Source organism: Colius striatus, unplaced genomic scaffold, assembly GCF_028858725.1.
Source record: "Colius striatus isolate bColStr4 unplaced genomic scaffold, bColStr4.1.hap1 scaffold_68, whole genome shotgun sequence".
Taxonomy (NCBI): domain Eukaryota; kingdom Metazoa; phylum Chordata; class Aves; order Coliiformes; family Coliidae; genus Colius; species Colius striatus.
Window position 1 is genome coordinate 76 of NW_026908537.1, and position 138970 is coordinate 139045.

Genomic DNA, 138970 nt, shown 5'->3' on the forward strand with positions numbered 1-138970 from the left:
TCTCCTCCTCCTCTCCTCTCCCTCTCCTCTCCTCTCCTCTCCTCTCCTCTCCTCTCTCTCCTCTCCTCTCCTCTCCTCTCCTCTCCTCCTCTCCTCTCCCTCTCCTCTCTTCTCTTCTCTTCTCTTCTCTTCTCTTCTCTTCTCTCTCTTCTCCTTCTCTTCTCTTCTCTTTCTTCTCTTCTCTTCTCTTCTCTTCTCTTCTCTTCTCTTCTCTTCTTCTTCTCTTTCCACATCCCTTTTAGTCTCTGTCCCCATTTTCTCCTCTTTTCTCTTTAGTTCCCTTACACCCATTGATTTTTAACTGGTTCTTTCTGTGCCCATTTGGTTCCCTTTGCTACTTCTCAGTGTTTCCCTTCCATCAACAATGGGGCTTCTTTTCTTCCCTTTTCTTTCTCCTTTCTTCCTCTTTCTTTCTTTTCTTCCTCTTCCTCCTTCTCCTCCCCCAGCAGCGATGCTGTGAAGCAGCCAGTCAGGACTCAACAGCCAATGGGACTGTGAAGCAGGGATTGTTATTGCAGCACTGGGGAACACAGGGGATTTCTCCACCAAATGTGCCCACCCCAGCCTTTGGATTTGCAGCTGATAGTGACAACAAACATTCAACCATCTATGAGAGGTGGAAACAGAGGCTGGCTTCTTGGGAAGAGTAGAGGAGCATTGCCAGGGCAAGCAGAGGTGAAACCAGGAAGGCCAGAGACCTTCTAGAATGAAACATAGCCAGGGAAGTTAAGGACAGCAATGAGGCATTTTTCTAGTACATCAGCAGCAGAAGGAGGACGAGGGGGAATGTGGCCCCGCTGCTGAACGCAGAGGGTGCCCTGGTGACCGAGGATGCAGAGAAGGCCCAAGTACTGAATGCCTTCTTTGCTTCAGTCTTTACAGCCAAGGGCAGCCCGCAGGAAGCCCAGTCCAGCAAGGAGAGTAGGATTGCCTGGACAGCAGAGGACTGGCCCTGGGTGGAGGAGGAAGAGGTTCAAGACTTGTTGGCCAAGCTGCTTCTTCAAACAAGCAACTGTGTACAAGGTGAAGCTGCCAGAGACACCTCAGGGAGCGAGAGCGATCGCTAATGGGAAGTGCCGAGTCTCTCTTGCCAGGCTCCTGGCAATGGCCCCTTCAGCTGCATCGGCTCCCACTCCCCTCAGCTCTCTGCCTCAAGACCTCTTTCATCCTTCACGGATGAGCCGTCCTGTGAGCCGATCTTGCAGCTGCTCACAGTCACGCAGTGCCTCGGCGTGGGCAGCTGTATCGTCTGTCAGGTGCTGGAAGAGGTTGACGGGTTCGGCCTCTCGGAAGGCAGGAGGCAAGACGATCTCCTCGGGCACGTTGTGGTTGCCAAAGAAGAAGTGGTTGAGGCGCTTCTCCTCCACGCTGCGGCGCAGGTACCGCATGATTTCCTTCAGGCACGGCAGCAGATACCTCCTGCGCCAGCCTGACAGGGGAGCGGTGGCCAGGAGGTGCATCACAACCGTCTTGATGATATAGGTGGAAAAGCCCGTTCCTGGCACCATGCGAGCGCAGAGCTGCAGGCAGTTGAGGTGGTAGCTGCCAGCCGGGGCGTTCCTGGCCACGTGCCTGAAGAACTTGGCCTCTGCCACAGCACAGGTCTCAGGCCACGTCGTGCTTGGGGTGAAGAAACCTGCTGCAGTCTGGCTGCTCACAAAGATGTCTGAGTCACCTTGCTGCACGCCAAAAAGCAGCTCGACAAAGAGAGGTCCTCGGGAGGCGTTTGACAGCTTCAGCTTGCAGGAGTGTCTGGAGAGCTGCAGCTGCATCTGGTAGCGGCGAGACTGAGGCAGCTCCCCCCAGGCTGACGTCACCAAGTTCTGGACCCAGAGGGCAGTTTTATCAACATCTAGGTAAGGGCCAGTGCAGAGTGTGTCGAGGAGACTGGGACCCTGATTCCTCCTCCGTGGCTCCTCAGGGTGGTGGAGGAAGCACGGCGCGTCTCCTGATGGCTTCCCTGCTTTGCAGGTGCACTCCGGGGATACACGGACGCAGAAGTTCTTTCCCCGGCAGATCCCCTGCAAAGTCTGGCTCCAGGTGGAAGGAGTAGCCATGGGGGGCCTTCAGGGGCACGAGCATGCGGTATGTGACGTCGCTGTCGCAAGGATCCCAGCCTTCGAAGGCGCTGCCCACGCCGATGGCTGGCTGCAGCTCCGGGGAGGAACTGTTGGCCAAGCGCCCTTGCAATAAATGGAGGAGGTCATCCAGCAGCTCCTGCACCGTGCTGCTGGTGTAGCACAGACTGAGCACTGTCCACTGCATGCGCCTCTCATAAATCAAAGCGTGGTGCCTGTCTTCAGCAGTTTCTCCTTCGCTTTCTGCCTCCTGGCAGTGTGTGTCACTGCCTGAGCTCTCCTCACTGCTGCTGTCGTCTGTGTCAGGGCTCCTTCTCCTGGTCCACCAGTACAGTGCCAAGAGCAGGACCAGGACTGCAGCACCGATCAGGTCTTCCCAGGAAATGACGGGCTGCCTCGGCTGCCTCGGCGGCACCAGGAAACTGGAGCTGATGAGCAGCCTCTCAAGTATTTCTCTCGCCTGCTGGATCAGCTGCTCTTCTCTCTGCTTCAACACGGCCTCGTTCATCCTGGCGTAACACTGCTGTGCCTCTGGGATGAAGAGCGACAGCAGATTGGCGAAGAAGCGCACGAGCGCCATGATCTGCAGGGAGAGAGAGAGAATGGGTTCAGTGGGGTGGGAGGGAGGGAGCTGGCAGCGGGGAAAACAGGGGCCAGGAGCGGGAGCCGGTTGGAGAGGGGCCGAGGCAGGCGGGAGGCACAAGGGCTGCGCCGTCCCCGCTGTCCCAGCATGTGCTCACCGCTGTCCCAGCGCATACTGGGCCCGTGCTGCCCGCGGGGCCCCTTTATAGCCGCCCCCCCGCTGGCACGGCCTCTGATGTCACAGACACCCCACAGCTTCTTGCAAGAGCATTGGAATGGTCTGTGCCATAAACGCAGACCTTCAGTACCCGTGAGTATAAGGTTGGCACTGTGACGTTAAGGAACCAATGCAACTGCTGGGAACGGCGTGTCAAATGGGCCTGTTCACAGCAGCTTGTGGATTCCCCGTCACTTCACATGCATTGAATCTTCTTCAGTTACAAAACAGGGTTTGTGTGTGGTCTGGGCGTATCTCAGACACATTATTGCATGTACATGACTGGTATTGCCCAAGAGAGTGTGAGTGGTGAATAAAAGGGATGCAAAAGAACTGCGGGGAAGGATTTCTTCCATGTGAGGCTGCCCAGATGGGTTGTTGAGTCTCCTTCTCTGGAGACATTCAGGGCCCACCTGGGTGACTTCTTGTGTGGCCTACTCTGGGTGGTGCTGCTCTGGCGGTGGGAGGGGGGAAGGGGGGGTGGACTGGATGGTCTTTCGAGGCCCCTTCCAGCCCCTGGGGTTCTGTGATTCTGTGGTCTTGTGCATCGAGACAAGGACAGGGAGGAGCCGCACTCTTGTCACAGTCACAGGCAAAAGAGACTTGGCTGCTTGGAGAAGAAATCCACATCTAGTTAGTCCACCTCCTTTTGAACAAAACACCATCAGAACAGCAACCAGAGTGGGATGGTGAGAAGGCACAACATTTGATAAGAACTTGCTGTGCCACTGACAAAATGCCTTGGAAATACTAAAGGCGACAGAAGAGAGAAAACAGCCCTTGCAGCTGACACCCAGCAACAACCTGTCAGGTTGTTTCACACAGTAATACTGACAGCTGCCGACTTTGCTCAGAGAACTTTTCCCTAGGGGTGATCCCTTTGGCTCTGTGCTTGCATTCAGTAGCTCTGGAGACTCTCTTTGTGTCCTCTGCTTGTGGCTGGTGCCGGTTTTGACACGGCGAGGCGCAGCTGAGGAAGTCCCGTGGGGTGGTTTTGTCCCACAGGTGTCAGTAAGAGTAAAAACAGCGCTCTGGGAAAGCCACTTTGGCATGTCTTTGATGGAGAAAGGGAAGAGGAAGATTTATGGGGTGGGTAGGTCACTGTGTGACAGACACAGCTGAGCCATGTGAAAGAGAATGCTCAGCATGGAGAATATGGTAAGGAAGGGATGAAGTGCCAGAGGCACGGGGTTGCTGACATTGGTGGTTGTTGTGGCTTGGCCCAGCCAGCACAGCGGCACCACGACAGTCTCTTGCTCGGTGCCTCCATCCACCCCCACCCTTGTGAGGATGGCAGAGGCCCCAGCGAAATCAGAGTAAAAAGATCACCAAGGTTGTTGTGGATGGAGACAAGGGCAGGGAGGGCTCGCTGCCAGGTACAGCTCTGGGCAAAACCGACTCCAGTGCTCGACTGAGAGAGGAAAGGAGGAAAGGTTATTCTACAAGAAACAGAACGGAATAAAAGCAAAAAGGGAGCAGGATGGTGAGAAAATGACAAGCAGAGCTTTAAGATCTCCCTCCCCCAGCCCTCCTTTCTTCCCAGGCCCAGCTCACTGCTCCCCAGATCTCTCCCTCCTCCCCCCTCAGCGGCTCAGGGGGGCAGGGAATGGGGGATGTGCTCAGTCTCTCATAGATGGGCTCTGCCCGTTCTCTCTGCTCAGATGATAACAACTCCTGGCATTCTTCCCCTGCTCCAACACGGGGTCCCTGCCCCGGGACACCGTCCTGAACCAGCTTCTCTGGGGTGGGTTGCTCCCAACAGCTGTGGCTTCTGCCCATACAGGTTTCCTCACACGGGACACAGTCCTTGGTGAAGGTCTCTGGTGTGGATTCTTCACCGTGGTTGCAGTTTCTGCAGTTACAGGGTCCCTCTCTCGGGACAAGGCCTCTTCTGGGCATAAGTTGAATGAGCTGCTTTTGTCGTGGGCTCCTCCCCAGAGTTACAGCTGTGGATACTGGGTCCCTCCCACGGGACACGGCCTCTTCCAGCCATAGTCACTGTCCCTGGCTCGGGGCCTTTAATGAAGTGAATCGCTGCCCCTGGTCCAGGGTCAGCTTTAGCAAAATGAGTCTCTACCGCTGCTGTAGGGTCTTTAAAGAAATGCAAACAAACCTCAGCGTCACCAGGTCTCTCCATAGAATGCCGGGGAGTCTCTGCTGCAGCACACCTCCTCCTCTCTTTCATCACTGACCTTGGAGCCCACATGGTTTTTCCTCTCACCGTTCCTACTCCTTGCAGTAGTTCCACCAGCCAGAAGAAGAACAAAGGGCAGAAGAAGGAAGAAGATGGAGGAAGAAACTTCCTCTGCCTTCTTAAAAAGTGATGGTGGAGGCGTCTCATTGGCTCAGCCCCGGCAGTGGGTCTGGCTCAGAGCAGGGGAGAGTTGTGAGCAACTTCTTACAGGAGCCACCTTTACAGCCCCTTCCCCCTCACCAGAAAAGGCTGTCGTGGCAAACCATGACACCTGCTCAGCCTTTCTTCTGTGTTCCACTAAAGACAGTGTTTCCATCAAGCCAGCACGATGAGAAAGCTGTAAGGCAGTACCTCAGAGTTTCTTCCTAGATGATGTGCATCTTACCTAGGAAGTATTTGGTTGAGAAATAACGTTGAGCAAGTTCTTACCATCAAAGTCATTGGAGGATGTGTTTATTTACACAGCCACAGCAGGTGGGCTGGTCTTTAAAGAAAGGCAACACTGCAGGAGCTGTACCTGCCATGGCTCAGCCTGGTATGCTGCACGTTTGGTGGGAGGTAAGAGAAACCAAACCATGAGCCAGTTGATGTTTAACATACTGCAGACTCATCTGGGAGAGAAGATTTAGCGGCTTGTTATCACCAGATTGAACAGGAATTGTTTTACAAATGACCTAACCAAAAAGAGAACATGCCTAGTTCTTGGCCAGGTGTGAAATCCACTTGACCAGGCCCAGGCCACTGTTTGTGGAGCTCTGTGACATCAGTGACAGCCTCATGTTTGCAGCTGGAATGCTGTGTGTTTACTTCACAGCAACACACAGAGTCACAGAAAGAATGGGAGTGAAATAAGGGAATCTGTCAGTAGCTGAGCTGATGCTCTTCACATCTGAAGGAATTCTCACATTCACTTGAAAGGCAACAGTCACCTGGCAATGATGATGTCACAGTGTCATCACCCAGGAGCAATGATATCACCTGAGAATGATGACACCACAGTGCCAGCACCTGGCAACGAATGTGTCCCCTAACAGCAGTGGTGTCAGCTGAGAATGATGACATCACAGTGCCCAGGAGAGTATAAAAGGGGGGTCCTCCCAGGTCCTGCTGCCAGATCTGGCCTGGGCAGCCATCTGAGAGGAAGCTCTTGATGGGGTTGAGGGAGGAAGGCAAGCCAGCAGCTGGAGGTTCTCCTCTGCAGCAGCGGCTCCTGGCTAGGCCACTTTCCAAGCTCATCTGAGGGACAAGAAATCTTCTTCAGCTGCAGAGCAGGAGCCAGAACACAGGACTGCCTTCTGGAGGGGCATTGCAGAGCTCCCCATCCTCATCCCCTGTGGAGCGAGGGGCAGCAGCCTTAAGCAATAGAGGTCCTGATGGTTTGGAGCACCCACTGTGGGTCTTGTCCCCAAGGTTGATCAGGCCTGGGGCATTTGGCCACTCTGGGAAGCCCCAGAGATGGCTGCAGCTTGAGGGAGAAGAGGGCTTGTGCATCTCGTGGGAGGCATGAGCAGCCCGTGGGACCAGGAGGCAGGTCTGCTCACATGCTCAGGGAGGAGCCGATCGCCAGCACTGGGGTCAGGAAGGAATTTTCCCCTGGGGCACATTGGCACAGGTCCCCAGGGGTTTTTTGCCTTCCTCTGCAGCATTGAGCATGACTGCTTAAGTGTCAGGGCTCCTTTGGTCCATTTGGGCTGGGCTACTGCCCGCTGTCGTGCACCACCAAGGTGGCCTCTCGTGCCCTCCAGCTGACAGGAGGAAGGCTTTTTTCCCCAAGGTGGACTAGCAAGTGTCCCTGGGGTTTTTTTTGCCTTCCTCTGCAGCACTGAGCAGAGTCTTTAGCTCCTTGAAGCCATTGTTTGGCAAGTACCTGCAGTTGCTTCTCCACAACAGTGGCCCTGGTGCCCACATCCAGGGGGAGGAAGCTTTCTACACACTTCTTGTGGGCCATCCTCAGGGCTTGCTTCTCATCTGCTGTGGCATTGAGCACAGCCCCTTGCCAGGGCTCCTCTGGCCCATTTTGGTCTCTTGCACCTCCAGCCTCTTCTCCATTTCTGCACTTTTTGGCCTCCATCCTAAAATCATCTGCAGCAAAACTGTGTGCTGGGCAATGTTTTCTCTCTTCTCTGTCAAACCTCCTCATTGCTTTTGGATGGGGATGGTCTCTTGGCCATGCTGGAAGCCTTCATGTTCCAGGGGCATATGCTGGTGTTGCTCTCAGCTTCAGATGCTTTGGGCCCAAGACTTGCTGGGCTGAGTCTTGCTGGAGAGCTCCCATGCTTGCTGCTGGCAGGGGAGCAGGCTGCAAAGGGAAGCAAGCCCAGCTGGATCTTCCATTCAGAGCTTGCCCACCTGTTTGGTGGCATGCAGCACCTTGCAGCCTGGCATAACTCTGTCTGCTCTGAGTTCCACCACTCCCTTTCCCATCCTGGGCTCTTACCAAGCTTCTTTGGCTGTGTTTGAGGTCCTGCCCGATGGCAGAGACCACACGGCATGAGTCAGCAGCTGGGAGGAATGTGCCTCTTAAGCAGGAGATGAGATCTGAGTGTATCCCTGCTTTCTCTTTTGCTTTGGAATGTTCCTTGATCACTGTCATCTGACTTTCACCATCTGGAATGCACCAAGCCAAAGCAGCTCTGCTAGCAATGTGCATACCCATCTGCATGGCAGCTCTCCTCATCTGCTTGTGCTGCTTAGGGACAGAGAAGATGTGAAGGAAGATTTTTGGTGTCTCTTTCATTGCACCTGACCTGTGAGAAGTGAGATGAAGAAACATGGTGTTGATTGGAGAGAGCTGGGCTTCCTCCCCAGAAAAACTGGCCATCACTGCAGTTCGTTGGAGTCTATTAACTGACAACCTCCATCCCTTTGGTTTGGGAGTCATTGTTGAAGCCTGGCTTGATGGTGGGTCTGGAACAATGACAGGATCTTCAGCCAAGCACCTAGGGAAGGAAAATGTACTGTGTGAGGAGGATTTGTTCTGTGAGTGAAGTGCCTCATCACCCACACACTCTTCTCATCAGTTTTTGCCTGTTTTAAAAGCTCAGGCTGGGATAAAAGTTGAACATTTAAGGTACCAGATTTCTCTGGCACTGCTGATCCTTTCCAGTGGCACCATTTCCTTTCCATACCATGGACTTACACTGGGTAAGTATCTCATTGGTTTAGTCCCAGCTATATTCCAGCTGTAAGTTTGTAGTGGATGGGGATTTTTGCCCTTCCTTTGGTGCTCAGTTGAGCGTTTCAGAAGGTACAAGATTTCTCTGGCACAGCTGATCCTTTCTTTCCATGTACCATGGATTTATGCTGGGTAAGTATTGTATGAGTTGAGTTGCAGGTATTTTCTAGCCACTGGTTTGTAGTGGATGTGAGGACTTTTGTCCAGGTGCTCCCTGGAGTTCAGGAGTTGGCCAAGGACTGAGGTAAGTGCCTCTGCATCACAGCATTTCCCTTCTCAGGTGTCAGCTTCCTCTCTGAGAACGCTCTGCTCTACAAAAGCTGCCTGTGTTTACCAATTCTTGGCTCCTCTTTTAGCAAGTACTTATCCTGGGCTTCATATTAAGAAGACAGAGCCTGGCTCTTCTCAGTGCTGCCACGTGACAGAAAAGGCGTCAGGCAGAAACTGAAACACGGGATATTTGGTCTCAACAGAACGTTTCGCTGCTGTGGTTGAACAAAAGAAAGTGCAGGGACAAAAAGGAGGCGAGTTGCTGAGCGAGGCTTTGGAGTCATCTCTTTGGAGAGATTTGAGACCTGACTGGACATGGCCCTGGGCAACCTGCTGCAGTTGGCCTTGCTTTGAGCAGGAGGGTTGGGCTCCAGTCTGTGGAGGTCCCTTCCCACCTCGACTGCTCTGTGAGTTTGTGGTTGCCATTGTGGTTTGTCATCAGGCCAACAGGAGACCTGTGCTCCATTGTGCTGGGTTTCTTTTGTCAAAAGCCACCGTGTGCTCATAGGAGATTCTTTTTGCTCTGACTGCTGTCAAAAAGCTGCAGAGTCCAGCAGTAGCAGCTCCTCCTTCCATGCCATTAGTTTGAAGCCTCCCCAGAGAAGCAGGTGAGTATGCTCAATTACAAGCTAGCAATGTCTAAGGAAGGCTCAGTGAGCCATAGTTGTGGACTGCTGCAGAATCCTGAACCAAAGTCTCCCACTGAAGAAGTAAACCATAGCAAGGGAGAAGGCTCCTTCTCCCAAGACACAGAGGTCTCAGTCTAGCACTGAAGGAAGCAGCCAGCACCCTTGAAACCTTCATGGCACAGAGAGGAAATGCTGACTTCTGGCTTCAGTGCAAGAGCCAAGGACAGAGACCTGTGCAGTGCTTCACTTGGAAAGCCACCAACACAAATCTTGCAGCTGCAGATGGTTCAGTGAGAGGCTAGAAATATTGCTAGGACCTGCAGAATAACCCAGGTGTCACTTGAAATGATGCCAGCTTGTCCTAGGTGACACTGAAAAGCGTGACAGCCCATGGATGCCAGCACAGAACTTCTTTCCAGGACACCACAGATCCCAGCACAGCTGCTGCAGCGCTGCCATCTCCCTGTGCCCATTCCCACAGCTTTGTTCCCCCTCTCTTGCTTTCCTTCCTACTTATTCCTTGGAGCCAGAGAGTAATTAACTGACCTTGACTAAGTGTTCTCCATTAGAATTCCTTTCCCAGGAAGTCTGAGCAAAGCCCAGTGAGATGGACTTTGGGTAACAATGGACATGACCACACTGGACAAACTTTCCTGCCCTGTTTTCATGCAGTTAGATGTGTGATGCTTTGCTGGTGAGGTGTTGGTGAGAAGAATGGGTCTTTCACCACAGTAACTGATTTTCCAGTGCAAATGAGCCCAGGGCAGCAGTGTGCTCCTAGCAGGTAGGAATGCAAGGAAAACATGTGTGTGATTCACTGTTCCTACTTAAAGAAGGTTTTCTTCTGGTTTGATGGGGCACATTCTACAGACTTTGGAGTCTTTAAACCTTTTGGTCTTATCCTCTTGCATAGTTCAGATACAGGACAAGAATGGCAAAGCACTGGACAATATACTCACTTCTTTCTCTTTGCCAAGCTTCTGTTCTGTGTTTCTTGGCTTTTCATATGCAAGCAAGGCTCAAGGGTAGGGCTGGCTCTTATGACAACAATTCCTTGGACAGAAAATAAGGTTTCAACAAGAAGAGCACCTTGGTTTTCTCATTTCCCTGGCAGGATGCCCTTTGTGTCAGTGGGATTTCTGACACTCATGAGTAAGGAGATGGCTGCCCTGGAGGAGTTGCATGCTTTGGAGAGAGTCAACTTCTCCCTGGGAGCCTGTCTGCAGCACAGCAGTGTTCCTCAACAGTCCTGATGGAGACAGACTTCTGTTTTGGAAAGACACAGAAATGCATCAACACCTGTGCAGCAAGGTCTTGGAGGGGGCAGCAAAATCATACTGAGTGGCTAAAACAAAGCAGAGGAGCTCTGTGCCCTCATTTTGCCTTCAAAATTCACCAAATCAGGACTTCAGGAAAAGAAACAGACTGCAGGGATATTTCTTTAGTTTCAGACTGAAACAGAGATCTGAACACCACACTTGGAGGGTCCCAGAGTGTGTGAGAAGGTTTGGACTGAGAGTCACAGGGAGCAACAAAAACTCTTGTTTTTTAAACCAGTCTGGCTGCTGTGACATCAGCTGTAGCCTGGCTTCTGTGACATCAACTGTGGCAAGCAGAAGTGGCCACCTGCCCTCCCTTGCCTAACAGGTGAGTAAAGGTGTGAAGGGCTGACAGTGAGAATGGTTGTGCTTAGTCTTAGATGCAGTCTATGAACTGTAAAGCTACTGTCCAAACTCAACAAGGAGCAAAGGTAAGTTCACTTTGTTCTTTTGAAACTCTAACATGTGGATTCTTTGGGTGTTGGTGTCTATTTTCCCTTTTCACCTTTAGTGGTCACGCCAACCCCACATTTTATGCAGGTAGGAGTTAAAGACATTGGCATTCTGGGCATTCCCTTGGCAAGTACCAATCACCAGGTTCTTAACAAGAAGAAGACTCAACAGATCCATGGCCAGCTTGGATTGACAGTGCTACAGCTGCCAACAGCTGCATACAGCACAGCAACAGCTTCTGGTCAGATCAATACCTTCAGTCACTGGAAACAAACTCCAGCATCTGTTTCAGAGTGTGCCCGTCTGGTGGGGTTCCAGGAGAACTCCCAGAAAGCCTGCACAAGGCACGCTGAAATCTGGGGCATGATTCACCACCTTCCAGTTGATTTCGATGGACATCCCTTCAGATGGCCATGGCCCTTGTCCTCTCTGTGCTCTTACAGGGGATCAGTCTCCAGAACACACTTGGAGGGAACAAGGAAATTGCCTTCAGCCAAAAGCCTTTGCACGTTTCTGTTCTGGAGCTTGTACTCGCTGCCCTTCAGCTCTGTGTGGAAGCAGAGCAGCACCCCACAGTGCAACCTCCCCTGCACTGTCTGTCTCTTCTTCCCCAGTAAGGAAAGGAATTCAAATGCCATTGAAACAAATGGAATGACGATTCCTTCCTTCTGGAAGAATTCCTTTCTACTACCCTTCTGATTTCATAGACTCAGGCTGTTATTTTTGACCTGTTTTCAGCCAGAAAGCTTTCTCCTCACATTTGATGTGACCCTCCATCCATTTCCAACTCTGAAGCAGTTCCTGGGGCACTCTGCCCTGCTGCTTTTTCTCTGCCTTTGAGGCTTGAAGACATTTCTTCAGCCACAGTCAAGGCTTTGCCCAGCTTCACCCGATGGATGAGCAGCTCTCCATCCCTTTCTGGCTGCAGATCCCCTTGCACAACTGCACCTTTCTGAAGATTGAAATAAAAATGCATCTTGTATTGATTGGCTGTTGTGTCAGTGTCTTTTACCTTCTTGTGGAAAGAGTTCCCTTGATAGACTGGGTCCTCTGGAGAATACCCTGTCCTGACCTTTGTGTGCTGAAGGCTGCTCTTGGAATGCCATTCACTGTCTTGATTTTGCTTCCCTCTTCCTTCCTGACCTTGGAATAACAGACACAGGCACTATGTGAGTCTTTCTATCCAGATCACTCAAAAAAATAAACCCCATGTAGTTCCAACACAGAAACTGTCATTTGACTAGAAATCAGCAGCAGAACTGTTTGAGTTCAGTGCTGCACTAGGTACATTCTGTTCTGACAAAACTGCCCTCTGGTAGGCAGAGCACTCAGGTCAGGTACAGTGTGAGATGTGTACATGACCATAGGGTTTGTGCAGATGGGAAGAGGTAAAGCAATGGGTTCTCCAGACCCTTCATTGCTGCCATCCAGTGCAGCACGTTCATTAAACTTGAAGACACAGGAGACACTGCACTCCTCAGCAGCTTACACATAACCATCCCTCATGTCCTTGTTCATTGAGATCTCTGTATTTTACTGAAGTCTTTGGAAGTGTGGTTATACAGTGGTTGAGTTACTTCAGCTTTTCCCAAGAGCTGAAGGTTTTGAGATTGTTACAGTGGTCCTTAGGAGCAAAACACAAACCCCAACAGCAAAGCAAAAGGAGTGCATCACAGTCTTGACAGAACTGCATTCATAGAGCTTTTCTGTCTTGGTTCTGGTTTCAAAGCTTGGAGCTAATATTCTATGCAGAGCATATTGGACTTTATACCTGTGAAACACATCAATACCATCTTCCCTTAGAGACACCAGAAAAGTTCATTGTCAATGAAATTAATTAGTTTGTATCCCTCATAAAAATGCATATCCTAAGTAGAGCTCATTCAACATGGACATAAATGACTTTCAATCTATCAAGGACTGCGGTTTTACTCAGATTATGACATTCTTTCATAGAATCATCATCATTCCCTTTAAAAACAACCCACTACAAATTCTCTACGAGAATTATGCTTTTCCAAGCTTCAAATCTCAGCTGTAACCTTGGGAGTGTTGACATCACACTTTAAGAAGTGGAGGAGAAGTCTGTATTGAGAGCAGAGTATTTTTACATTCCCATTTTTTGTGAAGGATGCAAACTCTAATGTTGAAGACATTGTTGATGTTAAGGTTTAGAGAAACGTTAAAGATGAGAGGAGTTTTTTATGTGTCTGTGGGCGAAAGGGCCAGGTTACAAATGAAGGTGATGGAAGATCAGAAGCTCTTTAGTATTGTCTGATTTACCTTTTTGCTGCACTATGATAAAGACGTGGCACGTGGGCTTGCATCATGATGTGAGAGAAACAGTGTGGTATCAGATTGCAGCACATGTTGCCATTCTGGCTCTGGAGTTCATCTGTAGACAGATCCTGTGGTGGGACCTGCTCTTTGCAGGTGGCTGTGAGATGAGATGCCAAATGACTAAAGCAGGACGACAAGACAGCAGAAGTTGTCTTCCTTTTGGTTTACCCGAGACTTGTTCTGGAGGGAAATCATCTTGAGGTAAATTGACCAATGGAGGCTCCAGTGTTCTGGAATCTCCTGTGGTAGTCAGCTCATCTTCCACAAAATCTTCTTTCCTGCATGGGTGGGTGCACGCCAGAAATCTCTGCCTGTTAAAAACCAAACAAGCAGCTTTCATTGTAAACAGTGTCAGCAGAAATAAGTGCAGTTCCTTATTAGAAATGGTGCTGATCAAAAGCATGGAAAGGTGAAGTGGCCAGTCATTTTTGCTGTGCTCCAACTTTGCTCTCTCCCATGTATGGACAAGGCTTTCTAGCTACATTGGCAGTAACAGAAACTGCAGGGATTGGATTTAGTAAAGACCTCAGTAATCCCATCAAACCTCAGCGTGAGGTGGAGCTGCTGTGAACTGCTCTTGCACAGCTTGGTGTGAAGAACCTTCAAAGCCTGTAAACATGGCAGCAGTAACTGACTATTCTACCCCATTCCCTCCAGGCATGTTTCACATCACAGAGCTGTTGAAGTTGGGTCCTTCTTGTCTTTTAAAGGTTTAAAAAATAATAAATATTTTAAAAATCTCCAATTTTGTCTGTGTGGGGTTTTTTTTTCTATTCAGAACATGAATCTGTGAGGGAGAAGAAAAGACAACAAAGCTCCTTGACAGCTGGAGAGAATTTCAAGTGACCTTTTGCCTCGGGAAACAGAACCTGAAGGTTTGGTATTTTGCAGAAAGAAGAGTCAAAGGATGGATCAGCAAGAGCTACGACAGACTTGCCTGACAGGCTGATGGCAGTGTTCAGTGCTCCCTGCTGATGATTTTGCAGGGGCATATGATTAGTCTGAAGGGCAGGGAGGGCTCGCTGCCCATTACGGTTCTGGGCAAAACAGACTCCAGCGCTCGACTGAGAGAGGAAAGGAGGAAAGTTTATTCCACAAGAAAGAGAACAAAAGCAAAAAGGGAGCAGGATGATGAGAAAATTACAATCAGTTCTTTAAGATCTCCCTCCCCTGTCCCTCTTTCTTCCCGGGCCCAGCTCACTGCTCCCCAGATCTCTGCCTCCTTCCCCTTCACAGTCACTGCCCCTGGCACAGCGTCTTTAATGAAGAGAATCACTGCCCCTGATGTGGGGTCCTTAGCAAAATGAGTCTCTGCCCCTGGTCCAGGGTCTTTAACGAAATGCAAACAACTCTCAGCTTCACCAGTCCTCTCCGGAGGATGCGGGGAGTCTCTGCTCCAGCACACCTCCTCCTCTCCCCTTGGACCTTGGAGTCCACAGACTTGTTTCTCTCTCTCTTCCCACTCCTTGCACCACCACCAGCTGGAGAAGAAGGGACAGATGAAGGAAGGAACAGGAGAAGCCTTCTCTTCAGGCTTTTTCTTAAGAAGTGGTGGTGGAGGCGTCTCGTTGGCTCAGCTCCAGCAGTGGGTCTGGCTCAGAGCTGGGGAGAGTTTCCAGCAACTTCTTACAGGAGCCTTTACAGCCCCTTCCCCATGAGCAGAAATGGCTCCATGTCAAACCATGACACCTATCTACAGGTGTAGGCAAGGTCTGCCTGTGGGCGTTCCTGTAACTCTCAGGGTGAGGTTTGTCTCTGAGCAGCAGCCTGTGTTTTCAACAGGAGCTGAGCAGGCAAAATGCACGCCTCTGCAGATAGCTGCCACGGGAAAGCTGCGAGGAAGGCAGCACAGTGCTGGCTGAGAGGTTACCCTACCAAACCAAATAAATAAATAAATAAATATATGGAAAACAGCTGTTTAGTCTGTGAAGTCACAGAAGAAAAACCACTCACCAGTGGGATACAGCACAGGATTCATCTCAGGGTCTGGAGCTGCATCTGCAACCCAGAAGTTGTTTCCATCATCCAGTGGGAGATACACTGAATAGCAGAGTACCAAATACTCTGTGCACATTCCCAAGAGTCCATGAAGAGCCCACAGGCCCCGAGAAGAAGACAAAAATCAGCCACAGTTTCAAAAACACAAGTAGAAACAGACAGCCCCACCAGCCAGGGCTGAGCTCAGAGCCCTTCATCGCAGCTGCCTTCTGGTTACAAGCCTGGCCTCAAGCTGGGGCTGCAGCTCTCAGCTGTCCCTCACCCTGAGGGTTCACCAAGAGCCCTCAGACACCCAGGAGAACAAGGGGCTGGACCAGGCTGTGGAGGATATAAACCCTTCCCAAGGCTTTTGTTTGAGTGACAGATTTACCCACCATTTCCTGCCTTTGCCACGTTTCCCATCAATCTCTTTACAACTTCATTAAATAGCTCTCAACGGTTTTCTGTTTCAGGTTTGTTCCCAGCTCTTCCAAGATCTGAACACAATGAGTAAACTTATATTTCTGATTAATAAAATCTGGGTATCAGAGTGTTTGGTCTGTGCAGTCACCCAAGACAGAGCTCTCACTGCTGGGATACACGGTGGGTTCCAGCACAGGAACTGGAGCCACAGCCAGGACAAGTTTCCATCATCCACTGGGACATTCACCCAACAGCAGAACAGCCCAGGGTCCGAGGGGCTCACGCCATGGTGTAGCCCACACCATGCAGGGCTGTGTCCTCACACCCACAGCAGAGCCCTGGCTCCCATTTCTGCCCTGCTGTGGCAAGACATCAATGGGCAGCTGCAAAAGCTGCCTGTGGAAATAAAACCCTGAGAGTGTGGCCACTGAAGAACATCACAAAGCCCAAGAGGTGCGTCAGGCTGCTGAGGCAGAAGGGGCTGAGGTGGATCTGGGTTGGCAAGGTAACGGTGGGTTATTTCTGGCCTGATGTGAAGAGCTGCAACGTGGAGGGATGGAGCTTACCGCGGTCACTCTCACACGGGTGTCCATCAATGTGACACGGGCTGCAGCCAAGCAAGCCAGGCAAAAGCTCAGAACCTCATTTTTCAGCACTAAAGACACATTTTCAGTGTTCAAAGCTGCATTTTGTGTTCCAAAGACCTAGAAGCCACGATATTTAGGCCCAGAGCCTCAAATTAGGGCTCAAAGTGTCAGTCCAAAGCCTCATTTTTAGGTTCCAAAGCCTGAAATTAGGGTCCCAAGCCTTCTCCTAGGACCCAAAGCTACATTTTTAGAGTCAAAATTCTAAGTTTCAAGGGCCAAAGCCTTATTTTAAGGTCCAAAGCCTTGTATTTGGGACACAGAGCCTCGTTTCTTAGGGCTCCAAGTCTCATCTTTAGCAATCAAAGTCCAATTTTTTAGGGTCCAAAGCCTGGAATTTTCTTTTTTTTGGGACCAAATCCTCATTTTTGCTTTTCCAGAATCTTCTTTCCAGCCTCCAGAGCCTCGTTTTAGGTTCCAAAGTTGCATCCTTAGCATCCTACCTGCCATTTTTACACTCGAAGCTGCATCTTGAGTGTCCAAACACTCCTTTTTAGTGTCTAAATCTGCATTTTCTGGCCTAGAAACAACTTTTCATGGCCTGAAGCCTTATTTTTTGTCTCAAACCCCTATTTTAGGACCTAAAGCCTGATTTAGAGGATTCAAATCCTCATTGTTAAGGCCCAGAACCTCATTCTTAGAGCTCAAACCCTCATTTCTAGGGTCCAGACCCTCACTTTTAAGGCCTCAACATCTCACTTTTAAGGCCCAAAGTGAGGGTCCAAATCCTAGTTTTCCAGCCCAAAACCTCCTTCCTGGAACCCTAAGTCTCATTTTAAACCTTAAAATCTTCCTCTTGGGGTCCTAAAAGCTCTTCTGTAAGCTCTAAAGCTTCCTTTTTTCTCTTCCCAAATCTTCTTTTGTGCTTCCAGAGCCTGGTTTTAGACGCCAAAGGGGCATTTTTAGCAGCCCAGCACTTATTTTTAGCCTCCAAGACGCATCTTTGTTCTTTATGGAATGGAATTTTCCTTTAAAGCAAGGACAAGGAGCTTGAGAAACAGGCTGTGGTGGTTCGAAGGAGTTAATGTTGAGGCTGAAGGAACACTAAGTTGGGATGACCATGAATCAACAACTTCCTTGTGTGAACCTGAGAACAGGCCGATAAGAAGGGAAGCTCCTGCCTCAGAAAGCCCAAAGGCTGCTGGTGCCTAAGGAGCGTGAAGTCAGCAAACATCTGCAAACCCAGATTTGCTGAGCTCTGCCAAGTTATTTGTAAACTTAATTTAAACTGCCTATTTGATAAAATCACTTTAATTTTTCTACTTTTCTTTGTACGTTTCTATGATTGATGCTGTGACTCTGTGACTCTGTGGTTGATGCTGTGACTCTGTGACTCTGTGGTTGATGCTGTGACTCTGTGATCGATTCTGTGACTCTGTGATGGATTCTGTGGCCCTGTGACTCAGTGGCTGATGCTGTGACTCTGTGACTCTGTGGTTGATGCTGTGACTCTGTGACTCTGTGGTTGGTGCTGTGACTCAGTGGCTGATGCTGTGACTCTGTGACTCTGTGTCTGATGCTGTGACTCTGTGATGGATTCTGTGACTCTGTGATGGATTCTGTGGCTCTGTGACTCTGTGGTTGATGCTGTGACTCTGTGACCCAGCTGCAATGGTGGCAGTCTGGGAGCCAGGCCCTGCCTGAGTGTCCAACCCTCCTCCCCTCCTGGCTTCAGTGTAAGAGCTTTCTCTGCCTTGGGCTATGGTGCAGGTCAAAACCTTGAGTGAGGGAGAGGGACCCTGGCAGTGCTGCCAGCAGCTCCTGCTTTAGGGAAGAGACATCAACTTCTCCTGTGCCATGGAAACATGCTCCCCTGAGCCTCCTCCTCAGCCAGGCCCGGGGCTGGGCCACTGCTTTGGGCTGCAGCACGTGTCTCTTGTGCATCCTGTCTCCATTGCCCAGGCCCTCCAACAGTGCTGAGGGAAAGAAAGGCGTTCCCAGCCCATCCACCCCCAGCCCCCTGCTCCCATCCCTCCTGCTCCCACACACAAGATCTGAGCCAGCACAAGCCCAAAGTGACATCCCAGGTGAGGCAGCAGGAGGGCAGAGGTGGGGGCTGGAGGGCAGCAGCAGAAAGGGGTCCCGGGGTTGCCGTGGGACATCCTGGCCCCTGCCGAGGGAGGAGGCGGCTCTGCGGCGGTGCCCAGAGCGCTGGGGCTGTGCCAGGGCCCGAGGCAGCAGGAATGGTCCCCGGCCAGCGGGGTGGTGGCAGAGGGTGAGGAGAGGGAATCCCAGCCTGTGTGGCCCAGGAAGGGGCTCCGCAGTCGGTGTCAGGGCGGCTCCCGGTGGGAGCTGAGGAGATGGGCACTGCCAGGGGGGGCACGTGGCGGCACCTCCCACAGGGCTCCTGTAGCCCCAAAGCCCGACCCCAAACCCACCAGCCCCGGGACGGGCCCCTTCCCAGCGCCACGTCTTTGTGCCACGCTGCCCCGCTCAGCACCACGAGACACCGCGACGCCTGCACAGGGAAGCACCGGCTGCGGGGCAACCCCCTGAGGCTTTTAATCACAACCACCGTGACACTGAGGCTCGGCACGAGGCCAAAGCCAGAGGAAACTCCTTCTGCCGCCCCTGGGTGCAGTGTCCTGGCGCTCAGGGCTCTCCCGGCTGCTGCAGCCTCGCGGCAGTGCTGGACTCTCCCGGCCGGGCCGTCGGGGGCTGTTGTGGCCGGACCTGCGGTGTCACGGCCTCGGTGTCCTCACAGGGACGTGCCACAGACACCTCTTGGGCATCGTCGTAGCCACAGCTCCCCCGGGACAGGGACGAGGGCTCTCCTCCAGCTCCAGGAGCCTCAGCTTCCCCAGGCTCAGAAACCTCCCTGGCATCATCGTAGCCATCCGCTGGGCTGCCTGCGGGCAGGACAGGGCTGTCTGGAAGGAGAGGGGAGCCGCTTACAGGGAGCAGATGCGGCGTGTGGAGCAGAGGGCGGGAGGATGCGCATGGACATGGGACTGAGACAGCATCGGCAGCAGCACAGGAGATCCCCCCACGGCCTCCCCATCTCCCATGGTGACACTTGGGGCCACCTTGCTCCATCCCAGACTTACCTGGAGCTGCTCCCACAGCATCCTCCTCCTCGCTGGCCGCAGGGGAGGGCTGCAGCCGGGGCAGGGACCCCTCTGAGGAGGAGCCTGGGGAGATACACAGCGGGTGTCACACAGCAAAGCCCCCGCAGCTGCTGGGGAAGGGGAAGGGGGACCCCCAGAGCTGGGGCTGCACAGGGATGAAACCAGCTGGGAATTCACCCAGCTCCCCTTGGACAAACACCATCTATGAGAGATTGTCTCACAGCACAGTCCCTCCTTCTCTCCCTCTCTCCCTCCATCCTTGGGGGTCTGGTGGTGGGCAGGAGGAGAGGGGCTGTCTGGATGGGACAGGCAAAGCTGGAGGGGAGGGAGCTGCTTTGGCAGGGCCAGGACCCAGATGCTCCCTGCACAGCCCACGTGCTGCAGGGCCTGGGGCCTGTGAGGGACCAGCCCTGGCTCGTGGCTGGGGGAAAGAGGCCTGCAGATGTGCCCCCAGGAAAGCCCCAAACCCACCTGAGTGCCCAAACCTCTCCTGCTCCTTCCACGCCAGGCTGTAACCGATCTCCTCGTACACGGCCTCGGGGAAGGGCTGCTGAGCTCTCCTGGAGCCTGGGCACAGGGACGGGCAGAGGGGCTGCAGAACCCCACCGTGCTCCCCCAGACCTGTTCCTGGGGCCAGCCCAGGGCTGCTCCAGCCCCACTGCGCTGCCCAGCCGTGGCTGCCACATCCCCAGGGAGGGCAACGGCGCTGCGCAGACGCTCTGCAGCTGCTCCAGGCAGCGCCCAGCCTCATCCCCTCGGCTCTGCCCCTGCCCCTCAGTGCCACCCCACAGCCCCCACAGCCCTGCCAGGAGCCATCTGCCCCCGGCACCGCTCTGCAAGGACCCACCTCTACGCCCCAGCGCTTGCCCGGCCAGGAGGGCCAGGAGCAGGCAGAGAAGGGCCCCCAGGACGATGCAGACGATGACGGGCACCGAGGCTCTCCCACCGCTGCTCACACGGCCTCGTGTGGGACCTGCATGGGCAAGAGCACGGAAGGGGCAGCGCCACCTGGGGCTGGGGAGCTGGAGGCAGCACCAGTCCTGGCTGCCAGCATGCATGGAGTAGCCCAGGAGACAGTGCTGGGGCAGCTCCCACACTGCTGAGCCACTTACAGCCCTCTCCAGCCCCTCAGCCCCAGCCCAGGGCCTCCTCCCACCACATTTGCGCCCCCCAGCAAGCAGCCCCTTCCCTCAGGCTTTGGGGCAGAGCCCAGCCCCAGGGGTCCCCAGGGACAAGTTACCTGCTCCGGGTGGGGGTGCTGCCGTCGTAACTGGAGCTGCAGGGGAGGAAAAGCAGAGCTGTGCTTCTGGGGGTTGTGTGGGGATCAGGGAGCCCCCTCCCCACCATAGCCCCCTGTGGCTGGGGCGACCCTGACATATCCCACAGCCCAAACTGCCCCATCCTGCAGTGCTGCAAAGCCAGAGCAGGATGAGTCCCAGTGCCTGTGATCCAGGCAGCAGGTGGGATGACCCAGGTAGCCAGGGGCCAGCCCCAGGGCTGCTGGGCCCCACGGGCAGTGGCCGCGGGATGGTCGGTTCCACTGAGGCTGCTGCCACTCGGCACCAGGAGCCTGCACTGCACAGGGAGGTTCTGGCTCTGGAGAGGGGGAAAACGTGGGGATGGCCCTGCCCAGGGACTGGGGGCTTGGAGCTTGATCCAGTTAGAAGGACACTGAGGGGTGATTGACAGGAGATTGGAGTGAGGTGGGGATAAATCACTTCTCCCGAGTAAGGAGAGATAGGACAAGAGGAAACAGCCTCAAGTTGTCCGAGGGGAGGTTGAGGTTGGAGCTGAGGCAGAACTGTTTCCCTGAGAGGGTTGTCAGCCCCTGTGCCAGGCTGCCCAGGGAGCTGGGGGAGTCCTCAGCCCTGGAGGGATCCCAAAGCCGTGGAGTTGAGGTGCTGGGGGCCACAGGTCAGTGGTGAGCTTGGCAGTGTGAGGGCAACACTTTGACTCCATGATCTCAAAGGACTTTTCCAGCCTGACGAACTCCATGAGAGGCCAGGGCCATGATGCCAGGTCCAAGCGAGCCCAAACCCCTTCCCCAGCCCCCTGCCCCTGCCCCGGGCAGAGCTGCAGCCCCTGCACTCACCCGCGCAGCGCACGGCCGCGTCCTCCTTGTGCCGGCAGAGCCCGCGGTCCCCAGGCCAGGCCCAGCAGTGCTGCAGAGCCGCCTCTGTGCCCCGACACTCCACCTGCTCCAGCCAGATGGGGCCCGTGCCCTCCCCAAAGGCAGCCTCGGGCAGGGCGGCCACGGCGGGCCCACAGCCCAGCTGCCTGCAGGCCACCTCGGCATCCCGCATGTCCCACGTGTCGTCGCACACCGTCCCCCAGGAGCCGCGGTGCCACAGCTCCACCCGACCTGAGCAGCCGTCCTCTCCTCCCACGGCGCGGATCCTCTCCCTGTCTGCAGGAGGCACAGAGCTGCCGTGGCACCCCGCCCGTGGGCATGGCCCTGCCAGCCCAGAGGCCTATGCGGCACAGCAGCTCCTGACCTGTGCAGCTCGTGGCATTGGGGCAGGGGGCCAGCGGGGTCGGGGGCACTGCTGTGCGAAGCCCTGGAGGAAGAAACGCTGTGGTGAAGGGGCTGAAGGGGAATGGGGCAGAGGAGAGCGGGGAGCACAGAATCACACAGTCAAAGGATCCTAGGGCTGGGATGGGACCTCGAAAGCTGATCCAGTGCAACCTGCCTGCCAGAGCAAGGCCACCTAGAGCAGGTCACACAGGAACTTGTCCAGGTGGTTTTGGAATATCTCCAGAGAAGGAGACTCCACAGCCCCTCTGGGCAGCCAGTTCCAGTGCTCCCTCACCCTCACAGGGAATAAGTTTTGCCTTGTGTTACTTTGGAACCTCTGATGTTCTGTTGTCCTTTGTCCTAGCAATGGAAATCACTGAGAAGAGCTTGGCTCTGCTGGTGCCTCCCAGTGCCATCTTGGCCAAAGTGGACTCTGAACCCCAGTCATTCAGGGGCACTGCACAAGCCCAGGGGAAGAACCCCGATTGCTCAGCACAAACAGGTCCCTGGTTCACAGAGCAGCAAGAGGGGTCGCTGGGGATGAGATCCCTCTGAATGCAGCCTGTTCTCCTCTGAGACCTTACATGGAGATGCCTCTGCTATCCCAGGCACTGCTGGCAACCTGACTGGAAACTGCTGCTGGGACCTGTTGCTGTGCTCACTTTGCTGTTGCCAGCAGCAGGAGGGTCTGACATGGAGAGGAAAAGCCCCTCCAAGATGTTTGAGGAGGGAATAAGTAACTTCTCCCAAGTAAGGAGTGGCAGGACAAGAAGGATTGGCCTCATGTTGCTCCAGGGGTGCGCGGGGGGCTCCGAGTTACCGTTGCAGGTGATGTGGATCTCCTCCCGCAGATCGACACAGGACTGCGCGTTCCAGGGAGCAGAGGGACACTGCCAGAAAGAGCTGGTTCTCTCCCCACACTGGATGTTGTCCAGCCAGGCGGGGCCAGACACCCTGCCATGGGGCAGGAGCGATTCCAGGGTCCCTGTGTCCCCGCAGCCCAGCTCCTTGCACACAAGCGACACCGTCTCGAGAGTCAGCGAGTTGGAGCAAACGCTGCCCCACGTCCCGTTGTAGAAAACCTGCAGGCGGCCGGAGCAGCCGTCGCTGTTCTCCAGCCTCAGGGCCGTGAACTCTGGCAGGGGAGAGAGACGAGTCCCTGAGGGCCGCACACCGCTGCCCTTGCTGCCCACCCCCAGGCACAGCTGAGCTCCCCAGGGACCCCGGTGGCCCCGGGGCTGCCCGTCCCTGGCTGTGCGCAGGAGGTGCCGGCGCAGGAGCTCAGCGGCTGCCTGGGCCAGCTGGCCGTGCCCGGCTCTCCTGCTGACCCAGTCTCCCTGAGCACCAGCCTCCCACCACAGCTCCCGCCACGCACCCGAGCAGACGGCTCCGGCGTCCTCTTTGTGCCCGCAGTCGTGCCGCCCCCAGGGCCCGGCCGGGCAGTCCCAGAGAGCGGCTTCGGCCCCGGAGCAGTTAACGCCGTCCAGCCAGATGTGCCCGGAGCCCTCCCCAAAGGCGGCAGAGCCCGGCGCCCGCACGGCCCCTCCGCAGCCCAGCTGCCGGCACACGACGGCGGCATCGGGCAGGTCCCAGCCGTCGTCGCAGACGCTGCCCCAGCTGCCCTGGGAGTAGATCTCCACTCTCCCGGCGCAGCGCCCGGGCCCATTCGCCAGCCACACGCGCCGGCTCCCTGCGGTGGGGACGGAGCCCAGATGGCAGTGGGTGCCGGCTGCCCACCCACCCTGTGCCCCGGGGGGCCCGTGGGGACACTCACCCTGGCAAACCACCCCCACGTCCTCCACGACCCCCACTGCCACCGGCCTCCCGGGCCAGGAGACGTTGCAGAGGCTCAGCTGGGCCTCGTGCCCCTGGCACCGCACCCCTCGCAGCCCCACGGGGCCCGTCCCTCGCTCGGCCTTGGGCGGGTTGTAGGCCGTCTCTGCCTCTCCGCACCGCAGCTGCCGACACACCACACGGGCCTCCGCCACGGCCCACTGCTCAGACAGGACTCTGCCCCACGTCCCGTGCTGGAAGATCTCCACTCGCCCGGCGCACCGGCTCCCTCCTCCCACCAGCCGCAGGGACCCGGAGCCGACGGGGCCTGCAGAGAGCAGACAATTGCCAATCCTTTCTGTTGGAGAAGTCCTTGAAGCTGCTGAAGTCCAAGCGCTCCCCTCACCCTGTCACAGCCACCACCACCCCATGGCCCTTACCACCATCAGTGGCAACAGGGCCCGTGGCACTCTTCAAGGAGAAGGGCAAGGCAGGGGTTTTGTACTAAACATGACAAGATGGAGCCTAGTGCTGATGAAAAATATAGGCTAAGCTCAGGCCCTTTCTGCACTTCAGAATCACAGAAGCACAGTGTGATGGGGGCAGGAAGGGCCCTGCACAGATCCTCCAGCCCAACTCCCTTCTAAAGCAGGCTCCCCTCAATCAGAGAGCACAATAACTTGACAGGCAGGCTGGGAAACCTCCCAAGAAGGAGCCTCCACACCCTCCCTGGGCAGCCTGTGCTCCTCCTGTCCCAGTGGAACTCCCTGTGTTCCAGCCTGTGCCTGGAACCCCTTGTCCTGTCATGGACACCACACAGGCTCCTGGGGAAGCCAGGCTTTCTCCAGGGAGACATTCAGCCTGCTGCTGCCACGGGACCCCTTCTTTGGGCAGCCACACGGCACCCCGAGGCCAAACAGGGTGGAGGCGGCATCTTCCCGACGCTCACCTGAGCAGATGAGCGCGGCGTTGTTCCCGCGGGAGCACGGGGAGGCCCCCAGCGCGGTCACTGGGCACTGGCTCAGCCGGGCTTCAGTCCCGTCGCAGTGGAAGGAGTCTCTCCAGACAGGGCCGGGCGCCGGGCCGAAACGCTCTCCTCCAGGAATGGACTCGGCAAAGCCGCAGCCCAGTTGCCGACAGAGAACGTGGGCATCGGCCAGATCCCAGCGAGAGGCACGGAGGGTGCCCCAGGTCTCCAGCAGCTGAACCTCCACCCTCCCCTCACACGCTGTGCTGCCGTTGGCCAGCCTGAACCCTGTGTACTCTGGGGACACAGGAGGAGGAGGACAGGGGCTACCCTGGGGCTCCTGGGCCTGCAGCAGCTGGCACAGAGGCCCCAGGGCCAGCACACCTTTGTCCTTGGGCGCTGGCACCCTGCTGCACACAAGCCCGGCAGCCCTCCTGGCCCCACAGCCAACCCAGCACGTCCTGCCTCTGCTCCCCGAGCCCCGGCACAGCCCCGGCCTCCAGCCCCCGTCCCGCAGCCCTTACGTGTGCAGGTGAGGACAGCGCTGTCCTGCTGGCTGCAGGGCCGCTCCCCCGAGGGCCCCGTGGGGCAGGAGATGAGCTGGGATTCATTCCCCACGCAGCGCAGCTCTCTGTCCCAGCTGGCACCCAGCCCCGCTCCAGAGGCAGCTGTGCCAGACACAGACAGGGCCCCGCCGCAGCGCAGCTCCCTGCAGGCCACAGCGGCAGCTTGGGCACCAAAGTGGGAGCCGCAGACGCCTTTCCACTGTCCCTCGGCATGGACCTGCACACGTCCTGAGCAGCGGCTCTGCCCTCCCACCAGACGCACAAATCCTGCCAAGAAACAACGTAGTGAGGAGCTGCCCCTGAGCCCAAACCTCCCCTCTCCAGCCTCCACAGCCCCAGGGCCGGCAGCCTTTCCTCCTCACAGAGATGTTCCCTCCCCTCAGCATCTTGGTAACCCTGCACTGGCCTCTCTCCAGCAGTTCCCTGTCTCTCTGCAACTGGGGAGCCCAAAACTGGACACAGGAGTCCAGATGCTATGTGAACAGAGCAGAGCAGAACCTCCCTCGACGTGCTGCCCACACATGTCTTGATGTACCCCAGGATGCCTTTGGCCTTCTTGCTCATGAAGGCACAGTGCTGCTCATGTTTAGTTGTTTCCCAATGGAAGTCCCACACCCCTCTGCAGAGCTGCTCTCCAGCATGCCATCCCCATCCTGTCCAGGTGCATGGGGCTGTTCCTGCCCAGCCGCAGGACTATGCCCTTGCCCTTGGTGAACCTCAGAGGGTTCTCTTGTCCAACTATGAAACGAATCTGGCAAAACTCTCAAATTACACTGGACCCTGCTTCAGCTAATACCTGTGGCTCCCTGATAGAACAGACAGATATTTTCTCACAGTCCAGCACCAGATATCAGCCCCAGGCTTACCCCTTACCTGAACAAATCACTCCGGCCTCGTCATCCTGATCGCAATCATGTTTTCCCCAGCCTTCGTATTTGCAGTCAGACAGGGCAGACTCGGTGCCGTTACAGTGCACGTCATCCATCCAGATGAAGCCAGATCCTGGCCCAAAATAGCCATCCTGGGGAGCTCCAAGGGCAGGTCTGCAGTCCAGCTGCTTACAAACCACCTCTGCATCGGCCATGTCCCAGGAGTCATCACACACGGTGCCCCACTCGTGCTCTCCTCTCACTTCCACTCTCCCAGCACAGCGATGTTCACCATCCACCAGCCTCAGCTCCACAGCACCTTCAGGCACTGACACAGGACCTCGTGTCTTGTCATTCGTCACTGGAGAGAAGACATTGATGCTCACCTTACTGCAAGCCAATGTCAAGTAATTTCAGAGAGTGCTGATGTCTCTCCTCAGCCTCCTCTTCTCCAGGCTCAACACCCCTATTCCCAGCCCCTCCCCAGCACCCTTGTGCTCCAGCCCCTTCCCCAGCTCCGCTGCCCGGCTCTGGCCACGCTGCAGCCCCTCAGTGTCCCTGTGGCAGTGAGTGAGGGGCCCAACACTGAACAAAGCCCTGGAGCTGCAGCCTCCCCAGGGCCCAGCACAGGGGGATAATCCCTGCCCTGAGCCTGCTGCCACCCCACCGCTGATACAAGCCGGGATGCCACTGGCCTTCTTGCCCACTTGGGCACAACACTGGCTCATTGTCAGCCGCTGGCAGCAACCCCCAAAGGCCCTTTCCCTGCAGCAGCTTTCCAGCCCCTCTGCACCAGTCTGCAGTGGTGCTGGGATTGGGGTGGCCCAAGGGCAGGATGTGACCCTTGCCCTTGGGCCACATCAGTCCATTGCTTGGCTCAATACTCCAGCCTGGCCAGGGCTTTCTGCAGAGCCTTCCTGCCCTCACACAAATCCACAATCCCATCCAGCTTGGTGTCACCTGTAAAATGAAAAGGCTGCCCTCAATCCCCTAATCCAGATCATCGATAAATAGAACACGTTAAAGAGAACAGGCCCTAGAACGAGGCCCCAGGGAACAAACCAGTGACCAGGCACCTGATGGCATAGCGAGAACCAGTCCCCATATACAGCACCAAAGATAAATCCCAGGCTCACCTCTTACCCAAACAAATAACGCCAGCATCCTCATTGTGATTGCAGTCATGTTTGCCCCATCCTCCATGTTTACAGTCAGACAGGGCAGACTCAGTGCCCTTGCAGAGCACATCATCCATCCAGACAGGGCCAGATCCTGGCCCAAAATAGCCACGCTGGGGAGCTCCAAGGGCAGGTCCACAGTCCAGCTGCTTACAAACCACCTCTGCATCGGCCATGTCCCATAAGTCATCACACACGGTGCCCCACTCGTGCTCTCGTCTCACTTCCACTCTCCCAGCACAGCGATGTTCACCATCCACCAGCCTCAGCTCCACAGCCCCTTCAGACACTGACACAGCACCAGTCAGAGCAGCCCCGAGCCCCAGCACTGTGGGGCTGAGGGAATGCCCTTTCTGGGAAGTCAACTCAAAGCTTGGAGTTTATTGTTGGTTTGGGTGCTTTTGTGGGGATTGGAAGAAAGGGGTTTGTTCACAGCACAGGGATCCCCGACCAAACACGGACCCAGCATCAGACAGTGATTGCAAAGCACCCAATCACCAGAGGAAGCAGCCGCCAGGCACTGTAAGGCCCATCCATTTGGACAGACCTCGGTCCCTAGGGGCAATCAGCTCCCAGGCCAATGGAGAAAGAGGCAGCATGAAAAAGCATCCAGTTGGTTATATCCCCTCCCAAATAGAACCACCCAAAAAAAGTGCCTGAGTGTCAGATTCAGGACAGGCAGCTGACAGAGACCTTGGAGTCATGGAAGCATGGAAACTTTGAATGATGGGGCTGGGAAGGGACTTCTGGAGCTCATCTAGTCCAACCCCCTGCTTAAAAGGGTTCCCCTTGACCAGGAGCACAGGAACGTGTCCTGGTGGGTTTGGAAACCTCCAGGAGAGGTTTAAGGCCCATCAAAACCCTGCAGGGTGCTGGGTAACAACACCACACAGGGTTATAGTACCACAGGCCTCAACGAGACAAGCAGCTGAAGATCAACACAGGGATACAGGCTGGGGAGAAGAGCCTCTTGCTTAACAGATCAAGTGATTAAGGTAAGGAGAGGCCCCATGGCCAGCACACCTTTGTCCTTGGGCGCTGGCAGCCTGCTGCACACAAGCCCGGCAGCCCTCCTGGCCCCACAGCCATGTCCGGCCTCTGCTCCCTGAGCCCCAGCACAGCCCCGGCCTCCAGCCCCCGTCCCGCAGCCCTTACGTGTGCAGGTGAGGACAGCGCTGTCCTGCTGGCTGCAGGGCCGCTCCCCCAAGGGCCCCGTGGGGCAGGAGCTGAGCTGGGATTCATTCCCCACGCAGCGCAGCTCTCTGTCCCAGCTGGCACCCAGCCCCGCTCCAGAGGCAGCTGTGCCAGACACAGACAGGGCCCCGCCGCAGCGCAGCTCCCTGCAGGCCACAGCGGCAGCTTGGGCACCAAAGTGGGAGCCGCAGACACCTTTCCACTGTCCCTCGGCATGGACCTGCACACGTCCTGAGCAGCGGCTCTGCCCTCCCACCAGACGCACAAATCCTGCCAAGAAACAACGTGGTGAGGAGCTGCCCCTGAGCCCAAACTTCCCCTCTCCAGCCTCCACAGCCCCAGGGCCGGCAGCCTTTCCTCCTCACAGAGATGTTCCCTCCCCTCAGCATCTTGGTAACCCTGCACTGGCCTCTCTCCAGCAGTTCCCTGTCTCTCTGCAACTGGGGAGCCCAAAACTGGACACAGGAGTCCAGATGCTATGTGAACAGAGCAGAGGAGAACCTCCCTCGACCTGCTGTCCACACATGTCTTGATGTACCCCAGGATGCCTTTGGCCTTCTTGCTCATGAAGGCACAGTGCTGCTCATGTTTAGTTGTTTCCCAATGGAAGTCCCACACCCCTCTGCAGAGCTGCTCTCCAGCATGCCATCCCCATCCTGTCCAGGTGCATGGGGCTGTTCCTGCCCAGCCGCAGGACTATGCCCTTGCCCTTGGTGAACCTCAGAGGGTTCTCTTGTCCAACTATGAAACGAATCTGGCAGAACTCTCAAATTACACTGGACCCTGCTTCAGCTAATACCTGTGGCTCCCTGATAGAACAGACAGATATTTTCTCACAGTCCAGCACCAGATATCAGCCCCAGGCTTACCCCTTACCTGAACAAATCACTCCGGCCTCGTCATCCTGATCGCAATCATGTTTTCCCCAGCCTTCGTATTTGCAGTCAGACAGGGCAGACTCGGTGCCGTTACAGTGCACGCCATCCATCCAGATGAAGCCAGATCCTGGCCCAAAGGAGCCATCCTGGGGAGCTCCAAGGGCAGGTCCACAGTCCAGCTGCTTACAAACCACCTCTGCATCGGCCATGTCCCAGGAGTCATCACACACGGTGCCCCACTCGTGCTCTCCTCTCACTTCCACTCTCCCAGCACAGCGATGTTCACCATCCACCAGCCTCAGCTCCACAGCACCTTCAGGCACTGACACAGGACCTCGTGTCTTGTCATTCGTCACTGGAGAGAAGACATTGATGCTCACCTTACTGCAAGCCAGTGTCAAGTAGTTTCAGAGAGTGCTGATTTCTCTTCTCAGCCTCCTCTTCTCCAGGCTCAACACCCCTATTCCCAGCCCCTCCCCAGCACCCTTGTGCTCCAGCCCCTTCCCCACTCTGTGCCCGGCTCTGGCCACGCTGCAGCCCCTCAGTGTCCCTGTGGCAGTGAGTGAGGGGCCTAACACTGAACAAAGCCCTGGAGCTGTAGCCTCCCCAGGGCCCAGCACAGGGGGATAATCCTTGCCCTGGGCCTGCTGCCACCCCACCGCTGATACAAGCCGGGATGCCACTGGCCTTCTTGCCCACTTGGGCACAACACTGGCTCATTGTCAGCCGCTGGCAGCAACCCCCACAGGCCCTTTCCCTACAGCAGCTTTCCAGCCCCTCTGCACCAGTCTGCAGTGGTGCTGGGATTGGGGTGGCCCAAGGGCAGGACGTGGCCAGAGGCAGCTGTGCCAGACACAGACAGGGCCCCGCCACCGCGCAGCTCCCTGCAGGCCACAGCGGCAGCTTGGGCACCAAAGTGGGAGCCGCGTCGCTTTTCCACTGCCCCCCGGCATGGACCTGCACACGTCCTGAGCAGCGGCTCTGCCCTCCCACCAGACGCACAAATCCTGCCAAGAAATACAACAGCAGGCACTAACCACAGTCTTCAGACAGTTAAATAGCCACGTTTCACAGCACCTCAGAAAAAGTAAGATCATCAAGTCTCAGCCCTGCCCTCACCCTACCAAGTCCCCACTACCCCATGGCTCTCAGCAGCTCAGCCTCACGGCTCTGGGATCCCTCCAGGGTTGTGCAATTCCCCAGCTCCCTGGGCAGCCTGATGACACCCCTCTCAGGGAAACAGTTCTGCCTCAGCTCCAACCTCAACCTCCCCTGGGGCAACTTGCCTCCCTTTCCTCATATTCTAGCTTTCACTAATAGAAGATGACAATGTCCCCCATCTCACTACAGTCTTCTGTCAGGGATTTGCAGAGAGTGCTCCTATCTCCCCTCAGCCACCTCTTCTCAAACTCACTGGATATCGACCTCACTGGATACTTTTCCTACCTGACATTCCCAGTCCTTTCGCGGTGTCTGAGCTTGGGGTGGCCCAGAGGCAGGTCCCAGCCCTTTCCCCCTGGAAACCTCATCCCATTGCTCTTTGCCCATGGCTCCAGCCTGGTCAGGGATTTCTTAAGAACCTCCCAGACCTCACACAGATCCACACTCCCATCCAGTTTGGTGTTATCTGCAAACTGACTGAGGCTGCCCTCCGTCCCCTCACCCACATTATGGATGAAGATGTAGAACAGAACCTGAGGGCATGGGCAAGTCCATTCCCCAAACCCAGTCCCATAGACTGACCTCAGGCTGACCCCTTACCTGAACAAATTACTCCGGCCTCCTCACCCTCATCGCAGTTATGTTTGCCCCATCCTCCATATTTGCAGTCAGACAGGGCAGACTCAGTGCCCTTGCAGAGCACATCATCCATCCAGACAGGGCCAGATCCTGGCCCAAAATAGCCACGCTGGGGAGCTCCAAGGGCAGGTCCACAGTCCAGCTGCTTGCAAACCACCTCTGCATCGGCCATGTCCCAGGAGTCATCACACACGGTGCCCCACTCGTGCTCTCCTCTCACTTCCACTCTCCCTGCACAGCGATGTTCACCATCCACCAGCCTCAGCTCCACAGCACCTTCAGACACTGACACAGCACCAGTCAGAGCAGCCCCGAGCCCCAGCACTGCAGGGCTGGGAGAATCCTCTGTCTTCCTGCTCAGAGGACTCATTGAGACTTATTTTCACTCCTGGAAACTAAAGTTACATCCACATTTTGAGAGAAGGAACAGCAGTGAGGGAATTTGCTTTGTCCTCTGCAGCCTTAGATGTTGGCAACACCAGGGGAGCTTGGGACAGGGACGGGAACTCGATAGTGCCACAGACCTGCTGAGCTGCAGAGCTGCCCCCTGAGCGCAGTCACTGACTGCTACAGGCTGCTCTCAGTGAGCAACCAGCCCTTTGGAAATGAGGAACCACCAGGCAAGTGTCAGGTCAGGCTGCCCCTCCAGCTGATGCAGGTTTAACTCAGTCAGTCTCCTCTCCCAAGTAACCAGTGAAAGGACAAGAGGAAACGGCATCAAGTTGCCCCAGGGAGACAACGGCCACGAAGGGACTGAAGATGCTTCATGATCTTTGTGTCTCTTCTCTGGAGGGGCACAAGCTGTTCTCGTGGGGTCAGGACTCTCCTGGACCAAGGGCTAGAGGAGCAGTATCCAATACCCTAGGACACCCCAGGCATTTGCAGTGCCCTGGGCATCTCTGAGGGCTGCCAGCACAGCCAGGCCATCACCAGCTCCAGGGGCACAGTGCTGGCAAAAGGCTGTCCCAGGACACGGGCTCTGTGAATGCAGCCAGGGACAGGCTGCCCTGAGCACTGGAGCCCTGCAAAAGCAGATGCTCTCCCACCCAAAAGGGCACAGGGGAGGGCACAGGCTCCATGGACTTGAGCACCTTCTGCCTCTGTCCTCAGGAGCACCCCCAAAGGAACCCCATTCCCTGACAGATGCCACTGGGCATGCAGGTACCTGCTGGCCCTGGGCTGTGGGACAAGGGACCCGGCACTTACCCCTCCACAGCTGAATCCAGAGGAGCAGCCACAGCATCTGAGGGCAGCCCAGTCCCTCGGGGCCCATCCTGAGCCTCCTGCCCCACCAGCACATCCCTGCTGCACCACGCTCCCTGCCACGGCTCCTGAACCTCCCGGAGACAATGGCCAGGGGAGGGCAAGTTCTCTCTGCAGATGCCAGCCCAGCTGCAGCAGCAGCCAATCAAAGCAGCAGCAGCAGCACCTTTGGAGACATTATCAGGAGCTCTCTCCCCTGCCACACAGCCCTGGCCTCCAATGAACTTCTCCAGCACCATTCATGACCATATTTGAGAGACGGCTCTGCTGCGGGGTCACAGCACCGTGCTGGGGGGTTGTCACCAGGCAGGGCCAGAGGAGCTGAGGGGGGACCAGCTTTTCAGCCCTCGAACCAGACTGTTGGAGCAGCATCTCTTCTGCTGGGCACGGCCAAGAGCCCGAGGCTGCAGTGTCCGAGCCATCCCCGTGCTGCAGAACCACAGGGCTGGGGCTGCAGCAGGGACGGTGTCAGGAGAGCAGGGAAACAGCCTCTGGCCCTGCTCCAGCCCCCTCTGTGCCGATGGCAGTTTCCAGCAGCTCCTCACAGGAGCCACCACTGCAGCCCCTTCCCCGGGACCAGCCACGGCTCCACACAAACCCACAACAGCTTCTGTACACCATGGCCCAGGGTGGGTTTATGGCAGAACCAGCAGCAGAAGCCCCCAGTCCTCCACATATAGCAGTGAAACTCCTGCCAGCTCAGCAGGGGCTGGAGCAGGGTGTGAGGTCCCGGCCCCGACGGCACCTCGTGCTCTGGGGCCCGGCGCAGAGAGGCCACGTGCTGTGCCGAGGCCGTCCCGAGGGCTGGGAGCTGCTGTCCCTGTCCCTGTGAGGCCGAAGGAGCAGCCCTGGCAGGAGCAGTTGCAGTGGGGGTGTCTGGGGGGGCCCCGCGGAGCTGTGCCTGGGCACGGAGCCAGGAGGAAACCACCGGCTTCCTGCCCGGGCGCTGCGAGGCCGCGGGGGCTGCGGTTTGTGCAGCTGCAGCTGCAGCTCCCGGTGCATCCACCCGCCCCAGGGGAACAACGGCTGCAGCCCAAAGCAGTGGCCCAGCCCCCGGCCTGGCCAAGGAGGAGGCTCAGGGCAGTACATTTCCATGGCACAGGAGTTGTTTGTGTCTCTTCCCTAAAGCAGGAGCTGCTGGCAGCAGTGCCAGGGTCTCAGGGTCACAGAGTCACAGCATCAAACACAGAGTCACAGAATCCATCACAGAGTCAGAGTCACAGCATCAAACACAGAGTCATAGCATCAAACACAGAGTCACGGGGTCACAGCATCCATCACAGAGTCACAGGGTCACAGCATCCATCACAGTGTCACAGAGTCACAGCATCAAACACAGGTCACAGGGTCACAGAATCCATCACAGAGTCACAGGGTCACAGAATCCATCACAGAGACACAGAGTCACAGAATCACAGAGTCAGAGCCACAGCATCAAACACAGAGTCAGAGTCACAGAATCCATCTTAGAAATGTTCTAGAAACTATAAAAATTTAAGTGATTTTATCAAAGTTATTTTTAAGTAAATTGACAAGATTTTAGAGCTCAGCAAAACTCGGCCTCCTTTGTGAAGCTGCTCCCAGAGGGAAGAACATTAATTGGAAATCAGGCACCATGGGGGTGAGAGAGAGAACCAGGGGGACTGTTCAGAACTGAGCACCTGCAGGCCATGAAACAGCCAAGAGCAATGTTGGCAGCAACTGCTGCCAAGGAAGAAGAAAAGAGTTTGTGAAGTTATCCATGAAGCTGCTCAGTGCCCTGAAGCCCTGCAACATCCTGGTCCAGAACACCAGGTAATTATTTCCTTTCTGGTCTAGCCCACCAGATACTCAACAGCTTAGCTCAGTTATTGCCAAGTGATTTGGAAATGTCTATACATGCGTGTAACAAGTGCCATAAGGGACCAATGTCTCCAATGGTCTTTATCTCTACAGGGAACACAAGGGAGATTCTTGCAAACCCCATGGGCATGGAGTAACATTAGCTGTAGTGCTCATCTCTCCTGTGAAGCCATCTTAGACGTGGCTTGTGACTGAATATTGGCATCTTGTAGCCCCCTTCCTCTATTTGCCGCAACAGAAATTCCGAATAGAACAGAAATTGTCCCCACAGATTACATGACCACATAAAATCTGGAAACAAGGTGGTTTGAGGCCTAAAAATGGCTTCTAATATCCATCCCACTTCTGTTCCCTTAGCAGGGTGTCTCCATGGGTCTGTGTCACCTTGTTTTCCTTTCCCTTATAACTGGAGACCAGATGGTCTTTTTGTGCCCGGTGGTCTTTATCTCCACAGGAGACACAGGTTGACTCACCTGAAGTCTGCTGGTGTGCCTTTTCTTTCCAAGGAGAACTGAGTGGTCCACGTTCCATCACACACGGGTCTGGGCCATGACAGGCACTGTTCCCCTGGTGCAGAGTCACTTTGGATCATGGTGCCACCATTTACAGAGGTGGAGTCATTCCCACAGAGACCGTAAAGCCCTGGCTACTGGACCCAGACACTGGGTTTCACCATCAGCTGTGCAACAAGTCAAAACCCATGATTTTGTGGTTCTTTCAGCTCTCTTGGCTTCTGCTGCCTTTCCAAAGCTTTGGCTTTGGTGTCATCCCGACATCCTTGGACAAGGTTTTGAAATTCCTCCCTTCTTCCCCTGCTGCCACCTCCTGGCTGCTGCCTTTTTGCCACGGAGCTCATTCAGCCAGGTCAGACAAGCAGCTTCCTTCAATGGTTGCTCCTCCTCATGGGTATTTGGAGAGGTAATTCTTGACCCAGTGCTCGTGCTCCTTCACCCTCCAGAGCTGCTTCCAGTGGCACCACTTGAATCGGGGGCTGTGGATGCTGGTGGTGGCTGTTGTAACTTCTCTCTCTCTGTCTCTCTCTCTTCTTTCTTTCTCTCCTTTCCCCTACAATGTTGTTTGTTGTGGGTAAAATAAAGTGGTTTAGCGATTGACTCCATTTTGAGTCTTAATTCTGTTCCTGAGAGCATACAAAACCTTACCACAGTCACCTGTTTGATTGGACATCACTCAGGAGTGAAGCCCAGCCACCTCCAGCCACCCAGAATTGTCTGAGGTCAGTTGGAAAGCAACGGAGTTTAACTGCTGTTAAATTAAACCCAGCAGGGCATCGTTAAGGGTCTCTGGTAGCCCAAGTGGTGCAGCTCATGGACAATGACAAGGGGGCTCCCTGGCTCAGGGATGTGTCTGGTAGTCCAGGGAGATCAATTGCCAAGTGTAAAGGGCTGGGGACAGCCCTGCTGGTTGGTAGCCAAGGGAAGGTATCTGGTAGTCCAAGGGGCTCAGTAGCATCTGGACACAGACAGGAGTGTTTCTGTGGATCAGTAGCCCCAGGGCTGAATATGGTAGTCCCTGGGCTCTGCAGCTCATGGACACAGATGGGGGTTCCCTATGGGTTGGCAATCCAGGAGAGGGGTTTGGTAGTCCAGGGGGCTCAGTAGCCTGTTGACACAGCTGGAAGGATCCCTGTGGCTTGGTAGCCCACGGGAGTTGTCCTGTAGCCCCCAGGGTGTATTAGTGCATAGACACAGGATGGGGGAGTGTCTCTGTAGGTTGGTAGCCACAAAAGGCTTTCTGGTAGTCCCGGGGAATTAAATTGCCAATGAGCGTGAGATAGTGGAGGCTCCATGGGTCTGTAGCCCAGACGGAGATCTGGTAGCCCAAGGGGCACAGTAGCTCATATACATAGACAGGGAGGCTCTTTGTAGGTCAGTAGCCCGGGAAGAGTGTCTGGTAGCCCAGGGAAGTCAGTTGCCAAATGGAAAAGGCTGGAGGGATTCCCTGTCAGTTGGTAGCCCAGGAGGAGTATCTGGTAGCTCGAGGGTGTCTCTGTGGGTTGCTAGCCACAAGGGGTTGTCCTGTAGCCCAGGGGGTTAATTGCCCATGGGCATGTGATGGTGCAGTTTTACACTTTGGGGCTTCAAATGAAACTCAGAGTCCTAGAATGATGCTTTGTGTGGTCAAACAAAGATTTGGACCCTGTGTTCTGGTTTAGCAAGGAGCAGCTTTTGGCTTAGTAACAGGGGGAGCGGGTTGCAGTGAAGACCCGAGAAAGAGTTTGCGGACTCTCCCCCGGCTCCTGGGTTCACACCCACCTCCGGCCCGGCTGGGCCAATCTGGCGCCTCTGCCAGCACTATTTAGGGGACGGGAATTTGGAATGCGAGGCAGGAGGTGTAAGAGTGACACGAGATGGAGGCGACCACGCGGACCCTTCAGCCAGAGAAGGAGGAAGGAAGGAGAAGCAACAGACCAGAGACCCCCCTGCAAGCCGTGGCGAGAATGCAGCTGTGCCCCTGCAGCCTCTGGAGATCCATGGCAGGACCAAGAGTTACCAGCAGCTCCGTGTGAGTGAGCCCGGACGGGAGAGGGACTGTGTGGGGAGGGGCCATGGCCCAGGCTGTGCTGGAGAGCCTGCACGCCGCAGAGCAGCCCCACACGAGAGGCAGAGACGAGCTGCAGCCTTTGGAGTCAGTGGGCATCGGAGCAGCCCGTGCAGGGCTGCCATGCGTGTGAGTTACCCCACGGACTCGCAGGGAGGACTGGTGTGGAGTTCACCCGTCCTGAGGAGGGACAAACGGCAGAAGCTATCGAGAACAGACTAACTGAGACACCCACTGCCTGCCCCCCCGAACCGTTCGGGGGGGACAAGGTAAAAACCCCGGGATCAGGGCTCGGAGCCCGGGAAGAGGGGAGGGGTGGCAAGAAGATGTTCTTCAAAAGGCTGGTTGGACTCTTCATTGATGTATTGCTCTGTGTTGTTTCATTTTGGTTATGTTTTGGGGTTTTGGGGGTATGTTTTAGTTGATGTTGCATTAAATTGGGGTTTTTTTCTGTTTTCTTCCCCAAACTGAGTAGCCTGCTCTTTTTTGTCCTGATCCTTAAGCGACAATTAAGCTCTCCCTGCCCCTGAGCAATTCTCAGCCTCTTCAGTACTCCAGGCTAATCATGGTCTTTGTTCCCTGATGGGCCTAAACCAAGACAAGGAGCTACAACAAAGCAGGAAGGCAGACCCCAGCTACAGTAATATGTAGGTCCCCATGCAGTCTATCAGCCAGCAGGGTGTCACATTTGCAGCTGCTTTCCTGTGGGAGCTATCTTCAATACCACACTCTTTTTCTCCTTAGCTCCCATTGCAAAAATACATGTCGTGGGTTAACTTATACCACTGTGTATGGGAGCTACAACAAAGCAGGAAGGCAGACCCCAGCTATAGTAGTAAGTTGGTCCCCATGCAGTCAATGACCCAGCACGGTGTCACATTTTCAGCTGCTTTCCTGTGGGAGCTATCTTCAATCCCACACTCTTTTGCTCCTCATCTCCCATTGAAAAAAATACATGTTGTGGGTTAAGTTACACCACTGCGTATGGCAGCTACAAGAAAGCAGGAAGGCAGACCACAGCTACAGTAATATGTAGGTCCCCATGCAGTCTATCAGCCAGCACGGTGTCACATTTGCAGCTGCTATCGTGTCGGAGCTATCTTCAATACCACAGATTTTTTCTCCTCAGCTCCCATTGAAAGAAACAAATGTTGTCGGTTAAGTTACACCACTGCGTATGGGAGCTACAAGAAAGCAGGAAGACAGACCCCAGCTACAGTAGTAAGTAGGTCCCCATGCAGTCTATCAGCCAGGACGCTGTCACATTTGCAGCTGCTTTCGTGTGGGAGCTATCTTCAATACCACACTCTTTTTCTCATCATTTCCCATTGAAAAAATACATGTGTCTGTTAAGTTATACCACTGCGTATGGGAGCTACAAGAAAGCAGGAAGGCAGACCCCAGCTACAGTAGTAAGTAGGTCCCCATGCAGTCTATCAGCCAGCACTGCGTCACATTTGCAGCTGCTTTCGTGTGGGAGCTATCTTCAATACCACACTCTTTTTCTCCTTATATCCCATTGCAAAAATACATGTGTCTGTTAAGTTAAAGAAATGCGTATGGGATCTACAAGAAAGCAGGAAGGCAGACCCCAGCTACAGAAGTAAGTAGGTCCCCATGCAGTCTATGACCCAGCACGGTGTTCACATTTGCAGCTGCTTTCGTGTGGGAGCTATCTTCAATACCACACTCTTTTTCTCCTTATATCCCATTGCAAAAATACATGTTGTGGGTTAAGTTATACCACTGAGTATGGGAGCTACAAGAAAGCAGGAAGGCAGACCCCAGCTACAGTAGTAAGTAGGTCCCCATGCAGTCTATCAGCCAGCACGGTGTCACATTTGCAGCTGCTTTCGTGTGGGAGCTATCTTCAATACCACAGTCTTTTTCTTTTCATCTCCCATTGAAAAAAATACGTGTTATCGCTTAAGTTATACCACAGCGTATGGGAGCTACAAGAAAGCAGGAAGGTGGACCCCAGCTACAGTAGTAAGTAGGTCCCCATGCAGTCTATCAGCCAGCACGGTGTCACATTTGCAGCTGCTTTCGTGTCGGAGCTATCTTCAATACCACACTCTTGCAACAGACCCAGAGAGTGCAGCAGGCCTGGGTTTGCTAGGTTCTGGCGGGGCGGCCTGCGTCACAATGAACTTGCCGTTGGGGTTACGGCGGAAAGGTGCAACGGACCCCGGGCCCGTAGCAGGCCTGGGTTTACGGAATTTGGTCGGGGTGGCCTACGTCAAAAAGAAGCTCTTGTCGGGGTGACAGTGGAGAGGGGTAACGGATCCAGGGCCCGCAGTAGGCCTGGGTTTGCAAGGTTTGGGCGGGGGCGGCGTGTGTCACAATGAACCCGTTGTCGGGGTGAAGACGGAGAGGGGCAAAAAACCCCGGGCCTGCAACAGTCTGGGTTTGCAAGGCTATGGCGGGGGCAGCCTGTGTTACAATGAACCCGTTGTTGGGGTGACGGAGGAGAGGAGCAAAAAACCCCGGGCCCGTATCAGTCTTGGGTTTGCTAAATTTTGGTGGGTGCGGCCTGCGTCACAAGGAAGCCGTTGTCGGGGTGACGGAGGAGAGGGGCAACGGACCCAGGGCCCGCAGCAGGCCTCGGTTTGCAAGGCTTGGACGCGGGCCGCCTGTGTCACAATGAATCCATTTTCGGGGTGACAGCGGAAAGGTGCAATTTACCCCGGGCCCGTAGCAGTCCTGGGTTTCGGGAATTTGGGTGGGGGCGGCCTTCGTCACAAAGAACCCGTTGTCGGGGTGACGGCGGAGAGGTGCAACAAACCCCGGTCCCGTAGCAGGCCTGGTTTTGCATGGTTTTTTAGGGGGCGGCCTGCGTCACAAGTAAGCCGTTCTCGGGGTGACGGAGGAGAGGTGCAACAGACCCCGGGCCCTTTAGCAGGACTGGGTTAGCGGAATTTTGGCGGGGGCAGCCTGCGTCACAATGAAGCCGTTCTCGGGGTGACGGCGGAGAGGTGCAACGGACCCCGGGACCACAGCAGGCCTGGGTTTGCAAGGTTTGGGCGGGGGCGGCCTGCATCACAATGAACCCGTTGTTGGGATGACGGAGGAGAGGGGCACCGGACCCCTGGCCCGCAGCAGGCCTGGCTTTGGAAGATTTGGTTGTTGGCGTCCTGCGTCACAATGAACCTGTTGTCGGGGTTACGGTGGAGAAGGGTAAAGGTCCCCAGGCCTGTAGCGGGTCTGGGTTTGCGGAACTTGGGCGGGGGCTGCCTGCGTCACAGGGAAGTCGTTGTCGGGGCGATGGCGGAGAGGGGCAAAAAACACCGGGCCCGCAGTAGTCCTGGGTTTTCAAGGTTTGGGCGGGGGCGGCCTGTATCACAATGAACCCGTTATCGGGGTGACGGCGGAAAGGGACAACGGACCCAGGGCCCACAGCAGGCCTGGGTTTGCAAGTTTTGGGCAGGAGCGTCCCGCGTCACAATGAATCAGTTGTCGGTGTGACAGCGGAAAGGGGCAACAGATCCTGGGCCCGTAGCAGGACTGGGTTTGCAAGGTTATGACCGGGGCGGCCTCTATTACAATGAACCCGTTGTTGGGGTGACGGAAGAGAGGTGCAACGGACCCCGGGCCCGCAGCAGGCCTGGGTTTGAAAGGTTATGACGGGGGCGGCCTCTGTTACAATGAACCCGTTGTTGGGGTGACGGAGGAGAGGGGCAACAGTCCCCATGTTTGCAGCTGGCCTGAGTTTGCGGAATTTGGGCGGGGGCGGCCTGTGTTACAATGAACCTGTTGTCGGGGTGACGGTGGAGAGGGGCAACGATTACCAGGATCGCAGCGGGCCTGGGTTTGCGGAATTTTGGCAGGGGCAGCCTGCGTCACAGGGAAGTCGTTGTCGGGTAATGGCGGAGAGAGACAAAAAACAGCGGGCCCGCAGTAGTCCTGGGTTTTCAAGGTTTGGGCGGGGGCGGACTGCATCACAATGAACCCGTTATCGGGGTGACGGCGGAGAGGGGCAACGGACAAACGGCCAGGAGCAGGCCTGGGTTTGCAAGGTTTGGATGGGGCGTCCTGCGTCACAATGAACCTGTTGTCATGGTCACGGTGGAGAGGGGCAACGGACCAGGCTCGCAGCGGGCCTGGGTTTGTGGAATTTGGGCAGGGGCAGCAGTGTCACAGCGAAGTCGTTGTCGGGGCGATGGTGGAGAGGGGCAAAAAACACCGGGCCCACAGCAGGCCTGGGTTTGCAAGGTTATTGCGGGGTGGCCTGCATCACAATGAACCCGTTGTCGGGGTGACGGCAGAGAGGGGCAACGGACCAACAGCCTGCAGCAGGCCTGGGTTTGTGGAATTTGGGAGGGGGCGGCCTGTGTCACAAGGAAGCCGTGGCTGGGGTCACAGCGGAGAGGGGCAACGATCCCCAGGCTCGCAGCGGGCCTGGGTTTGCGGAATTTGGCGGGGGTGGCCTGCGTCACAAGGAAGCCATTGTCGGGGTGACGGTGGAGAGGGGCAACGGTCCCCAGGCTCGCAGCGGGCCTGGGTTTGCAAGATTTGGGCGAGAGCGAGCTGCGTCACAAGGAAGCCGTTGTCGCGGTGACGGCGGAGAGGGGCCAAAAACACCGGGCCCGCATCTGCCCTGGGTTTGCAAGGTTTTGTCAGGGGCGGCCTGTTTCACAATGAACCCGTTCTCGGGGTGACGGTGGAGAGGGGCAACTGACCCAAAGTCTGTAGCAGGCCTGGGTTTGCAAGGCTTGGGCGGGGCTGCGTACGTCACAATGAACCCGTTCTCGGGGTGACGGCGGAGAGGGGAAATGGTCCCCAAGCTAGTAGAAGGCCTGGGTTTGCGGAATTTGGGCGGGGTCGGCCTGCGTAATAGGGAAGTCGTTGTCGGGTTCACGGCTGAGAGGAGCAATTGTCCCCAGGCTCGCAGCGGGCCTGGGTTTGCGGAATTGGTTTAGGGCGGCCTGTGTAAATACCACACTCTTTTTCTCGTCATCTCCCATTGAAAAAAATACATGTTGTGGGTTAAGTTACACCACTGTTTATGAGAGCTACAAGAAAGCAGGAAGGCAGACCCCAGCTACAGTAGTAAGTAGGTCCCCATGCAGTCTATCAGCCAGCACGGTGTCACATTTGCAGCTGCTTTCGTGTGGGAGCTATCTTCAATACCACACTCTTTTTCTATTAAGATACCATTGCAAAAATACATATTGTGGGTTAAGTTATACGACTGCGTATGGGAGCTACAAGAAAGCAGGAAGGCAGACCCCAGCTACAGTAGTAAGTAGGTCCCCATGCAGTTTATCAGCCAGCACTGTGTCATATATCAGCTGCTTTCGTGTGGGAGCTATCTTCAATACCACACTCTTTTCCTCCTCTGCTCCCATTAAAAAAATACATGTGTCTGTTAAATTATAGCACTGAGTATGGGAGCTACAAGAAAGCAGGAAGGCAGACCCCAGCTACAGTAGTAAGTAGGTCCCCATGCAGTCTATGACCCAGCACGGTGTTCACATTTGCAGGTGCTTTCATGTCGGAGCTATCTTCAATGCCACACTCTGTTTCTCCTCATATCCCACTGAAAAAATACATTTGTCTGTTAAGTTAAAGAAATGCGTATGGGATAAACAAGAAAGCAGGAAGGCAGACCCCAGCTACAGTAGTAAGTAGGTCCCCATGCAGTCTATCAGTCAGCACGGTGTCACATTTGCAGCTGCTTTCGTGTGGGAGCTATCTTCAATACCACACTCTTTTTCACCTCATCTTCCATTTAAAAAACACATGTTGTCGGTTAAGTTATACCACTGCGTATGGGAGCTACAAGAAAGCAGGAAGGCAGACCCCAGCTACAGTAGTAAGTAGGTCCTCATGCAGTCAATGACCCAGAACGGTGTCACATTTGCATCTGCTTTCGTGTGGGAGCTATCTTCATTCCCACACTCCTTTGCTCCTCATCTCCCATTGAAAGAAATACATGTTGTGGATTAAGTTACACTACTGGGTATGGGAGCTACAAGAAAGAAGGAAGGCAGACCCCAGCTATAGTAGTAAGTAGGTCCCCATGCAGTCTATCAGCCAGCACGGTGTCACATTTGCAGCTGCTTTCCTGTGGGAGCTATCTTCAATACCACAGATTTTTTCTCCTCAGCTCCCATTGAAACAAATACATGTTGTCGGTTAAGTTACAGCACTATGTATGGGAGCTACAAGAAAGCAGAAAGGCAGACCCCAGCTACAGTAGTAAGTAGGTCCCCATGCAGTCTATCAGCCAGCAGGGTGTCACATTTGCAGCTGCTTTCGTGTGGGAGCTATCTTCAATACCACACTCTTTTTCTCCTTAGCTCCCATTGAAAAAATACATGTGTCTGTTAAGTTATACCACTGCGTATGGGAGCTACAAGAAAGCAGGAAGGGAGACCCCAGCTACAGTAGTAAGTAGGTCCCCATGCAGTCTATCAGCCAGCACGGTGTCACATTTGCAGCTGCTTTCGTGTGGGAGCTATCTTCAGTCCCACACTCCTTTGCTTCTCATCTCCCATTGAAAGAAATACATGTTGTCGGTTAAGTTATACCACTAATTATGGGAGCAACAATAAAGCAGGAAGGCAGACCCCAGCTATAGTAGTAAGTAGGTCCCCATGCAGTCTATCAGCCAGCACGGTGTCACATTTGCATCTGCTTTCCTGTGGGACCTATCTTCAATACCACAGATTTTTTCTCCTCAGCTCCCATTGAAAAAAATACATATTGTCGCTTAAGTTACACCACTGCATATCAGACCTACAACAAAGCAGGAAGGAAGACCCCAGCTACAGTAGTAAGTAGGTCCCCGTGCAGTCTATCAGCCAGCACGGTGTCACATTTGCAGCTGCTTTCGTGTCGGAGCTATCTTCAATACCACACTCTTTTTCACCTCATCTCCCATTGAAAAAATACGTGTCTTTTAAGTTATACCACTGCGTATGGGAGCTACAGAAAGCAGGAAGACAGACCCCAGCTACAGTACTAAGTACGTCCCCATGCAGTCTATCAGCCAGCACGGTGTCACATTTGCAGCTGCTTTCGTGTGGGAGCTATCTTCAATACCACACTCTTTTTCTCCTTACATCCCATTGCAAAAATACATGTGTCTGTTAAGTTAAAGAAATGCGTATGGGATCTACAAGAAAGCAGGAAGGCAGACCCCAGCTACAGTAGTAAGTAGATCCCCATGCAGTCTATCAGCCAGCACGGTGTGACATTTGCAGCTGCTTTCGTGTGGGAGCTATCTTCAATACCACACTCTTTTTCTCCTTACATCCCATTGCAAAAATACATGTGTCTGTTAAGTTAAAGAAATGCGTATGGGATCTACAAGAAAGCAGGAAGGCAGACCCCAGCTACAGTGTTAAGTAGGTCCCAATGCAGTCTATCAGCCAGCACGGTGTCACATTTGCAGCTGCTTTCGTGTCAGAAATATCTTCAATACCACAGATTTTTTCTCCTCAACTCCCATTGAAACAAATACATGTTGTGGGTTAAGTTATACCACTTCGTATGGGAGCTCCAAGAAAGCAGGAAGATAGACCCCAGCTACAGTAGTAAGTAGGTCCCCATGCAGTCTATCAGCCAGCACGGTGTCACATTTGCAGCTGCTTTCGTGTGGGAGCTATCTTCAATACCACACTCTTTTTCTCCTTATATCCCATTGCAAAAATACATGTTGTGGGTTAAGTTATACCACTGAGTATGGGAGCTACAAGAAAGTAGGAAGGCAGACCCCAGCTACAGTAGTAAGTAGGTCCCCATGCAGTCTATCAGACAGAAAAGTGTCATATTTGCAGCTGCTTACGTTTGGGAGCTATCTTGAATACCACACCCTTTTCCTCCTCTCCTCCCATTGAAAAAATACATGTGTCTGTTAAGTTACAGCACTGAGTATGGGAGCTACAAGAAAGCAGGAAGGCAGATCCCAGTTGCAGTAGTAAGTAGGTCCCCATGCAGTCTATCAGCCAGCACGGTGTCACATTTGCAGCTGCTTTCCTGTGGGAGCTATCTTCAATACCACACTCTTTTTCTCCTTAGATCCCATTGAAAAAATACATGTTGTTGGTTAACTTATACTACTGCGTATAGGAGCTACAGGAAAGCAGGAAGGCAGACCCCAGCTACAGTAGTAAGTAGGTCCCCATGCAGTCTATCAGCCAGCACGGTGTCACATTTGCAGCTGCTTTCGTGTGGGAGCTATCTTCAATACCACACTTTTGCAACAGACCCAGGGCCCGCAGCAGTTCTAGGTTTGCAAGGTTCTGGCGGGGCGGCCTGCGTCACAATGAACTTGCAGTTGGGGTTACGGCGGAAAGGTGCAACGGATCCCGGGCCCGTAGCAGGCCTGGGTTTGCGGAATTTGGTCGGGGTGGCCTACGTCAAAAAGAAGCTCTTGTCGGGGTGACAGCAGAGAGGGACAACGGACCCCGGGCCCACAGTAGGCCTGGGTTTGCAAGGTTTGGGCGGGGGCGGTGTGCGTCACAATGAACCCGTTTTCGGGGTGACGGAGGAGAGGGGCGAAAAACCCCGGGCCCGTAGCAGTCCTGGGTTTGCGGAATTTTGTTGGGGGCGCCCTGCGTCACAAGGAAGCCGTTGTCGGGATGACGGCGGAGAGGGGCACCGGACCCAGGGCCCGCAGCAGGCCTCGGTTTGCAATGCTTGGGCGGGGGCGGCCTGTGTCACAATGAATCCATTGTCGGGGTGACAGCAGAGAGGTGCAATTGACTCCGGGCCCATAGCAGTCGTGGGTTTTGGGAATTTGGGCGGGGGCGGCCTGCGTCACAAGGAAGCTGTTGTCGTGGTGACGGAGGAGATGTTCAACGGACTCCGGGCCCGTAGCAGGCCTGGGTTTGCAAGGTATGGGTGGGGGGGGCCTGCGTCTCAATGAACTTGTTGTCGGGATAAAGGGGTCCCCAGGCATGTAGCGAGCCTGAATTTGCGGAATTTTGCCAGGGGCGGCCTGCGTCAGAAGGAAGCCGCTGTTGGGGTGACGGACAAGAGGGGCAACGGACCCAGGGCCTGCAGCAGGACTGGGTTTGCAAGATTTGGGCGCGGGCGGCCAGCATCACAATGAAGCCGTTGTCAGAGTGACGGCGGAGAGGGGCAAAAAACCCCGGGCCCGCAGAAGGCCTGGGTTTGCGGAATTTGGTCGGGGGCGGCCTGCGTCAGAATGAAGCTGTTGTCGGGGTGATGGCGGAGAGTGGCAACGGTCCCAGGGCCTGCAGCATGCGTGGGTTTACAAGGTTTGGGCGGGGGGCGGCGTGCGTCACAATGAACCCTTTGTTGGGGTGATGACGGAGAGGGGAAAAAAACCCCGGGCCCGCAGCAGGCCTGGGTTTGCGAAATTAGGGCAGGGGCGGCCTGCGTCACAAGGAAGCCGTTGTCGGGGGTAACAGCGGAGAGGGGCAACGGACCCAGGGCCCGCAACAGGCATGGGTTTTGGGAATTTGGGCGGGGGCGGCCTGTGTCACAATGAATCCATTGTCGGGGTGACAGCGGAGAGGTGCAATTGACCCCGGGCCCGTAGCAGTCGTGGGTTTTGGGAATTTGAGTGGGGGCGGCCTGCGTCACAGGGAAGTTGTTTTCGGGGTGACGGCGGAGAGAGGCAACAGACCCAGGGCCCGCAGCAGGCCTGGGTTTACAAGGTTTAGGAGGGGCGACCTGTGTTACAATGAACCTGTTGTCAGGGTGACCCGGAGAGGGGCAACGGACCCAGGGCCCATAGCAGTCGTGGGTTTGTGTAATTTTGGTGGGGGCGGCCTTCGTCACAAAGAACCCGTGGTCGGGGTGATGGCGGAGAGGTGCAACGGACCCCGGGCCCGTAGCAGGCCTGGGTTTGCAAGGTTTTTGTGGGGGCGGCCTGCGTCACAAGTAAGCCGTTCTCGGGGTGACGGAGGAGAGGTGCAACAGACCCCGGGCCCGTAGCAGGCCTGGGTTAGCGGAATTTGGGCGGGGGCGGCCTGCGTCACAAGGAAGCCATTGTCAGGGTGACGGAGGAGGGAGGCAACGGACCTCGGGCCCGTAGCAGGCCTGGGTTTGCAAGGTTATGACGGGGGCGGCCTCTGTTACAATGAACCCGTTGTTGGTGTGACGGAAGAGAGGGGCAACGAACCACGGGCCCGCAGCAGGCCTGGGTTTGGAAGGTTTGGTTGTTGGCGGCCTGCGTCACAATGAACCTGTTGTCAGGGTGACGGTGGAGAAGGGCAACGGACCCAGGGCCCGCAGCAGGCCTGGGTTTGCAAGATTTGGGCGGGGGCGGTCTGTGTTACAATGAACCCGTTGTCGGGGTGACAGAGGAGAGGGGCAACGGTTCCCAGTATCGCAGCGGGCATGGCATTGCTGAATTTGGGCAGGGGCGGCCTGTGTTAAAATAAACCCGTTGTCGGGATGATGGCGGAGAGGAGCAACGGGCCCAGGCTCGCAGCAGGCCTGGGTTTCTGGAATTTAGGCAGGGGCAGCCTGCGTCACAGGGAAGTTGTTGTCGGGGTGACGGCAGAGAGGAGCAAAAAACACCGGGCCCACAGCAGGCCTGGGTTTGCAAGGTTATTGCGGGGGTGGCCTGCATCACAATGAACACGTTGTTGGGGTGACGGCAGAGAGGGGCAACGATCCCCAGGCTCTCAGCACGCCTGGGTTTGTGGAATTTGGGCAAGGGCGGCCTGCATCACAAGGAAGCCATTGTCGGAGTGACGGCGGAGAGAGGCAACGGACCCAAGGCCCGCAGCCGGCCTGGGTTTGCAAGGTTTGGGCCGGGGCAGCCTGCGTCACAATGAACCCGTTCTCGGGGTGATGGCGGAGAGGGATAACGGACCCTGTGCCAGTAGCAGACCTGGGTTTCCAACGTGTGGACAGGGGCGGCCTGCGTCACAATGAACCTATTGTCGAGGTAACGGCGGAGAGGGGCAACGGACCCCGGGACGGTTGCAGGTCTGGGTTTGCAAGTTTTGGGCGGGGTGGTCTGCGTCACAATGAAGCTGTTGTCGGGGTGACGGCGGAGAGGGGCAACGGTCCTCAGACTCGTAGTGGGCCTGTGTTTTCAGAATTTGGGTGGGGGTGTCCTGTGTCACAGGGAACTCGTTGTCGGGGTGACGGCGGAGAGGGACAAAAAACATAGTGCCCGCAGCAGGCCTGGGTTTTCAAAGTTTGGTCAAGGGCGGAATGTGTAACAATGAACCCATTGTCGGGGTGACAGCGGAGAGGGGCAACGGACCCAGGGCCCGCAGCAGGCCTGGGTTTGCAAGGTTTAGGCAGGGGCGACCTGCGTCACAATGAACCTGTTGTCGTGGTGACGGCAGAGAGGGGCAACGGACCCTGGGCCCGTAGCAGGCCTTGCTTTGAAAGGTTTAGGCAGGGGCGACCTGCGTCACAATGAAGCTTTTGTCGGGGTGACGGCGGAGAGGGGCAACGGTCCCAAGCGTCGCAGAGGGCCTGGGTTTGCGGAATTTGGGCGGGGGCGGCCTGCGTCACAATGAACCTGTTCTCGTGTTGACGGCGGAGAGGGGCAACGGACCCCGGGCCCGTAGCAGGCCTGGGTTAGCGGAATTTGGGCAGGGGCGGCCTGCGTCACAAGGAAGCCGTTGTCGGGGTGACGGCAGAGAGGGGCAACGGTCCCAAGGCCCGCAACAGGCGTGGGTTTGCAAGGTTTGGGTAGGGGCTTCTCGCGTCACGAAGAACCTGTTGTCGGGGTGACAGCGGAGAGGTGCAATTGACCCCGGTCCTGTAGCAGTCCTGGGTTTTGGGAATTTGGGCGGGTGTCGTGGTTTGGCCCAGCTAGCACAACAGCACCACGACAGTTTCTCGCTCGATGCCCCCATTCACCCCCACCCTCGTTAAGATGGCGGAGGACCCAGTGAAATGGGAGTAAAAAGATAAGCAAGATTGTTGTGGATTGAGACAAGGGCAGGGAGGGCTCACTGCCAATTATGGTTCTGGGCAAAACAGACTCCAGTACTCGACTTAGAGAGGAAAGTAGGAAAGTTTATTCTACAAGAAACAGAACAGAATAAAAGCAAAAAGGGAGTAGGATGATGAGAAAATTACAACCAGCACTTTAAGATCTCCCTCCCCCATCCCTCCTTTCTTCCCGGGCCCAGCTCACTGCTCCCGATATCTCTACCTCCTCCCCCCGCAACAGCTCAGGGGGGCAGGGAATGGGGGATGTGGTCAGTCTCTCACAGATGGGCTTTGCCGCTTCTGTCTTCTCAGATGAGGATGACTCCTGGCATTCTTCCCCTGCTCCAACACGGGGTTCCTCCCCCGGAACACAGTCCTTAACAAACTTCTCTGGTGTGGGTTGTTCCCAGCAGCTGCGGCTTCTGCCGATACAGGTTCCCTCACACGGGACACAGTCCTTGGTGAATATCTCTGACGTGGATTCTTCACCGCGGTTGCAGTTTCTGCAGTTGCAAGGTCCCTCTCTCGGGACAAGGCCTCCTCTGGGCATAAGTTTAATGAGCTGCTTTGTCGTGGGTTCCTCCCCACAGTTGCAGCTGTGGATATTGGGTCCCTTCCTCGGGACAAGGCCTCCTCCGGCCATAGTGATAAAGGGCCCCTCCTTCGGGACAAGGCCTCCTCCGGCCAAAATCACTGTCCCTGGCTCGGGGCCTTTAATGAAGTGAATCGCTGCCCCTGGTCCGGGGTCAGCTTTAGCAAAATGAGTTTCTGCCCCTGATGCGGGCTCATTATCAGAATGAGTCTGTACCGCTGATGCGGGGTCTTTAAAGAAATGAAAATAAATCTCAGCTTCACCAGTTCTCTCCATAGAATGCAGGGGAGTCTCTGCTACAGTACACCTCCTCCCTTTCATCACTGACCTTGGAGTCCGCATGGTTGTTTCTCTCACCGTTCCTACTCCTTGCACCACCACCAGCCAGAAGAAGAGAAGAAGGGGCAGAAGAAAGAAAGAAGATGGAGGAAGACACCTCCCCTTCCGGCTTCTTCTTAAAAAGTGATCGTGGAGGCGTCTAATTGGCTCAGCCCCAGAAGTGGGTCTGGCTCTGAGCTGGGGAGAGTTGTGAGCAACTTCTTGCAGGAGCCATCTTTGCAGCCCCTTCCCCCTTACCAGAAAAGGCTGTCATGTCAAACCATGACATTCCACCCCTCGCCTTCACGAATTGCTTTTTAAGGAGGTGTTAAAAATCCACCCCTCGTCCCTTCATCAAAGGTAGAACCACTTAAAACCTCAATAGTCAGCAGTACAGTTCATGTTTTGCCCGTTACCACTCCCAATTAGTATCCTTGTCTCAAATTTAATCTGTAATGCTCCAAGTCCCACAGACTCGGGGCCCCACGTTGGGCGCCAATAATGTCGTGGTTTGGCCCAGCTAGCACAACAGCACCACGACAGTTTCTCGCTCGATGCCCCCATTCACCCCCACCCTCGTTAAGATGGCGGAGGACCCAGTGAAATGGGAGTAAAAAGATAAGCAAGATTGTTGTGGATTGAGACAAGGGCAGGGAGGGCTCACTGCCAATTATGGTTCTGGGCAAAACAGACTCCAGTACTCGACTTAGAGAGGAAAGTAGGAAAGTTTATTCTACAAGAAACAGAACAGAATAAAAGCAAAAAGGGAGTAGGATGATGAGAAAATTACAACCAGCACTTTAAGATCTCCCTCCCCCATCCCTCCTTTCTTCCCGGGCCCAGCTCACTGCTCCCGATATCTCTACCTCCTCCCCCCGCAACAGCTCAGGGGGGCAGGGAATGGGGGATGTGGTCAGTCTCTCACAGATGGGCTTTGCCGCTTCTGTCTTCTCAGATGAGGATGACTCCTGGCATTCTTCCCCTGCTCCAACACGGGGTTCCTCCCCCGGAACACAGTCCTTAACAAACTTCTCTGGTGTGGGTTGTTCCCAGCAGCTGCGGCTTCTGCCGATACAGGTTCCCTCACACGGGACACAGTCCTTGGTGAATATCTCTGACGTGGATTCTTCACCGCGGTTGCAGTTTCTGCAGTTGCAAGGTCCCTCTCTCGGGACAAGGCCTCCTCTGGGCATAAGTTTAATGAGCTGCTTTGTCGTGGGTTCCTCCCCACAGTTGCAGCTGTGGATATTGGGTCCCTTCCTCGGGACAAGGCCTCCTCCGGCCATAGTGATAAAGGGCCCCTCCTTCGGGACAAGGCCTCCTCCGGCCAAAATCACTGTCCCTGGCTCGGGGCCTTTAATGAAGTGAATCGCTGCCCCTGGTCCGGGGTCAGCTTTAGCAAAATGAGTCTCTGCCCCTGATGCGGGCTCATTATCAAAATGAGTCTGTACCGCTGATGCGGGGTCTTTAAAGAAATGAAAATAAATCTCAGCTTCACCAGTTCTCTCCATAGAATGCAGGGGAGTCTCTGCTACAGTACACCTCCTCCCTTTCATCACTGACCTTGGAGTCCGCATGGTTGTTTCTCTCACCGTTCCTACTCCTTGCACCACCACCAGCCAGAAGAAGAGAAGAAGGGGCAGAAGAAAGAAAGAAGATGGAGGAAGACACCTCCCCTTCCGGCTTCTTCTTAAAAAGTGATCGTGGAGGCGTCTAATTGGCTCAGCCCCAGAAGTGGGTCTGGCTCTGAGCTGGGGAGAGTTGTGAGCAACTTCTTGCAGGAGCCATCTTTGCAGCCCCTTCCCCCTTACCAGAAAAGGCTGTCATGTCAAACCATGACAGCGGGGGTGGCCTGCGTCACAGGGAAGTTGTTGTCGGGGTGACGGCGGAGAGAGACATCAGACCCAGGGCCCGCAGCAGGCCTGGGTTTACAAGGTTTGGGCGGGGGCCGCCTGCATCAAAATGAACCCGTTGTCAGGTTGACAGCGGTGAGGAGCAACGGAACCTGGGCCCGTAGAAGACCTGGGTTTGCGGAACTTGGGCGGGGGCGGCATGCATCACAGGGAAGTCGTTGTCGGGGTGACGGCAGAGAGGTGCAACAGACCCAGGGCCCGTAGCACGCCTGGGTTTGCAAGGTTTAGGCGGGGTGGCCTGTGTTACAATGAACCTGTTGTCAGGCTGACGGCGGAGAGGGGCAACGGACCCAGGGCCCGCAGCGCGCCTGGGTTTGCGGAATTTGGGCGGGGGCGGCTTGCGTCACAAGGAAGCCATTGTTGGGTGACGACGGAGAGAGGCAACGCTCCCCAGGCTCGCAGCGGGCCTGGGTTTGCAGAATTTGGGCGAGAGCGAGCTGCGTCACAAGGAAGCCGTTGTCGGGGTGACGGCGGAGAGGGGCAAAAAACACCGGGCCCGCATCTGCCCTGGGTTTGCAATGTTTGGTCAGTGGTGGCCTGTTTCACAATGAACCTGTTGTCGGGGTGACGGTGGAGAGGGGAAACGGTCCCCGGGCTTGCAGCGGTCCTGGGTTTGTGGAATTTGGGCGGGAGCGGCCTGCGTCAAAAGGAAGCCGTTGTTGGAGTGATGGCGGAGAGGGGGAACGGACCCAGGGCCCGCAGCAGGCGTGGGTTTCCAAGGATTGGGCAGGGCAGCGTGCGTCACAATGAACCTGTTGTTGGGGTGACGACGGAGAGGTGAAAAAAACACCGGGACCGCAGCAGGTCTGGGTTTGCAAGGTTTGTGCGGGGGCTGCCTGAGTCACAATGAACCCGCTTTCGGGGTGACGGCGTAGAGGGGCAAGGGACCCAATGTCCGTAGCAGGCCTGGGTTTGAGGAATTTGGGCGGGGCCGGTCTGCGTCACAGGGAAGTCGTTGTCGGGTTGACGGCTGAGAGGGGCAATTGTCCCCAGGCTGGCAGCGGGCATGGGTTTGCGGAATTGCTTTAGGGCGACCTGTATAAATAACAATCTTTTTCTCCTCATCTCCCATTGAAAAAAATACATGTTGTGGGTTAAGTTACCCCACTGCGTATGGCAGCTACAAGAAAGCAGGAAGGCAGACCCCAGCTACAGTAGTAAGTAGGTCCCCATGCAGTCTATCAGCCAGCACGGTGTCACATTTGCAGTTGCTTTCGTGTTGGAGCTATCTTCAATACCACAGATTTTTTCTCCTCAGCTCCCATTGAAAAAAATACAGGTTGTCGGTTAACTTACAACACGGCGTATGGGAACTATAAGAAAGCAGGAAGGCAGACCCCAGCTAAAGTAGTAAGTAGGTACCCATGCAGTCTATCAGCCAGCACGTTGTCACATTTGCAGCTGCTTTCGTGTGGGAGCTATCTTCAATACCACACTTTTTCTCCTCTGCTCCCATTGAAAAAATACATGTTTTCAGTTAAGTTATACCACTGCGTATGGGAGCTACAAGAATGCAGGAAGGCAGACCCCAGCTACAGTAGTAAGTAGGTCCCCATGCAGTCTATCAGCCAGCACGGTGTCACATTTGCAGCTGCTTTCGTGTTGGAGCTATCTTCAATATCAGACTTTTTCTCCTAAGCTCCCATTGAAAAAAATACATGTGTCTGTTAAGTTATAGCACTGAGTATGGGAGCTATAAGAAAGCACGACGACAGACCCCAGCTACATTCGTAAGTAGATCACCATGCAGTCTATCATCCAGCACGGTGTCACATTTGCAGCTGCTTTCGTGTGGGAGCTATCTTCAATAACACACTCGTTTTCTCCTTAGCTCCCATTGAAAAAATACATGTTGTGGGTTAACTTATACCACTGTGTATGGGAGCTACAAGAAAGCAGGAAGGCAGACCCCAGCTACAGTAGTAAGTAGGTCCCCATGCAGTCTATCAGCCAGCACGGTGTCACATTTTCAGCTGCTTTCCTGTGGGAGCTATCTTCAATACCACACTCTTTTTCTCCTCAGCTCCCATTGAAAAAGTACATGTTGACAGTTAACTTATAGCACTATGTATGGGAGCTACAAGAAAGCAGGAAGGGAGACCCCAGCTACAGTAGTAAGTAGGTCCCCATGCAGTCTATCAGCGAGCACGGTGGCACATTTGCAGCTGCTTTCCTGTGGGAGCTATCTTCAATACCACACTCTATTTCTCCTCATATCCCACTGAAAAAATACATGTGTCTGTTCAGTTATAGAACGGAGTATGGGAGCTACAAGAAAGCAGGAAGGTAGACCCCAGTTACAGTAGTAAGTAGGTCCCCATGCAGTCTAGCAGCCAGCACGGTGTCACATTTGCAGCTGCTTTCCTGTGAGAGCTATCTTCAATACCACACTCTTTTTCTCCTCATCTCCCATTGAAAAAATACATGTTGTCGGTCAAGTTATAGACTTATAGAGGGTGAGAGGCGCCAGTATAAACCAGTACGGACCAATACGGGCTTGGTGGTGCTCCCAGTAACTCCCAGTTACCCCCAAACCACCTCCCAGTCGCTTCCAGTAGCTTCCAATCACCCCCAGTAACCCAGAACCCACTCTCAGTAGCTTCCAGTAACTCCAAAGCCCCTCCCAGTAGCTCCAAGAAGCTCCCAGTCAACCCAAAACCCCCTCCCAGTAACTCCCAGTGACTCCCAGTAGCTCTCAGTAACACCCAGTGACCCAAAACCCCTCTCCCAGTAACTCCCAGTTTTTCCCAGTAGCTCCCAGTGACTCCCAGTAACACCGAGTGACCCACAAACCCCTTCCCAGTAGCTCCCAGTAACTTCCAGTGACCCCAAACCCCCTCTCAGTGACTCCTAGTAGGTCCCAGTGAATCCCAGTTACCCTAAACCTCCTCCCAGTGACTCTCAGTTGCTCCCAGTGACTCCCAGTGACCCCCAAACCCCCTCCCAGTCCCTCCCAGTAGCTTCCAGTGGCTTCCAGTGACGCCAAACCCCCTCCCAGTCCCTCCCAGTAGCTCCCAGTGACCCACAAACCCACTCCCAGTCCCTCTCAGTTGCTCCCAGTAACTCCCAGTGATTCACAAACCCCCTCCCAGTGACTCCCAGTGACTCTCAGTGACCCCAATCCCCCTCCCAGTAACTCCCAGTAGCTCCCAGTAACTCCCAGTGACCCCAACCCCCCCCAAACCACCCCAGCCCTCTTCCCAGTCTCTCCCAGTAACTCCCAGTGCCCTCGCAGTACAAACCATACCATCAAGTGCCCCAAAACCACCCCAAATCCCCCTTAAACCACCCCAAATCCCCCCCAAACCTCCCCGAACCACCCCAAACCCATTCCAACCCCCCTTCCCAGTCCCTCCCAGTAACTCCCAGTGCCACCCAGTACAAACCAGTACCATCAAGTGCCCCAAAACCACTCCAAATCTCCCTTAAACCACCCCAAAACCACCCCAAACCACCCCAACTCCCCCCCAAACCACCCCAACCCCCTTGCCAGTCCCTCCCAGTAAGTTCCAGTGGCCTCCCAGTTTCTCCCAGTGACCTGTACGTGTCCCCCCCCGCCCCGGGACACGGCGGAAGACGGGCAAAGGTTCAACTTCAAGGTGACGTCGTGGAACGTGGACGGTCTCAGGGCCTGGGTGAAGAAAGGAGGCCTGGAGGTGGGTTAAACTGGGCTGAAACTGGGCCAGACTGGGGCGCCCCAGAGAAATGGGGGTGGAAAGGACCCAAAAAGGGGGGATTTTGACCCAAAAATGGGGTGAAAAAGGTACAAAATGGCGGCTGAAATGAGGGAAAATGGGGCAAAATGGAGCCAAAATGAGGCCAAAATGGGCCAAAATGAGCCCAAAATGGGTAAAAATGAGCCCAAAATGGAGCTGAAAATGGGTCTTGAAGTGGTTGAGAAGTTTGTTCAAAGGAAGGGAATGAAAATGGGACAAAAATGAGGGATTTTGACCCAAAAATGGGGTGAAAAAGGCTGAAAATGGGCCCAAAATCGGCCTGAAATGAGGTAAAATTGGGCAAAATGAGCCAAAAATGGCCCAAAATAACCCCAAAATGCCTCAAAATGGCTCCAACAAAGGCCTAAAAATGGTGCCTGAAATGGATGAAAAAAGCCTTAAAAAAACACTTAAAAGTGACTCAAAATCACTCAAAATGACCCAAAATGACCCAAAAAACACCTCTTAAACACAGATTCAAAGAAATTACTCAAAAAATGACCCAAAAGTGCCTCAGAACGACCCAAAAATGCCTCAGAATGACCCACAAAGAGACGCAAAATGGTGCCAGAAATGGATGCAAAAAGGCCTTTAAAAACCACTTAAAAGTGACTCAAAATCACTCAAAATGACCCAAAATGACCCAAAAAATCCTCTTAAACACAGATCCAAAGAAATGACCTAAAAAATGACCCAAAAGTGCCTCAGAAGCACCCAAAAATGCCTCAAAAACCCGACAGAAAATGGCGCCAGAAACGGATGCAAAAAGGCCTTAAAAAACCACCTAAAAGTGACTCAGAATCACTCAAAATGACCCAAAATGACCCAAAAAAAACCCTCTTAAACACAGATCCAAAGAAATGACTCAGAAAATTACCCAAAAGTGCCTCAGAATGACCCAAAAATGCCTCAGAATAACCCCGACAAAGAGACACAAAATGGCGCCCGCCAAAAGACCCAAAATGCTGGCTTAAAAAACCACTTAAAAGTGACTCAAAATCACTCAAAATGACCCAAAATGACCCAAAAAAACCTCTTAAACACAGGTCCAAAGAAATGACTCAAAAAATGACCCAAAAGTGCCTCAGAACGACCCAAAAATGCCTCAGAATGACCCCCCACAAAGACACACAAAATGGCGCCTGAAATGGATGCAAAAAGGGCTTAAAAAAACACTTAAAAGTGACTAAAAATCACTCAGAAAGACCCAAAACGACCCAAAAAAACCTCTTAAACACAGATCCAAAGAAATGACTCAGAAAATGACCCAAAAGTGCCTCAGAACGACCCAAAAATGCCTCAAAAACCCAACACGAAATGGCGCCTGCCAAGAGACTCAACATGGCGCCTGAAACGGGCTCAAAACGGCCCCGAAACCACCTCAAACCGCCTCAAAACCTCCCTTTCCCCCCCGCCCCTAGTGGGTCCAGGCTGATGCCCCCAACGTCCTTTGACCCCAGGAGACCAAATGTGGGGCCGAGTCGGTGCCAGAGGAGCTGCGGAGCCTCGGGGCCTTCCCTCACCAGCACAGCCCCAGCGACCGGCCCAGCTACAGCGGCGTGGGGCTGCTCAGCAGGACCAAACCCCTGGCTGTCACCTATGGCATGGGTGAGTAGCCAAAGCTGGGGCGCTGCTGGCCGTTTCCAGGCCCTGGGTGGCCGCCACAGGCTCGCGGGAGACATTTTGAGGCCTTCAGTGGCCATTTGGGGCCTTAAGTGGCCATTTGGGTGTCTCAGGAGGCATTTTGAGGCCTTCAGTGGCCATTTGGGGCCTTCAGTGGCCATTTTCAGGCCTTAAGTGGCCATTTGGGGCTCTCAGGAGCCATTTTGAGGCCTTAAGTGTCCATTTGGGGCTCTTAATGGCCACCAGAAGCTCTCAGGAGCTATTTTGACGCTTTAAGTGCCATTTGGGGCCCTTCAGTGGCCATTTTGGGCCTTAAGTGGCCATTTGGGGCCCTTCAGTGGCTATTTGGGGCCCTTTAGGAGCCATTTTTAGGCCTTAAGTGGCCATTTTGAGGCCTTAAGTGGCCATTTGGGGCCCTCAGGAGCCATTAAAGCCACGAAAGTGACGTTTTAGGCCTCTAAAGCCTCTTTTTAGGCCTCTAAAGTGATTCTTTAGGCCAGTAAAATAACTTTTTAGGCCAACAAGTTACTTTTTGGGCCTCTAAATTGACTTTTTGGCCACTAAAGTGACTTTTTAGGCCTCTAAAGTCCATTTTTGAGCCTCTAAAGCCCCTTTTTGACCTCTAAAGTGACTTTTTAGGCCTCTAAAGCCCCTTTTTGGGCAATAAAATGACTTTTTGAGCCATTAAAGTGACTCTCTAGACCTCTAAACCCTCTTTTTAGCTACTAAAGTCTTTTTAGGCCTCTAAAGTGACTTTTGGGACACTACAGTGACTTTTTGGCTACAAAAGTGACTTTGTAGGCCTCTAGAGCCCCTTTTTGGCCACTAAAGTGACTTTTTGGGCCTCTAAAATGACTTTTTGGCTACTAAAGTGACTTTTTAGGCCTCTAAAGTCCATTTTTGTGCCACTCAAGTGAATTTTTGACCTCTAAAGTGACTTTTTAGGCCTCTAAAGCCCCTTTTTGACCTCTAAAGTGACTTTTTAGGCCTCTAAAGTGACTTTTTGGGCCTCTAAAGGGACTTTTTGGCCACTAAAGTGACTTTTTGGGCCTCTCAAGCCCCTTCTTGACCTCTAAAGTGACTTTATAGGCCTCTAAAGCCCCTTTTTAGGCCTCTAAATGTCTTTTTAGGCCATTAAAGTCCCTTTTGGCTATGAAAGTGACTTTTTAGACCTCTAAACCCCCTTTTTGAGCTGCTAAAGCCCCTTTTTGACCTCTAAAGCCCCTTTTTGGGCCCCTAAAGTGACTTTTTTGGCCACTAAAGGACCTTTTTGGCTACTAAAGTGACTTTTTGAGCCACTAAAGTGTATTTTTAGGCCACTGGACCCCATTGTTGACCTCTAAAGTGACTTTTTGAGCCTCTAAAGTGACTTTTTAGGCCTCTAAAGCCCCTTTTTGGCCACTAAAGTGACTTTTTGGGCCACTAAAGCCCCTTTTTGAGCTACTAAAGTTCCTTTTTAGGTACAAAAGTGACTTTTTAGGCCTCTAAAGTCCCTTTTTGGGCCACTCAGGCCCCTTTTTGAGCCAATAAATCCCCTTCTTGACCTCTAAAGTGACTTTTTCGGCCTCTAAAGCCCCTTTTTAGGCCTCTAAATGTCTTTTTAGGCCACTAAAGTGCCTTTTTAGGCCATTAAAGTTGATTTTTGAGGACTAAAGTGACTTTTTGGGCCTCTAGAGCCCCTTTTTGGGCCCCTAAAGCCCCTTTTTATCCCCGTCTGTGTGTCCCCTTGCCAGGTGACCCCGAGCTGGATGCCGAGGGCCCGCGTGCTGACGGCCGAGTTCCCTGCCCTGCGCGTCGTCTGCGTCTACGTGCCCAACTCCGGGCAAGGTCTGGGCCGCCTGAGCTTCCGGCAGGCCTGGGATGAGCGCTTCCGCTCCTTCGTGTCCCAGCTGGACCGGTCCAAACCGGTCGCCATCTGCGGCGACCTCAACGTCGCCCACCAGCCCTTGGACCTGAGGAACCCGTCGGGGAACAAGAGGAGCCCCGGGTTCACGCGGGAGGAGAGGGAGGCGTTCGGGGAGCTGCTGGGGACGGGCTTCCTCGACAGCTTCCGGGTGTTTAACCCCTCGCTGCCCAACGCCTTCACCTTCTGGACCTACCTGAGCGGGGCCAGGGCCAGGAACGTGGGCTGGAGGCTGGATTACTGCCTGTGGTCCCAGAGGGGCAGGAAGGATCTGTGCGATAGCAGGATCGAGCAGCAGGCCCAGGGCAGCGACCACTGTCCCGTGGGGATCTACCTGGCGCTGGAGGGGGCAGGCTGAGGGGCAAAAATGGGGCGGGAATGGGGCAAAAATGGGTCAAAATGGAGGGAAATGGGGTGGAAATGGGGCAGAAATGGGGCAAAATGGGGTGGAAATGGGGCAGAAATGGGGCAAAATGGGGGGAAATGGCTCAAAAAAGGCTGAAAATGGGGGGAAATGGGTCAAAAATGGCTGAAAGTGGGATAAAATTGGAGGATAATGGAATAAATGTTTCAAAAATGGGTCAAAATGGGTAAAAAATGGGGGAAAATGGAATAAATGAGGTCAAAAATGGGTCAAAAATGGGGGGAAATGGGTCGAAATGGGCCAAAATTGGTCAAAATGCATCAAAAATGGGATAAAACTGGGAGATACTGAGATAAATGGGGGGAAATGGGTCGAAAATGAGTCAGAAATGGCTGAAAATTGAGGAAATGGGTCAAAAATGGGGGAAATGGGTCGAAAATGGGTCAAATGGCTCAAAATGGGTCAAATAAGGGGGGAAATGGGTCAAAAATGGCTGAAAGTGGTATAAAATTGGAGGATAATGGAATAAATGGGTCAAAAAATGGGTCAAAATGGGTAACAAAAATGGGGGAAAATGGAATAAATGGGGTCAAAAATGGGTCAAAAATGGGGGGAATGGGTCGAAATGGGTCAAAAACGGGTCAAAAATTGGCTGAAAGTGGGATAAAATTGGGAGATAATGCAATAAATGGCGGTTAAAATGGTCAAAAATGGGTAAAAATGGGTGAAACAATGGGGGAAATGGGTAAAAATGGGTAAAAAACTGGCTGAAAGTGGGATAAAAATTGGAGGGATAATGCAAGAAATGGGTAAAAAATGGGTCAAAAATTGGCTGAAAGCAGGATAAAATTGGGGGTTAATGGAATAAATGGGGTAAAAAATGGTCAAAATGAGTCAAAACTGGCTGAAAATGGGATAAAATTGGGAGGATAAATAAATGGGTCAAAAATGGGTCAAAACTGGCTGAAAGTGGGATAAAAAACCAAAACCCCTTCCCAGTCCCTCCCAGTTCCCTTCAATTTGTCCCAGTCCCCTCCCAATTGATCCCAGTTCATCCCAGTCCCCTCCCAGTTCCCTCCCAGTTCATCCCAGTTGCTCCCAGTTCCCTCCAGTTCCCCTCAGTTCCCTCCCAGTTCATCCCAGTTGCTCCCAGTTCCCTCCAGTTCCCCTCAGTTCCCTCCCAGTTCATCCCAGTCCCCTCTCAGTTTATCCCAGTTGCTCCCAGTTTTCTCCAGTTCCCCTCAGTTCCCTCCCAGTTCATCCCAGTCCCCTCCCAGTTTCTCCCAGTTCCCTCCAGTTCCCCTCAGTTCCCTCCCAGTTCATCCCAGTCCCCTCCCAGTTGCTCCCAGTTCCCTCCCAGTGCCCTCTCAGCTCATTCCAGTTGCTCCCAATTCCCTCCCAGTTCCTCCCCAGTTCATCCCCGTTCCTTCCCATTTGCTCCCAGCCCCCTCAGTCCCCCCCAGCTCATCCCAGTTCCCTCCCAGTTCCCTCCCAGTTGCTCCCAGTTCCCTCTCAGTGCCCTCCCAGCTCATCCCAGTTGCTCCCAGTTCCCTCCCAGTTGCTCCCAGTTCCCTCTCAGTGCCCTCCCAGTTCGTCCCAGTTCCCTCCCAGTCCCTCCCAGCTCATCCCCGTCCCTCCCCAGTTCATCCCAGTTCCCTCCCCTTCCCCCCCCCCAACACAGACGCTGCTCCGCCTCTCAGCCAATCATCTCTCTTTAGTCCCGTTGCCGGGCAGACTCCACGACCATAGCAACCAATCAGCGCTCGGCACCCTCCTCTCTCCGTCCAATCAGCGCCCGTGGCCGCTCTCGGGAGCAGGAGCCGCTCCCAGTTGCCTCCCAGTTGCCTCCCAGTCCCAAAGGTCAAAGTCTGGGTACGTCGCACATCCATTCTGAGGGTAAAAGTGGGGGTTTGGGGCAATTTGGGGGGATAAAATGAGCTTTTGTGGCAATTCTGAGGGGAAAAGTGGGGTTTTGGAGGAGTTTTGAGGTGAAAAGTGAGGTTTTGGAGCAATTCTGAGGGGAAAAGTGGGGTTTTGGAGGAGTTTTGAGGGGAAAGGTGGGGGTTTGGGGTGTTTCTGAGGGGAAAAGTGGAGTTTTGAGGGGAAATGTGAGGTTTTGGGGCAATTTGGGGGGATAAAATGAGGTTTTGGGGTGTTTTTGAGGATGAGGGTTTGTGGCAATTCCGAGGGGAAAAGTGGGGTTTTGGTGGAGTTTTGAGGTGAAAAGTGAGGATTTGGGGTATTTCTGAGGGGAAAAGTGGGGTTTTGGGGTATTTCTGAGGGGAAAAGTGTGATTTGAGTGACGTTTTGAGGGGCAAAAGTGAGGTTTCAGGGTATTTCTGAGGCATAAAATAAGGGTTTGGGGCAATTCTGAGGGGAAAAGTGGGCTTTTGGGGTATTTCTGAGGGGAAAAGTGTGATTTGGGTAAATTTTTGAGTGGAAAAGTGAGGTTTTGGGCTATTTCTGAGGGATAAAATGAGGGTTTTGGGGCAATTTGAGGGGATAAAATGAGGGACAATTCTGAGGGGAAAAGTGTGATTTGGGTGAAGTTTTGGGAGTTAAAGTGAGGTTTTGGGCTATTTCTGAGGGATAAAATGAGGTTTTTGGGGCAATTCTGAGAGGAAATGTGGGGTTTTGAGGGGAAAAGTGAGGTTTTGGGGCAATTTTGGGGGATAAAATGAGGATTTGGGGCAATTCTGAGGGGAAAAGTGGGGTTTGGGTGGAGTTTTGAGGTGAAAAGTGGGGTTTTGAGGCATTTCCAAGAGGAAAAAGTGAGGTTTTGGTGCAACTTGGTGTGTAAGACTTCCAGTTTGGTGGGGTTTGGATGCAAGAGTTTCCCCAGTCCATCCCAGTTAAACCCAGCTGACACACTGGAGTGGCGGCTTTTATTGAGCGGCGGAAGGATCCGTGGGGAAAGGGGCCAAACCTCGTTGGCGGAGGGATCCCATTGGGGCACATCTAGATCCGGCTCTGGGGGAGAAGGATCCTCCAAAGCCCCTCCCAGTAGCCCCCAGTTACCCCAAACCCCCTCCCAGTAACTCCCAGTAGCCCCCAAAGCCCCTCCCAGTAGCTCCCAGTTACCCCAAACCCCCTCCCAGTAACTCCCAGTGACCCCAAACCCCTCCCAGTAAATCCCAGTAACCTCAAACCTCTTCCCAGTAGCTCCCAGTAAGCTCCAGACCCCTTCCCACTAATTCCCAGTAGCTCCCAGTAACTCTCAGTTACCCCCAAACCCCCTCCCAGTAGCTCCCAGTAACCCCCAAACACCCTCCAGTGACTCCCAGTAACACTCAAACCCCTCCAAGCCCTCCCAGTGACTTCCAGTAACTCCCAGTAACCCCCAAACACCCTCCAGTGACTCCCAGTAACTCCCAGTAACCCCCAAACCCCCTCCCAGTCGCTCCCAGTCCTTCCCAGTAACCCCAAACCCCCTCCCAGTGGCTCCCAGTAACCCCAGACCTCCTCCCAGTCGCTCCCAGTCGCTCCCAGTAACCTCAAACCCCCTCCCAGTCGCTCCCAGTAACCCCCAAACACCCTCCCAGTCGCTCCCAGTCCCTCCCAGTAACCCCCAAACCCCCTATCAGTGACTCCCAGTAACCCCCCAACGCCCTCCCAGTCGCTCCCAGTCCCTCCCAGTAACCCCCAAACCCCCTATCAGTGACTACGAGTAACCCCAAACCCCCTCCCAGTCGCTCCCAGTCCCTCCCACTAACCCCCAACCCCCCTCCCAGTAACTCCCAGTGCCCCTCCCGTCTAGATCCGGCCGTCGGACGTTGGGCGGAAGGATCCGATCGCCTAAGCGGCGGCGGAAGGACCCGAGAGGTGACGGAAACACCCGAGGGGGGGACGGAAGGAGCCGAAGCGCCGCCGGGTTCGGTTCGGGCGGTCCCTCCGTTACCGGGGCAGGGGCGGATCAAGGGCTCCCGGGTCCTCCCCCGACGCTGCCGCGGGACAGGGTTCGGCTCCGGCCCCGTTCGCCTTCGGCCGAGCCGGAACTGGCGACCGAAGCGGTTCGGGACCGGGACAAGCGAGTCATGGTGGACGCGGCCACTGCCGGGAGGGGAGACACCGCGCTTTAACCCCGCCCACCGCCCCCGCCTCGGCCAATCGGCGCGCGTCTGTCCGCGCCTCAGCCAATCAGATGGCGAGGCGCCGCGGAGCTTGGCCCCGCCCAGCCGCTGCACCGTTCCATTCAACCCAGGAGGCGGGGGGGGGGTGCGACTTAATTAATCGCTAATTAAAGGGTTAATTAAGGCGCGGGGGAAGGTCGTTAGCCTCCGAACACTCCCCCCCACCGTTAATTAGCTCCGCGGTGATTCTGGTGAATGAAGTGCCCCCCCCCTTAATTAGTCCCAGTGAGGCTCCGAGGGTTAATGGGTTAATTAAGAGCTTTATTAAGCCGCGAGGTGGTTAATTAAGCGCCCTCCTAATTAATTAGAACCACCCCCAACACAATTAACCACAAGTCCTCCCCATTAACACACCGCTGGCGTGTTAATTCCTCTTTAATCACTAATTAACGTATTAATTAGCCCCTGAAACAACTAATTAAGCTCATCTCCTAATTAATTAGACCCTTATTAATTAGCCAAGCCCCTCACTTAGTTAATTAGACCCCCCCACATCATTAGTGACGTTAATTAGCACACCACAGCGGCCTTACTCATTAACTAAGGCTTTAATTAACCCCTGAAGCTACTAATTAAGCTCCTTCCCTAATTAACCAGACCCTTATTAATTAACCAAGTGTTTCTATTAATTAATTACTCCCCAACCAATGTCATTAACGGTGTTAATTAGCAACCCAAAGCAGCCCTAAGTCCACTTAACACCTAATGAACCATTTAGTTAGCACCAGGAGCAATTAGTTAAGCTCCTACCCAATTAATTAGACCCTTATTAATTAGCTGAGCCCGTCTCTTAATTAATTAGACCCCCACCCCCATTATTAACGATGTTAATTAGCACCCTACAGTGCATTAATGAGGTTAATAACCCCCCCCAAAGTGGTTCTAAGGCCATCTAATCATATATTAACCCTGCAATTAACCCCAAACCAACTAATTAAGCTCCTCCCTAATTGCCCACACCCCCTCCTTAATGAGCCCTTCGTTAATCGCACTAATTAAGGCCGCTAATTAGCTCATTAGCCAGTCACTGTAGCCCATCCCCTGCACAAAGTACTTGAAGGCCTTGGTCAGCTTGGCTGGCTGCAAGGGGGGGGGGGCGTGGCCACGTGACGTCACAGATGGGCGGGGCTTGGGCGTGGCCACCTCTTCTCTGTCAGGCCACGCCCACACCGTAAGCCACCCCCCCACATTCTTCCCCCCTTTACCTGGGTGAGTTGGGGTTGGCCGCCACGGTCTGCCATCTGGGGGGGGCAAAGGGGGCACTGGGAGTTACTGGGAGGGACTGGGAAGGGGGGGTTGGGGGTGACTGGGAGGAGCTGGGAGGGGGTTTGGGGGTTACTGGGAAGGACTGGGAGGAGCTGGGAGGGGGTTTGGGGTTACTGGGAAGGACTGGGAGGAGCTGGGAGGGAGTTTGGGATATACTGGGACGGGCTGGGAGGGACTGGGAGAGGGTTCGGGGTCACTGGGAGGGACTGGGAGGAGGTGGGAAAGGTTTTGGGGGTCACTGGGAGGAGCTGGGAGGGGAGCTGGGGGTGACTGGGAGCTACTGGGAGTCACTGGGAGACACTGGGGGGGGTTGGGGGTAACTGGGAGTCACTGGGACTCACTGAGAGATACTGGGAAAGGGTTTGGGGGTCACTGGGAGTTACTGGGAGACACTGTGAATGGATTTTGGGTAACTGGGAGTTACTGGGAGGGGGTTTGGGGGTTACTGGGAGTCACTGGGACGGGTTTGGGGGTCACTGGGAGGCACTGGGAGTGCCTGGCGTCAGAGATCAAAGGCCACCTTGAGGAAGGAAGTTTGGGTCGGGTCAAGCTTGACAATACACTCCACCTGGGGGGGGGGGGGAGGGGCAAAGGGGAGAGGGCGGGGCTTAACGGGGTAATGGAGGGGTCACAGCTCGTGGCCACGACCCCACCCCCCAACCCCACCCAAAACTCACCATGGCGTCCTCGTTGGGGGAGTTCTCACCAACCACCAAAAGCACAGGGCAGCTACAGGGGTCAGGGGGTCACCACGGGGTCACGGGGTAAACGGGAGGTCACGGGGTCACGGCGGGGTCACAGGGAGGTCACAGGTTCAGGGGGAGGTCGTGGGGTCACGTAAGGCCATGGGGCAAGGAGGGGTGAAAGGGGCAAAAGGAGCTCATGAGGGCTCACAGAGGGGTCATGGAGGGGTCACCGGGAGGTTACGGGGTCATGGCAGGGTCACGGGATCAAGGGGAGGTCGTGGGGTCCTGTAGGGTCATGGGTCATGGGGTCACGGTGGGGTCACAGAGGGGTCACCAGGTCAGGGAGAGGTCATGGGGTCACAGTAGTAAGTAGGTCCCCATCCAGTCTATCACCCAGCACGGTGTCACATTTGCAGCTCCTTTCCTGTGGGAGCTATCTTCATACCCACTCACTTGGACTGCTCAGCTCCCTTTCAAATAACACATGCCCCCTCTTAAATTATACCACAGCGTATGGGAGCTGTGGAGAGGCCAGGTGTGTTTAACCCCTTCCCAGCCGCAGGGATCTGAGGCTGCAGCGCAGCGGCGCCAGCAGCCTGCAGTGAGTCACCCCTGACCTCTGACTCCTCCCGTGACCCCCTTGTGACCCCCGGTGGCCCCAGGACCCCCCTTGACCCCTCCATGACCCATGACCCTTCATGACTTCCCGTACTCTCTGTGACCCCCATGACTCATCCAGGATCCCTTAGTGACCCCGATGACCCCTCCATGACCCTCCTTTTCCCCCTGTGACCCCATGACCCCTCCATGACCCCATGACCTTTCTGTGACCCCTCATGACCCCCCCACGCCTCCTGTGACCCCACACATCCCCTATGACCTCCCCTTGCCCATGTGACCCCTCTTTGCCCTATGACCCTATGTGACCCCATGACCTCTCCCTGACCCTGTGACCCCTCTGTGACCCCTCTGTGACCCCATGACCCTTCAATCACCACACATGATCCCTCTGTGACCCCTCCTTATTGTGTGATGCCCTCATAACCCCCCCATTGCCCCATGACCCTACATGACCCCACGACCTCCCCTTGATCCCGTGACCCTGCCATGACCCCGTGACCTCCAGGTGACCCCCTCCATGACCCCTCTGTGAGCCCTCATGACCTCCTTTTGCCCCTTTCACCCCTCCTTGCCCCATGGCCTTACGTGACCCCACGACCTCCCCCTGACCCTGTGACCTCCCTGTGACCCCGCCATGACCCCATGACCTCTCGTTTACCCTGTGACCCCGTGGTGACCCCCTGACCCGTCTAGCTGCCCCGTGCTTTTGGTGGTCGGTGAGAACTCCCCTGACAAGGATGCCATGGTGAGTTTTGGGTGGGGTTGGGGGGTGGGGTCATGGCCACGGGCTGTGACTCCTCCATTACCCCGTTAAGCCCCGCCCTCTCCCCTTTGCACCTCCCCCCCCAGGGGGAGTGTATTGTTAAGCTCGACCCGACCCAAACTTCCTTCCTCAAGGTGACCTTTGACCTCTGACCCCAGGCACTCCCAGTGCCTCCCAGTGACCCCCAAACCCGTCCCAGTGACTCCCAGTAACCCCCAAACCCCCTCCCAGTAACTCCCAGTTACCCAAAATCCATTCCCAATGACTCCCAGTAACTCCCAGTGACCCCCAAACCCCTTCCAGTGTCTCCCAGTGACTCCCAGTAACTCCCAGTAGCTCCCAGTCACCCCCAGCTCCCCTCCCAGCTCCTCCCAGTGACCCCCAAAACCTCTCCCACCTCCTCCCAGTCCCTCCCAGTGACCCCGAACCCTCTCCCAGTCCCTCCCAGCCCGTCCCAGTATATCCCAAACCCCCTCCCAGCTCCTCCCAGTCCTTCCCAGTAACCCCAAACCCCCTCCCAGCTCCTCCCAGTCCTTCCCAGTAACCCCCAAACCCCCTCCCAGCTCCTCCCAGAAACCCCAACCCCCCCTTCCCAGTCCCTCCCAGTAACTCCCAGTGCCCCCTTTGACCCCCCCAGATGGCAGACCGTGGCGGCCAACCCCAACTCACCCAGGTAAAGGGGGGAAGAATGTGGGGGGGTGGCTTACGGCGTGGGCGTGGCCTGACAGAGAACGGGGAGCGGCCACGCCCAAGCCCCGCCCATCTGTGACGTCACGTGGCCACGCCCCCCCTTGCAGCCAGCCAAGCTGACCAAGGCCTTCAAGTACTTTGTGCAGGGGATGGGCTACAGTGACTGGCTAATGAGCTAATTAGCGGCCTTAATTAGCGCGATTAACGAAGGGCTCGTTGAGGAGGGGGTTGGGGGCACTTCATTCACCAGAATCACCGCGGAGCTAATTAACGGTGGGGGGGAGTGTTCGGAGCCTAACGACCTTCCCCCGCGCCTTAATTAACCCTTTAATTAGCGATTAATTAAGTCGCACCCCCCCCCCCCCTTCCTGGGTTGAATGGAACGGTGCAGCGGCTGGGCGGGGCCAAGCTCCGCGGCGCCTCGCCATCTGATTGGCTGAGGCGCGGACAGACGCGCGCCGATTCGCCGAGGCGGGGGCGGTGGGCGGGGTTAAAGCGCGGTGTCTCCCCTCCCGGCAGTGGCCGCGTCCACCATGACTCGCTTGTCCCGGTCCCGAACCGCTTCGGTCGCCAGTTGCGGCTCGGCCGAAGGCGAACGGGGCCGGAGCCGAACCCTGTCCCGCGGCAGCGTCGGGGGAGCACCCGGGAGCCCTTGATCCGCCCCTGCCCCGGTAACGGAGGGACCGCCCGAACCGAACCCGGCGGCGCTTCGGCTCCTTCTGTCCCCCCCTCGGGTGTTTCCGTCACCTCTCGGGTGTTTCCGTCACCTCTCGGGTGTTTCCGTCACCTCTCGGATCGTTCCGCTGCCGCTTACGCGATCGGATCCTTCCGCCCAACGTCCGACGGCCGGATCTAGACGGGAGGGGCACTGGGAGTTACTGGGAGGGGGGTTGGCGGTAACTGAGAGTCACTGATAGGGGGTTTGGGAGGGACCGGGAGCGACTGGGAGGGTGTTTGGGGGTTACTGGGAGCGACTGGGAGGGGGTTTGAGGTTACTGGGAGCGACTGGGAGGGGGTTTGGGGTTACTGGGAGCGACTGGGAGGGGGTTTGGGGTTACTGGGAGGGACTGGGAGCGACTGGGAGGGGGTTTGGGGGTTACTGGGAGTCACTGGAGGGTATTTGGGGGTTACTGGGAGAGACTGAGAGGGGGTTGGGGGTTACTGGGAGTTACTGGGAGTCACTGGAGGGTGTATGGGGGTTACTGGGAGTTACTGGAAGTCACTGGGAGGGACTTGGAGGGGTTTGGGGGTTACTGGGAGTCACTGGAGGGTGTTTGGGGGTTACTGGGAGTCACTGGAGGGTGTTTGGGGGTTACTGGGAGCTACTGGGAGGGGGTTTGGGGGTAACTGAGAGTTACTGGTAGGTACTGGGAATTAGTGGGAAGGGGTCTGGAGCTTACTGGGAGCTACTGGGAAGAGGTTTGAGGTTACTGGGATTTACTGGGAGGGGTTTGGGGTCACTGGGAGTTACTGGGAGGGGGTTTGGGGTAACTGGGGGCTACTGGGAGGGAGTTTGGGGTAACTGGGAGCTACTGGGAGTTACTGGGAGGGGGTTTGGGGGTTACTGGTAGTTACTGGGAGGGGGTTTGGGGGTTACTGGGAGGGGCTTTGGAGGATCCTTCTCCCCCAGAGCCGGATCTAGATGTGCCCCAATGGGATCCCTCCGCCAACGAGGTTTGGCCCCTTTCCCCGCGGATCCTTCTGCCGCTCAATAAAAGCCGCCGCTCCAGTGTGTCAACTGTGTTGAACTGGGATGGACTGGGGAGACTCTTGCATCCAAACCCCACCAAACTGGAACTCTTACACACCAAGTTGCACCAAAACCTCACTTTTTCCTCTCGGAAATGCCTCAAAACCCCACTTTTCACCTCAAAACTCCACCCAAACCCCACTTTTCCCCTCAGAATTGCCCCAAATCCTCATTTTATCCCCCAAAATTGCCCCAAAACCTCACTTTTCCCCTCAAAACCCCACATTTCCTCTCAGAATTGCCCCAAAACCTCATTTATCCCTCAGAAATAGCCCAAAACCTCACTTTAACTCCCAAAACTTCACCCAAATCACACTTTTCCCCTCAGAATTGTCCCAAACCCTCATTTTATCCCCTCAAATTGCCCCAAAACCTCATTTTATCCCTCAGAAATAGCCCAAAACCTCACTTTTCCACTCAAAACTTTACCCAAATCACAATTTTCCCCTCAGAAATACCCCAAAACCCCACTTTTCCCCTCAAAACTCCACCAAAACCCCACTTTTCCCCTCAGAATTGCCCCAAACCCTCATTTTATCCCCCAAAATTGCCCCAAAACCTCACTTTTCCCCTCAAAACGTCACTCAAATCACACTTTTCCCCTCAGAAATACCCCAAAACCCCACTTTTCCCCTCAGAAATACTCCAAATCCTCACTTTTCACCTCAAAACTCCACCAAAACCCCACTTTTCCCCTCAGAATTGCCACAAACCCTCATTTTATCCCTCAGAAATACCCCAAAACCTCATTTTATCCCCCCAAATTGCCCCAAAACCTCACATTTCCCCTCAAAACTCCACTTTTCCCCTCAGAAATACCCCAACCCCCCACCTTTCCCCTCAAAACTTCTCCAAAACTCCACTTTTCCCCTCAGAATTGCTCCAAAACCTCACTTTTCACCTCAAAACTCCTCCAAAACCCCACTTTTCCCCTCAGAATTGCCACAAAAGCTCATTTTATCCCCCCAAATTGCCCCAAACCCCCACTTTTACCCTCAGAATGGATGTGCGGCCTACCCAGACTTTGACCTTTGGCACTGGGAGGCAACTGGGAGCGGCTCCTGCTCCTGAGCGCGGCCACAGGCGCTGATTGGACGGAGAGAGGAGGGCGCCGAGCGCCGATTGGTTGCTATAGGGGTGGAGTCTGCCCGGCAACGGGACTAAAGAGAGATGATTGGCTGAGAGGCGGAGCGGCGTGTGTTTGTGGGGGGGTAAGGGGAGGGAACTGGGATGAACTTGGGAGGGAACTGGGGAGGGACAGGGATGAGCTGAGAGGGACTGGGAGGGAACTGGGACGAACTGGGAGGGCACTGAGAGGGAACTGGGAGCAACTGGCATGAGCTGAGAGGGCACTGGGAGCAACTGGGAGGGACTGGGAGCAACTGGGAGGGAACTGGGAGCAACTGGGATGAGCTGGGAGGGCACTGAGAGGGAACTGGGACGAACTGGGAGGGAACTGGGAGCAACTGGGATGAGCTGGGAGGGCACTGAGAGGGAACTGGGAGCAACTGGGAGGGAACTGGGAGCAACTGGGATGAGCTGGGGGGGACTGAGGGGGCTGGGAGCAACTGGGAAGGAACTGGGGAGGAACTGGGAGGGAACTGGGAGCAACCGGAATGAGCTGAGAGGGCACTGGGAGGGAACTGGGATGAACTGGGAGGGAACTGAGGGGAACTGGAGGGCACTGGGAGGGGACTGGGATGAACTGGGAGGGAACTGAGGGGAACTGGAGGGAACTGGGAGCAACTGGGATGAACTGGGAGGGGACTGGGATGAACTGGGATCAATTGGGAGGGGACTGGGACAAATTGAAGGGAACTGGGAGGGACTGTGAAGGGGTTTTGGTTTTTTATCCCACTTTCAGCCATTTTTGACCCATTTTGACCCATTTTTGACCCATTTTGACCCATTTTTGACCCATTTATTGCATTATCCTCCAATTTTATCCCACTTTCAGCCATTTTTGACCCGTTTTTGACCCATTTTGACCCATTCCCCCCATTTTTGACCCATTTTTGACCCCATTTATTCCATTTTCCCCCATTTTTTACGTATTTTGACCCATTTTTGACCCATTTATTCCATTATCCTCCAATTTTATACCACTTTCACCCATTTTCGACCCATTTCCCCCCATTTTTGACCCATTTCCCTCCATTTTCAGCCATTTCTGACTCATTTTCGACCCATTTCCCCCCATTTATCCCAGTATCTCCCCGTTTTATCCCATTTTTTATGCATTTTGACCCATTTTTGACCCATTTATTCCATTATTCTCCCACTTTCAGCCATTTTTGACCCATTTTTGACCCATTTCGACCCATTTCCCCCCATTTTTGACCCCATTTATTCCATTTTCCCCCATTTTTTACCCATTTTGACCCATTTTTGACCCATTTATTCCATTATCCTCCAATTTTATCCCACTTTCAGCCATTTTTGACCCATTTCCCCCCATTTTCAGCCATTTTTGAGCCATTTCCCCCCATTTTGCCCCATTTCCACCCCATGTCCCCCAATTTCTGCCCCATTTCCCCCCATTTCCCTCCATTTTGACCCATTTTTGCCCCATTCCCGCCCCATTTTTGCCCCTCAGCCTGCCCCCTCCAGCGCCAGGTAGATCCCCACGGGACAGTGGTCGCTGCCCTGGGCCCGCTGCTCGATCCTGCTATCGCACAGATCCTTCCTGCCCCTCTGGGACCACAGGCAGTAATCCAGCCTCCAGCCCACGTTCCTGGCCCTGGCCCCGCTCAGGTAGGTCCAGAAGGTGAAGGCGTTGGGCAGCGAGGGGTTAAACACCCGGAAGCTGTCGAGGAAGCCCGTCCCCAGCAGCTCCCCGAACGCCTCCCTCTCCTCCCGCGTGAACCCGGGGCTCCTCTTGTTCCCCGACGGGTTCCTCAGGTCCAAGGGCTGGTGGGCGACGTTGAGGTCGCCGCAGATGGCGACCGGTTTGGACCGGTCCAGCTGGGACACGAAGGAGCGGAAGCACTCGTCCCAGGCCTCGCCCGGAGTTGGGCACGTAGACGCAGACGACGCGCAGGGCAGGGAACTCGGCCGTCAGCACGCGGCCCTCGGCGTCCAGCTCGGGGTCACCTGGCAAGGGGACACACAGACAGGGATAAAAAGGGGCTTTAGGGGCCCAAAAAGGGGCTCTAGAGGCCCAAAAAGTCACTTTAGTCCTCAAAAATCAACTTTAATGGCCTAAAAAGGCACTTTAGTGGCTCAGAAAGTCACTTTAGAGGCCTAAAAAGGGGCTTTAGAGGCCCAAAAAGTCACTTTAGAGGTCAAGAAGGGGATTTATTGGCTCAAAAAGGGGCCTGAGTGGCCCAAAAAGGGACTTTAGAGGCCTAAAAAGTCACTTTTGTACCTAAAAAGGGACTTTAGTAGCTCAAAAAGGGGCTTTAGTGGCCCAAAAAGTCACTTTAGTGGCCAAAAAGGGGCTTTAGAGGCCTAAAAAGTCACTTTAGAGGCTCAAAAAGTCACTTTAGAGGTCAACAATGGGGTCCAGTGGCCTAAAAATACACTTTAGTGGCTCAAAAAGTCACTTTAGTAGCCAAAAAGGTCCTTTAGTGGCCAAAAAAGTCACTTTAGGGGCCCAAAAAGGGGCTTTAGAGGTCAAAAAGGGGCTTTAGAGGTCAAAAAGGGGCTTTAGCAGCTCAAAAAGGGGGTTTAGAGGTCTAAAAAGTCACTTTCATAGCCAAAAGGGACTTTAATGGCCTAAAAAGACATTTAGAGGCCTAAAAAGGGGTTTTAGAGGCCGAAAAAGTCACTTTAGAGGTCAAGAAGGGGATTTATTGGCTCAAAAAGGGGCCTGAGTGGCCCAAAAAGGGACTTTAGAGGCCTAAAAAGTCACTTTTGTACCTAAAAAGGGACTCTAGTAGCTCAAAAAGGGGCTTTAGTGGCCCAAAAAGTCACTTTAGTGGCCAAAAAGGGGCTTTAGAGGCCTAAAAAGTCACTTTAGAGGCTCAAAAAGTCACTTTAGAGGTCAACAATGGGGTCCAGTGGCCTAAAAATACACTTTAGTGGCTCAAAAAGTCACTTTAGTAGCCAAAAAGGTCCTTTAGTGGCCAAAAAAGTCACTTTAGGGGCCCAAAAAGGGGCTTTAGAGGTCAAAAAGGGGCTTTAGCAGCTCAAAAAGGGGGTTTAGAGGTCTAAAAAGTCACTTTCATAGCCAAAAGGGACTTTAATGGCCTAAAAAGACATTTAGAGGCCTAAAAAGGGGCTTTACAGGCCTATAAAGTCACTTTAGAGGTCAAGAAGGGGCTTGAGAGACCCAAAAAGTCACTTTAGTGGCCAAAAAGTCCCTTTAGAGGCCCAAAAAGTCACTTTAGAGGTCAAAAATTCACTTGAGTGGCACAAAAATGGACTTTAGAGGCCTAAAAAGTCACTTTAGTAGCCAAAAAGTCATTTTAGAGGCCCAAAAAGTCACTTTAGTGACCCAAAAAGTCACTTTATTGGACAAAAAGGGGCTCTAGAGGCCTAAAAAGTCACTTTTGTAGCCAAAAAGTCACTGTAGTGTCCCAAAAGTCACTTTAGAGGCCTAAAAAGACACTTTAGTAGCTAAAAAGAGGGTTTAGAGGTCTAAAGAGTCACTTTAATGGCTCAAAAAGTCATTTTATTGCCCAAAAAGGGGCTTTAGAGGCCTAAAAAGTCACTTCAGAGGTCAAAAAGGGGCTTTAGAGGCTCAAAAGTGGACTTTAGAGGCCTAAAAAGTCACTTTAGTGGCCAAAAAGTCAATTTAGAGGCCCAAAAAGTCACTTTTTGGCCTAAAAAGTCATTTTACTGGCCTAAAGAGTCACTTTAGAGGCCTAAAAAGAGGCTTTAGAGGCCTAAAACGTCACTTTTGTGGCTTTAATGGCTCCTGAGGGCCCCAAATGGCCACTTAAAGCCTCAAAATGGCCACTTAAGGCCTAAAAATGGCTCCTAAAGGGCCCCAAATGGCCACTGAAGGGCCCCAAATGGCCACTTAAGGCCTCAAAATGGCTCCTGAGAGCTTCTGGTGGCCATTAAGAGCCCCAAATGGCCACTTAAGGCATCAAAATGGCTCCTGAGAGCCCCAAATGGCCACTTAAGTCCTGAAAATGGCCACTGAAGGCCCCAAATGGCCACTTAAGGCCTCAAAATGGCTACTTAAGGCCCCAAATGGCCACTTAAGGCCTCAAAATGCCTCCTGAGACACCCAAATGGCCACTTAAGGCCTCAAATGGCCACTTAAGGCCTCAAAATGGCTCCTGAAGGCCCCAAATGACCACTGAAGGCCTCAAAATGTCTCCCGCGAGCCTGTGGCGGCCACCCAGGGCCTGGAAACGGCCAGCAGCGCCCCAGCTTTGGCTACTCACCCATGCCATAGGTGACAGCCAGGGGTTTGGTCCTGCTGAGCAGCCCCACGCCGCTGTAGCTGGGCCAGTCGCTGGGGCTGTGCTGGTGAGGGAAGGCCCTGAGGCTCCGCAGCTCCTCTGGCACCGATTCGGCCCCACATTTGGTCTCCTGGAGGCAAAGGACGTCGGGGGCATCGGCCTGGACCCACTGGGGGTTGGGGAAAGGGAGGTTTTGGGGCGGTTTGAAGTGGTTTTGGGGCCGTTTTGAGCCCGTTTCAGGCGCCATGTTGAATCTCTTGGCGGGCGCCATTTCGTGGGGGGGTTTTGAGGCATTTTTGGGTCGTTCTGAGGCACTTTTGGGTCATTTTCTGAGTCATTTCTTTGGATCTGTGTTTAAGAGGTTTTTTTGGGTCATTTTGGGTCTTTTTGAGTGATTTTGAGTCACTTTATGTGTTTTTTTAGGGCCTTTTTGCATCCATTTCTGCTGCCATTTTGTGTCTCTGTGGGAAGTTTCTGAGGCATTTTTGGGTCATTCTGAGGCACTTTTGGGTCATTTTTTGAGTCATTTCTTTGGATCCATTTTTAAGAGATTTTTTTGGGTCATTTTGGGTCATTTTGAGTGATTTTGAGTCACTTTTAAGTGTTTTTTTAAGGCTTTTTGCATCCATTTCAGGCACCATTTTTAGGCCTTTGTTGGAGCCATTTTGAGGCATTTTGGGGTTATTTTGGGCCATTTTTGGCTCATTTTAAGTTCCATTCTTTAACCAATTTTTTAATCATTTTCAGTTTCATTTTCAGCTCCGTTTTGGGCTCATTTTGACCCATTTTAGCCTCATTTTGCCCAATTTTACCTCATTTCAGGCCGATTTTGGGCCCATTTTGAGCCTTTTTCATCCCATTTTTGGGTCAAAATCCCTCATTTTTGGCCCATTTTCATTCCCTTCCTTTGAACCAACTTCTCAACCACTTCAAGACCCATTTTCAACTCCATTTTGGGCTCATTTTGACCCATTTTGACCCATTTTGGCCTCATTTTGCCCAATTTTACCTCATTTCAGGCCCATTTCAGCCACCATTTTGAGCCTTTTTCACCCCATTTTTGGGTCAAAATCCCTCATTTTTGGCCCATTTTCATTCCCTTCCTTTGAACAAACTTCTCAACCACTTCAAGACCCATTTTTAGCTTCATTTTGGGCTAATTTTTACCCATTTTGGGCTCATTTTGGCCCATTTTGGCCTCATTTTGGCTCCATTTTGCCCCATTTTCCCTCATTTCAGCCGCCATTTTGTACCTTTTTCACCCCATTTTTGGGTCAAAATCCCCCCTTTTTGGGTCCTTTCCAGCCCCATTTCTCTGGGGCGCCCCAGTCTGGCCCAGTTTCAGCCCAGTTTAACCCACCTCCAGGCCTCCTTTCTTCACCCAGGCCCTGAGACCGTCCACGTTCCACGACGTCACCTTGAAGTTGAACCTTCGCCCGTCTTCCGTCGTGTCCCGGGGTGGGGGGGGGGGGACGTACAGGTCACTGGGAGAAACTGGGAGGCCACTGGAACTTACTGGGAGGGACTGGCAAGGGGGTTGGGGTGGTTTGGGGGGGGGTTGGGGTGGTTTGGGGTGGTTTTGGGGTGGTTTAAGGGAGATTTGGAGTGGTTTTGGGGCACTTGACGGTACTGGTGTGTACTGGGAGGGCAGTGGGAGTTACTGGGAGGGACTGGGAAGGGGGGTTGGGGTGGGTTTGGGGTGGTTCGGGGAGGTTTGGAGTGTTTTTGGGGTGGTTTAAGGGGCATTTGGGGTGGTTTTGGGGCACTTGATGGTATGGTTTGTACCTGGAGGGCACTGAGAGTTACTGGGAGCTACTGGGAGTTACTGGGAGGGGGATTGGGGTCACTGAGAGTCACTGGGAGTCACTGGGAGGGGGTTTGTGTGTCACTGGGAGCTACTGGGAGGAACTGGGAGGGGGTTTGGGGGTCACTGGGAGTCACTGGGAGCAACTGGGAGTCACTGGGAGGAGGTTTGAGGTCACTGGGAGTCAGTGGGAGCTACTGGGAGTCACTGAGAGGGGGTTTGAGGTCACTGGGAGTTACTGGGAGCTACTGGGAGGGGGTTTGTGGGTCACTGGGTGTTACTGGGAGTCACTGGGAGCTACTAGGAAAAACTGGGAGTTACTGGGAGAGGGGTTGTGGGTCACTGGGTGTTACTGGGAGCTACTGGGAGTCACTGCGAGTTACTGGGAGGGGGTTTGGGGTGGACTGGGAGCTACTGGGAGGGGCTTTGGGGTTACTGGAAGCTACTGAGAGGGGGTTCTGGGTTACTGAGAGTGACTGGGAGCTACTGGAAGGGACTGGGAGGTGGTTTGGGGGTAACTGGGAGTTACTGGGAGCCCCACCAGGCCCGTACTGGTCCGTACTGGTTTATACTGGCGCCTCTCACCCTCTATAAGTCTATAACTTAACCGACAACATGTGTCTTTTCAATGGGAGATGAGGAGAAAAAGAGTGTGGTATTGAAGAGAGCTCCCACAGGAAAGCAGCTGCAAATGTGACACCGTGCTGGCTGATAGACTGCATGGGGACCTACTTACTACTGTAGCTGGGGTCTGTCTTCCTGCTTTCTTGTAGCTCCCATACGCAGTGCTATAACTTCTACCGACAGCATATAATTTTTAATATGAGCTGAGCAGTCAAGGGGAGTTAGATTGGAGATACCTGCCACAGGAAAGCAGCTGCAAATGTGACACAGTGCTGGCTGATAGACTACATATGGACCTACTTACCACTGTAGTGTGGGTCTGTGTACCTGCTTTCTTGTAGTGCCTAGATGTAGTGGCGTAACATCTTCTCAAATCATATATTTTCAAAGGGAGCTGACGAGGCCAAGAGTGTGGGATATTTGATAACTCCCACAGGAAAACATCTGCAAATGGGACATAGTGTTGGCTGATAGTGTACAATGGGACCTACATATGACTGTAAGTGGGGTCTGCCTTCCTGCTTTCTTTTAGCTCCAATACACAGTGGTTTCACTTCTACCGACAGCATGCATTTTTTCAATGGGAGTTGAGCAATCCAAGTGCGTGGGATGGGAGATAGCTCTCACAGGAAAGCAGCTGCAAATGTGACACAGTGCTGGCTTATAGACTACGTAGGGACCTACTTACTACTTTAGTTTTTGTCTGTGTACCTGCTTTCTTGTAGTGCCCAGACGCAGTGGCGTAACTTCTACCGGCAGCCTGTATTTTTTCAATGGGAGTCGATCAGGCCAAGTGCATGGTGTTGGAGATAACTCCCCTAGGAAAGCAATGTCAAAGGTGGTAAAGTGCTGACTGATAGGCTACATGGGTGTTGATGGATCTGCAGCTTATCTACACAGGAATACAGATTAGAAGGCACTTCTTTTTTATGCAGTGCTGGGAAAACAGTGGGATAGCTCCTCCATAAATGCTTCCTTGTTTGTTATCATTTTCAGGGTTTTAAGACAGCTCAAACAAAAAAATCACATTTGCTAACACAAGCATGCATAAAATTTTCATTTTTCTAATTTAGCCCTTCACAGTGATTGGTTCCCAAGAAACACAAAATTTCCCAAATCACAGTGATTGGTCAAAAAAATATCATTCCCTTTGTTTTAGTTACAACTAAGGTAACAGCCAAAGTAACCGAACAAATACATTTACCAGGGTCTTGTAGTTAAGGTAACAGCTAAGGTAACTGTTGGGACCTGGGCTGTAATGAATGGTATGCAGTCTATCAGAAACAGAGAAAGTTAGCAGTTTGTCTTTGAATTGCCTTCTACAGCAAAAAAGCACAGAAAGGAATGTCTATGTGATAGCAAGCTTGAGCATGGGGAAAACCGAAACAGCAGATTGTAACAGAAACAAGGTCAAAGCAAGAAGATAGGACAGATGGGAATTACTGCATCAGTATTGGAAAGAACAGCTATACAGAGCCTGCTCCAGTTAGCAAAAAGGACTGAAACTATGCTACTGGAGGATGACTTTGGAGCCCTACTAGTGTGGTGTCAGCGCAAGGAGTTATTAAGTAAACCCGACCAGCTCTATGATCTGGGAATTTGGGATCAAATTGGTCACACATTTTGGAACTCTGTAACAAATGGGAACAAAGACAGTGTTAAACTTTCATCTACAAGGAAAATTGTGAGACGCATGATAGAAGAAATGCAGGGGGAAGCTCAGTTAAGTGCAGTTGTAGTACGTGCTATCCAATCAGCAGGGGAAGAAAAGGAGGGAGTGACTTGAAAAATTGATCCCCAGCTTGCTAGAGCCCCCCTCTTCCTACCCAATCAGTAAAAGTGAAAGAGAATCCTGGGGAGGAGAGAAAATAGAGCCTGGACCCTCGGTACCCACTGATGTAAACGATGCTCCTGTAACAACTCCTGAGCAGAATGCAACAAAGGTGCCAGGAGTGAGGGTGTCGCCCACCGCTCCGTTCCCACCTTATTCTACCCCAGTGGGTCCTGCACCACTAGATCTGCACAAGTACCACTCCCCATGGATGTGGACGAGGAGGTGCAACCCGGCCCATCACAACTTTATCCATCCATAAATAACCTTGACTTACAAAAACAACTTCAAGATCAAGAAAAATCAATGACAGACCTATTGATACAAATGCAGGATCTTGATAAGTGATCCAATAAAAAATCGGTTAGAGAGGCGTTAGACGCTACGCCGAAGCCGAAAGAGACAGATAAGGGGACGGGCAAGCTCCTGCAGGAAGTATTAAAGAAACTGGAGTGACTAGAAACCATGGAGACACAGCCCGTCGCCGCTGACAGCCAGCCCGGTGCCGCCCATCGCTGAGCGGGGCGCGCTGCGAGGGGAAAAAAAAGAACAAAAAATGAAAAAAAAAGTACACAAGAGTTTTTACAAAGTCAAGGAGACGAAAAGGACCCGGCGCAGCCCAGCAGACACAGAGCGAGCCCGACCCCCGCCGAGACCAGCAGCAGCCACGTTTGCCAGGCCCGGCACGAAGTGAACCAGACCCCCCGCCCCTTCCATCCGCCGCCGCCGCCGCCGCCGCGCAGCCGCCCGTTAAGTTTCTCCGGAGCGTCCCCCCCACCCTGTGGATCGACACCATCGGTCCCAGCCCTCACGGACCGCTGGGCTCGTCCTTTCCATCCTCAGTCCATTGCCTCAACGACTGTAAAAACTGATGGTTGTAATGTCATGCATTTTGCTGTAAATGTGATGATGAATAGTGGTTTTCTCATGTTGAAACTTTCTAAGGTGTTTTAGATGTCACGAATAGACCGTGGAAGAACAGAACATTTTGGCATTGAGCAGGCAGTGATATAAAAAAAAAAAAGAGATTGTAAAAGGTTTCTAAAAACTGATTTGTGTTTTGGACTCATCGGTGCATTGGTAAGGGTAATGGCAAAGTTGACAACTGGGATTTGATCATTTCATGGTTAACAACAATGACAACAGAGCCACAGGAGTTAGAATTATTGGGATATATAAAGATAGATTTTTACAAAAAATCCCCATTTTAGACAGAATGGGGATCCCATCCTGTGTGTGTGAAAGTATCTGCTTCATTAGCTATGCAAATTAGGATGCTGGCTTAACAAACTAATCAAACCGCAATAACATTAGAAGGCTTGATTAGTGATGTCAGTAGTATTAGACATGCAACTTTGCCAAATAGAGCTGCTATAGATTTTTTGCTTTTAGCTCATGGTCATGGTTGTGAGGATTTTGAAGGCATGTGTTGTATGAATTTGTCAGATCATTTGGACTTGATCTATGCTAGTATCCAGCAGTTGAAAGATAGTGTTTTCAAACTTCAAGAAGATGATGGAGGTTTTTTGAGAAACGGTTGACAGATTTATTTGGAACAATCCCTAGATGGCACCAAGGATTGATTAAGAAAAGCCTACACATCTTAGTTGTGATTGTGGTGGTTTTGCTTGTTAGCTGGCTTTTGCTTCAGTGTATTAAGAGCATTGCTTGAGGGGGAGATGTTGGGGCCTGGGCTATAATGAATGTTATGCAGTCAGTCAGAAACAAAGAAAGTCTGCAGTTTGTCTTTGAATTGCCTTCTACAGCAAAAAAGCACAGAAAGGAATGTCTATGTGATAGCAAGCTTGAGCAAGGGGAAATCCGAAACAGCAGATTGTAACAGAAACAAGGTCAAAGCAAGAAGATAGGACAGAACATTAAACTAAGCATTGTTAGAAGACTGAATAGAGCATTCAGTTTATCATTGTATGATTGACTGTACTTGACTAATAAATGGTAACATATGTAACTAACAATAATATAAAGTTAACTAAATGTAAGGTAAGCATAACCATAGTGTGAGAGAAAACTAACTGAAGGCCGAACAGATGGGATGATATTTTAGACACAATAAGGCTGATGTTTTAAGCACAATAAGGATGGTGTTTTTACACAGTGAGGTTGGTGTTTAAGTTGTTACCAAAATGAAACTTTGAGGCCTTATGCATAGTGTGTGATGCTTAGTATTAACTATTTGCCATATATTGTAGCACGTACACAGCATTTGGAAAAGGTATAGAAGTGATGATGATGTGACAATAAATTGGAGCTGATGCACATCAGATTGGCGTCTGGTCACTCCCGTTTCACGCAACAAAGAACCCCTGCACAAAGAAAAAGAAACCCTGCAGAACAGGCTGCCCAGAGGGCTTGTGGAGTCTCCTTCCTTGGAGAACTTTAGCACAAGCCTGGACATGTTCTTGTGCGACCTGATCTAGGTGAACTGAATTCTGGGGGAGGGGGTTGCTCTAGATGATCTCTAATGGTCCATTCCAACCCCTACCACTCTAGGATTCTATGATGTCACACAGTCTAGATGCAGTACCCAGATGTGCTGTGATGTCACAGAGCACTGTTGCAGCATCCAGAGGTGATGTGACGTTATAGAGCACTGTTGCCATGCCCACGTCTGCTGTGATGCCACAGTCTCGTTTCAGTGCCCAGATACTATGTGAAATCTCAGAGCACTGTGTGTCCAGTGCTCAGACGTCCTGTGATAGAGCAGTACTGCAGTACCCAGATATGCTGTCATGTCACACAGCTCTGCTGCAAAGTCCAGATGTGCTGTTGCGTTACACAGTCCTGTTGCACTGTGCACATGTGCTGTGATGTCACAGAGCACTGTTGCAGTCCCTAGTACTAGGACGTCACAGAACCCCACGGCAGTGTCTGGATGTGATGTGATGTCAAACACCTTTGTCGCAGTGCCCAGATTTTCTGTGATGTCCTACAGCCCCGTTCCAGTGCCTAGATATGCTATGATGTCACAGAGCAGTGTAGCACTGCCCAGATCTGCTGTGATGCGACACACATCACACGTCCTCTGCAATGCCCACATGTACTGCTATGTCACACAGACCTGTTGTATATGTCTAGATGTTCTCTGATTTCACACACTGCCTTGCAATGCCCTGATGTGTTGTAATGTCACAAAGCCAGATTTACATCCCCTTTGCACTTCCCAGATGTGATGTCACAGAGAACTGTTTCAGCACTCAGAAGTGCTGTGGTGTCACAGAGTCTCACTGCAATGCCCAAATGCCTTGGATGTCACACATTTCAGTGCCCATGGGTCCTGTGATTTTACAGGAAACTGTTGCAGTGCTTACATGTGCTTTGATGTCACAGAGCCCTGTTACAGTGCCCAGATGTGCTGTCATTTCAAACAGCCCTGCTGCAAAGCCCAGATGGGCTCTGGTGTTACACAGTCCTGTTGTACTGCACACATGTGCTGTGATGTCACAGAGCACTGTAGCTGTGTGCAGTTTTGATACGATGTTATAGAGCACTGTTGCAGTGCCCAGATATGCTGTCATGTCACACAGCCCTGCTGCAAAGCCCAGATGTGCTGTTGTGTTACACAGTCCTGTTGCACTGCACATGTGCCATGATGTCACAGAGCACTGCTGCAGCGTCCAGAGTTGATGTGATGTTATAGAGCACTGTTACTGTGCCCACGTCTGCTGTGATGTCACAGAGCACTGTAGCAGTGCCCAGATGAGCTGTGATGTCACACAGTCTCTCTGCAATTCCCACATGTGCTGCAATGTCACTGAGCCCCGTTGCAGTTCCCACATGTGCTGTGATGGCACACAGCCCTGATTGACGTGTGCGCAGCGGCCAATCAGAGGCGGCGGCGCCTCAGGGCACAGAGGGAAGGTGAGGCCAGGGAGCCCAACATGGCAACAGGGGAAGAAAGGAGAGGAAGGAGGAGAGGTCACTGGTGAGGGATCAAACTGAGGCCTCCTGCAGAGCTGGCCTCTGCAGCACCCTCCCCGCTGCTCTCCCCACTGTTCTGTTACAGCCAGTGTGTGTCTGTGGGAAATGATTTGTGCCCAGTGTGTGAACCTAAAAGGTTTGAAGCCCCTCTGGTGTGATGTGTGTGAGGGAATCAGTGTCCAGGACGTTTGAAGCCCCTCTGGTGTGATGTGTGTGAGGAAATCAGTGTCCAGGGTGTTTGAAGCCCCTCTGGTGTGATGTGTGTGAGGGAATCAGTGTCCAGGGTGTTTGAAGCCCCTCTGGTGTGATGTGTGTGAGGGAATCAGTGTCCAGGGTGTTTGAAGCCCCTCTGGTGTGATGTGTGTGAGGAAATCAGTGTTCAGGGTCAGGAAAAATGTGGGTAATGTGTGTCAATATTCCCCAATATTTGTTCAAGGTCAAAGCTTGAGTTGATGGTGACATGCCATCGAGAGTTGTTCAGTCCAGAGAGAAGAAGGGATTTGGCAGGAATGTGCCATAAACCCTATAGCCTGAAAAAATCAGCCTGGCCTCAAGTTAGCTTGAATTGGGGTGATCCTAAAGAGACAGATAGAATGGGTCAAAGGATGGTTAGAAACTGATAGAAGAGATGGAAGTTGTCAAAGAGATAAGAGCCAATGGAACTAGAGTACAGAAATGTAGGCAGGGGCAGGAGGAACAGCCCAGCAGCTGCGGGGGAAGATTGCAACAGGCCTTGTGAATGCGTGGGGAACAAATCTCCAGGGTTTTCATCATGAACTGGCAGCAAGTGTGTGTGTAGGGGCCTCAGACTCTCTCATCTCCATTGAGTGAGGTTGTTGCAAATGTGCTGGGGCAGAAAAACTTCTCTACACCAAGTCAGATCAGCAGAGACATCCTTTATGTGACGATGCGCCGGGGACACGGGATGGTTCCCAAAGAGGCTGGAAGCTCCTCGCTTCTGCTGCCATCGGTGCAGGGAGGGAAGGCCCGTGCAGGAAAAAGCCCCCGTGATCCCTTGTGCCCTGCAGCGCTGCTCCTGAGGGCCACCCCCTGCGACTCCTGGAGGGCCGCCGGCCCGGCGCTGTGGTAGTTTGAGCCTGGCTGGATGCCAGGTGCCCACCACACCGCTTTATCCCCCACCTCCTCAGCAAGCCAGGGAAGGGGAGGAAATAAGATGGGAATCTCGTGGGTTGAGATAAAAGCAGTTTAATAAAGAAGCAGCAAAGCCGCGTGCGGGAAGCAAAGCAGAAGCAGATAAAGCTGTTCCTCTCCACTTCCCATCAGCAGCGATGTCCGGCCACCTCCCGAGAAGCAGGGCTGCGGTACGCGTAGCGGTTGCTTTGGGAAGGCCAGAAACGCATCTCGCCTCCCCTTCCTGCTCCTCTCCCCCAGTTTATATTCCTGAGCTGACGTCATATGGTATGGAATATCTCCTTGGTCAGCCTGGGTCAGCTGTCCTGGCCATAGTCCCTCCCAAGATCATGCCCACTCACAGCTATTGGTGAAGGTGGGGGAAGGAATGCTGGAGGGACAGCCCTGATGTTGTGCAAGCGGTAGTCATTGATATCAACAGTAAGCACAGCACTGCAGGAGCTGCTGTGGAAAATCACTACCGTCCCAGACCCACTACAGCTCTTGCACTGAAGCCAGAAGTCATTGTTTCCTCTGTGCCATGAAGGTTTCAAGGGTGCTGGCTACTTCCTTCAGTGCTAGACTGAGAACTCTCTGTCTTGGGAGAAGAAGCCTTCTCCCTTGCTATGGTTTACTTCTTCAGTGGGAGACTTTGGTTCAGGACTCTGCAGCAGTCCACAGCTGTGGCTCACTAAGCCTTCCTTAGACATTGCTAGCTTGTAATTGAGCATACTCACCTGCTTCTCTGGGGAGGCTTCAAACTAATGGCATGGAAGGAGGAGCTGCTACTGCTGGACTCTGCAGCTTTTTGACAGCAGTCAGAGCAAAAAGAATCTCCTATGAGCACAGGGTGGCTTTTGACAAAAGAAACCCAGCACAATGGAGCACAGGTCTCCTGTTGGCCTGATGACAAACCACAATGGCAACCACAAACTCCTAGAGCAGAGGAGGTGGGAAGGGACCTCCACAGACTGTAGCCCAACCCTCCTGCTCAAAGCAAGGCCAACTACAGCAGGTTGCCCAGGGCCATGTCCAGCCAGGTCTCAAACCTCTCCAAAGAGATGACTCCAAAGCCTCGCTCAGCAACTCGCCTCCTTTTTGTCCCTGCACTTTCTTTTGTTCAACCACAGCAGCGAAACGTTCTGTTGAGACCAAATATCCCGTGTTTCAGTTTCTACCTGACACCTTTTCTGTCACTTGGCAGCACTGAGAAGAGCCAGGCTCTGTCTTCTTAATATGAAGCCCAGGATAAGTACTTGCTAAAGGAGGAGCCAAGACTTGGTAAACACAGGCAGCTTTTGTAGAGCAGAGCGTTCTCAGAGAGGAAGCTGACACCTGAGAAGGGAAATGCTGTGATGCAGAGGCACTTATCTGAGTCCTTGACCAACTCCTGAACTCCAGGGAGCACCTGGACAAAAGTCCTCACATCCACTACAAACCAGTGGCTAGAAAATACCTGCAACTCAACTCATACAATACTTACCCAGCATAAATCCATGGTACATGGAAAGAAAGGATCAGCTGTGCCAGAGAAATCTTGTACCTTCTGAAATGCTCAACTGAGCACCAAAGGAAGGGCAAAAAATCCCCATCCACTACAAACTTACAGCTGGAATATAGCTGGGACTAAACCAATGAGATACTTACCCAGTGTAAGTCCATGGTATGGAAAGGAAATGGTGCCACTGGAAAGGATCAGCAGTGCCAGAGAAATCTGGTACCTTAAATGTTCAACTTTTATCCCAGCCTGAGCTTTTAAAACAGGCAAAAACTGATGAGAAGAGTGTGTGGGTGATGAGGCACTTCACTCACAGAACAAATCCTCCTCACACAGTACATTTCCCTTCCCTGGCTGCTTGGCTGAAGATCCTGTCATTGTTCCAGACCCACCATCAAGCCAGGCTTCAACAATGACTCCCAAACCAAAGGGATGGAGGTTGTCAGTTAATAGACTCCAACGAACTGCAGTGATGGCCAGTTTTTCTGGGGAGGAAGCCCAGCTCTCTCCAATCAACACCATGTTTCTTCATCTCACTTCTCACAGGTCAGGTGCAATGAAAGAGACGCCAAAAAACTTCCTTCACATCTTTTCTATCCCTAAGCAGCACAAGCAGATGAGGAGAGCTGCCATGCAGATGGGTATGCACATTGCTAGCAGAGCTGCTTTGGCTTGGTGCATTCCAGATGGTGAAAGTCAGATGACAGTGATCAAGGAATATTCCAAAGCAAAAGAGAAAGCAGGGATACACTCAGATCTCATCTCCTGGTTAAGAGGCACATTCCTCCCAGCTGCTGACTCATGCCATGTGGTCTCTGCCATCGGGCAGGATCTCAAACACAGCAAAAGAAGCTTGGTAAGAGCCCAGGATGTGAAAGGGAGTGGTGGAAGTCAGAGCAGACACAGTTATGCCAGGCTGCAAGGTGCTGCATGCCACCAAGCAGGTGGGCAGGCTCTGAATGGGAGATCCAGCTGGGCTTGCTTCCCTTTGCAGCCTGCTCCCCTGCCAGCAGCAAGCATGGGAGCTCTCCAGCAAGACTCAGCCCAGCAAGTCTTGGGCCCAAAGCATCTGCAGCTGAGAGCAACACCACCAGATGCCCCTGGAACATGAAGGCTTCCAGCATGGCCAAGAGACCATCACCATCCAAAAGCAATGAGGAGGTTTGACAGAGAAGAGAGAAAACATTGCCCAGCACACAGTTTTGCTGCAGATGATTTTAGGATGGAGGCCAGAAAGTGCAAAATGCACAAGAGTGTTCTCCAGGCTGGAGAAGAGGCTGGAGGTGCAAGAGCAGCAGGCAAGAAACCAAAATGGGCCAGAGGAGCCCTGGCAAGGGGCTGTGCTCAATGCCACAGCAGATGAGAAGCAAGCCCTGAGGATGGCCCACGAGAAGTGTATAGAAAGCTTCCTCCCCCTGGATGTGGGCACCAGGGCCACTGTATTGGAGCAGCAGATGTAGGTACTTGCCAAAAAATGGCTCAAAGGAGCTAAAGGCTATGCTCAGTGCTGCAGAAGAAGGCAAAAAAAACCCCAGGGACACTTGCTAGTCCACCTTGGGGAAAAAAAGCCTTCCTCCTGTCAGCTGGAGGGCACGAGAGGCTGCCTTGGTGGTGCACGACAGCGGGCAGTAGCCCAGCCCAAAGGGACCAAAGGAGCCCTGACACTTAAGCAGTCATGCTCAATGCTGCAGAGTAAGGCAAAAAAACCCTGGGGACCTGTGCCAATGTGCCCCAGGGGAAAATTCCTTCCTGACCCCAGTGCTGGCAATCGGCTCCTCCCTGAGCATGTGAGCAGACCTGCCTCCTGGTCCCACGGGCTGCTCATGCCTCTCATGAGATGCACAAGCCCTCTTCTCCCTCAAGCTGCAGCCATCTCTGGGGCTTCCCAGAGTGGCCAAATGCCCCAGGCCTGATCGACCTTGGGGACAAGACCCACAGTGGGTGCTCCAAACCATCAGGACCTCTGGAGCTCTGCAATGCCCCTCCAGAAGGCAGTCCTGTGTTCTGGCTCCTGCTCTGCAGCTGAAGATTTCTTGTCCCTCAGATGAGCTTGGAAAGTGGCCTAGCCAGGAGCTGCTGCTGCTGCAGAGGAGAACCTCCAGCTGCTGGCTTGCCTTCCTCCCTCAGCCCCATCAAGAGCTTCCTCTCAGATGGCTGCCCAGGCCAGATCTGGCAGCAGGACCTGGGAGGACCCCCCTTTTATACTCTCCTGGGCACTGTGATGTCATCATTCTCAGCTGACACCACTGCTGTTAGGGGACACATTCGTTGCCAGGTGCTGGCACTGTGGTGTCATCATTCTCAGGTGATATCATTGCTCCTGGGTGATGACACTGTGACATCATCATTGCCAGGTGACTGTTGCCTTTCAAGTGAATGTGAGAATTCCTTCAGATGTGAAGAGCATCAGCTCAGCTACTGACAGATTCCCTTATTTCACTCCCATTCTTTCTGTGACTCTGTGTGTTGCTGTGAAGTACACACACAGCATTCCAGCTGCAAACATGAGGCTGTCACTGATGTCACAGAGCTCCACAAACAGTGGCCTGGGCCTGGTCAAGTGGATTTCACACCTGGCCAAGAACTAGGCATGTTCTCTTTTTGGTTAGGTCATTTGTAGAACAATTCCCGTTCAATCTGGTGATAACAAGCCGCTAAATCTTCTCTCCCAGATGAGTCTGCAGTATGTTAAACATCAACTGGTTCATGGTTTGGTTTCTCTTACCTCCCACCAAACGTGCAGCATACCAGGCTGAGCCATGGCAGGTACAGCTCCTGCAGTGTTGCCTTTCTTTAAAGACCAGCCCACCTGCTGTGGCTGTGTAAATAAACACATCCTCCAATGACTTTGATGGTAAGAACTTGCTCAACGTTATTTCTCAACCAAATACTTCCTAGGTAAGATGCACATCATCTAGGAAGAAGCTCTAAGGTACTGGCTCACAGCTCTCTCATCGTGCTGGCTTGATGGAAACACTGTCTTTAGTGGAACACAGAAGAAAGGCTGAGCAGGTGTCATGGTTTGCCACGACAGCCTTTTCTGGTGAGGGGGAAGGGGCTGTAAAGGTGGCTCCTGTAAGAAGTTGCTCACAACTCTCCCCTGCTCTGAGCCAGACCCACTGCTGGGGCTGAGCCAATGAGACTCCTCCACCATCACTTTTTAAGAAGGCAGAGGAAGTTTCTTCCTCCATCTTCTTCCTTCTTCTGCCCTTTGTTCTTCTTCTGGCTGGTGGAACTACTGCAAGGAGTAGGAACAGTGAGAGCAACAACCATGTGGGCTCCAAGGTCAGTGATGAAAGAGAGGAGGAGGTGTGCTGCAGCAGAGACTCCCCGGCATTCTATGGAGAGACCTGGTGACGCTGAGGTTTGTTTGCATTTCTTTAAAGACCCTGCATCACGGGCAGAGACTCATTTTGCTAAAGCTGACCCTGGACCAGGGGCAGCGATTCACTTCATTAAAGGCCCCGAGCCAGGGACAGTGACTATGGCTGGAAGAGGCCGTGTCCCGTGGGAGGGACCCAGTATCCACAGCTGTAACTCTGGGGAGGAGCCCACGACAAAAGCAGCTCATTCAACTTATGCCCAGAAGAGGCCTTGTCCCGAGAGAGGGACCCTGTAACTGCAGAAACTGCAACCATGGTGAAGAATCCACACCAGAGACCTTCACCAAGGACTGTGTCCCGTGTGAGGAAACCTGTATGGGCAGAAGCCACAGCTGTTGGGAGCAACCCACCCCAGAGAAGTTGGTTCAGGACGGTGTCCCGGGGCAGGGACCCCGTGTTGGAGCAGGGGAAGAATGCCAGGAGTTGTTATCATCTGAGCAGAGAGAACGGGCAGAGCCCATCTGTGAGAGACTGAGCACATCCCCCATTCCCTGCCCCCCTGAGCCGCTGAGGAGGGGGGAGGGAGAGATCTGGGGAGCAGTGAGCTGGGCCTGGGAAGAAAGGAGGGCTGGGGGAGGGAGATCTTAAAGCTCTGCTTGTCATTTTCTCACCATCCTGCTCCCTTTTTGCTTTTATTCCGTTCTGTTTCTTGTAGAATAACCTTTCCTCCTTTCCTCTCTCAGTCGAGCACTGGAGTCGGTTTTGCCCAGAGCTGTACCTGGCAGCGAGCCCTCCCTGCCCTTGTCTCCATCCACAACAACCTTGGTGATCTTTTTACTCTGATTTCGCTGGGCCTCTGCCATCCTCACAAGGGTGGGGGTGGATGGAGGCACCGAGCAAGAGACTGTCGTGGTGCCGCTGTGCTGGCTGGGCCAAGCCACAACAACCACCAATGTCAGCAACCCCGTGCCTCTGGCACTTCATCCCTTCCTTACCATATTCTCCATGCTGAGCATTCTCTTTCACATGGCTCAGCTGTGTCTGTCACACAGTGACCTACCCACCCCATAAATCTTCCTCTTCCCTTTCTCCATCAAAGACATGCCAAAGTGGCTTTCCCAGAGCGCTGTTTTTACTCTTACTGACACCTGTGGGACAAAACCACCCCACGGGACTTCCTCAGCTGCGCCTCGCCGTGTCAAAACCGGCACCAGCCACAAGCAGAGGACACAAAGAGAGTCTCCAGAGCTACTGAATGCAAGCACAGAGCCAAAGGGATCACCCGTAGGGAAAAGTTCTCTGAGCAAAGTCGGCAGCTGTCAGTATTACTGTGTGAAACAACCTGACAGGTTGTTGCTGGGTGTCAGCTGCAAGGGCTGTTTTCTCTCTTCTGTCGCCTTTAGTATTTCCAAGGCATTTTGTCAGTGGCACAGCAAGTTCTTATCAAATGTTGTGCCTTCTCACCATCCCACTCTGGTTGCTGTTCTGATGGTGTTTTGTTCAAAAGGAGGTGGACTAACTAGATGTGGATTTCTTCTCCAAGCAGCCAAGTCTCTTTTGCCTGTGACTGTGACAAGAGTGCGGCTCCTCCCTGTCCTTGTCTCGATGCACAAGACCACAGAATCACAGAACCCCAGGGGCTGGAAGGGGCCTCGAAAGACCATCCAGTCCACCCCCCTTCCCCCCTCCCACCGCCAGAGCAGCACCACCCAGAGTAGGCCACACAAGAAGTCACCCAGGTGGGCCCTGAATGTCTCCAGAGAAGGAGACTCAACAACCCATCTGGGCAGCCTCACATGGAAGAAATCCTTCCCCGCAGTTCTTTTGCATCCCTTTTATTCACCACTCACACTCTCTTGGGCAATACCAGTCATGTACATGCAATAATGTGTCTGAGATACGCCCAGACCACACACAAACCCTGTTTTGTAACTGAAGAAGATTCAATGCATGTGAAGTGACGGGGAATCCACAAGCTGCTGTGAACAGGCCCATTTGACACGCCGTTCCCAGCAGTTGCATTGGTTCCTTAACGTCACAGTGCCAACCTTATACTCACGGGTACTGAAGGTCTGCGTTTATGGCACAGACCATTCCAATGCTCTTGCAAGAAGCTGTGGGGTGTCTGTGACATCAGAGGCCGTGCCAGCGGGGGGCAGCTATAAAGGGGCCCCGCGGGCAGCACGGGCCCAGTATGCGCTGGGACAGCGGTGAGCACATGCTGGGACAGCGGGGACGGCGCAGCCCTTGTGCCTCCCGCCTGCCTCGGCCCCTCTCCAACCGGCTCCCGCTCCTGGCCCCTGTTTTCCCCGCTGCCAGCTCCCTCCCTCCCACCCCACTGAACCCATTCTCTCTCTCTCCCTGCAGATCATGGCGCTCGTGCGCTTCTTCGCCAATCTGCTGTCGCTCTTCATCCCAGAGGCACAGCAGTGTTACGCCAGGATGAACGAGGCCGTGTTGAAGCAGAGAGAAGAGCAGTTGATCCAGCAGGCGAGAGAAATACTTGAGAGGCTGCTCATCAGCTCCAGTTTCCTGGTGCCGCCGAGGCAGCCGAGGCAGCCCGTCATTTCCTGGGAAGACCTGATCGGTGCTGCAGTCCTGGTCCTGCTCTTGGCACTGTACTGGTGGACCAGGAGAAGGAGCCCTGACACAGACGACAGCAGCAGTGAGGAGAGCTCAGGCAGTGACACACACTGCCAGGAGGCAGAAAGCGAAGGAGAAACTGCTGAAGACAGGCACCACGCTTTGATTTATGAGAGGCGCATGCAGTGGACAGTGCTCAGTCTGTGCTACACCAGCAGCACGGTGCAGGAGCTGCTGGATGACCTCCTCCATTTATTGCAAGGGCGCTTGGCCAACAGTTCCTCCCCGGAGCTGCAGCCAGCCATCGGCGTGGGCAGCGCCTTCGAAGGCTGGGATCCTTGCGACAGCGACGTCACATACCGCATGCTCGTGCCCCTGAAGGCCCCCCATGGCTACTCCTTCCACCTGGAGCCAGACTTTGCAGGGGATCTGCCGGGAAAGAACTTCTGCGTCCGTGTATCCCCGGAGTGCACCTGCAAAGCAGGGAAGTCGTCAGGAGACGCGCCGTGCTTCCTCCACCACCCTGAGGAGCCACGGAGGAGGAATCAGGGTCCCAGTCTCCTCGACACACTCTGCACTGGCCCTTACCTAGATGTTGATAAAACTGCCCTCTGGGTCCAGAACTTGGTGACGTCAGCCTGGGGGGAGCTGCCTCAGTCTCGCCGCTACCAGATGCAGCTGCAGCTCTCCAGACACTCCTGCAAGCTGAAGCTGTCAAACGCCTCCCGAGGACCTCTCTTTGTCGAGCTGCTTTTTGGCGTGCAGCAAGGTGACTCAGACATCTTTGTGAGCAGCCAGACTGCAGCAGGTTTCTTCACCCCAAGCACGACGTGGCCTGAGACCTGTGCTGTGGCAGAGGCCAAGTTCTTCAGGCACGTGGCCAGGAACGCCCCGGCTGGCAGCTACCACCTCAACTGCCTGCAGCTCTGCGCTCGCATGGTGCCAGGAACGGGCTTTTCCACCTATATCATCAAGACGGTTGTGATGCACCTCCTGGCCACCGCTCCCCTGTCAGGCTGGCGCAGGAGGTATCTGCTGCCGTGCCTGAAGGAAATCATGCGGTACCTGCGCCGCAGCGTGGAGGAGAAGCGCCTCAACCACTTCTTCTTTGGCAACCACAACGTGCCCGAGGAGATCGTCTTGCCTCCTGCCTTCCGAGAGGCCGAACCCGTCAACCTCTTCCAGCACCTGACAGACGATACGGCTGCCCACGCCGAGGCACTGCGTGACTGTGAGCAGCTGCAAGATCGGCTCACAGGACGGCTCATCCGTGAAGGATGAAAGAGGTCTTGAGGCACAGAGCTGTGGGGAGTGGGAGCCGATGCAGCTGAAGGGGCCATTGCCAGGAGTCTGGCAAGAGAGACTCGGCACTTCCCATTAGCGATCGCTCTCACTCCCTGAGGTGTCTCTGGCAGCTTCACCTTGTACACAGTTGCTTGTTTGAAGAAGCAGCTTGGCCAACAAGTCTTGAACCTCTTCCTCCTCCACCCAGGGCCAGTCCTCTGCTGTCCAGGCAATCCTACTCTCCTTGCTGGACTGGGCTTCCTGCGGGCTGCCCTTGGCTGTAAAGACTGAAGCAAAGAAGGCATTCAGTACTTGGGCCTTCTCTGCATCCTCGGTCACCAGGGCACCCTCTGTGTTCAGCAGCGGGGCCACATTCCCCCTCGTCCTCCTTCTGCTGCTGATGTACTAGAAAAATGCCTCATTGCTGTCCTTAACTTCCCTGGCTATGTTTCATTCTAGAAGGTCTCTGGCCTTCCTGGTTTCACCTCTGCTTGCCCTGGCAATGCTCCTCTACTCTTCCCAAGAAGCCAGCCTCTGTTTCCACCTCTCATAGATGGTTGAATGTTTGTTGTCACTATCAGCTGCAAATCCAAAGGCTGGGGTGGGCACATTTGGTGGAGAAATCCCCCGTGTTCCCCAGTGCTGCAATAACAATCCCTGCTTCACAGTCCCATTGGCTGTTGAGTCCTGACTGGCTGCTTCACAGCATCGCTGCTGGGGGAGGAGAAGGAGGAAGAGGAAGAAAAGAAAGAAAGAGGAAGAAAGGAGAAAGAAAAGGGAAGAAAAGAAGCCCCATTGTTGATGGAAGGGAAACACTGAGAAGTAGCAAAGGGAACCAAATGGGCACAGAAAGAACCAGTTAAAAATCAATGGGTGTAAGGGAACTAAAGAGAAAAAGGGAGAAAATGGGGACAGAGACTAAAAGGGATGTGGAAAGAGAAGAGAAGAGAAGAGAGGAGAGGAGAGGAGAGGAGGAGAGGAGAGGAGAGGAGAGGAGAGGAGAGGAGAGGAGAGGAGAGGAGAGGAGAGGAGAGGAGAGGAGAGGAGGGAAGGGAAGAGAAGAGAAGAGAAGAGAAGAGAAGAGAAGAGAAGAGAAGAGAAGAGAAGAGAAGAGAAGAGAAGAGAAGAGAAGAGAAGAGAAGAGAAGAGAAGAGAAGAGAAGAGAAGAGGGAAGGGAATGAGGAAAGGGAAGGGAACGAGGAAAGGCAAGGGAAAAAGGAAACAAATAGGGCAGCAAATGAATGAAAAGCAACAGACAAAATTAAAAGCAATTAAGGGAACGAGGGGAAAGTTGAAAATGAGCGTCAGGGAACCACAATGGACGTGCAGAATGGACATCTAATATACTTTGGCAAAGACATTGGAGGCAAAAAACCATCAGCATGTCAAGAATTGTTGTGCTCATAGTGGGGTCAGCACAAAGGACACGGGCAGCGAGTCAGAAGGAAACAGGCTGATTGATGCTGACATCTAAAGCGTGAGCATACACTACACTCCATCCACCAACCGCATCCAGTCATGGACAGTAACTAAGGAAGAGACATCGGCAGGTGCCTGAGTTCTCATCACCCAGACCCGCCGTGGCTGGGGAGCCCCAGTGCAGCCAGGACTTGCAGAACCTGTTGCTGCAACTGGGGAGTCCCACGCAGCGCGTCCACTCGTAGGGGAGGTCTCCAAGAAGGTCCAGCTCTTCTCTTCTTGAATCAACAACGTCACATCACTCCCAAAGCGGGAACAGCTGGTTGCACACTGCATTGAGATCCCCCCCGGAGCCTGGCCAGGGCTCAGGGAGGAACCAAGGGAGTTTCTTTCCCTGTTCGGCTCTGATCATGTATTTTCACGCCAGGCCAGACACCTGGTTTCATGACCTCGACAGTTGCCTCCAAACAAGCAAAGGAATCTCGTGGCATCTCTCTTCACTAACGATTCTATTCTGTCTGGCTACGTCTGTCACTAATCATCTCACGTATTTCACTGATAATCAGACACTCACTTCATCTCCTATTTGGCTGTGAGGTTCATTAGAGGTCAGCTTGAGTTTGGGGCCTGCTGCTCAGGCCTCAGCACTTCAGTTGGTCTTTTGACCTACAGGTGAACCCTCACAACATTTCTTTTCCTTTGTTGGCCACATAAAACATGAAATGAGACACGGAACAGAGATTAGAACAGTGACTGCAAAGCCACCAGGCATTGCCAGCCTGGGCCCACGGTCCTGTTCCATCCCGCCCTGGGCTCAAGATGTTGATCCATCATTTGGGTTGCAGCGGCCAAGCCAGCCAGGTGCCTTCTGAGGCACAGCCAATAGCTCCTCATAGTATGTGATGAGCAGCTCTGCCATCCACATTTGCTAACAGGAATCCACAAGTGATGACAAAGCATCTCCTTGACGTGGCCTGAGCAGAGCCGGGCCAAATACCAAGCCGAGGTTGCTGCCTGACGTGCTTTTCCTCATAGTCCTGCATAAATAGGGAAAAAACCACAAATCCCCAGGAGTTAGAGGGTTTTACCACTTCTGAAATATTTTAGATACTAAAATATTATGTCTAAAGGGGCCAAAAGTCAGTAGAAACCTGACCCTTCAGTGCAGCAGGGACTGACCCTTCAGTGCAGATGCACTGGGCAGCAGCTGGGACTGACCCTTCAGTGCAGATGCATTGGGCAGCAGCTAAGACTGACCCTTCAGTGCTGATGCATTGGGCAGCACCTGGGACTGACCCTTCAGTGCTGATGCATTGGGCAGCAGCTGGGTCTGACCCTACAGTGAAAATGTATTGGGCAGCAGCTGGGACTGACCCTTCAGTGCAGATGCATTTGCAGCAGCTGGGACTGACCCTTCAGTGCAGATGCATTGGGCAGCAGCTCAGACTGACCCTTCAGTGCAGATGCATTGGGCAGCAGCTGGGACTGACCCTACAGTGCAGATGTATTGGGCAGCAGCTGGGACTGACCCTTCAGTGCAGATGCATTTGCAGCAGCTGGGACTGACCCTTCAGTGCTGATGCATTGGGCAGCACCTGGGACTGACCCTTCAGTGCTGATGCATTGGGCAGCAGCTGGGTCTGACCCTACAGTGAAAATGTATTGGGCAGCAGCTGGGACTGACCCTTCAGTGCAGATGCATTTGCAGCAGCTGGGACTGACCCTACAGTGCAGATGCATTGGGCAGCAGCTCAGACTGACCCTTCAGTGCAGATGCATTGGGCAGCAGCTGGGACTGACCCTACAGTGCAGATGTATTGGGCAGCAGCTGGGACTGACCCTTCAGTGCAGATGCATTTGCAGCAGCTGGGACTGACCCTTCAGTGCAGATGCATTGGGCAGCAGCTGGGACTGACCCTTCAGTGCAGATGCATTGGGCAGCAGCTGGGACTGACCCTTCAGTGCAGATGCATTGGGCAGCAGCTAAGACTGACCCTTCAGTGCAGATGCATTGGGCAGCACCTGGGACTGACCCTTCAGTGCTGATGCATTGGGCAGCAGCTGGGACTGACCCTACAGTGCAGATGTATTGGGCAGCAGCTGGGACTGACCCTTCAGTGCAGATGCATTGGGCAGCAGCTAAGACTGACCCTTCAGTGCAGATGCATTGGGCAGCACCTGGGACTGACCCTTCAGTGCTGATGCATTGGGCAGCAGCTGGGACTGACTCTACAGTGCAAATGTATTGGGCAGCAGCTGGGACTGACCCTTCAGTGCAGATGCATTTGCAGCAGCTGGGACTGACCCTTCAGTGCAGATGCATTGGGCAGCAGCTGGGACTGACCCTTCAGTGCAGATGCATTGGGCAGCAGCTGGGACTGACCCTTCAGTGCAGATGCATTTGCAGCAGCTGGGACTGACCCTTCAGTGCAGATGCATTGGGCAGCACCTGGGACTGACCCTTCAGTGCAGATGCACTGGGCAGCAGCTGGGACTGACCCTTCAGTGCAGATGCATTTGCAGCAGCTGGGACTGACCCTTCAGTGCAGATGCATTGGGCAGCACCTGGGACTGACCCTTCAGTGCAGATGCATTGGGCAGCAGCTGGGACTGACCCTTCAGTGCAGATGCATTGGGCAGCAGCTGGGACTGACCCTTCAGTGCAGATGCATTTGCAGCAGCTGGGACTGACCCTTCAGTGCAGATGCATTGGGCAGCAGCTGGGACTGACCCTTCAGTGCAGATGCATTGGGCAGCACCTGGGACTGACCCTTCAGTGCAGATGCATTTGCAGCAGCTGGGACTGACCCTTCAGTGCAGATGCATTGGGCAGCAGCTGGGACTGACCCTTCAGTGCAGATGCATTTGCAGCAGCTGGGACTGACCCTTCAGTGCAGATGCATTGGGCAGCACCTGGGACTGACCCTTCAGTGCAGATGCATTGGGCAGCAGCTGGGACTGACCCTTCAGTGCAGATGCATTGGGCAGCAGCTGGGACTGACCCTTCAGTGCAGATGCACTGGGCAGCTGCTGGGACTGACCCTTCAGTGCTGATGCATTGGGCAGCAGCTGGGACTGACCCTTCAGTGCAGATGCATTGGGCAGCAGCTGGGACTGACCCTTCAGTGCAGATGCATTGGGCAGCAGCTGGGACTGACCCTTCAGTGCAGGTGTATTTGGCAGCAGCTGAGACTAAGGGCTTTCTAGACAGGTTGTTTTTCCCATCCCATTGGGTTAACACAGAGAATTGCCCCAGGGTTCCAAGAAAGCTCTTTTTTGTGGGGGCTCATTTTAGAGTTATTTCTGACTCCACCTCAGAGCTCAAGATCAGGGATCTCTGTTGAGACCTGCCCACCAGTCCATGGGGTAAGAAGCCCATTGTTATCCACTGCCTCCATGGTGAGAGTCCTCCTGAGAAATGCCAGTCTTGATGAGTGGATGGAGTTGCCACCAACCTTCCTGTATTCCTCGGAGCTATTCTTCAGAGCCTTCTCAATCAAGATGGTAGAGTTTGGCCTGGAAAGTTTGGTTCTGGACAGTGAGGGCCTGGAGGGCAGACACACCAATAAACACCCCAACCATGTTCTCACTCCTCTTCCACTCACATGAGGCAGCATGTGCTCTGAACCCACCAGGGAGCTGGGCAGGGCTTAGAAAGCCCTGCCATGGGCTGCTTGAATATGCAGTGCCTCAGGGAAGCCCGAAACCCCCGCAGCACCTGCGGCTGCTGACCCTGCCTGGCACTGCTCTGTGAAACTGTCACCCTGTTGTCTTGGGCTGCAGCAGAACAAGCCTGTCCTTCCTTCAGATTGCTGGCATTTCTATCTCAGGCATGAAAGAGCCCATTGGTGTGGATCCTGGAGTTAGAAAGAGGCAGGAGACAGCCCACCCCTGCTTCCATCACCTTGCTGGGCTTCTAACGTGGCAACAGGCAACGCTGAGTTAGTGGTGTGGACTTTCAATGCTCATCCATCCCAGAGCTGGACACAGCAACAAGATGTTATTTTAAGCAATTGTGTTGCTGTTACCATCCAAAGCATTCGCTGAATCCCAGAATGGCAGGAGTTGGGAGGCACCTCTGGAGAGCACCTAGAGGTGGAGGCCATCCACTGCTCTCCCCTCATCTACCCAGCCAGCCATGCCATGGTAGAAGGCCATCACCTTGGTTACACCTGGTATCTCTCTCTGTGCAAGAGTAAAAGCCACAGCTGCTGTGAAACTGGTGTTCTTCTCTGGGACCTGACACCAGTGCTCTTTGCACAACTGCTGAGCTGCCTCAAACTGCCACAGCCACATGAGAAATAAAACAGTGGAACTGCCAACCTGGAGAGACAGGGGTGGGGAATGAAACAGTGGGGCTGCCAACCTGGAGAGACAGGGGTGAGGAATGAAACAGTGGGGCTGCCAACCTGGAGAGACAGGGGTGAGGAATGAAACAGTGGAGCTGCCAACCTGGAGAGACAGGGGTGGGGAATGAAACAGTGGGGCTGCCAACCTGGAGAGACAGGGGTGAGGAATGAAACAGTGGAGCTGCCAACCTGGAGAGATAGGGATGGGGAATGAAACAGTGGGGCTGCCAACCTGGAGAGAGAGGGGTGGGGAATGAAACAGTGGGGCTGCCAACCTGGAGAGACAGGGGTGGGGAATGAAACAGTGGGGCTGCCAACCTGGAGAGACAGGGATGGGGAATGAAACAGGGGAGCTGCCAACCTGGAGACACAGCTGCATTTGAGCCTTTTCCATTTGGTGAGCACTGGTCAGTTCTGGGGAAGAGACAAAGACAAGACACAAGACTTTGCTCAGAGAATTGCGAGGTCCAAGAGCACAGACATCGTGAGCAAAGAGCAATTTGGGATGCAGTCTCAGGGCATGGAGATTGAGTAGGAAACCAATAGCAATATCTCCTGTGATCTTGGTCAGTTGTTGGGAGGATCAAGACTTCTGACCTAAATTTAGCCATGCCATCCTGGATCCCATCTGTGCCTACAGAAGGGAAGAGACTGTTCTCAACTCATGGGATGCTCTGGCCTGTGTCTCTGATGGACAGAGCACAGAGCTAAGACACAGGGCTGACTTTGGGGAAAGGGCTGGAAGAACCTACTGGAGCTCTTTGAAAGTCAGGGACTTGTCCTTATGTGAAAAAAACCCAAAGGAGACTGTGCAGAGAGCTGTTAAATGTCAGCTACAGCACGTGGAGAGACACGTCTTTAGTTACTGAACCCACAGGCAAGAACCAGCTCTGTCTGCAGCATCAAATCCCGCGGAGCCATTGGAATACAGAGCCGAGGGAACGGTGCTGAGGGGCAGGTTTGGGATCCCAAAAACCAGTAGCAATATCTCCTGTGACCTTGGTCAGTTGTTGGGAGGATCAAGACTTCTGAAGCCCCTGTGATGCTGGAAGGAAGGAAAGCACTGGAAAGCAGCAAACGGATCCAAATGGGCTCAGAAAGAACAATGACAAACCAAAGGGTGTCGGGGAACTGCAGAAAAAGGGATGAAATGAGGACAGAAACCATGGGCACAGCAAGAATCGTTCTGCTGGGAGCGGGGCCAGCACAAAGCACACAGGCACCGGGTCAAAAGGAAACAGGGGCAGTTTTATTGACAACTAAAGCACTAAGAGAACCAGCGAAATAACACAACAAACAGAGCCCAGCGGCAGCGTGAGGAAGGCAGAGCCCCTCACTTGAACTCCAGTTACCCAGAGAAAATACATTCAAGACAATACATAGAAAATACATGAGGGAAAGGACACGAGCAAACAGCAGTTATCACTGTCCACACCCGCTGTCCCTGCTGTCATCTGAGGCTCTCCTGATTCGCCATCCTCCCATGCACCCACACTCTGGAAATGCAGCTGTACGTTGGGTTTCCCCAGTTGCTTGTAACAACAACTTTGATGTAAGGAAAAGCTCTGGGGAGTGGCGTGTTCTGTGAAGAGAGACAAGGAAATGCAGGTGTTCAGAGCAACAGTGCAGCCATATCTCCCCCTGCCAGCCCCGCTCCTGCTCAGGGATCAGGCTCCCCAAAGCAGCTGGGCATCCTCTGCACGCCGGCCCCGCTGGGGCTGCGCCTCCTTCCCTCGGCCCTTTGCCTCTGCTGCTTGTTCTGTGCTGACAGAGAGGCCCAGGAGGGGCTCTGACGCGTAGGGCAGCTGCTGGGCAGCCCCACCAAGCTCCCGCTGTCCCCTGGGCTCGCCTTCCCCTGCAGCCTGAGGGCAGGGGACAGAAGGGGCTGTGCTGGGAGGAGAGGACACTGTCCCACCCGCCACAGGCCACAGGACGCAGCGCTGGTGCTGCCCGAGGGCTTTTGGCACTGGGCACCCCTCTTTCTGCAGGGCACAAAGGCCTTGTGCAGTGTCTGTGTGTGCAGCTGGCTCTGCTGAAGGCAGTGGCTGCAGCCAGAGATCTCTCAGAGCTTGTGCTCCCACCCGCCCGATCCTGCCCGTGTTCTCCTTTTGCTGCCACCACCACACGCTGCTCAGCTCTCACAACCCCACCAGGTCTCTCTCAAAGCGAGCCAGTGCCCAGGGAGACAGCATTCACACGCTGCCTGCTGTGCACTTGCAGGCAAACCCTTTTTGCTCCATGGCATCTCTCCCCTGTGCACAGGCCGTGCCTTCAGAGGGAAGGGCTGAACGGCCTCTTTTGCCACGTCGTACGTGAGGGTCCCAAGCTGAGTTTCCTCTTTTCCCGACGCCTCCAGTCCCTCGGGGCAAAGCACAAGGAGAGCAGCTCAGATTCATGTCAACAAAGAGGCAACGTGCAGAATCACAGAACCAGAGCATCTCAAGGGTTGGGAGGGACCTGGAAAGCTCATCCAGTGCTACCCCCCTGCCAGAGCACGACTCCCTAGAGTAGGTCACACAGGAACTCGTCCAGCTGGGTTGGAATGTCTCCAGAGAAAGAGACTCCACAGCCCATCTGGGCAGCCCCTTGCAGTGCTCCCTCACCTCAACAGGGAACAAATTCCTCCTTCTGTTTCTTTGGAACCTCTTCCGTTCCAGTTTGTCCCTATTGCCCCTTGTCCTGTCATTGGCCATCCCTGAGCACAGCCTGGCTCCATCCTCCTGACTCCCACCCTTGATGCCTTTGTAACATGAATGAGGTCACCTCTCAGTCTCCCCTCCTCCAAGCTACAGAGCCCCAGCTCCCTCAGCCTTTCAGCACAAGAGAAATGCTCCACTCCATCATCTCTGTGGCCCTGTGCTGAACTCTCTCCAGCAGCTCCCTGTCCTTGCACTGAGGGGCCCACAACTGGACACACTGTTCCAGATGTGGTCTCACGAGGGCAGAGGAAAGGGGGAGCAGAATCTCTCTCCACCTGCTCACCACAGTCCTTCTAATCCACCCCAAGATGCCATTGGTCTTCTGGGCCACGAAAGCACATTGCTGGCTCATGCTCATCCTGCTGCCCACCAAGACCCCCAGGTCCCTTTCCCCTACACTGCTCTCACAGTTCATTTCCCAACCTGTGCTGGTACATGGGGTTGTTCTTTCCCAGGTGCAAGACTCCACACTTGCCCTTGTTGAACTTCCTTAGGTTTCTCTCTGCCCATTCTCAGCCTGTCCACGTCTGGTTGGATGGCAGCACAGCCTCTGGGGTGGCAGCCACTGCCCCAGTTCAGTATCAGCAGCAAACTTGCTGGCAGTGCCTCTGTTCCCACAGCAAGGTCACTAATGAATAGACTGAACAGTACCGGGCCCAGCACCGACCCCTGAGAGACTCCACTAGACACAGGCCTCCAGCTGCACCCTGCCCCATTGGTCACCACTCTGCCTTCTGCCCTTCAGCCACTTTACCTCATGGTCTGATCATCCAGCCCACACTGCCTCAGTTTTGCTGCCAGGATGCTGTGGGAGAAGGTGCCAGATGCTTGACTGAAACCCAGATAAACCACATCTGCTGCACTGCCACCATCTATCCACCTGCTTACATCTTCATCAGAGGCTCTCAGGTTGGTCACACATGACTCCCCCTTGGCCAAGCCACGCTGATTGCTCCCAATGACCCTCTTGTCCTTTAACTGCCTGGAGACAGCGCCCAGGAGAAGTTGTTCCATCCTTCCCAGGGATGGAGCTGAGGCTGAGCGCTATGGAGTTTCTCAGCTCCTCCTTCTTACCCTTGTTGAAGACTGGAGTGACATTTGCTCTCCTCCAGCCCTCAGGCACCTCTCCTGTCCTCCATGAATTACTGAAGAGGATGGAGGGTGGTTCAGCAATGACTGCCTCCAGCTCCCTCAGCACTCGCGGGTGCATCCCATCAGGGCCCATGGATTGATGCACATCCAGCCTGCTCAGCTGATCCTGATCCCAGTCCTCAGCAACCAAACACAACTCCTCCTTCAACCTGACTTCCTCTGGAGTCTGGGGCTCCTGAGGGCAGTCTCCAGCAATACAGACAGAGGCAATGGAGGCATTCAGGAACTCTGCCTTCTCTGTCTCCTCTGTCACAAAGGCACTCACCTCGTTCAGCACTGGGCCTACATTGCCTCTGGTGTTAGTTCTACCTGCAGTGTATTTGAAGAAGCCCTTCTTGTTGTCCTTGTCCTCCCTTGCAAGGTACAACTCCAATGAGGCTTTAGCTTTCCTGCTTGCCTCCCTACATCTTCTGACAACAGTCTTACATTCATCCCAAGTGGCCATCCCTTCCTTCCATCATCTCTAGACTCTCTCCTTCCACTCGAGTTTGCCCAACAGTTCCCTGTTGAACCATGTGGGTCTCCTGGCTCCCTTCCTGGACTTCCTACCCACTGCATGCTCTGATCCTCAGCCTGGAAAAAGGGATCTTTGAATACAGACCAACTCTCTTGGGCCTCTTTGTCCTCTTAATACCCTGTCCCACAAGATGTCCCCTAGCAATTGCTTGAGAAGGCCAAAGTTGGCCCTGCTAAAGCCCAGGGCTGTGGTCCTGCTTGGTATTCTGTTCCTACCACACCAGATCCTGAACTCCACCATCTCGTGGCTGCTGCAGCCAAGGCTGCTCTCGACCTTCACCACTTCCACCAGACCCTGCTTGCTCATGAGCACAAGATCCACTAGTGCTCCTCTCCTAGTTGGCACATCCACCACCTGCATCAAGAAGTGATCATCCATGCACTGAAGGCATCTCCTAGACTGTAAGTGGCAGCCATGTAGGTCTGCCAGCAGGTGTCTGGGTAGTAGGATGTGCTGCACCAGCCCTGGTACCCACCCACCCTCTCCTGGCCTATAGTCACAGCCTACTGCTGCCTGGGGAGGAGCTCAGTCTCTGCCTTGAGCTTGGTCAAGCCCTGAGGGGCTTTGGTCAGAATAAGTCTTGAGAGGGTGAAAGCTCTCGAGCCCCTGAAGCACCTGGCTAGGGCACTGCAGTGCTCAGGAGAGAGCAGGGCAGCAGCCTCAGAGGGGGCACAAAAGCAAGCGAGTCCCTGCCACGTCCCCCCAGGGCCTGATGCAGCCAGAAGCCCCCAGCACACACTTACATAGACAGCCACGTCTCTGGGAGCACTGCTGACAGCCACGGACAAGGAGCCTTCCTCAGGGACGTGCTGCAGAGCCACGGCACTCAGCTGGACTCGTGCTGGCAGCCTGATGACAACCTGGCCAGAATGCCCTGGGAAACACCAGCGCCTGCCCCGGGAGACATCCATCTGCAAAGCAGCACAGGACAGCACTGAGACAGAAGCGAGTGCTGGGGCCAGCGCCGCTGCTCCTCTGGCCTGGAGCACAGGCGCCGTGTGCCTGGGGCTCTGCTCCAGCTGTGGGAGGAGGCACTGCCATGGCCTTGTGTGGAGCTGCTTTTTGCTTGGCAACAGGGGAAGGGAACTGCAGCGCTGTCCCTGTAAGCAGCTCTCAAAACATGCCCTGGATCTGAGCTGGATCCACCTCCAGCCCGGCCAGGCCAAGCTGCTGCCTCTGCCATCACTACTGAAGAAGCGAAATCTAAGCCAGAAGAGGAGGTGGTACAAAATGGAGCAGAGCATGGGGATTCCAGAGAAGGAGGAAGGAAAGAGCAGCACTGGACCAGAGACCCCCCTGTAGCCCGTGGTGAGAGAGCAGCTGTGTCCCTGCAAGCCGTGGAGAGCAATGGCAGGGCTGAGAGGCACCAGCAGCTCTGGGTCAGTGCACTGGTAGGGAAGAGGGTGGCAGCGGGGTCACAGCAGGGCCCCTCAGTCCTGCTCCGCTCCCTTCCTGAGGGAAACTGCTGGTTTCTAGCAAGCCCTGCCCTGTCTTGGAGCTCTGGTTTCAGGAACCTGACCAACGCTGTGGGCTTCCACAGGAGCAGTGGCAGGCAGGCAGCCAAGCAGCACTGATGGTTTCTGCTACAGTACCTGCAGGATGGTATCAGGCCCATCCTCAGGGTACCTTCTGCTCAGAACAATGTTGAAGATGCAATTCCAGCTGCACCTGTAGGTCTTGGAAGTTCTTGTCAGGTCAATGGTGGCACCTGTGAGGAAGGGAGAGCAGATGACTGCAAGAGCCACAGATCAGGAGGCCTCAGTGCCCCGAGATCGTTGTGAGGCTGCTGAGCAGCTCCAGGCCTGTCACTCCTGTCCCTGTGGCAGGACAAGGGCTGAGGGTGCTGGGAGACAGCAGGCGCCCATGTGGGTGTCAGCAGAGCAAGGCTGAGGGCCTGCTGCACCGGCAGCAAAGATGACCCAGCCAGTCCCCTTCCAACTGCCATGGAGAGGAGCAGAGTCCCTCCATCAGCACAGGAACGTGTGTGGGGGCAGCAGCAGGGGCACACACGGGCTGAGGGCAGGAGCGGGAGGCTCTCTGAGAGCCACGCTGCCACAGCCTTCCTCTTGGGCTGCAGCGAGCGTGGCAGCTCCCCCACTTTGGAGAGCAGTGCCTGGAGCAGTCTCCTTGGGGCTTGCTGCACACAGGCACGGGGCAAGGAGATGGGGCTGCCTGTGTCCTTACCCAAGCTTTTCAGGGCCCAGTTAGACTTGATCATGTCTTCTAAACTCATCCCCAACGCTCCCTGGTCGTCTTCCTGGGAAAGCCATGAAGGAACACAGAAAAGGCCATCAGCAGGCTGCTCAGCGTGCCTGCTGGCACCCAGAGATGCAAAAGGTCGGTGTCAGCAATTGGAGGCAAGCCTTGTCCATGGAGCTGAGAGCTGCTGCTGCTGACCTGAGCCACAGAGGCTGAGAAACACTGTCTGAGGCTGTGGCTGTGAGCTGGGCTGACGAGGGTTCCCACACCCTCATGGGCACCCTCCATGCTCTCCAGGTCAGCTGGGAGATGGGCTCAGGCCCTGCCAGCGGTGGCTGGCCCTCTGAGCGTGCCTGGCTCTCAGCCCTGCCTCAGGGGCGCAGCCAGAGCACCGGCACTACAAGGGAAAGGACGTCAGGAGTCCTGCACTGCCTGCAGCAGCTCGTTAAACTGGAGAAGGACCAGGGCAGGGCAGAAGCTCAGCCAGCAAGACCCTAGCTGCTCCCTTGCAGGAGGTGCCCATCCCACCAGTGTCACCAACCTCTGTGCGTGCCTTTGCCTGCATCCTCCACGCTGCCAGCAGGGTCCCACAGTAAATGTCAACTGCAATTGACATCAGCAAGAGACAGTTATTTGCCTGGCGCTGCAAGCAGTCCTGCACTCACCTTGCCTCCTCCCTGTTGCCTTGGGCTGGGACAGCAGGTTAACTGGAGAGGTGGGGAACGGGAGCTGCAGAGAGAGGCCGCGTGCCTCTGCCCGGGAGCCATCAGCCCAGGCTCCAGGGGCTGCGCAGCCCTGGGCTCCAGCTGTGCTCGGGGCCCCATTTCCCCTCCCTGCTTCCCTGAGCTCTGACACCAGGCTACAGGGGCCAGGGGAGGTAACTGTCCATCAGTGCCCTGCATGGCCCCTCTGGCAGTCTCCAGTTCAGGCTTGGAAATACACAGACCGTTCTGTCCCAGACACAGGCTGAGCCCTCTGGCTCGCTGCCCAGAGCAGCATTGTGCCGGAGACAGCTGGTCCCAGTCAAGGACATGCTCAGGAAGCACTTGGGCCCCAGAATTCCCACACACAAACAGGAGAGCTGCCCATCTGAGGGCTGCCATCCAGCACACACGGGCGTTTGCTCTCGCCAGCTCACCCAGAAGCACTGCAGGCACCACCAAGAGCTTGTTTTCAAGGGCTGCCCTGAACCTCTTGCTTTCCAGGGGTGTCTTCAGCCTGAAACAGAGGGAGTCTTGTGGCCGTCAGTGAGCCGAGCCTGGAGCAAAGCCCTTCACAGGCAGATTTCCCTTTTCAGGCTGAAAAGCCCGTGTTTGGATGCCTGCTGCTGACAGAGAGAGAGCTGGCAGAGCAGCGCCCAGGAGGAACACATCTGTGCTCACCCTTCAGCAGTGCCAGCAGCTTTTGCCCAAGGGAAGGGCTCCAGGAGCACCTTCCAAAGGCCTTGACAGTCATGCTGGGAAGCAAAGAGGTGGAGCAGACACGGAGACTGCATTTCAGCAGTCTTTCTGCTGGGGACCTTGCTCTCTGTCTGGCTGAGAATGCAGGCGTGCTCTCGCTGCCATCACACAGCTCTCTCTAAGGGCTGTTTCTGCACAGCTGGGAAGCGCAAGAGCCTCGTCTGGCTTTGCTCTCAGGGCCCTCCCACACCTGCACGGTCTCTTGCCACAGCTGGGGTTCACGCTTTCCCTGTGCAAGTGGCTGGCTAGTGACTGTGCCAGCGTGGCCAAAGTCTGGGATTCTGGCAGATGTGCGAGAGAGAGTGCCAAGGGGCTTTGCTCTTGCTTCTCCCTGTGAATGGCCACAGCCCCAGCAGTGCCCAAGCTGCGGTGCCCAGGGGGGAGCAGGGGGCAGCTGCCTGGGGAGGCCTCTCTGCTCTCTCCTGGGCTTGTGCTGGCCCTCAGACCTTCCCTTTCTCCTCCTGTCCCCAGCAGAAGCACGCAGCACGTACCTAGCAAAGGTGTTGGAGGGTGGCATGCGGTTCCACAGGCAGACTGCCAGTGTGCAGGCGAGGCTGAAGATCATCCCTGGGCAAAGAAACCAGAGAAAAGTCAGGCCTGTCTCTTCAGGCCTCTTCTCAGGGATGAGAGAGTGTTTTGCCTCCCTGCAGGGACACGGGCAGAAGACAAAGGCACAAAGGGCAGAGGAGCCTGCGCTTCTCCTGCCGCTGCTGCCACGGGCACAGCGCAGCTCTCCCAGCTCATCCCTAGGACCTGGCAGCAAGCAGCAGTGCTGAGCTTACCTGGAACCTCTCGGGCTCTGTGGTACCACGCCACAGGCCGCTCTGGAGCAGGGACCAAGCTGGGAGCTGATGGCAAGATGACATCCAGCTCTACACTGATGGTCCTATGGCAGGAGAAACAAAAGAGGTGCCGCTTGCCCACTGTCTGCAGGCTGTGTGAGCCAAGGCCCTTGCCAGCAGCTGGGCTCTGGCAGCCTCCCAGGGCATGTCCCAGCTGCAGAGAGAGAGGGCAGCAAGGCTGGGCTGCTTTCAGGGCTCTCCCCTCTCCTTTCCCCATCCCTAGCTTCACAAGGCCTGCAGTGGGAGGAGAGGAAACAAGGTGGCAGCAGCCCAGACAGCAGCCCAGCCCCATTCTCCCCTCATCCCTCCCTGCACCCCCTCAGACCTGCTCGCCTGGGCTGGCTCCGCTGCCTTTTCCTCTGGCTTCCGCGAGGGCCGTCGGCCTCTTGCCGCCGTTGCCTTTCTTCTCGGCATCTGGGCAGAGACAGGCTCCCTGCTCACACCCCAATCCCAGCCCTTGCCTGCTCAGGCCAAAGCAGCTCTCCAGGAGCAACTGCCCCAGGCAACTGCCAAACGGCCTCTGAGGGCTCCTTCCCTCGTCACCATGGCGCTGTGGGCAGAGAACATCACAGTGGGGCCCAGCAAGGGGGAGAGGCCCCGAGGGCTCCCTGGGCAGCACGGCTGCCTCCTGCCTGGCACAGAGGTGTCACTGGCCTGGGAACAGACTCCTCAGTGCCAATGTACCATTAGAACCACACAATCGTTTGGGTTGGAAAAGCCCTTTGAGCTGCTGCAGTCCCAGCCCTCTTCTCACCCTGCCAAGCCCAGCACTAACCCACAGCCCTCAGCACCTCAGCTCCACGGCTTTGGGATCCCTCCAGGGCTGGGCACTCCCTGGGCAGCCTGGCAGAGGGGCTGACACCCCTCTCAGGGAAGCAGACGTTCCTTTATGGCAGCGCTGGGTGCACGGCGGATCGCTCCACTCAACGTGCCCCTGTGCAATGAAACAACACTCCTCACACACATCAGAGAAACCAAGTGATGGTCTTGTACTTGGGCCTCACTGACACTGTTGGGAAGCTGTTTCTCTGCTCTGTTGTAAGGCTCTCTCCCTCAGCCACTCCCCAGGCTGGTTTTAAGGGCCTCAGCTCACAAGTGTCTGCACAACAGAGAAGTGGCCATTGGTGCTTTGAACCCTGCGCTTGCAATTCTCTCACTATTCAACTCAACATCCAACTCAGGTGTGTATAAAACAGCAAGTGAGGGTAGGAACTTGAGGTCTGTACATGAGAAATCTCTCAAGTCTGTTATCAAAGAGACTCCTGAGGAAGAGCAGTGAGGTCAAGAACAGGGACACTCATGGGGGCAGGAATGAGGGTTCTGACAGGCCCCTCAGACAGCCTCCCCCTCCCATATTATGATGGGTTCATCAACAGAAAGACAGCCTGGGGCTGGGAAGGGGGAAGATCACATTGCTCACACTCGCAGCCTAGGACCAGGAGAACTCTGTTCAGACCTTCTGTCAAAACTTTCCAAAACTCCATGTCCCAAATAATCTTTAAGTCAAGGATTTAACAGATTGACAGAGCCCAGAGGCTGGTGATCAACGGCACAGAGTCGAGTTGGAGGCCTGTGGGCAGTGGAGATCCACAGGGATGGGTTCTGGGGCCAGTCTGGTTCAACATCTTCATCAACCACCTGGGTGAGGGGACAGAGGGACCCTCAGCAAGTTCCCTGCTGGCACCAAACTGGGAGCACTGGCTGATTCACCAGAGGTTGTGCTGCCATTCAGTGGGATCTCGTCCAACTGGAGAGTTGGGCAGAGAGGAACCTCCTGAGGTTCAACAAGGACAAGGGCAGAGTCCTGCAGCTGGGAAGGAATAACCCCCTGCACCATGACAGGCTGGGGGTGACCTGCTGGAGAGCAGCTCTGCAGAGAGACCTGGGAGTGCTGGCTGAAAATAAACTGACCATGAGCCAGCAACGTGCCCTGGTGGGCAAGAAGCCAATGGCAGCCTGGGGGCATCGAGTGTGGGCAGCAGGTCAAGGGAGGTTCTTCTCCCCCTCTTCTCTGCCCTGGTGACGCCTCATCTGGAGTCTTGTTTCCAGTTCTGAACTCCCCAGCTCAAGAGGGACAGAGAACTTCTGGAGAGAGTCAAGCGCAGGGCACCAAGATGATCAGGGGACTGGAGCATCTTTCATACTAGAAAATGCTGTGGGACCTGGGGCTGTTTAGTCTGGAGCAGAGGAGACTGAGGGGAGATCTTGTTAATAGATACAACTATCTAAAGGGTGGGTGTCAGGAGGTTGGGGCAGCACTTTTTTCGATGGTATCTAGCCACTGGACAAGGGGTGATGTGATGAAGCTGAAACACAAAAAAGTTCCACTTAACCATAAGAAAAATGTCTTTCAGTGTGAGGTGAGGGAGCCCTGGCCCAGGCTGCCCCAGGACGGTGTCGAGGCTCCTTCCCTGGAGCTCTTCAAGACACATGTGGGACATGTTCCTGTGTGACCTGATCTTGGTGGGACCTGCCTCTGCAGGGGTGCTGGACTGGATGATCTCTAAAGGTCCCTTCCCAACCCCCACCATTCTGTGATTCTGTGATTCTATGTGCAGAGCACTGGGCAATGGGGCATGGGAACAGTGGGATAAAGATGCAGCAGAAGCCACTTGGGTGGTTAACAGCAGAGGTTCAACTGACCATCCTGGTCCTGCCCAAACAAAACCCCTGCACACTGTGGGAGGAGAAGAGGTCCCTGGAGTGCACCCAGGGCAGTGGCTGGGGAAGGCAGGATGGGTTGCACCTTGTAGGAAGGGCTCCTGGAGCCTTGCTTCAGGATGGGTTTCCCACGCACTCACAGCCTCCTTCAGACATCCACCCGCTCCAGCGAGGGCTCCTCCATGGGCTGGGAGTGGCTCTCTGCTCCACCAGGCACCTCTCTGGGCTGCAGGGACACAGCTGCCTGAGGTGAAGCACAGAGAGATGCAAAGTACTGACAAGAAACACCAAGCGTGAAACCTCCTTTGTTTTTTCATGCCAAAGAGATTTGCATTCTCATGTAGGCACTTGGAGTGGAAGCAGGTGCACAGATGAGCTGCAAAGCTGTGCACAAGCAGAAAAAGGGCTGCAGGCAGCTGGCTGCTGATGGGAGCTGGAGACAGAGTCCTCCTTGGGAAGAGGCAAGAACTCAACTGTGGTTGAGTCAGAGAGACAGTCTTTGACTTGTGTGAGCTGCTGCTGCCGCCAGCTGCCGGAGGCAGCACGGCCACGTTCTCGCCAGGCCCCTGGAGCACAGTCTGTGCTGCAGTTTGTTGCGGGAGGGGTGTCCCATCCCTGCTTGTGCCTCCCTCCCCTGCTGGCCCCCTGCGTGGTGCCCCACGCAGAATGGCCCCCGCCCCAGCGCCCGCAGGCAGCGGCTCTGTGACATCAGCCCCGGGGCCGAGGTGCCGCGGGCAGCGCCAGCACTGCGGGCATTGCATCGGCCGCAGCGCTGCTGGGCACGAGCCCTCCCTCGGCTCTGGCAGCTGCCGCGTGTTGCCGCAGCAATGAAGCTTCTGCTGGTCTTTGTGCTGCTGGCCCTGTGCTGCTGGCCTACCTCTGCCCTGCTCCTCCCCAGTATTTTCCTCCTCCTCCTCCTTTGGCTCCTCCTGGGGCTGGGCCTGTGCAGCCCTGGGGAGGCGGCCATGGGGCTGCAGGGTCAGGGGGGCCTGGCCAGGGGCTGGTGTCCCTGCAGGGTCAGGCAGCAGGAAGGAGGCCCCGGGGCGTGTGGGAGCTGTAGGCCTGGGGCACTGGCTGTTGGCTCCTGGGCCATGTGGGAGCTGTAGCCCTGGGCTGGCAGCCGTCCCTGTTCATTCCTGGGCCAGCCAAGGGCACTGAGGGCTCATTTCCCCGCCCAGCAGCACTGTCTGTGCCTCAGTGTGTCTGTGCTCTCTGTGGGGCACTGACACAGCACAGAGATCCCAGCCAGAGCTGCTGTGGCCTGAGCCAGAGGCTCCCTCAGCGCCCAGCCCCGGGGCAGCCAATGGCAGCGCAGCAGGCGGGCACAGCCCTGATTGACGTGTGAGCGGCGGCCAATCAGAGGCGGCGGCGCCTCAGGGCGGGCGGGACCAGGCAGGGCAGTGACAGCCCCGCAGCCAATCAGAGGCGGCGGCGCCTCAGGGAGGGCGGGACCAGGCAGGGCAGTGACAGCCCCGCAGCCAATCAGAGGCGGCGGCGCCTCAGGGCGGGCTCTGGCCCCTCCCGCCCTGTGCTGCAAAGCCCCTGAGCCACAGGCAGAGGCAGAGGCAGGGCCAGAGAGACGGGAGCTGCTGGACACAGGCCCCGAGGGGCCGAGTGCTGAGGGGCCGGCACATGGCTGTGGGCAGCAGAGGCTGCGGCCCTGCAGAGGAGAAGGCTGAGCTCAGGGGCCCTTCTCAGCGCTGAGGGCTCCCTGCAGGGCGGGGGGCGAGAGGCTGGGGCCGCTGTGTGCTGTGTGGTGGGCAGGGACGGGACACGGGGTGCCGGGCACACGCTGACACAGGGGCGGCCACCCAAGGCCCTCCCTGGGTACCCCCAGGCACTGCCCATGTGCAGCCTGGGGTGTGAGGGGACGCGGCACGCAGCGGCCGCACGGGCACAGAGACACACAAGGGCAGCATCTGCCCAGCTCCTGCTTGTGCCCTCCAAGGGGAGGCCTTGGCAGCTCAAAAGGACGGCGTTTGCCCAACAAGGTGTGTTAGAAAGCTAAAACGAGGCTTGGGATGCTGATAACTGAGGTTGAGACCTGAGAATGAGGGATTGAAAGCTGAAAAGGAACAGGGTAAAGCTAAAAAGAACAACTTGGGCCACAAAGTGAGACTTTGGAATAAAAAACTGGAGGACTGTGCTCCAAGCAATAAGGTTGAAAAAGGCAAAAAGGAGGCTTTGGAAGCTCAACATGAGCATTTGGGCCTCAAAACAAGCCTTTTGAGGTTAAAATTGAGTGTTTGGAAGCAAAGGAATGTGGGTCTGTGCACAAAAATGAGACTTTGAAAAGAAAGGTGATGGTTTGGACCTAGATGAGGATGATTTGAAATCTAATCCCAAGGTTTGGAAGGTGAAAACTGGGCTTTGGGCAAAATTAGGGTTTGGGTCACAAAGTGAGGTTTGAAAGATTTACATGGGGGCTTAGGCCTCAAAATAAGGCATTGGAAGCTAAAAAGGAGGGTTTTGGCCCCCAGAGGAGGGTTTGGAAGCAAAAACTCTCGCTTTGGATGGTGAAAATGAGGATTTTTTCCCAAAAGTACAACTTTGGAAACTAAAACTGAGGTTTTGGATGCCAACCAGGAGGTCTTGGGCCCCAGAGCGAGGGCTGAGCCAGCCAAGTTCTACATTCCCAGCCCTTTAGGTGTGGGAGCTGCCCTCAGTCGTGTGCAGTTCGTCTGCTCAGCCCAGATGAACAAATGCAGGGTGCAGGCCAGAGAGATGGGGTGGGCACTGAGGCACACAAGGAAGAACCCAGCCGCAGCTTTCCTACCTCTGTCATACAACCATGGAATTGTTGTGGTTGGAAAAGGCCTCTCAGATGATGGAGTCCAAGCCCTCACCTCACACTGCCAGGCCCATCGCTGAACCACATCCCTCAGCGCTTCTTCTACACGACTTGTGAGTATCTCCAGGGGTGGGGACTGCACCAGCTCCCTGGGCAGCCCGTCCCAGTGCTTCACAACCCTCTGAGTGACAGACTTCTTCCTGATGTCCAACCTGAACCTGCCCTGGCGCAGCTTAAACCCGTTTCCTCGTGTTCTGTTATTCAGTACTGGAGAGAAGAGCTCGACCCCCAGCTCACTACAACCCCCTTCAGGCAGCTGTAGAGAGTGATCCTGTCTCCTCTCAGCCTCCTTTCCTCTAGGCTCATCAGACCTGTTCTCGTGACCCTTCCCCAGCTTCGCTGGGACTCTGACATCCAGCTGAAGCCACGGTGCAGTTGCTGGCAGCAACAGGTTCCCCAGGTGCTGGTGGGCTCCTGGGGATGGACACAGTGTCTGCCAAAGCTCGTGCAGATCTTGAGGCTGCGAATAGTGCAGCAGGAGATCAGAGAAGTGACTGTGCAGAGGATTTCTGAGCTTCCCCAGCCAGCCCTTGGCACAACCAGCTCTGAGCCAGAGGCATCCCTATGCAGAGAGGTGCAGAGAGTCAGAGGCAGCCTGAGCTGGAACCTTCCCTGACTGATTCATGATGGTGTCTTCCCTAACAGCCCCCTTTCTTAAGCCATTTTTACAGTCTCTTTCCCTTCAAAGTGGGGCTGGAGTGACTCTGGTCACACAGACCTTCATCTGGATTGCTGTGTAATGCTCTCACTTTGCTTTTAAAGGTGTGGGGTGAGGAGAATGCAGAGCACATGCTGAGTGAGGGCTGGTGGCACCTTGGAGCTGTGTGGGCTTTGGGATGGAGCTGTATTTCGGTGTTATAATGAGAGTCTAATGAGCAAAGTTCACCTAAAACCCAGCATTTTTTCAGACAATGACAGACTGTTGGCCCAGGTGTCAAATGAATGGCAGATGTTACAGAAGCCTCAGAGCACAGAAGCGTCATTCAGCCAGAAATCTGCAAGAACACATTTGTAAGTGTTTGGTATCTGAAATATTGGCGTTAGGAACTTGTTCCCTTGTGGCAGTACAAGCTTCAGGACATTGCTGATCTTATAGAGCTGCAAGAAGCCGTCACTGCAGCACATCTCACTCCTGTTGTTATCTGGCAAGAGCAGAACTTATCTTGGACCAATCAGAGGAGAGAAGTGAATCAGCAACTGCTCAAGCCTGTCCTGATGTCTGGACAAACACCAGGAAGCCAAAGGTGAAGAATACACTGTGAGGAAGACTCCGATCTTCATCCTCAATGGCCCCTGAGGCCCAGTGAAGGAGGCGTGAGGGAGCTGTGGCCTGGGCAGACTGAGGCAGGACAATGTGGGGAACTCATGAAGAAGTGCAATGAACATGCAGATCTAGTCTGGGACATGTGGAAAGTTTTGCTCTAAGCAGGGAACGCACTTGGTGGAGCCATCCCCTGTGTGCCCAGCGCTGCCAGAAAGAATCCCTGCTTGACAGTCACATTGGCTATTGAGTCCTGATTGGCACTTTCCTGGCATCACAAACATCAGAGAGGATTTCTTGCTCCCCAGCTGCCTCCTCCCTGCAGCCCTGCTCAGTGTCAGACTTTCCCTGACAGTGTGAGCAGTGCTGTGCCTTCAGTAGAAGTTGAAGTTCTAAAGTATTGCCAGGAATGATTCCAGAGGCCATCCCAGGGCAGGGGCAGCGCTGTGGCCGTCGCCAAGGGAGACAGAGAATGTTGGGCACTGCTGATGTCAGGGGCTGTTCCAGACCCCACCCGGCGTTTGTGACCTCACCTGGCCAGAGTCTATAAAGCCTCCCAGCGGGACAGCCAGAGCCAGTTGGGCTGAGCTGCCCTTGGGACAACTCGGCTCCTTCCCTCGCTACTTGCCTTCGTGCTTGCTTCCAGCCATTTCTCATTTGCTGCCCACTTCTCCTCAACTTCCATCCTCTTCCAAAGGTAAGGATGACCTAACCTCTCAGGACAGGGAAGAGGATGTAGACAGGGATGACAGGAGAGGCTGCTCTGCACCTCCCAGTCCATTTCCAGGCTGAGCTCTTCCACCTCCAGAGCCTGGCCAAGGCTATGGGTAGTGTTGCTGTCTGGTGATTCTTCTGTTGACCACAAGATGAGGCTTTGGAAGCTAAAAGCAATGCTTTGGGCCCAAACATGAGGGTTTAGAGCACAGAGCTGGTAGAGCAGAGCTGTGAATGGAAGGAGCAGCCGGAAACCTGCTCCTAGCAATAGCTCAAGCAATTCCTGTTCCCTTGCCTGGGACGACAGCTTGGCTGCAGCTTGTGGTTTTGGTGTGGTGGTTCAGCCCTGGCTGGGTGCCAGGTGCCCACCAAGTCTCTCTATCCCTCCCCCTACTCAGCTGGACAGGGAAGAGAGAAATAAAACAAGAGGTTTGTGAGGCAAGGTAAGGACAGGGAGATCCCTCAGCAATTAATGTCTGGGGCAAAACAGACTCAGCGTGGAGAGAAAAGGTTTGATTTATTAATGAACCATTCAAAGTGATCAGGGAGAGGAGACCTCCTCCTCTGGAGGTCTTCAAAAGCCACCTGGACATGTCCATAGAATCATAGAATCACAGAATGCTGGGGGCTGGAAGGGACCTTTAGAGATCAACCAGTGCAACCCCACTGCTTTGACAGCCAGTGTGTGTGTGTGGGAAATGTTCCACAACCAGTGTGTGAGTGTGTGTGCAAAGGTTTGATCCTTTTTAGCCCTGCTCAGTGTCAGACTTTTCCTGACAGTGTGAGCAATGCTGTGCCTCTAGCAGAAGTTCTAAATTATGGCCAGTAGTGATTCCAGAGGCCATCCCAGGGGAGGGGCAGCGCTGTGGTCGTCACCAAGGGAGAGGGAGACCTTTGGGCAGTGCTGATGTCACACAGGGGCTGTTCCAGACCCCACCCAGAGTTGTGACCTCACCTGGCCAGGGGCTATAAAGCCTCCCAGCGGGACAGCCAGAGCCAGTTGGGCTGAGCTGCCCTCGGGAGGACTCAGCTCCATCTGTAGCTACTTGCCTTTGTGCTTTCTTCAACGACTGCTTGTTTGCTGCCTACTTCTCCTCAACTTCCATTCACTTCCAAAGGTAAGGATGAACCAAATCTGCACCTCCAGTTCGGTCTCTAGGCTGAGCTCTTGCCCCTGCCTAGGCTGGCCGCGCCTATGGGAAGCGTTGCTCTGTTCTAGTTTAGATTGTGGTCCAAAAAGGAAGCACTGGGAGCTACAGAGGAGGGTTTGTGCCCAAACAGGAGGGTTTGGAAGCTCGAGATGGTAGAGCAGAGCTGTGAGTTTCAGGAGCAGCTGGAAAACTGCTCCTGGAAATACCTCACAGCGTTTGTGCCACTTTTGCCTTCCTGTTTCTTTCCCTGTGTCTATTTGAACGTGCTGTCTGTGTCTCCTGCTAGATCCTGCTGAGGCTGTGTGCAATGTCTCTGCGCTTCTGCAGCGTGATCCCATACGTCGTGCCCGGAGCGCTGGCACTGCTGGGCTGCTGGTGGCTCTATTCCTCCCGAAAAGCGCAGGCCAGAGACCGTGAGGAACCGGCCACAGCTGCTGAGGAAGCGCTGGAGGAAGGAGGCACAGAGAAGGAATCGTGGCCCCAGATAGAAGCCTGTGTCCCTCAGGGACTCTCTTCCTCATTGGAAGAGGAATGCCCAGAGACTGAGCTTCCAGAAGTGTCAACACCACCAGTTGTGCCGAGCACCCAGGAGGATGACAAAGACAGAGAAGAGCCAACAGGGTGTGCAGGGGAAAGCAGCGTCCCTGCTGCTGTTTCTGTCCCTTTGCTTCCTAAGAGCACGGAGTGTCCCGGCAGCGCTGCAGCCAGCCCCACACAGGGCTCAGGCTCAGGCGCCGACACAGAGCAGCGGCCGTCAGCAGCGCCGGCAGCGCCAGGAGCCGGGCAGAAGCCGAGCTATGCCCAGATAGCTGCTGCGCTGCCGCCATCCCCGCAGGCAGAGCCCCGGGCTGAGGCAGCGCTGCCGGGTGCCGCGCGGGATGTGCCCGCTGGGCTCTGCCCGGCTGCAGCCGCCCCAGCTGATGCCCCTCCGCAGGCGGCCGGCGCTGCTGCCCCTGAGCGGGGGCTGGCGGAGGCGGCGGCAGCGGCTGAGCACACGGCTGCCAGCAGGGATGCTGCGGGGCTGCTGGCGGCGGGCAGCCATGCGCGTGGCGTGGCAGGTAAGGGCTGTGCCGGGCTGCTGGGCACCTGGCTGGGCTGGGGCACCGACACAAACGGCTGCTGCTCCACTTGGGGCAGCGTTTGCTCAGCACTTCTTGGACTGTCTTGCCTCTGCTGCTGGGGAAAGGTCACTGGGTTTGAGGGGCTGCTGCTGAACTCAGGCCTCCTCCTGTTGCATTCCCAGAGGTGGGCTGGTTTCTCCCCAGGCATCAAGGGTGTGTGATGGGACTTGACCCTTCGTGACATCCTGGGGAACCTGATGGAGGAGCATCCCCATGGAATGCGTAGCAAGTGCTCAGTGTCACCTCTCTAGGAAAGGATCTCATTGCCTGGCCTGCTGTGTGGCAGCTGCACTGTGTGGGCTGTCTGAATGCTGACCTGTGTGCCTGTCTTGCAGGTGTAAATGGCTCTGACAAGCACTCGGAGGACACAGACGGTCCCGAGTGGCAGACAGTGACCCGAAAGAAGAGCAGCCAAAGGGGAAAATCCAAGGTGGTTGTCTGGGCAATAGAGGTGCCAAAGGTAAGCAGCCACTGTCCTGCTCGTGCCTCCTGCCCTGCCCTACAGAGACACTTTCAGCTGCCATGGGGACCCAACAGGAATGAAGAGGTGCAGAGATGGAAAGAAGAGACATGTTAGAGCTACACCCAGGGCTGGTGGTTGGAGTCCTTCTCCAGCACCTTCCACCCTGATCTGTCAGGGTGATGCTCTGAAAGCCCTCAGAAGGCTTTGAGGGTTCACAGCTCCTAAGAGCAGGGGATGAATTGTGGTGCTTTCCCCTGTGCAAGAGGGTCACGCTCCCGCTGCCTGTCCAAACCCACCCTGCAAATGAGCTGCAGGAACCAGGAAGATGGGCAAAAGAAGCCCCAGGGCTCAGTGGTGTTTGATCTACATTTCTCTCCTTGACTCCTGCTTTCTTGTCTTTCATCAAGGATACAGTCAGATGCTTGATTGGCAAGCAAGGACAGTTTATTAACAGCTTGAGGAGGGAGTCTGGGGCCATAATTTCTCTCTCAGCGCTCCCTGATGTCGAAGACTACGAAGTCTGTCACATCAAAGGTAAGAGGAATGCCTCTTTGTTCAGAGTCTAAAGCGTAGCTTGGGGGCTTTAATTAGACTAGAAATGGATTCAGTGGCTTGGCAAGGCCACGGCTTTTACCCAAGTGTTCTGCTCAGGGCTGTTCCAGCAGAGGGATGTGGCAAGTGGCCTGGGCCTGGGCACGTGCAGCCTGTGTTGTAGGGCTGGGAATGCATTTGAGCAGCTTTGGCTGCTGGAGCTGAACCAGCCCCTTTTGCAGGATCCCTTTGTGCTTGAAGCAGCAGATAGGGGATGCTTGTCAGCATCTTGTCTTGGAACGATGTTGGAGCAATTGGGGCTGAAAAGTGTCTGTCAGTGAGTTGGGTCTATGCTGGAGGCCAAAGCCATTCCAAGTGGGGCCTGGGGCTGTGAGCTGCTCACGTTGGTTGGATATCAGGGTCTGTGTCCAATCTGTTCCAACTGAACTTGTCAGTGCAGCTCAGGAGGCTTCTGGCAGCTGGGTTGCTTCCCATGGCAGGGCTGGAGGTGTCCTCAGCCTACCTGTGCTGCTGACCTTGGGTGGGATTCTTGTCTTCCAGGCCTCTCCCATGAAGTTGAAGGAGCGCTGAGCCTGATTGGCAGGAGGTTCAAACACCTGTGTCTTGACAACATCTACCCTCTGCATCCCCCTGCACCAGTGACACGTCCTTCTGTCCCTAGGACTGCAAAGTCCCAGACGCCTCAGTCGCTTGCAGTAGAGAAAAAGAAGAGGAAAAAGTAGTAAATTGTAGTAAATATTAGTAATTGTAGTAAATACACTACAAAATAAAGTCTAATGTTGCCAAAGAAAAACACAGGAAACAAAGGAAACTTGAGGGAAACTTGAGGGAAAGCCAGAGCCCCAGGCAGCTGCTGCCACCTGGACACAGGCTCTGCTGCCCAGGGCGGCCCCTAGTGCAGGGCTTTGCAGATGGCCAGAGAGTGGCTGTAGCACATGATGGGGAGAAGATAACGCTGTCCTGAAATGAAAAGGAGAGTCCTCAATGTGTGGGCAGCACATCCCAAGTAGGAAATGTCCCAATTGTCCCAGTGGGAATTGGCCATAGCTTTGGGGACCGTGGTGAAGGTGACACCCAGGTCCGAGAGGGAGAGGCTGAGGAGGAAGTCCATGGGGGTGGGGAGGGGGTGGTCAAAGGCTACGGCGCTGATGACGAGGCTGTTGGCCAGGAGGGCACCCAGGGAGATGCCCAGGCAGAGCCCAAAGGGCAGCAGCTGCAGCTGCCCCGTGTCTGCCAAGGGCAGGAGCAGGAACTGGCTGATGGAGCTGCTGTTGGGCATTTGCTGTTCCTTTGAAGGAGAGCCTTTTAAAACCAGCAAAGTGCAGAGAAAATAGAAGACAGACTCCTCTGAGCAAAGCCAGTTCATTCTTCAGGTAATCACCCTCCCAATGAAATGCATTTCTCTCCTGTGCTGTGTGTTGGCTGTGAGGGGCAGGAGCTCTGCTCCTGTGCTGCTGAGGAGTCAGCTTTTCTGTGTCAGGGCTGCTCTTTTTTGGGATAGAACTCACTTTTATCACTGAAAATTGGAGGAATCTTGGCACAGGACGTGGAAAGGTTCCTCTCTCCGTGCCTTAGTGCAGTCAGGAGAGCTGCAGTGCCCATTAGTCTTTTTCCTCTCTGCCCTGTGTTTTCCCTCATGCTGCCTTGAAGATGACTTCACACACAAGTAACTCCTCAACAAGCATCTGGGCTGTAAGTCAAGCAGGACAGTCCTGTTGCAAAGGGCACTTCTGCAGACTCTGTCCCACCCTGGAGATGGAGCTGTCCTGGAGAAGCAGGACACAACTCCTGCTCCAGAGAAGCAAAGGGAACAGGATCACAACAATCAGAATATCAGACCAATCCTAATGAGGCTGAGGAAGTGACCCTGACTCTGTCTGCAAGCCAAAGTGTGCTGAGTCCTGACACTCCCTGCTTCATCCTCCTCTCAGTGGCACAAATGAGGGATTTGTCTGCTCTTCAAATGAGAGACGAGTTTCTATGTCCCATTGCCCAGCCAGACAACCCAGAGGTGAAGACTGTTAGAACAGGATCCTTCCCTTCAAGATAGCCCCTGCTTGAATATGTGCACTGGGAAATGTCCTGGGGCTGGTCTGGAGCTCTGAATGGCTTTCAGTGCTTTCTTCAAAAAGACAGAATTGCCAGGTGTAGGAGGGGAATTGCTGTGTTTCCTGAGAAATCATTGAAAAGATGAATGAAAAACAGTTCCAACACATCTCTGTGAAAGATTCAGCGAGGAGGGCAAGGGGAGAGCTTCCCAGCATGGCCATGGCAACTCAGGATGGCTGCTGCTGCCTCACGGATCTTGCCATGGGATGTGTAGGAAAGGACCAAACCAAGGCAAAGGGTGAGATCAGGTGGTTTCTGGAGGACAGAGGTGGGAAAACAGAGAGAAAAGGGGTTGAAAGGAGCAGGTCACACGTAAACAGGGGGCTGATCAGTCCACTTCTGTGGCCTTGCCTTGCAGCTAATCACCACAGCCTGTCCTGCTTTCCCAATACCTGCACATCCAAGTGCTTTCTAGGGCAAGGGAGCTCTCTGCTCTAGGTACAGATGGAGGTCCGAATGGCAGCCCATCTGAGTGGGAACTACAAGTCGTCAGGTCTAGTGTTCTCTGTTGGGGCAACTGGTGAGAGCAGTGGGGGTGTTTGTGTGTGTGTGGTGGTTTGGCCCAACCAGCCCAGCAGCAGCACGACAGTCTCTTGCTCGGTGCCCACATCCACCCCCACCCTCGTTAGGATGCAGAGGCCCCAGCGAAATGGCAGTAAAAAGATCACCAAGGTCGTTGTGGATGGAGACAAGGGCAGGGAGGGCTCGCTGCCAGTGACGGTCCTGAGCAAAACAGACTCCAGTGCTTGACCGAGAGAGGAGAGTAGGAAAGCTTATTCTACAAGAAATACGAAGGTGGGAGCTCTCCTCATTCGTGTGCAGTCAGTCTGCTCAGCCCAGACTCAAATAAAGGCTGCCCTGGGACCCCTCTCCAGCAGTAGGATGGACACCTTGTGACTGGGTTTGTGGTGCCAGCATTGACGTGAACAAGCCATTCTTCAAAGCTGGCCATGGTCAGGGAATCACGGAATCACAGAGTGGTGGGGTTGGAAGGGAGCTTTAGAGATCATCTAGTCCAACCCCCCCTGCTAAAGCAGGTCCATCTCTGTCAGGTCCCACAGGAACGTGTCCATAGAGGTTCAGAGAGCTCCAAGGAAGGAGCCTCCACACCCTCCCTGGGCAGCCTGGGCCAGGGCTCCCTCACCTCACAGGGAAACATTGTTTTCCTTACATTTCAATGGAACTTTTGTTGTTCCAGCTTCTTTCCATGACCTCTTGTCCTGTCACTGCCTACAACAGGAAAAAAAGGGAAACCCCAGCCTCCTGACACCCACCATGTAGACGTTTGTAACTGTCAATGAGATCCCCCCTCAGTCTCCTCCAGACTAAACAGCCCCAGATCAGAAGAAAGCCCCCAGCCACAGCTCTCCTACTCCTCTAGAGAGGTCCCAGGGGAGCCTGTCAGCCAGCAAAGTGCTCCCTTGCCAGCTCCTGTGATGTGGGAGCTATGACAGAATGACAGAGTGGTAGGAGCTGGAAGGGACCTCTAGAGATCATCTAGGCAAGCCCTCTGCTAAAGCTCCCAACTAGATCAGGTCACACGGGAAGGTGTCCAGGCCGGGCCTGAGAACCTGCAGAGCAGGAGCCTCCACAGGCTCCTGGGGCAGCCTGTGCCAGGGCTCCCTCAGCCTTCCTCTAAAGAGGCTTTTCCTTGGGTGAGACTACTTGTGTTGCAGCTCTTGTCCATCAGCCCTGGTGCTCTCCCTGGGCACTCCCATCCCGCCCCATCCCCTTGCCATGCAACTGTCAAAGTGCCAAAGTGCCGAGCTGCCGGCTTCAGTCTTCTTCCCTAGGCCGTGTCCCCCCTGGCCCAGCCCCAGCGCCAAGGACACCCAGCCCAGGGCTGCGTCATGGGCTCGTCTTTATTGCAGGAGCCGTGGCGGCGCTGCTGCGGCGGCACAGCAGCGGTGCTGGCAGCGGCCGGGAGGCTCAGGCCCTGCGGCCGCGCGGCGGATCAGAGCCGGCCGGGCTCAGCCACGGCGGCGGCCGCGCGTCCCGCGGCGGCAGCGGCTCCTCACGGGCCTCAGGCGCCTGGGCTGCCCGGCCCTGCGGGCTCTCTTGGCTCGGCGTGGGCCCCGGGAGCGGCGGCTCCTGCTGCGGCTCCTGCTGCGGCTCCTGCTGCGCGCTCTGCGGCTCCGGGCCCGGGCCATGCTGCCGCTGCCCGAGCGTGCTGCTCAGCCGCTGCCCGCGCTGCCGGCTCCCTGCCCCCGGCCCGCTTTTATAGGGCTGCTGGGGCCGGGCCCTTTGTGACAGCGGCACCTTCTCCGGCCCATCCACGCTCTCGGGCACCTTCTCTCAGCACTGACGTCACCAGGGCTGCACCCGCCGCGCTGCGCGTGGGCTCCAGCGCAACGATGGTGCTGACCACAGGGCATCCTACAGGGACCGCAGGGAAAAGACACCACGACAGAGCCTGTTTGCTGTCAGGACTTGTGACCCTGTGATGGATCCAGGCTGGAGCAGTCTGTCCCTGAAGGACTGCTCTCCTGCTGCGTGAGCCTCGCTGGGGCAGGGTGTGAGGAGCTGCCCCTGTGGCAGGCCCCAGGCTGGAGCAGTTGGTGAGGAGCTGCAGCCCACGGGAAGGAGCCACACTGGAGCAGTTGGGGAGGGATTGTCTCCCGTGGGAGGGAGCCCACAGTGCAGCACTGGGAAGTGTCAGGAGGCCTCCCCCTGAGAAGCAGCAGCATCAAAGTGCATCTGTAATGAACTGACCCCAACTCCCACTCCCCATCCCCTGCACTCTTGGGGGGGGAAGGAAGGAGAGTCCTGGGAAGAGGAGGGGTGGGAGGAGGTTTTTGTAAGATGGTTTCATTTCTCACCTCCCTGCTCTTATTGTTCCTTTAATAAATCACACCTTTTTCTCCCCAAGTTGTTTCTGTTCTGCCTGTGATGCTCATTGCTGAGTGATCTCTCCATCCTTATCTGAACTCACAAGCCATTTGTTATCTCTCTCTCTCCTGTCCAGTTTGGACTTGGTGGGCACTGGGCTAAACCACCACCCAATGCCTCTTAGTAATGAGTCACCCATAATGAGCACCTGTCGCTTCTTGCTACGGTGCCCATTACCTGTTGCTGGTGGAGCAGCTGATGGTGAATTGTTTGCTGGGGTTTCCCTTTCTGGAGCTTGCTCATCCAAGTCCCTTGCCACCAGTGCCTCACACTTATTTGTAGTTACACGGAATCTTAAGGGTTGGAAGGGACCTCGAAAGCTCATCCAGTCCAACTCCCCTGCCAGAGCAGGGCTAACTAGAGTAGGTTACACAGGAACTTGTTCAGGTGGGTTTGGAATGTCTCCAGAGAAGGAGCCTCCACAGCCCATCTGGGCAGCCCCTTCCAGTGCTCCCTCACCTCAACAGGGAAGAAGTTTTTCTTTGTGTTTCTTTGGAACCTCTTCTCTTCCGGTTTGTAGCCATTGCCCCTTGTCCTATCATTGGTCATCACTGAGCACAGCCTGGCTCCATCCTCCTGACACCCACCCTTGATGGATTTGTAAACATTCCTGTGGTCATCTCTCAGTCTCCTCTTCTCCAAGCTGAAGACACCCAGCTCCCTCAGCCTTTCGTCACAAGGGAGATGCTCTACTCCCTTCATCATCTTTGTGGCCCTGTGCTGAACTGTCTCCAGCAGCTCCCTGTCCTTCTGGAACTGAGGGGCCCAGACCAGATACAATATTCCAGATGTGGTCTTACAAGGGCAGAGGAGAGGGGGAGCAGAATCTCTCTCCAACTACTGCCCACAGCCCTTCTAATCCACCCCAACATGCTATTGGAATTCTTGGCCACGAGGGCCCATTGCTGGCTCATGCTCATCCTGATGCCCACTGGCACCCTCAGCACCCTTTCCCCTACACTTCTCTCTGAGTTCATTCCCCAACCTGTACTGGTACATGGGGTTGTTCTTGCCCAGATGCGAGACTCTACACTTGCCCTTGTTGAACTTCATTAGATTTTTCTCTGCCCAACCCTCCAGCCTGTCCAGGTCTGGTTGAATGGCAGCACAGCCTCTGGGCTGGCAGCTACTGCCCCTAGTTTAGTATCATCAGCAAACTTGCTGACAGTGCCTCTGTTCCCTCAGCAAGGTCATTAATGAAGAGATTGAACAGTACTGGTCCCAGCACCGACCCCTGCAGGAGTCACAGGCCTCCAACTAGACCCTGACCTGTTGATCACCACTCTCTGCCTTCTTCCCTTCAACCAGTTCACAACCCACCTCACCACCTGCTCACCCAGCCCACACTGTCTCAGTTTTGCAGCCAGGACGCTGTGGGAGACGGTGTCAGATGCTGGACTGAAATCGTTGCCTGCCCGTCCTCCCTGCTCGCCCTGCCTGTGCCGCCTGCCGCACAAGCTGCTGTGCCAGGCCCTGCCTGATGCCCAGGCTCTGTTTGCCCATCCTGGTCACTGAGCTCCCTGGGGGATGTTTCAACCCCTGTGGTTGCAGCGGCTCCAACACTCACCAGGAGCATCCTCTTGTGAGACCTTCTGGCTCCTGGCGGGGCTCCTCGCTTCTCCTCCGTTCCCTGCGCTCCAGGAAACCCCAGATACCCTCAACCGGCCGCTCAGCCGGAAAGAAACGAGCCTGGCACTGCCGTGTGTCCCTCTGATACAATGCCATCTCTGCCAGAGAGTCATTGCTACATTCTTCCTCAATTCTTCCCAGTCATCATTGCACAGGGAGTGGTGGAACAACTTGGTAGGCACCAGGCAGTCAGTCAGGGCAAAACCATCACATGAGCCCAGAAGCCAAGAAAGTTGCAGCTGAGAAAGATGTGCTTGGTAGTGAGAGATACAAGAAAGGTCCCAGCCTCAGGTTTCCATCTCCTTAAGAGAGGCCCCAGGGTTGTCTGTCAGCCAGCAAAGTTCTACCTTCCCAGCCCTACTGCTGTGGGAGCTCTCCTCAATTGTATGCAGGGAGTCTGCTTAACCCCGACTGAAAAAGCCAGGCTGCAGCTGAGAAAGAGACAGAATAGATCCTGAGGGACAGCAGAAAGGCCTCAGACTCAGGTATCCCACTCCTGTAGAGGGGTCCCAGGGCAGCCGTTTTTCAGTCTGGGCTGAGCAGACTGAATGCACACGAATGAGGAGAGCTCCTACACCAAGAGTAGGATGAAGGCAGAACTTTGCGGGCAGACAGGCTGCCATGGAACCGCTGAAAAGTGTGAGAAACCTGGGGCTGGGGGCTTTCGGGTGTCCCTCAGTGTCCACCCTGTCCCCTGAATCTCTCTTGGCTGCATCTGGGCTTTTTCAGTCTCGCCTGAGCAGCTTAGAAAGAAAACACGGGTGCCCTGCACAATCCTTTCTGTTCCTGTGTCGTGGTGTCTTTTCCCTGCGGTCCCTGCAGGATGCCCTGTGGTCAGCACCATCGTTGCACTGGAGCCCACGCGCAGCCCGGCGGGTGCAGCCCTGGTGACGTCAGTGCTGAGAGAAGGTGCCCGAGAGCGTGGATGGGCCAGAGAAGGTGCCGCTGTCACAAAGGGCCCGGCCCCAGCAGCCCTATAAAAGCGGGCCGGGGGCAGGGAGCCGGCAGCGCGGGCAGCGGCTGAGCAGCACGCTCGGGCAGCGGCAGCATGGCCCGGGCCCGAAGCCACAGAGCGCGCAGCAGGAGCCGCAGCAGGAGCCGCAGCAGGAGCCGCCGCTCCCGGGGCCCACGCCGAGCCAAGAGAGCCCGCAGGGCCGGGCAGCCCAGGCGCCTGAGGCCCGTGAGGAGCCGCCGCCGCCGCGGGACGCGCGGCCGCCGCCGTGGCTGAGCCCGGCCGGCTCTGATCCGCCGCGTGGCCGCAGGGCCTGAGCCTCCCGGCCGCCGCCAGCACCGCTGCTGTGCCGCCGCAGCAGCGCCGCCACGGCTCCTGCAATAAAGACGAGCCCATGACGCAGCCCTGGGCTGGGTGTCCTTGGCGCTGGGGCTTGGCCGGGGGGGACACGGCCTAGGGAAGAAGACTGAAGCCAGCAGCTCGGCACTTTGGCACTTTGACAGTTGCATGGCAAGGGGATGGGGCGGGATGGGAGTGCCCAGGGAGAGCACCAGGGCTGATGGACAAGAGCTGCAACACAAGTAGTCTCACCCAAGGAAAAGCCTCTTTAGAGGAAGGCTGAGGGAGCCCTGGCACAGGCTGCCCCAGGAGCCTGTGGAGGCTCCTGCTCTGCAGGTTCTCAGGCCCGGCCTGGACACCTTCCTGTGTGACCTGATCTAGTTGGGAGCTTTAGCAGAGGGCTTGCCTAGATGATCTCTAGAGGTCCCTTCCAGCTCCTACCACTCTGTCATTCTGTCATAGCTCCCACATCACAGGAGCTGGCAAGGGAGCACTTTGCTGGCTGACAGGCTCCCCTGGGACCTCTCTAGAGGAGTAGGAGAGCTGTGGCTGGGGGCTTTCTTCTGATCTGGGGCTGTTTAGTCTGGAGGAGACTGAGGGGGGATCTCATTGACAGTTACAAACGTCTACATGGTGGGTGTCAGGAGGCTGGGGTTTCCCTTTTTTTCCTGTTGTAGGCAGTGACAGGACAAGAGGTCATGGAAAGAAGCTGGAACAACAAAAGTTCCATTGAAATGTAAGGAAAACAATGTTTCCCTGTGAGGTGAGGGAGCCCTGGCCCAGGCTGCCCAGGGAGGGTGTGGAGGCTCCTTCCTTGGAGCTCTCTGAACCTCTATGGACACGTTCCTGTGGGACCTGACAGAGATGGACCTGCTTTAGCAGGGGGGGTTGGACTAGATGATCTCTAAAGCTCCCTTCCAACCCCACCACTCTGTGATTCTGTGATTCCCTGACCATGGCCAGCTTTGAAGAATGTCTTGATCACGTCAAAGCTGGCACCACAAACCCAGTCACAAGGTGTCCATCCTACTGCTGTAGAGGGGTCCCAGGGCAGCCTTTATTTGAGTCTGGGCTGAGCAGACTGACTGCACACGAATGAGGAGAGCTCCCACCTTCGTATTTCTTGTAGAATAAGCTTTCCTACTCTCCTCTCTCGGTCAAGCACTGGAGTCTGTTTTGCTCAGGACCATCACTGGCAGCGAGCCCTCCCTGCCCTTGTCTCCATCCACAACGACCTTGGTGATCTTTTTACTGCCATTTCGCTGGGGCCTCTGCATCCTAACGAGGGTGGGGGTGGATGTGGGCACCGAGCAAGAGACTGTCGTGCTGCTGCTGGGCTGGTTGGGCCAAACCACCACACACACACACACACCCCCCCCCACTGCTCTCACCAGTTGCCCCAACAGAGAACACTAGACCTGACGACTTGTAGTTCCCACTCAGATGGGCTGGCATTCGGACCTCCATCTGTACCTAGAGCAGAGAGCTCCCTTGCCCTAGAAAGCACTTGGATGTGCAGGTATTGGGAAAGCAGGACAGGCTGTGGAGATCAGCTGCAAGGCAAGGCCACAGAAGTGGACTGATCAGCCCCCTGTTTACATGTGACATGCTCCTTTGAACCCCTTTTCTCTCTGTTTTCCCATCTCTGTTCCTCCAGAAACCACCTGATCTCACCCTTTGCCTTGGTTTGGTCCTTTCCTACACATCCCATGGCAAGATCCGTGAGGCAGCAGCAGCCATCCTGAGTTGCCACGGCCATGCTGGGAAGCTCTCCCCTTGCCCTCCTCGCTGAATCTTTCACAGAGATGTGTTGGAACTGTTTTTCATTCATCTTTTCAATGATTTCTCAGGAAACACAGCAATTCCCCTCCTACACCTGGCAATTCTGTCTTTTTGAAGAAAGCACTGAAAGCCATTCAGAGCTCCAGACCAGCCCCAGGACATTTCCCAGTGCACATATTCAAGCAGGGGCTATCTTGAAGGGAAGGATCCTGTTCTAACAGTCTTCACCTCTGGGTTGTCTGGCTGGGCAATGGGACATAGAAAGTCGTCTCTCATTTGAAGAGCAGACAAATCCCTCATTTGTGCCACTGAGAGGAGGATGAAGCAGGGAGTGTCGGGACTCAGCACACTTTGGCTTGCAGACAGAGTCAGGGTCACTTCCTCAGCCTCATTAGGATTGGTCTGATATTCTGATTGTTGTGATCCTGTTCCCTTTGCTTCTCTGGAGCAGGAGTTGTGTCCTGCTTCTCCAGGACAGCTCCATCTCCAGGGTGGGACAGAGTCTGCAGAAGTGCCCTTTGCAACAGGACTGTCCTGCTTGACTTACAGCCCAGATGCTTGTTGAGGAGTTACTTGTGTGTGAAGTCATCTTCAAGGCAGCATGAGGGAAAACACAGGGCAGAGAGGAAAAAGACTAATGGGCACTGCAGCTCTCCTGACTGCACTAAGGCACGGAGAGAGGAACCTTTCCACGTCCTGTGCCAAGATTCCTCCAATTTTCAGTGATAAAAGTGAGTTCTATCCCAAAAAAGAGCAGCCCTGACACAGAAAAGCTGACTCCTCAGCAGCACAGGAGCAGAGCTCCTGCCCCTCACAGCCAACACACAGCACAGGAGAGAAATGCATTTCATTGGGAGGGTGATTACCTGAAGAATGAACTGGCTTTGCTCAGAGGAGTCTGTCTTCTATTTTCTCTGCACTTTGCTGGTTTTAAAAGGCTCTCCTTCAAAGGAACAGCAAATGCCCAACAGCAGCTCCATCAGCCAGTTCCTGCTCCTGCCCTTGGCAGACACGGGGCAGCTGCAGCTGCTGCCCTTTGGGCTCTGCCTGGGCATCTCCCTGGCTGCCCTCCTGGCCAACGGCCTCGTCATCAGCGCCGTAGCCTGTGACCACCCCCTCCCCACCCCCATGGACTTCCTCCTCAGCCTCTCCCTCTCGGACCTGGGCTCCATCTCCACCACGGTTCCCAAAACCATGGCCAACTCCCGCTGGGACCATTGGGACATCTCCTACTTGGAACCTGCTGCCCACACATTGAGGACTCTCCTTTTCATTTCAGGACAGCGTTATCTTCTCCCCATCGTGTGCTACGGCCGCTCCCTGGCCATCTGCAAAGCCCTGCACTAGGGGCCGCCCTGGGCAGCAGAGCCTGTGTCCAGGTGGCAGCAGCTGCCTGGGGCTCTGGCTTTCCCTCAAGTTTCCCTCAAGTTTCCTTTGTTTCCTGTGTTTTTCTTTGGCAACATTAGACTTTATTTTGTAGTGTATTTACTACAATTACTAATATTTACTACAATTTACTACTTTTTCCTCTTCTTTTTCTCTACTGCAAGCGACTGAGGCGTCTGGGACTTTGCAGTCCTAGGGACAGAAGGATGTGTCACCGGTGCAGGGGGATGCAGATGGTAGATGTTGTCAAGACACAGGTGTTTGAACCTCCTGCCAATCAGGCTCAGCGCTCCTTCAACTTCATGGGAGAGGCCTGGAAGACAAAAATCCCACCCAAGGTCAGCAGCACAGGTAGGCTGAGGACACCTCCAGCCCTGCCATGGGAAGCAACCCAGCTGCCAGAAGCCTCCTGAGCTGCACTGACAAGTTCAGTTGGAACAGATTGGACACAGACCCTGATATCCAACCAACGTGAGCAGCTCACAGCCCCAGGCCCCACTTGGAATGGCTTTGGCCTCCAGCATAGACCCAACTCACTGACAGACACTTTTCAGCCCCAATTGCTCCAACATCGTTCCAAGACAAGATGCTGAAAAGCATCTCCTATCTGCTGCTTCAAGCCCAAAGGGATTCTGCAAAAGGGGCTGGTTCAGCTCCAGCAGCCAAAGCTGCTCAAATGCATTCCCAGCCCTACAACACAGGCTGCACGTGCCCAGGCCCAGGCCACTTGCCACATCCCTCAGCTGGAACAGCCCTGAGCAGAACACTTGGGTAAAAGCCGTGGCCTTGCCAAGCCACTGAATCCATTTCTAGTCTAATTAAAGCCCCCAAGCTACGCTTTAGACTCTGAACAAAGAGGCATTCCTCTTACCTTTGATGTGACAGACTTCGTAGTCTTCGACATCAGGGAGCGCTGAGAGAGAAATTATGGCCCCAGACTCCCTCCTCAAGCTGTTAATAAACTGTCCTTGCTTGCCAATCAAGCATCTGACTGTATCCTTGATGAAAGACAAGAAAGCAGGAGTCAAGGAGAGAAATGTAGATCAAACACCACTGAGCCCTGGGGCTTCTTTTGCCCATCTTCCTGGTTCCTGCAGCTCATTTGCAGGGTGGGTTTGGACAGGCAGCGGGAGCGTGACCCTCTTGCACAGGGGAAAGCACCACAATTCATCCCCTGCTCTTAGGAGCTGTGAACCCTCAAAGCCTTCTGAGGGCTTTCAGAGCATCACCCTGACAGATCAGGGTGGAAGGTGCTGGAGAAGGACTCCAACCACCAGCCCTGGGTGTAGCTCTAACATGCCTCTTCTTTCCATCTCTGCACCTCTTCATTCCTGTTGGGTCCCCATGGCAGCTGAAAGTGTCTCTGTAGGGCAGGGCAGGAGGCACGAGCAGGACAGTGGCTGCTTACCTTTGGCACCTCTATTGCCCAGACAACCACCTTGGATTTTCCCCTTTGGCCGTGCTTCTTTCGGGTCACTGTCTTCCACTCAGGACCGTCTGTGTCCTCCGAGTGCTTGTCAGAGCCATTTACACCTGCAAGACAGGCACACAGGTCAGCATTCAGACAGCCCACACAGTGCAGCTGCCACACAGCAGGCCAGGCAATGAGATCCTTTCCTAGAGAGGTGACACTGAGCACTTGCTACGCATTCCATGGGGATGCTCCTCTATCAGGTTCCCCAGGATGTCACGAAGGGTCAAGTCCCATCACACACCCTTGATGCCTGGAGAGTAACCAGCCCACCTCTGGGAATGCAACAGGAGGAGGCCTGAGTTCAGCAGCAGCTCCTCAAACCCAGTGACCCTTTCCCCAGCAGCAGAGGCAAGACAGTCCAAGAAGTGCTGAGCAAACGCTGTACCAAGTGGAGCACCATTTGTGTCGGTGCCCCAGCCCAGCCAGGTGCCGAGTAGCCCGGCACAGCCCTTACCTGCCGCGCCACGCGCATGGCTGCCCGCCGCCAGCAGCCCCGCAGCATCCCTGCTGGCAGCCGTGTGCTCAGCCGCTGCCGCCGCCTCCGCCAGCCCCCGCTCAGGGGCAGCAGCGCCGGCCGCCTGCGGAGGGGCATCAGCTGGGGCGGCTGCAGCCGGGCAGAGCCCAGCGGGCACATCCCGCGCGGCACCCGGCAGCGCTTCCTCAGCCCGGGGCTCTGCCTGCGGGGATGGCGGCAGCGCAGCAGCTATCTGGGCATAGCTCGGCTTCTGCCCGGCTCCTGGCGCTGCCGGCGCTGCTGACGGCCGCTGCTCTGTGTCGGCGCCTGAGCCTGAGCCCTGTGTGGGGCTGGCTGCAGCGCTGCCGGGACACTCTGTGCTCTGCACGGGGACAGAAACAGCAGCAGGGACGCTGCTTTCCCCTGCACATCCTGCTGGCTCTTCTCTGTCTTTGTCATCCTCCTGGGTGCTCGGCACAACTGGTGTTGTTGACACTTCTGGAAGCTCAGTCTCTGGGCATTCCTCTTCCAATGAGGAACAGAGTCCCTGAGGGACACAGGCTTCTATCTGGGGCCACGATTCCTTCTCTGTGCCTCCTTCCTCCAGCGCTTCCTCAGCAGCAGTGGCCGGTTCCTCACGGTCTCTGGCCTGCGCTTTTCGGGAGGAATAGAGCCACCAGCAGCCCAGCAGTGCCAGCGCTCCGGGCACGACGTATGGGATCACGCTGCAGAAGCGCAGAGACATTGCACACAGCCTCAGCAGGATCTAGCAGGAGACACAGACAGCACGTTCAAATAGACATAGGGAAAGAAATAGGAAGGCAAAAGTGGCACAAATGCCTTCAGCTTTCCAGCTGCTCCTAAAACTAACAGCTCTGCTCTACCATCCCGAGCTTCCAAACCCTCCCGTTTGGGCACAAACCCTCCTCTGTAGCTCCCAGTGCCTCCTTTTTGGGCCAAAATCAGAACAAGAACAGAGCAATACTTCTTATAGCCGTGGCCAGCCTAGGCAGGGGCAAGAGCTCAGCCTAGAGATCGAACTGGAGGTGCAGATTTGGTTCATCCTTACCTTTGGAAGTGGATGGAAGTTGAGGAGAAGTGGGCAGCAAACAAGCAGTCATTGAAGAAAGCACAAAGGCAAGTAGCTACAGATGGAGCTGAGTCCTCCCGAGGGCAGCTCAGCCCAACTGGCTCTGGCTGTCCCGCTGGGAGGCTCTACAGCCCCCGGCCAGGTGAGGTCACAACTCTGGGTGGGGTCTGGAACAGCCCCTGTGTGACATCAGCACTGCCCAAAGGTCTCCCTCTCCCTTGGTGACGACCACAGCGCTGCCCCTCCCCTGGGATGGCCTCTGGAATCACTACTGGACCTAATTTAGAACTTCTGCTAGAGGCACAGCATTGCTCACACTGTCAGGAAAAGTCTGACACTGAGCAGGGCTAAAAAGGATCAAACCTTTGCACACACACTCACACACTGGTTGTGGAACATTTCCCACAGACACACACTGGCTGTCAAAGCAGTGGGGTTGCACTGGATGATCTCTAAAGGTCCCTTCCAGCCCCCACCATTCTGTGATTCTATGATTCTATGAACATGTCCAGGTGGCTTTTGAAGACCTCCAGAGGAGGAGATCTCCTCTCCCTGCTCAGTTTGAAGGGTTCATTAATAAATCAAACCTTTTCTCTCCACGCTGAGTCTGTTTTGCCCCAGACATTAATTGCTGAGGGATCTCCCTGTCCTTACCTTGCCTCACAAACCTCTTGTTTTATTTCTCTCTCCCCTGTCCAGCTGAGTAGGGGGAGGGATAGAGCGACTTGGTGGGCACCTGGCACCCAGCCAGAGCTGAACCAGCACACCAAAACCACAAGCTGCAGCCAAGCTGTAGTCCCAGGCAAGGGAACAGGAATTGCTTGAGCTATTGCTAGGAGCAGGTTTCCGGCTGCTCCTTCCATTCACAGCTCTGCTCTACCAGCTCTGTGCTCTAAACCCTCATGTTTGGGCCCAAAGCATTGCTTTTAGCTTCCAAAGCCTCATCTTGTGGTCAACAGAAGAATCACCAGACAGCAACACTACCCATAGTCTTGGCCAGGCTCTGGACGTGGAAGGGCTCAGCATGGAAATGGAAATGGACTGGGAGGTGCAGAGCAGCCTGTCCTGTCAGCCCTGTCTACATCCTCTTCCCTGTCCTGAGAGTTTGGGTCATCCTTACCTTTGGAAGAGGATGGAAGTTGAGGAGAAGTGAGCAGTAACGGAGAAATGTCTGGAAGAAATCACGAAGGCGAGGAACAAGGGAAGGAGCCAAGTTGTCCCAAGGGCAGCTCAACTGTCCTGCTGAGAGGCTCTGGCTCTGGCTGTCCCGCTGGGAGGCTTTATAGTCCCTGGCCAGGTGAGGTCACAAATGCCAGGTGGGGTCTGGAACACCCCTGACATCAGCAGTGCCCAACGTTCTCTGTCTCCCTTGGCAACGGCCACAGCGCTGCCCCTGCCCTGGGATGGCCTCTGGAATCACAGAAGGGCTGCAGGGAGGAGGCAGCTGGGGTGCAAGAAATCTTCTCTGATGTTTGTGATGCCAGGAAAGTGCCAACCAGGACTCAGCAGCCAATGTGACTGTCAAGCAGGTGTTTCTGGCAGCACTGGGCACACAGGGGATGGCTCCACCAAGTGTGTGCCCTGCTTAGAGTGAAACTTTCCACATGTCCCAGACTAGATCTGCATATTCATTGCACTTCTTCATGAGTTCCCCCCATGGCCCTGCCTCAGTCTGCCCAGGTCACAGCTCCCTCACGCCTCCTTCGCTGAGCCACAGGGGCCTCTGAGGATGAAGATCTGAGTCTTCCTCACAGTGTATTTCTCACCTTTGACTTCCTGGTGTTTTGCCAAACCACAGAACAGGCTTGAGCGGGTGCTGATTCATTTGTCTCACTCTGATGGGTCCAAGATAAGTTCTGCTCTTGCCAGATCACAACAGGAGTGAGATGTGCTGCAGTGACAGCTTCTTGTGTCTCTAAGAGATCAGCCATGTCCTGAAGCTGGTACTGCCATAAGGGAACAAGTTCCTAAATGGCAATATTTCAAACGGTTACAGATGTGTGCTTGCAGTTTTCTGGCCAAATGCTGCTTCTGTAACATCTGCAATTCATTGGACACCCTGGGCCAAGAGTCTGTCACTTTTCTAGCAAGCGCTGGCTTTTGGGTGCACCTTGCTCATCAGACTCTCATTATCATTGGGCTGTTTAGTCTGCAAAAGAGGAGACTGAGGGGGGATCTGATGAATAGTGAAAAATATCTCAATGCTGGGTGTCAGGAGGCTGGGGCAACACTTTATTGTGTCTAGCAACAGGACAAGGGGTGATGGGATGAAGCTGGAACACAACGAGTTCCACTTAAATAGAAGCAAAGACTCTTTCAGTGTGAGGGGAGGGAGCCCTGGCCCAGGCTGCCCAGGGAGGCTGTGGAGGCTCCTTCCTTGCAGGTCTTCAAGACCCTCCTGGGCATGTTCCTGTGTGACCTGCCCTAGGTTGACCTGCTCTGGAAGGGGCGTTGCACTGGATGATCTCTAAAGGTCCCTTCCAACTCCCACCATTCTGTGATTCTATGATTCTAAAACCCAAACACAGCTCCATCCCAAAGCCCACCCACCTCCAAGCTGCCACCAGCCCTCACTGAGCATGTGCTCTGCATTCTCCTCACCCCACACCTTTAAAAGCAAAGTGAGAGCATTACACAGCAATCCAGATGAAGGTCTGTGTGACCAGAGTCACTCCAGCCCCATCTCAAAGGGAAAGAGACTGTAAAAATGGCTTAAGAAAGGGGGCTGTTGGGGAAGACACCATCGTGAATCAGTCAGGGAAGGTTCCAGCTCAGGCTGCCTCTGACTCTCTGCACCTCTCTGCATAGGGATGCCTCTGGCTCAGAGCTGGTTGTGCCAAGGGCTGGCTGGGGAAGCTCAGAAATCCTCTGCACAGTCGCTTCTCTGATCTCCTGCTGCACCATTCGCAGCCTCAACATCTGCACGTGCTTTGGCAGACGCTGTGTCCATCCCCAGCAGCCCACCAGCACCTGGGGAACCTGTTGCTGCCAGCAACTGCACCGTGGCTTCAGCTGGGTGTCAGAGTCCCAGCGAAGCTGGGGAAGGGTCATGAGAACAGGTCTGATGAGGAGAGGCTCAGGGAGCTGGGGATGTTGAGCCTAGAGCAGGCTGAGAGGAGACAGGATCACTCTCTACAGCTGCCTGAAGGGGGTTGTAGTGAGGTGGGGGTCGAGCTCTTCTCTCCAGTATTGAATAACAGAACACGAGGAAACGGGTTTAAGCTGCACCAGGGCAGGTTCAGGTTGGACATCAGGAAGAAGTTTGTCACTCAGAGGGTTGTGAAGCACTGGGATGGGCTGCCCAGGGAGCTGGTGCAGTCCTCACCCCTGGAGATATTCACAAGTCGCGTAGATGAAGCGCTGAGGGATGTGGTTCAGCGATGGGCCTGGCAGTGTGAGGTGAGGGCTTGGACTCCATCATCTGAGAGGCCTTTTCCAACCATAGCAATTCCATGGTTCTATGACAGAGGTAGGAAAGCTGCGGCTGGGTTCTTCCTTGTGTGCCTCAGTGCCCACCCCATCTCTCTGGCCTGCACCCTGCATTTGTTCATCTGGGCTGAGCAGACGAACTGCACACGACTGAGGGCAGCTCCCACACCTAAAGGGCTGGGAAGGTAGAACTTGGCTGCCTCAGTCCTCGCTCTGGGGCCCAAGACCTCCTGGTTGGCATCCAAACCCTCATTTTTAGCTTCCAAAGTGGTACTTTTGGGAACAAAGCCTCATTTTCACCATCCAAAGCAAGAGGCTTTGCTTCCAAACCCTCCTCTGGGGCAACAAACCCTCCTTTTAGCTTCCAATGCCTTATTTTGAGGCCTAAGCCCCCGTGTAAATCTTTCAAACCTCACTTGGTGACCCAAACCCTAATTTTTGCTCCTAAAGCCCTACTATCACATTCCAAACCTTGGCTTTAGATTTCAAATTATCCTCTTCTAGGTCCAAGCCATCACCTTTCTTTTCAAAGTCTCATTTTTGTGCTCAAATCCTCATTTCTTAGCTTCCAAACACTCAATTTTAACCTCAAAAGGCTCGTTTTGTGGCCCAGATGCTCCTTTTGAGCTTCCAAAGCCTCCTTTTTGCCTTTTTTAACCTTATTGCTCTGAGCACAGTCCTCCAGGTTTATATTCCAAAGTCTCACTTTGTGGCCCAAGTTCTTCTTTTTAGCTTTAACCTGTTCCTTTTCAGCTTTCAATCCCTCATTCTCGGGTCTCAACCTCAGTTATCAGCATCCCAAGCCTCGTTTTAGCTTTCTAACACACCTTGTTGGGTAAACCCCCTCCTTTTGAGCTGCCAAGGCCTCCCCTTGGAGGGCACAAGCAGGAGCCGGGCAGATGCTGCCCTTGTGTGTCTCTGTGCCCGTGCGGCCGCTGCGTGCCGCGTCCCCTCACACCCCAGGCTGCACATGGGCAGTGCCTGGGGGTACCCAGGGAGGGCCTTGGGTGGCCGCCCCTGTGTCAGCGTGTGCCCGGCACCCCGTGTCCCGTCCCTGCCCACCACACAGCACACAGCGGCCCCAGCCTCTCGCCCCCCGCCCTGCAGGGAGCCCTCAGCGCTGAGAAGGGCCCCTGAGCTCAGCCTTCTCCTCTGCAGGGCCGCAGCCTCTGCTGCCCACAGCCATGTGCCGGCCCCTCAGCACTCGGCCCCTCGGGGCCTGTGTCCAGCAGCTCCCGTCTCTCTGGCCCTGCCTCTGCCTCTGCCTGTGGCTCAGGGGCTTTGCAGCACAGGGCGGGAGGGGCCAGAGCCCGCCCTGAGGCGCCGCCGCCTCTGATTGGCTGCGGGGCTGTCACAGCCCTGCCTGGTCCCGCCCTCCCTGAGGTGATGCCGCCTCTGATTGGCTGCGGGCCTGTTACTGCCCTGCCTGGTCCCGCCCTCCCTGAGGCGCCGCCGCCTCTGATTGGCCGCCGCTCACACGTCAATCAGGGCTGTGCCCGCCTGCTGCGCTGCCATTGGCTGCCCCGGGGCTGGGCGCTGAGGGAGCCTCTGGCTCAGGCCACAGCAGCTCTGGCTGGGATCTCTGTGCTGTGTCAGTGCCCCACAGAGAGCACAGACACACTGAGGCACAGACAGTGCTGCTGGGCGGGGAAATGAGCCCTCAGTGCCCTTGGCTGGCCCAGCAATGAACAGGGACGGCTGGCAGCCCAGGGCTACAGCTCCCACATGGCCCAGGAGCCAACAGCCAGTGCCCCAGGCCTACAGCTCCCACACGCCCCGGGGCCTCCTTCCTGCTGCCTGACCCTGCAGGGACACCAGCCCCTGGCCAGGCCCCCCTGACCCTGCAGCCCCATGGCCGCCTCCCCAGGGCTGCACAGGCCCAGCCCCAGGAGGAGCCAAAGGAGGAGGAGGAGGAAAATATGGGGGAGGAGCAGGGCAGAGGGACAGAGCAGGAAAGGGATGGAGCTTAAGGAGACAGGGAGTGCAGGAGGAAAAAGAGCAACAAGCAGCAGCAGAGAGGGACAGAGAGAGGATTGGAAGGGCAGAAAGGAGGATGGGGGGATACACAGACACAGGCAGGGAGAGGGAGTGGGACGGGGGGCAGAGAGACAGAAAAGGCAGCAGAACAGTGGAGTGACAGAGAAATGGGACGGGGATTAGGACAGAGAGACAAAGGAAAGGAGAGAGAAAGGGAGAGTCAGCGGTAGAAGGCAGGGACAGAGAAGAGAAGGAAGGGAAAGCATCCGGAGAGAGCGAGGAACAGAGGGATGTGGATCAGCAGGAGGAGGCACAGGAGGGTGGAACAGCAACGGCCTCAGAGAGTCAGAGGACGAGCTAAAAGGGGATGGGAAGAAGGATGGAGGCCTGGAGAGAAGAGAGAAGCTCCAGCCAGCTGAGCAAGAGAGATGAGCAGGAAAGTGGGGACAGGCCGTGGGAGAGAGGGAAAATAAGGCCAGGAATCACAACATGGTGATAGAAAAAGGCAAAGGACAGGGAGCAGGAGAGGAGAAAAAATAGCAACAGGATGTAGGACAGACAAGGAGGGGTTAGAAAATACAGACAAGGAATCCTACAGAGAAAGAGAAAGAAAAAACAGTGGTGGGGTAAAGACAGAGAGGGAGGAGGTGAAAGATGAGGGCAGGGAGCCAGACTGAGTGATGCGGAGAGACCAAAGCTAGCAATTATGGACAAGTGCCCTCATTCCCTGAGCAGTGCCCAGGAGCTGCATTAGCAGGAGCCTCCAGAAGTGTGCTGCCTGTAAAAGGCCTGTCCTGGGCCCAGCCCTGCACCCTGAGAGTGCTGCCGACCAGCACCTTGTCCAGTGGCCAGCCCTGGGGAAGGGAAATCACCCAGCTGTTTCTTTGGGGTTTTTTTTGTGATGGTTTTGCTTTCAAAAAGCAACTGTCTATGTTCTAAATACCAGCTGCAAGGAAAAGGGAAGCAGGCTTCCCAGGTGGGACACCTTTAATGCCTGAACCAGGTACCAGACTTCAGAGATTTCATAGAATCATAGAATAGAATCAGAGAATGGTGGGGTTGGAAGGGGTCTTTAGAAATCATCCAGCCCAACCCCACGGCAGAAGCAGCTCCCACCTAGATCAGGTCACACAGGAACGTGTCCAGGCAGGTCTTGAAGCCCTCCAAGGAAGGAGCCTCCACAGCCTCCCTGGGCAGCCTGGGCCAGGGCTCCCTCACCTCATAGTAAAAGAGTTTTTTCTTGTGTTTCAATGGAACTTTTTGTGTTGCAGCTTCATCCCATCACCCCTTGTCCTGTTGCTAGCTACAACAGAGAAAAGGGATGTCCCAACCCCCTGACACCCACCCTTTAGATATTTGTCAATGTTAATAAGGTCTCCCCTCAGTCTTCTCCAGACTAAACAGCCCCAGGTCCATCAGCCTTTCCTCATCTGAAACATGCTCCAGTCTCTGTGGCCCTGCACTGGCGTCTCTCTGGCAGTTCTCTGTCCCTCCAGCTGGGGAGCCCAGAACTGGACACAGGACTCCAGATGAGGCCTCACCAGGGCAGAGCAGAGGGGGAGAAGAACCTCCCTCATCCTGCTGCCCACACTCTTCCTCATGCCCAAAGAATGCCATTGGCTTCTTGCTCACGAGGGCACGTTGCTGGCTCATGTTCACTTTATTATCAGCCAGCACTCCCAGGTAC

General features: G+C 54.6%; 6 protein-coding genes and 1 pseudogene across 6 annotated transcripts; 3 read left to right on the forward strand and 4 right to left on the reverse strand.

Moving 5' to 3' along the window:
• Window positions 1–1163: 1163 nt before the first annotated feature.
• On the reverse strand, window positions 1164–7142 carry LOC133629566 (inositol 1,4,5-trisphosphate receptor-interacting protein-like 1). The gene is given in 3 exon segments (XM_062020204.1): window positions 1164–2012; window positions 2014–2661; window positions 6939–7142. Coding segments are annotated over 3 exon segments (1701 nt in total).
• An 11751-nt stretch (window positions 7143–18893) lies between these two features.
• On the reverse strand, window positions 18894–31479 carry LOC133629555 (scavenger receptor cysteine-rich type 1 protein M130-like). Its single transcript, XM_062020193.1, is given in 15 exon segments — window positions 18894–19171; window positions 19349–19432; window positions 19841–19936; window positions 20217–20342; window positions 21462–21776; window positions 22705–23019; window positions 23260–23659; window positions 23765–23985; window positions 24607–24921; window positions 25149–25457; window positions 26064–26378; window positions 27203–27506; window positions 28321–28333; window positions 29301–29622; window positions 31053–31479. Coding segments are annotated over 15 exon segments (3840 nt in total).
• Window positions 31480–45950: 14471 nt separating this feature from the next.
• Window positions 45951–62881, forward strand: LOC133629556 (DNA-(apurinic or apyrimidinic site) endonuclease-like). The gene is made up of 6 exons (XM_062020194.1): window positions 45951–45990; window positions 55011–55132; window positions 56653–56800; window positions 57237–57256; window positions 58549–58938; window positions 62840–62881. Exons 1-6 carry the CDS (start codon window positions 45951–45953, stop codon window positions 62879–62881), a joined length of 762 nt encoding a protein of 253 aa, XP_061876178.1.
• A 1-nt stretch (window position 62882) lies between these two features.
• Window positions 62883–65413, reverse strand: LOC133629557 (protein NDRG2-like). The gene is made up of 6 exons (XM_062020195.1): window positions 65406–65413; window positions 65156–65207; window positions 64999–65046; window positions 64418–64453; window positions 64241–64292; window positions 62883–63132 (listed from the first exon to the last, which is right to left on the reverse strand). Exons 1-6 carry the CDS (start codon window positions 65411–65413, stop codon window positions 62996–62998), a joined length of 333 nt encoding a protein of 110 aa, XP_061876179.1. The 3' UTR covers window positions 62883–62995.
• A 53-nt stretch (window positions 65414–65466) lies between these two features.
• Window positions 65467–67894, forward strand: LOC133629558 (protein NDRG2-like). Its single transcript, XM_062020196.1, has 7 exons — window positions 65467–65477; window positions 65721–65765; window positions 66479–66530; window positions 66635–66682; window positions 67186–67221; window positions 67346–67397; window positions 67758–67894. The coding sequence occupies exons 1-7, from the start codon at window positions 65467–65469 to the stop codon at window positions 67892–67894; spliced, it is 381 nt and encodes a 126-aa protein (XP_061876180.1).
• Window positions 67895–71580: 3686 nt separating this feature from the next.
• LOC133629559 (DNA-(apurinic or apyrimidinic site) endonuclease-like) lies at window positions 71581–79117 on the reverse strand (annotated as a pseudogene).
• Window positions 79118–90865: 11748 nt separating this feature from the next.
• On the forward strand, window positions 90866–92359 carry LOC133629560 (inositol 1,4,5-trisphosphate receptor-interacting protein-like 1). Its single transcript, XM_062020197.1, has one exon. The coding sequence runs from the start codon at window positions 90866–90868 to the stop codon at window positions 92357–92359; it is 1494 nt and encodes a 497-aa protein (XP_061876181.1).
• Window positions 92360–138970: the final 46611 nt, after the last annotated feature.

Excerpts from the sequence above, each read along its gene's own strand:
- LOC133629556 (XM_062020194.1), top strand. The coding sequence starts at position 45,951 with ATGGCGGAGAGTGGCAACGGTCCCAGGGCCTGCAGCATGC. Across the intron at positions 45,991-55,010 it reads TCCCAGGGCCTGCAGCATGC|TGACCTGTACGTGTCCCCCC; the intron begins GTGGGTTTACAA and ends AGTTTCTCCCAG. Across the intron at positions 55,133-56,652 it reads TGAAGAAAGGAGGCCTGGAG|GAGACCAAATGTGGGGCCGA; the intron begins GTGGGTTAAACT and ends CTTTGACCCCAG.
- LOC133629557 (XM_062020195.1), bottom strand. Across the intron at positions 65,047-65,155 it reads CCCCCAACGAGGACGCCATG|GTGGAGTGTATTGTCAAGCT; the intron begins GTGAGTTTTGGG and ends CCCCCCCCCCAG. Across the intron at positions 64,454-64,998 it reads CCCAAACTTCCTTCCTCAAG|ATGGCAGACCGTGGCGGCCA; the intron begins GTGGCCTTTGAT and ends TGCCCCCCCCAG.
- LOC133629558 (XM_062020196.1), top strand. Across the intron at positions 65,766-66,478 it reads AGCGGCGCCAGCAGCCTGCA|CTGCCCCGTGCTTTTGGTGG; the intron begins GTGAGTCACCCC and ends TGACCCGTCTAG. Across the intron at positions 67,398-67,757 it reads TGTGCAGGGGATGGGCTACA|TGGCCGCGTCCACCATGACT; the intron begins GTGACTGGCTAA and ends CCCTCCCGGCAG.
- LOC133629560 (XM_062020197.1), top strand. The coding sequence starts at position 90,866 with ATGGCGCTCGTGCGCTTCTTCGCCAATCTGCTGTCGCTCTTCATCCCA.